Source organism: Danio rerio, chromosome 1 (assembly GCF_049306965.1).
Source record: "Danio rerio strain Tuebingen ecotype United States chromosome 1, GRCz12tu, whole genome shotgun sequence".
Classification (NCBI taxonomy): domain Eukaryota; kingdom Metazoa; phylum Chordata; class Actinopteri; order Cypriniformes; family Danionidae; genus Danio; species Danio rerio.
Genome location: NC_133176.1, coordinates 22,688,073 through 22,800,768, shown reverse-complemented (window position 1 = coordinate 22,800,768; position 112,696 = coordinate 22,688,073). Strand labels below are relative to the sequence as shown.

At 35.8% G+C, this 112,696-nt stretch overlaps 1 protein-coding gene across 16 annotated transcripts; it reads left to right on the top strand.

The window, feature by feature from the left end:
- Positions 1-33,932: 33,932 nt before the first annotated feature.
- On the top strand, positions 33,933-100,213 carry rapgef2a (Rap guanine nucleotide exchange factor 2a). Of its 16 annotated transcripts, XM_005170930.6 has the most exons (30): positions 33,933-34,607; positions 60,241-60,311; positions 60,402-60,458; positions 66,874-66,957; positions 67,049-67,124; positions 67,208-67,375; positions 69,376-69,393; positions 75,107-75,229; positions 77,120-77,297; positions 77,416-77,552; positions 77,662-77,820; positions 78,029-78,181; positions 78,702-78,866; positions 78,957-79,064; positions 79,193-79,396; positions 79,502-79,610; positions 79,690-79,933; positions 80,905-81,065; positions 82,497-82,511; positions 84,374-84,614; positions 84,697-85,080; positions 86,651-86,862; positions 86,959-87,082; positions 88,426-88,449; positions 89,870-90,087; positions 91,834-91,959; positions 92,442-92,543; positions 93,871-94,030; positions 96,475-97,004; positions 99,157-100,213. In XM_005170930.6, the coding sequence occupies exons 1-30, from the start codon at positions 34,524-34,526 to the stop codon at positions 99,180-99,182; spliced, it is 4,461 nt and encodes a 1,486-aa protein (XP_005170987.3). In that variant the 5' UTR covers positions 33,933-34,523; the 3' UTR covers positions 99,183-100,213. The 16 variants fall into 16 exon arrangements, 15 of the variants coding, with proteins under 15 accessions (XP_005170987.3, XP_068075239.2, XP_073806898.1 ...); XM_068219138.2 differs by lacking the exon at positions 69,376-69,393; XM_073950797.1 differs by lacking the exon at positions 69,376-69,393 and having other exon boundaries at positions 75,089-75,229.
- Positions 100,214-112,696: the final 12,483 nt, after the last annotated feature.

The following is a 112,696-nucleotide window of genomic DNA, read 5'->3' as shown; positions in this document are numbered from 1 at the left end:
CTTCGTCTTGCTGCATATTTGATTTGGAGAGAAGAAAGGCAAATTAAGAATGAATGCAAAGCCCAAGAGGTCACAAATTCAGAGACGGACTTAAATGTATAATGAATGTCAGATGTGACTTTTGAGAGAGGCGCTGAATTTGTGTTGCTGAACTGGATTCATTTAGTGGAGAAAATCCCAAACTAAATTGATTTTCTTCTTATTTTTCCCTTGACTAGTCAAGCCTGCTGGAAGTAACAGGCTGTTTTTGACGCATTCACACTGACAGCAATTTGTAGCAACAAAGTGACCTGACATTGTTCATTTTCAAAGAGACTTGGCAATTTCTGATGACCCGAGTGACAGCAACTGTTGGCGACGTGACAAAGTTGAGCAGAGAGGCTCGGCAACCTCCAGCGATTCAAGCGCTGTCAGTGTGAACAAGGCTGATGTGCTGTTGCTCACAGTGGTTTATTTTAAACCAGAGGTGCCCAGTCCTGCTCATGGGTGGCCAATGTCCTGCAGTGTTTAGCTCCATCATTAATTAAAGACTCCTCAACCAGGTAATCAACATCTTTACGGGTGCTAGAAACTTACAGATAGGATTGAGCACCCTTTCTTTATCTGTTTTCAATCTCCTTTGTCTTTTGTTTTATTATGCCTTTTTTACTTTGATTTAATGTGCTTTGCTCTTTGATTAGTTGTGGATTTTGTGCTCTATTTTGTGCTTTGTTTTTTATTTTTGTTTTTACTTTAAGTTTTGTTGCAATTTATATATTTGCTTTGCTTCAGTTTTTGTTTTGCTTTGGTGTGAGTTGTTTATTTGCTTTGCTTTTTGTAAGTTTGGTTTTGCTCTGGTTTTTGTTTTGCATTGTTTTAAATTTTGTTTGCTATTTGTGTAACACTTTACTTGAAGGGGGTGTTCATAACTACATGAAACCTTTAAAATCATGCCATGACTCATGCCATGAATGTGATTAAAATTTTCTCTGCACCCTTATGACAACTGTTATTAAGTGTCATTTGCTCAGTTATGTCATTTTAAATGCAAATATGACATTGTTTGTTATGACAACTTGACATATATCAGACCTGGGTTTTATCTTTGTCATGAAAACTGCGATATAGGCTCATTTTGAAAACATAGCCCGATATACATTTCTGAGGATCGCAAATTATGTAGCCAGAAGTACGTATGGCTGCATTTCATTTTTTAAATGAATGATGTTCCTTTTTCGCACTTACCAGCTGACCGCTTACCTCCATTATAAAAATCAGGCAAGGGCTTTTCTTTTAAATCAGTGCTTTTGAAAACACTATTGGTTGGGTTTAGGGAAGAAGGAGGGTGAGCAAGTGGATCACGCAGTCAGCCAGTCAGATATTCAGTCATTAAGTCGATGGTGGTCTCTGGTGGATTTAGACGAAAAGAAGAGGTGCAAATGGCACTCGCAAGAAAAATTAGAGATCTGAAAAAGCATACGCAGCGGCCTCTGGTGGATCCGCAAAAACTAAAACTACAAAAAATACTTAACTCCTGGGATGTATTAGCGCTCTCTAGAAATGTATATAGGGCTACGTTTTCAGAATGAGCCTGGGTTGGTTGTAAAAATCATGACATATTTATAATGGTTTGATGACAATCATGTTTATGACAGATTTATGACAGGTTTTGTTGTCTTTGTAAAGTCAAGTGTAATGTCTAAACTGTAATGTCATGGCAAAAACAGGTTGTGGTGTATTTGTTTATGTCAAGTTGTCCAAACAAACAAACTCATATTTGATTTTAAACTGTCATAACTATCTCTAACTGTCATGATTATAAAGGTTTTATGACAGTCTTATAAACACCCCTACAAGTAAAGTATTACTGCTATTTGTTGCTTTGTTTCCTTGTGACTTTTGCTTTGTTCTGTGTTTTGTTTTGTTGCTATACTTCTTTCTTTTGTTCTTTTTGTTGAGATTTTTTTTAATGTTTTTGTGACTGTGATACTTTTTAGCTGTCTTTGCTTTGCTTTGTTTTTTATTTTATGATTTGTTTTATGTATACTTTGAGGATTAATGCTTTGCTTTATGTTTTGTTTTGCATCTTCATGTATTGTTTTGTTTTTTTCTTTTCTTTTGTTGTGAATTTTAGATGTGGATTTTAGTTGAGGTTTGGTTTTGTTGGCATAGGCTGCTCTTGTCTAAGCCACATTGTACACAAATAAACAAATAGGAATGTGTCAGTAATTAAATCAGTGTAGATCTGCATTGATGCCTAATGATTGTAATTGAACACAATGATGCTTTGGTTTTTCTAATTTGAAAATGATCTTCATTACCTCTACTTCAATATTAAGTGTTGTGTGTCTGAGATGATATTGCTTATTGACAGAGTTTTAATATATTTTTCAAATCTATTCCTTAATACTTAGAAAAAGTAGTTTGCCAATGTAATGCCTTCATTGTTTGTTTAATGGTCAGTGAAGTCTGAAATTGTAGTAGTAAAAAAAAAACTTTTTTAATCAGAAATTGTAAAATCATAACTAGACGGCAACTCAAGTGGTTTTCAAGCTCATTTATGACTGCACAGACTGTGCCATTGTTGGGATTTTTCCAACATTGTTTTAAAGGGGACCTATTATGCCCATTTTTGCAAGATGTAAAATAAGTCTCTGACGTCCCTAGAATGTGTATGTGAAATTTCAGCTCAAAAAACCCAACAAATGAGGCTTTGAGATGTACTGTAGGACCTTACAATATCCATATTTTAAAGATTTTTTTCATTTGGATTGGGAAAATTGTATTATATATTTTATTTTACTTGAAGATAGGCAACAAAAGCTTCTCAATTCTAAGGAGATACATTTTTTTTCAGTGTCAGTATTAAAAAACAGAAGTTATTGTGATTTATTTTTCTCAAATGTGGAAGAACGGTACAACTCCAATTCATCAAATCACTTTAAACCATAACAGATCTGATTCCTTGATCTCAGTTTCAGTTCAAAACAGAAACTTTAGGTTAATATTAAGCATTTCTTTAAGTTTATTATTATTGTTATTTAAAATCGTACAATATGAAAAATGTACAATACATAGATCTTCTTACAGTGCAGGCAATAACAATCAATTAACAATAAACAATAAATAAATGAATAAATACATACATACATACATACATACATACATACATACATACATACATACATACATAAAATGCAGACATGCATCACAGCTATTGTCATTTATTTATTAGAAATATACACAGGTGCGCTGCTACTCCAAACTGTTCTTGCGCTCCACCATCTCACAATATGAATAAATATAAACAAATAAACTCTGCTTGCCGTAGTTTACACAGGAATGGCGGATATATGCATTGATACAGCTTTATTATTTATGGTATGTTGTTATTTTGATAGGTTAACTGTTTCTGTGCTCGATCCTCAGCTCGTTCAGAGAGAGAGAGAGAGAGAGAGAGAGAGAGAGAGAGAGAGAGAGAGAGAGAGAGAGAGAGAGAGAGAGATCACGTCACATATGGTTCTTCCACTCATCACTTTCGGTGGATTTTTCCCTGGTTTTTGTTCTCCTTTTTAATTCAAATACGGTTTCCCAGCATCCCTCAAAGCCATTCTTACTCTCTCCTTCCTTATTTTGCCAAGGATTTTCCTTTTTTGTCCAAAGCGGACATGACAACAAGCAGCATCTCCATTCTTCTTAGTGGGCATAGACTTTTTTCCAGGTGACACTATTTGAATATTTGAAATACAGATACTTGGTCATGTAAAAATACCCCCAAACTGTTTCTGCATACAAAGTTCATACATTCAAATAATGTCATATGGTTATCCCATTTGTTTTTCTTTTTTTGGACTAATATGGTTGTTCGTCGCATGCCATCAAATATTGTTTTATTACTTTTTAAATCTGCGCTATTTAGGCTTTTGATCCAAACTGTGCTGTTTTGGTGACTGATGCTTTCAATTTGAATGAGATTGTGCTCTTTTCAAAAGAGGGAGAAGCTACAAACACCTGTGCTTCAGCATAGTGGCAGATTCAAAACAGAACTCATGTTATCAGCGTGAAAAACTGAAAATGTGAAAAGAAGTGTCTCAGAAGAAGGCAGTCTACGGTGTTTAATTAGCTCCACATTTATAATCCTCTTAGTAACTGAAAATATCTTCGGCAGGTAAAAACTGTAAAGGCTGCTTCTCACTCAAGCCTTTTTTATGGGATCAATTTCCCGCCTTAAGTAATGCGGTTGCAGATAGAAAAATAATGAGCCTAAATCAAAAAAATTACATTGCATGTAAAACTCTTAACGCAAAAATGTGAAAGCTAAATGCAGAATAAGAAACAACGAGCTCACATACCGAAATTTGTGAATTAAATTCCCCTGCGATCCCTGACAGGTTTTTATATTATCTGAAATTCCTGGAAACAAATGCATTTGAGCACCCATGAGTTGCATTAAAGTGAAATTAACTCCCCTTCATCTGATTGGCTAGAGCAACTGTCAATGAACGATGACCCACCCGTGATTTAAATGAAACTCGAATTGCAACTTTTGTAAGTGCATGTGCAGAATGTGGGAACAAGAGCAAGGCGGGTTTTCATAATTTGAATTAACTTTTGTATACGACCTCGTTTCTTAGTCTGTGTTTAGTTTTTACTTTTGCACATTATAATTTTACATACATTTTTTGATTTACACACATTATTTTTCCATGCGCAAACACTTTAGGCGGGAATTTGATCCAAACTTTTAACGCTACTGAGGGAAAGATCTTTACTAGTGGACGGGCTTTTCCACCTCTGATGACACGTACAAAAGAAAATGTCGGTCAAAGTGTTTCTTTTTATCAAGTGTCATTATAAAAAAATGGAATTTATTCATTTGTATTTTTAGAGGTTGGCATATTCACATACTTTTACAACTGCGTTTAAACCCCATATATAAGGGATTTTTTTGCATAACAGGTCCCCTTTAAATGCCCATAACAACATAATAACCAAAAGATCAACCCAGTACGTAACAATTCCAGATTGTAAAGTATTGCAGTTAGAGCTTTGGCATGTGTTTGTGCGTGGTAGGCCGATGTGCTTTTTGTGTACAGAATGTATTATACATATGTATGATGAATCATGCTATTGTTTTTCTTTTACACTTCATGTCTATTTTTCCATGCTGTTTTTTGCAAAAGACCGTTCCATTAAGCAGATATATAGAGTGCAATATAAAACCACATTCCAAACACTGCATAATCGTACCTGCATTCTTGAATTGAGTTTCCTTCCTTCTTTTTTTTTGTCCAGACATTTTGATTTTGATCTAGTCTGTTCCAAACAAGACATCAAAAAAATCAGTTGCTGGTCCAAACAAGTGTTCAAAACTGCATCTCTTAAAAGGGGAGAAGCATTTTGTGTTTACTTTCAGCATGAGAGAAAGCTCTTTAACTTCCCACAAGAGCTTAGCGACACAGGGCCAGAAATGGAGCAACAAAAATATCACAACTCGAGCAAACGCATTTGACAGATTTATTTATTTATTTATTTATTTTGATGTGTAAGTGAGCGCCGATGTTCCCTCCACCATTATAGAGAATCAAGGGGGAATTGTGTGCTGGGAAAATAACAAGCAAAATAATTAAATATGTATTTCCAGAACCTGCTGTTTTCTTTCTCAATATTCCAACTGTCTGTTATCCGTATATTTGTAATATTGTGAAGTATTTTTGTTTGTTTGTTCGTTTTTTACTTTAATTGAATATTTTACTGCCAGTTTGGATATCCTGTGAAGTGATGTTCTCTTTTTTTATATTGCTAATTTCTATAGCTATGGCAGTTTTTTATGATTTCTGTCTTGTTGTTACGTTCAGACACATCGGGACTAATAAAGATGTTTTTGCAGAGCACTACTGATCAAAATCATCCAGGACAGCAGGCAAACAATAAAAATGTCATGTAAAAAATGTTGTGGTACTTGGCTCAACCTTCTTGTGTTTCTGTATTTGATCTGAGTTTCATAAAATACATTCCCATACCTGTCAACATTGGGATGTGAAAATAAGGGATTCAATTAACAGCAATTATAAAAAAAAAGTGTTATCACGTTATCAAATTTCATTAACCTTTTCCTCTCTGTATAATTGAAACATTCTGATTAAAGAGCAGTGAATGAATCTCTCATTTAGATTTTTCATTTGATTACATTAAATAAGAGAGTTGTCACTTTAAAAATGCACAGATCTATAATCAGGCCCGGATTAAGAATTCAGAGACCCCTGGACACATTGTCTTGAAGGGCCCCCTAATTGCCCGCACCCCTATAATATAATATTTTAAAAAATAAAATGATTCTATAATGAATTGCCCACATTTTTAAAATAAGTTATATAGTATATAATACATATATTTAAAATCTATAAACATTTAACTTTATTTTTAAAGCACACTTTGAAAAAAAAAACTAAAGAAAATGAATGTATTTTAATATACTTGTTCAAGTTCATTGAAGCAGTACTAAAACATATACATAAATATATTTAGGATATTTTAATGTAGAACTTCTACAAACTTAAACTGCATATGGTTTGGATGTAACACATAATGCCTTCCTAAATCCAGTTCTATGAATCAGAGTCTTCCATAATACACACACACTTATTAATGTTTCCTACTTGTCTTCCTTGTGATGAAGAATAGGCAAAAAGCACTTGATTATAAGGCTGAAAGTATGTAAAATTACACATACTATACATTTGGCTTATTTGGGGTTAACTATTGTGAAATCCCAATTGCAATAGAGAAATACTGGGAAATCTCTGTAGACTGATGGAATTTCATCCTGTTCAGCCTTATAATCTTAAAATGTGAGTAAAATCACCAGTTTTGTCATCACTTTAAACATTACGCTAGAGAATCATTCAAATACTTGCTCTAAAGTGAAGCTGGTGAATTAACAATGGTTTCTGCTGTTCTGACGTAGCAGTGTTAGGGTAATTAGGCAAGTTACTGTATTATAATAGTTTGTTCTGTAGACTATCAAAAATATACAGCTTGAAGGGGCTAAAACATTTGTTTTTTTATTATTAAAAACTGCAAACAAAAAACAAAACAAAAACTGTTTTTATTAAAAAACAAACATATAAGACTTTCTCCAAAAGAACAAATATTATCAGACATACTGTGAAAATTTCCTCGCTCTGTTAAACAACATTTGGAATATATATATATATATATATATATATATATATATATATATATATATATATATATATATATATATATATATATATGTGTGTGTGTGTGTGTGTGTGTGTGTGTGTGTGTGTGCATGTGTGCGTGCGTGCGTGTGCGAGTGTACGCGCGTGTGTGTGTGTGTGATGTGAAAATTTTTTTCCAACACATTTCTAAGCAATAGCTTTAATAACTTATTATATTTCTAATAACTTTTAAATTAAATAAATGTATTTTATCTTTGCCATGATGACAGTAAATAATAAATTACTTTTTTAACTGTGTATAAGTCCTAAAAAAAAAATAGTTAATAAACAAATAATCCCGATGACCTAGAGGAATAATAAACTAGCAACAATATCTCAACATAACAGTTGATAGATTTTTTTGTCATTCATCAGAGGTCAGTTACTAATTGAACAGAAATGTCAGACGGTTGGACAGAAAGTGTGAAGGGTAACGGAATGAAGGGGAATAGAAATAGGAGAGGATGTGATGAATGTGAGGATGAGTCTGACCAGAGGGAGGATGGTCACCTCTCCTTCTCTTTTGAGCCTCATGCGGTTAAACACTGCTGACAGCCGCCATGAGCTACACTAACAACAAGAAGCCGTGACGACAGTCGCTGGGAACAAATTGATACCATGACAAAAGACGGCGCACAGCAGGCTTTGTTAATGATGCAAAACTACAGTTCACCAACTCACATTTCCAATGAGCTCTAAAATACTACGTGTAACAAAGCAACACTCTGGTGAAATCTGTTGCTTAGCAACAAGAGGCAGACGTCTCAAAGTTGTGGCACTTTGACAACTTTTTCTCCCCAAGTGTACGAAACAGGTACCTTTCATCCAAAAACAAAAATGTAATGAAATTTTTGAGTGGGTTTGAGTTTGGGTGATTTCATATTTAAGCAAATATGTGCGTGTATTTGCATACAGGTATTTGCCAAACATTTTAATATTGAGGGAAAGTTCATTTATTTCAATAATTTGTCTCAAAAAAGTGAATTTCTTTGCTATCTTAGTTCACTACACACAAAGTGAAAGATTTCAAGCTTTCATTTTTTCAATTTTAAGGATTAAGGATTAAAGATCCCAAATTCAGTGTTTCACAAAATTGAATTCATGTTTATTTCTATAGTGCTTTTACAATCTAGATTGTCAAGTAGCTAAACATCGAAAATTATAGTGGATTAAAACAGTGTCAGTCCAGTTTACAGAATTGATGTTCAGTTTAGTGTGGTTTAATTTTCACTGCTGAAAGACCAAACACTGAAGAGCAAATCCATCAATGTGCAGCTTTACAAGTCCCAAAGCATGCAAGCCAGTGGCAAAAGCGTTGAGGAACAAACTTCACCGATTGACAAAAGTGAAGGAAAAAATCTCAAGAGAAACCAGGCTCAGCTGGGTATGACCATTTCTCCAATAGCCAAACGTCTTGTGCAGAGCTGCAATCTATGCGCTGGAGGCTGGAGAGCACTAAACGTCCATCATGCAGAAGCTGCAGGTGGGAGAGGTCACCGGCTGGTGTACAGGCTGGTCATTCAGGATCAATGCCAGGACTTGTCTTGTCTTATGCTCTCCACTACTCCATGACCACTACAGCAGCTGCTCAGGATACGGCCTGGTCCAGGATTATGGAAATCTCTGGAATAATAAAAAAAAGACTAACATGAGTGCAGATGCCGTTCAAATTATAATTGCTTTTAGGAAGTGTTCCCGGCTCCTGATGCCCTAAATAATGCAGACTAACAATTCTTTAGAGGATTTGGATTTCAAAAGCATTTGTGTTTTATGCTAATACAAAGAGATTTGTCTTTAATCTTGTTTTAAACTGACAGAGTGTGTCCACTGTGTCAGAGTTTAGGTGCCAGATATAAGTAAGATCTACCACCTACAATTGATTTTGATATTCTGGGAATAATTAATTGTCCAGGATTAACTGAGCATAGTGGACGCGAGGGGCTGTATTACACCTGGAGCTCCCTCAAATACCAGGGACCTAAGCTGTACAGGGCTTTGTACAACCCAGTCTCATTCTGAAAACGTAGTGCAGCAGACGTTTCTGGAGACCGCGAAATACATCCCGGGAGGTACGTATTTGTGCATTTTTTGTTTCCGCGAATCCGCGAGAGGCCGCTGTGTGTCCTTTTTTGTATCTCGAACGTCTCTGGCGAGTGCCGTTCGCGCCTGCGCTGTTCTGGCGTCAACCCAGCAGAGGCCACTGTCTGACTGACCGAATGATTGACTGCGCAACCGGCCAATCGGCTGACCCACCCTCCTCCTTCCCTAAACCCAACCAGTTTTACCAATTGACCCACCCGCCCGCTCACTTCCCTAAACCCGAGCAACAATTTTGAAAAGCCGTCTAGAAAAAGAAAAGCCCTCGTCTGGTTTTTTCACAACGTTTTTCAGATTTCACCACGTTCTCACCCTGTTATGAACTCGTACACTTTATTTTTTGGATTCTGTTTTTGTCTTACCTGATTTCTGGAACCGCTCTTCCCCGGCCTCGAACCCGCTCGCCGTGGTCAACTCCTCCTCTCTGCATCTGAAGTCCACCGACCCAACGATGAGCTGACTGGAAAAACTGATTGCAGCGGGAAAGCCCTCCACATGGAGGTAAGCGGTCAGCGAAAGGGAACAGCGTCACACCGCCCCGTAGCGTTCGCTTAAAAAAATGAAATGCTGCTATACGGACCTCCTGGGACGTATTTCGCCATCTCCAGAAACGTCCGCTGGACTACGTTTTCAGAATGAGCCTGGGTTGGCTTTGTAGGAAGTCAATAAAAAAAATTATTTATACGATATTTAATGCCAATGCAATAATGAAAGAACTGGAGTAATATCATATTTCTGTTTTCTAGAAAGCACCGTAGCAGCTGCATTTTGAAGTAGCTGAAGTATAGCCAACAGAGCAACCAGTTAGTTGCAGCTACTACAGCTACTAACGCATTGCAATAGTCTAACCGAGAGGTCATGAATGAATGTTGCATATGACCCATAAAAAAGGATCTCAAACACATGTTGGCCCTTCTGAAAAGAGTGTTAATGTACTGCATCATGTCCTCAGTACAAGAGGAAGCCCAACAAAGTTCTAATTACATCATCAAGGCTGCATCACATGGAGGCGATCAGCCTTTGAAACAGTTGAGTTGTTATGGTAGCCCAAGTTGCTTTGATATCGGCCTTCTGCATTTTGAGGTCTCTGTTCCCTCACCTTCATTTTGACAATAGCCCATGGATTTTCTATGGGGTTTAACAGGGGGTGTTTTCAGTCAGTTTCCCGGCCAACTTAGAACAGGGATACCATGGTCCATAAACCACGTACTGGTAGCTTTGGCACAGTGTGCAGAAGCCAAGTCCCGCTTGAAAATAAAGTCCTCCTCTCTAAAAACCTTGTTGGCAGCAGGAAGCATAAAGTGCTCTAAAACGTCCTGGTATGGAGCTGGGTTGACTGTGGACTTGATAAAAGACAATGGGTCTACACCAGCATATGACATGGCTCTCTAAACCATCATTGACTGTGGAAACTTCACAATGGACAATTAGCAGCTTGGCTTTTGTGCTTCTTCGCTCTTTCTCCAGACTCTGGGATCTTGATTTCCAAATACAAAATTTGCTTTCATCTCAAAAGAGGACTTGGGACCACTGGGCAACAGACCATTACTTTTTCTCTTTAGCCCAGCACAGATGCTTCTAACATCATTTTTGGTTTAGGAGGGTCTTGACACATGGAATTCTCCAGCTGTAGCCCATCATGCAGACGTCTGTATGTGGTGGTTCTTGATGCTCTGACAAGAGCCTCTGTCACTCTTGCTTGTCAATTTTATCAAGGCTACGGTTATACTTGTGCACCTTTTCCAGCCACATTTTCCCTTCCTCTTTACACTGTAATAATATACCTACTGCACTCTGTGATTATCCAGCTTCTTTTGCAATTGCCTTTTGAGATTTTTCCTCTTTATGGAGGGTTCCAATGATGGTCTTCTGCACAACCGTGAAGTCAGAAGTCATCCTATGATTCTGAAACCTACTAGGCCAGGCTGAGACAGTTTCAAGGCTTCACATTAATCAACAGACCAGATTGAGATACTGGGAGCCCACAATGTTGAACTCTGTCATGATATTTTAATTTTGTGAAATACTGGAATTGAGTTTTTTTTTTTCATCTTTAATCCATAATCCTTCAAATGAAGAATGAAACAAATGAAGGCTTGACATATTTCACTTTGTGTGTGGTGAACTAATATAACACACAAGCTTCACTTTTTAAAACAAATTATTGAAATATATTAACTTTTCCTCAATATTGTTTTTTTTTTTTGGCACATACCTCTATAAGGATATGTAAAAATGAATGCATTGTGTGAACAATCTTGTCAAAATAAAATCACATGACATATGACATGCACACTCTTTCTCTCTCTTTTCACATCAGCTGAACAGATAGTGACTTAGAGGAAGATACATACTGTAAATCAAATCAGATAAAAGCAGATCTGACAGAGATATAAAGGTTATTATCTGTCAAAGAGGCATACATGCCAAAACATAATAGTACTCTTTAAGATATAAATCAGTGGAAAAACAGAAAAGTGACAGGTTATTTTCAGCCAACATTTCCTTTAACAGTAAAACTATAACCCTATACATAAATTACAATCATAATATCCAAACCAGATGTAGAAAAACTGATTTAGAAGATCGTGTTACGTGTATGTCACTATAATACAATGCATGCTCTTAATATAATTCCTATAATAAAAAGTTTTTTGGGGGAGGGGGGCAATCTTGTAGGAGAATATAAAGATAAAAAAAGAAAGGTCCAAAGGCTGAGCCCTGGGGAACTCCACAGATATACGCCACTCCTCTCAGATTTATAGTTGTTAACATTGGAATCCCTGCTATAAAAATATAATCTAAACTAGCTGAAGACCATCTCAGAGAGTGCTGTCCTGTGGGTATGTTGCAACATGGGCTCATTCTGAAAATGTAGCCCTATATACACTTCTGGAGATTGCGAGTTATGTAACCAGAAGTATGTATGGCTGCATTTCATCTTTAAAATGAACGCTACAAGACGGTATGATGCTGTTCCCTTTCACGCTTACCGGCTGACCACTTACCTCCGTATGGGCGGCTTTTCCGCTGTTACCAGTTTGTCCAGTAGTTCGCCATGTACATTTGCAGACTTGAGACGCAGAGAGCAGTTGACCACAATGATTGTCTGGGATTCGAGTCCAACGAAGAATGGTTCCAAAAAGCGGTTAAGACAATAACAGAAGCCAAAAAAAGAAATAAACAAGTAAATAACAGGGTGAGAATGTGGTAAAATCTGAAAATGTGGTAAAAAACAGACGAGAGCTTTTCTTTTTCTGAATTGATTTTTAAATTTTTAGTTTTAGGGAAATTTGTAATTGGGTTTAGGGAAGGGGGAGGGTGGGTCAGACAATTGGTCAATCAGGCAAACAGGAAGTCGACAGCGGCCTGGTGGATATAGAAGAGAACAGCAGGCTCAAATGGCACTCGGGAAATAAATACAAGATCTCAAAAAGCATACACAGCGGCCTCTCGTGGATTCGCAAAAACAAAAACTGCAAAAAAAAAAAAAAAAAACGTAGTTTTACGGTCTCCAGAAATGTACATTGAGCTACGTTTTCAGAATGAGCCTGGGTTGGTATTGTAGTATAGAGTTTCAGAGTTTAGTGCATATAATATAGTCACTGACATTTCCCTCAATCTGTATTCAGGCAAATATCATTAAGCAGGCTGGAAACTGGTATGTTTGAGCAATTGTTCTCTTGACTGAAGAGCTTCAATTTGATATAGGCTATGATGTGAAGATTTAGATTTATGAATTGTATATGATTTTTTAAATGTCAAAATAAATGTTCTTACCCCATATTGTTCATTGACTAATATAAAAGTTCCTTTCATGCATTTCCTGAAAGTGTAAACATTGAGCCTTTGGGCACCATCAAAACATTGAGAGAATTTTACAATCTAAATTCGCTAAAAGAGCTCACAAGCTTACAAGATGAAGTATTTTGATGAAAATGCCAAATCTTATGAGTTTTTTCTCTACAGGTAAACTAAAAAGGCACCTATTTTGCCCCTTTTACAAGATATAAGACTTTGGTGTCTCCAGGATGTCTCTGGGAAGTTTCAGCTCAAAATACTTATCAAATTATTTATTATAGCCTCCAGAATCTGCCCGTTTTTGGTGTCTGAATACAGTGTAGCTTTTTTTGTAGCCTGCGGCTTTAAATGCAAATGAGCTGTTTGTCCCCGCCCACCACTCCCACTTGTGTCAGCTTTTCCTACGTTGCATCAGATAAACAGCAGTCAGTGACAGAGACAGACATGGATGAAGCTGAAATACAGCTCCTGAGTTTATTTCAATTAGTGGTGTGATTTAGTAAAGCCTTTTTGAAATGATAAGTCTCACACACAAATGCCATTTGCAGTAAACACACATACATATATTTATTAGAGTTAACTGACACCATGCAGCTGTGGTGATTATTGTAGTTATTGTGGTCATTAAAGAAACATGGCGCCTGTCAATCAATTCGGTGGGTGGGGAAAACTGCACTCCTAGATCACGTTGTGGTGGGCCTCAAAATCACTGGGATTTGGATCCTATTTAATGTCAGGAAATTTTAAAAAGAGACTTGTTGGGTTTATATCATTCCAATATGACTGTGGACACACTACCTACAAACAGTTGTGTCCAAACAGCTTGCAAAAGTTGATTTTCATCATAGGTGCCCTTTTAACTGAATTCCCCTAGACATGTTAACTCTGTATTGTCAAATCCACAATAACATACTTATTTAATGAATATTTCAAATTATCTTCAGAGTACGTGCCTTATGTATGGGTGTGGTGTGTCTAATCAGCATTTGCATTGGATGTTTGAAAATATTTAGTATTTTTCTTATGTTTCATTATTTATGACACAAGCAGCAAAATGATCGAAATTGTAGCCTACTTCACCTTATCTAGTTTGCAGTTATCTAATCTGTTTTACCACAGCTTTAATAGACTTTGGAAAACTGCCTGAAGTGACAGAGCCATTTTCAGTATAATGGGTCTCTTTCTAGACATTTAATCACATTTTTTGAAGAAGGATGTTGGCAGTGTGTCAGAACAGCAGGTGGACGATTTTCAAAATGCTACATTGTTTCTTCTGGGGCTTTGCAGTCAATTGCTCTGACATCAGTCATACTGGCTAATTTATTAAAGTGCTGTGGTGGGGGGCTGTTTAACCCCTTCACTACTTTACCAGATTCATATTTGTACATAAAAGATGGGTGATGCTATAGTGAGCTGAAAGACTTGGATTAAAATTATAGACATGCAATCTGTAATTATTATATTACAATATTATCTCTGATTTGTCAGCCCTGTGGGAGGTTGGTAACAGGTTTACTGAAATGTTTGCGATTGAATTAACCGATTGTTAAAATGACTCAAGTGAATGATTGTTTCCAAGCGTTATGGTTATTTACTTTATAGAGGCAATAAAACGTTCATATCAAGTCAAACAACCGAGAAAATAAAGAGCTAAAGTTAGTTAAGGATTAAGTACTTCAAATTATAAGATTAAGATTTGTTCATGCTATTGTTAATGATTTATTTTTCTGCAGGGCAGAGATTTTATCAATAAAAATTTATATATATATATATATATATATATATTAGGGATGTAACGGTATCAGAATTTCACGGTACGGTAATACCTCGGTATGAATGTCACGGTACGGTATTTATTGAATCATTTACAGGAAAAAAAAACTTTTGAAAATACTCCCAAAAAAGTGCCAAAAGTGTCAATGACATACAAATTAGCCATCTATCTGTAAGCTTTGAAACAGGAACTTCAATTTTAATAACAAAAAAATATTAAACCATGTAAAAAAATAAAGTTTCAATTTAGTATTGTTAAAAACTCATCACATTTAACATTTAATCACTCACTTAGATAGAGATGGGTTTAAAGGAAAATAATCATATAATTATAATCTGGTAAAAGCTGGTATCTCTGAGTATTTACAATGTCCCCTGCAACAGAAAAAAACCCTCTCATTTGGGACTGAGGATTCTGGGACAAGAGAGATATGACTTGGCCCATGTTGACAGCAGTGGGGTAACGTTGTGCATTGTCTTTCCCCCACTTGAGAGGACAAACCATGAGTGAGATAGAGATCTCTTTGCGGTACAAGTCAATGTCTGCATCAATCTGAACAGTGTGCTGTGTTTCTGCAGTCCCCATGACTGTTATTAGTCGTATTCCCCAACTTGCAGGCACGTGCACACATAGGGCTCAACCTGTGCAGTGCACATGCCCTTTTTAGTCTTGGATAGAAAATGCCCTTCCAAAACGATCAAAAGTGCCCCCGCGACGCGACACAACCTCCGTCCAGTCCAGCCCTTCAGTAGGCGCGCGATAACACCTCTCTTGAGTATGCGCGCTCAACCCCCCCTCGGCGCTTTACAATACGCGCGCCACAACACAGCTGATCAGAACGCGCGCGACAGCACCGCTATTCAGCACGCGCGCGGCGACAACACCCGCTTTAGGTTCGATCATTTCCATCTTTTTTTCATCTCCGCTACTAGCAGCACACTCCATTTCCGCATTACTGGATCTGTAGCGACAACAGACCGCAAAGGATTATGGCCACGCCGGGGCTGATGGGAAATGAAGTTCCAGCTACCTCCCGTTCGCTTCATTCGCCTGAGCAAATTTTCTCAGAAGACCTATAGTTTTACCGAGTCATGCGACTTCGGTAATATCGAAAAAATTTAATATTGCGGTATGACGGTATTTACAATACCGTTACATCCCTGATATATATATATATATATATATATATATATATATATATATATATATATATATATATATATATATGGGGTTCAGCGGCCATCGCCAACTCAAGACTGAAGAGCGGAGGGAAACACACGGGGTCCTCCATTTCAAAAATGTATAAAGAATTAAGTAAAAAATTATTTTTGTTAGAAATTTTTTTTTTACCCAAGAGCTTTTTGAATCTTTATTTTTTTTTAAAGACACAGTTCCAGTTTGTGTTGATTGTCCTGTCTCTATGGATTTAAGTGTGCGATCAATGTTCTTTGTTTTTGTTTATTCAGATGGCAAAGTTCAGCAGTACTCTCTCAGTTTTTAAAGACAAACCTTAGTCAAAATGATTTAGTTACTAAGTTTACAGTTAAATCACTACAACATTATGGACTGAAAATCCTTCACTTCCACACAGCTCACAGATCCGTTGTAAATGCTGCTTGCTTAATAACTCTATCTCCCCTACATCTGTATTTGTGTTGCCGGTGTGAAAATCAGCTGTTGTGCATGTACTGAAACTCCCCTTTTCAGGCAAACCATTCCCTTTTTTGCCACTCGACACTCCCACCTAAACAAAGCTGAACTCACCCACTTTCTTATCTTTTTCAAACTAGGAGGTGTGAAAACACCCTGCTAAGACAGAGGTGGTTTCATGGCTCTTTAGTGGCCCATTTCCACTGAGTGGTATAGTATGGTACATTTTGGTACGATTTTATGGCCGTTTCCACTGTCAACAGGCGTACCAAAGCCAGCAGTACCATACCACTTTTTTGGCACCCTTTGCAAAGGGTACCAAAACGCGGAGCTAGACGCGCAGCTGAACGCTATTGGTTTACAGAGATACGTCATTCGCTTGCGCAACAAGCCAAAATGAAAACAAAGGAACCACGATGTTTTAAATACACAGCCGAGAGATTAAATCATAATAATATAAACATAATATTGAGATATGGTCAGCCCGAGACTTGGTGAAACAAATGGTGAAACATACCTTGTCGTCATCTTGATGAACAGCCACAAAGCCAAGATGAACAAAATCTGCTGTGCCCTTTTGTTGTTTTACGAGCCAGTCTAAAAGTGCGAGAGGTATCACTTTGTCCAGAGAGCTCGCAATCTCGTCTATATTTGCAATAACAAATTTTTGAGCTCATATTAATAATGTGCTCATGATCATTGAAGCGCTGTGATATCTGATGATCCTCTCAGTAACGGACAAACACAGAGTAAAGCACGAAAAAACAAAGGAGAAGCCAAAAAAAAAAAAAAACAGCAGAAAATAAGTCAATACTTTAGGTCACTAAAATGTTTGTTACACTTTTTAATTTAGAAAAGGAAAGGTTCGGTTTAGAAAAGTTCATTGAAAGAATCTCCGGGGAACCAAAAGTGGTTCTTCTGTGCAACACTGTGAAGAGCCCCTTAGGAAACTTTTAAAATGTTATACCATAAAAAATGATTAAATTAAAACAATAACCTAATCCATTGTTAATATTGTTTTTCCTCTAAAACTAATAATGCCACTTCCCGGAGGGGGATATCATTGACCTTAATTTTGTTCATTAATCTTTTTTTTTCCCTTACAAAACAACACGAAATAAACGGGCATGAAGAGACGTGACATCCAGCACACCATGACTCTTCCTCAAAAGGAGCCACGCGCACATTTGAGTGAATGCTTCATAAAGGAAACTGAATACAGCAAGCAAAAATAGAGTGCTGGTATTGTGAAAAAGCCCTGTCTCTTAGGATACTGAGTAGCCCATTTGAATTTCCTTTCCTCCATTTGTCCCTCTCTCTATCCTCTCCATTGAGAGCTCACTTCATTAAGATGGTTTCTAATCTCTTTAGTTAATAATGACTGAAATGACTAAGCTCTCGCAGCAGCCGCAGCAGCAGTCTAGAGGACCTTTATTCATCCACTTCTACAAAACATCATTAAAACATTCTGCATGTGAGATGCGGATGAGGTAAGAATTCTCTTCAACTGTATAAAGGAAGAAAAGAGCATGCAATAATGCACACATTCTCATTATGTGTGTTACGTTTGTTGCGCTAATGATGGTTTCTTCTACCGTTTCGGTGTCTGGCTACAAAAGAGACAAGTCTGCTTCCAAAAAAGTACTCATTCAAAGAATTTTTTTTTTTTAAAGTGGAATGCATTGTTAAAGCTTTGTTGTTGTATTATTTTTTCCCAGAAAGCAAAGGATTCTAACAAAGAGCGGAGAGACAAAATAGGTTCAGACGTCAGATTATAGCACTCACTGATAAACATAGCACTCAACAAATAAAGGAAGGGAGTAATTAGATGGTTGAGATGCATTTTTAACTGACCCTCTCCCTTTCATTGGATGTCAGTGTAGATTACAGTTGGCTTATGTGGACATTGCCAAAGAGATCTTTCCAATGTACCCACAGGGAAAACTCTTTTAAAACAAATAAATGAGTTTCTGGGTAAGTGTGTATACAGTATTGCTACGTTCCAGACACAGTCAGTGCATTCCAGTTAATAGCGTGTCACATTTTTACCATGTGAGAGGTGAATATTTTATGGTGCCAATTAGGGCTAAAACTTAAATAACAGAAATTGCTGTCCTTTGAAGGACAAATACAGTTGACAAAAAAACAAAGAAAAAAAAACATTAAATATATTGTACTCTAAAGCTAATTTTACCTTTTAGAAATAGCCTTTATTTGTACGGTTCTCACTCATTTTGAGCTGTAAACATACCTCTATGTTTATGTTTTACGCAAGAAGTTAATTATAACTAGATGTCAGAAGTGATGTTGAATGATGTGTCTTGCTCAAGGTTGGTTGTCTTGGTTGTTGGTACAGTACTGGTACCTTTAGGTGTTAAAGAATCTGCTGTCAAGATAAGGCCAATCTCAATTCTCTTACTCCTAACACTGTAAAAAAATTAGTACTCTTTCATTCATTCATTCATTTTCTTTTTGGCTTAGTCTTTTTATTAATCCGAGGTCGCCAAAGCAGAATGAACCACCAACTTATCAAGCACATGTTTCATGCAGCGGATGACCTTCCAGCTGCAACCCATCTTTGGGAAACATCCATACACACTCATACACTATGGACAATTTAGCCTGTACCCAACTCACCTGTACCGCATGTCTTTGGACTGTGGGGGAAACCGGAGCACCCGGAGGAAACCCACACGAATGCAGGGAGAACATGCAAACTCCACACAGAAACGCCGACTGACCCAGCCAAGGCTCGAACCAGAGATCTTCTTGCTGTGAGGCAACAGCACTACCTACTGCGCCACTGCATCGCCAGTAGTTCCTAAAGTAAACAAATAAAGATTTAAGTAAAAGTATTACAATGAAAATAAATAAATAAATAAATATCTCCTCCCTTTGGCCATTGAATCAAATTTCAAAGTGGTAGGGATCAAAAATTTCCTAAAGAAATGGGACAGCACTACAACCACAAACGTCATCATAAGTCAAGCCTTTAGTGCTGTAGTCATTCCAGAAGGCACAGTTACAGTAATGTTTACCTCACTCCCAGAGTTGTTTTGCACTTTATTTGGACTTTTTAAAAATGTTGTTTGTTTTCAGCTTGTGGATCATGTTGCACTTGCACAAAATAGTACTGTGCATTCTGTCATGTTCTCGGGAATAATTAAAAATGTGTCAGGACTATCTCATAAGAGATAATAAGAGAAAAAAAGTATATCAACGACAAAAAATACTTCTAATTGTGGGTTTCCTTGCTCACAGAGCAGCCATGTTGTTGCTGTGGCTGGTGTATTCAGGGAAATTTCTCATACCTCTTCATTTGTAGTTAACCCCTCTCCAAAACTCCCCTAGCCCTACTTGTGAACGCTTGAAATGGAGAGGTTGGAGAAGTGGAAGGGCTAAGAGGTTATGGGGATTGGGTCTTTTAAAGATGCACAGTTGAAAAATTTGTGACAAAGTTGATTTGCAGTAGCTCATGTAACCCTGCCAGTCATACACCACTCAACCCGCTCCGAGTTGGGTTCGAACTGGCAACTTTCCACATGGGAGTTGATTGCTCTCTCAAGGAGGCTAAAGACCACGGCCTCTAGCGTCTGACGCTAAAGCACCTTTTAGAGGTCAGAGCAGTGAGGTTTACCTCCACAGCATTTCACTTGCTGGCCTCTGCTACACTCACCCCCTAAACCTTACTCTCATCCAGGTCACTGCACCATTGTCACCCCGTTGGTCCTACACTATTCAACATACTCTGAGTTAGGATCAAACAAGCGACTTTCTGCATGGGAGTTGGTTGCTGTATCAAGGAGGCTAAAGACTATGGCCTCTAGCGCCTGTAGCTAGAGCACCTTTTAGAGGTCAAAGGAGTGAGCTTAACATGCTCAGCACTTTACCAACTGGCCTCTGCTACACTCACGTTATTACACATGCATTTGAAGGAGTTTATTTATTTGAAGGAGAGCATTTAAATTAATCATGGAGCACAATTTACACAGTATGTGGCAGTCAGTTTATTTGTACCATTATTTAAAACCCTAAAAGCATGTTTTAACCCACTTTCCACACAGTTTCTGCTATGAAGAGGAACAGAGGGAACAGAATCTATTTGGAGTGCCAGAAGAAGACACTATTTAACATATCGATTAACAAGGCACATTATTTTTTTATTTCGCATTGCTCTTGCTAGAATGTGTTGCTCATTATGGAAATGGGCTGCAATGTCTGTTTTATTTTAGATCACCTGGAAAAAAAACATCTGAGAAAAACTTCGCTCCCTTCTGAGATTTAATGGTAATTTGCCCTTTATATGACCCTAAATAATTGCTAGCCTGTAGTTAACATGAAATCTTTTTTCAGCAATGCACTGATTTATGTTTTATGTTATGTTTAATTATAGACTTAATTTTTGTTTTTATAGCTTAAAAATGACAAATAGACAAAACCGGAAGGGTCCACAGACTGAGCCCTGGGGAACTGTACAGTTTACAGAGGTCCACTCAGATTTATAGCCGTTAACATAGTCATTCTAGGGTTCTGAATATTAAAACATTCTTTCTGAAAACGATTCTTGCACTACTTTAGTCTAAAACTGAAACAAATAAGTTATTGCATGAACCACAGAAATACAGTTGAAAGAGTACTGAAACATCATACTCAAGTAAAAGTATCATTATTTACCCCAAAATAAAGTGCGAGTAGAGTAAAAGTATCTGTTGTAAATATCACTCACAGTGTGACTAAAAAATAGCCCTTTTAAAAGTACTCAAGAATAATGAGTAGTGTGTTTTACACTGTAAAAGGCTTATGTATTTACATGTAATTTGTGTTTGTAAACATAACATTCTGTAGTGTATTTAGTTACAGTTTAATCATACAGTGATTATACTAATTTTGATGTGAAAACTGTGTAAATCTGTTGTGCAGCGGAGAGCTTTAAAATGTTTTGCTATAATGGCTATGGTTTGTTTGTTTGTTAAAATAAATAATTAAATTTACTTTAAGACAATCACTTAAGCAAATAGCGGAAATTAATTAATTCATTAATTTCTGAAATTGTTTATATACATATTTACAGTGATTATGCTTAGATATAGTTTATACAATGAAAATAAAATGGTTTTAAAGTTAACATACTGTAACTGTTTAACCAAAACACAACTCATTCAATTTCTTTTTGGCTTAGTCCCGTCATTAATCAGGGGTCACCACGGAGGAATGAACCGCCAACTAATCCAGCATATGTTCTACGGAGCAGATGCCCTTCCAGCTGCAACCCATCACTTAAAAACACCCATACACTCTTGCATTCACACATATACACCACGACCAATTTAGCCTATTCAATTCACCTATACCGCATGTGTTTGGACTGTGGGGGAAACCGAAGCACCCAGAAGAAATATATGCGAACACGGGGAGAACATGCAAAACACAACTATATTTAAAATATGTCATGAAATTAATAAAATAAAGAGAAAAAGATCTAAATTCTAAAGAAATCTTAAAGTTGGCATAACTTCTTACCAGTGCACAACCACGGCATTTTAGATACGTAAAGCATTGAAAAGGAAATAATTACAAAATAAACTTGTAATACAACAAATACACTCGCAAACAGAATATCTTTCAATTAGTTTGGATGAAGGGGTATAGAATGTTATTACACAATGTTTAAAATGGCATGTTCACTATTAAATTTCGTAATAAGCTTATCATTTAAAATGTGATCCAGGTATGTCTCGTGTTGGACACTGTTGTGAACAGTTTGGCTGGGTTTTAAAAGTGCTATCTAATAAATATGCACTCAATGTCTATGTTAAAGTCGTGGAAATCTTATTTATTCAGCTTTCAGGCGATGTAAGAACAAATTAGGACTTATGACTGGTTTTGTAGTCCAGAGTCACATATATTGAAGAAACACTCAACACTCACAAATATAAGTTTGTGAGAGACACATTAATTGAGTGAAAACACAAAGCAGAAGCAGACATTGTAAGATTTAATATTTATTGATTGTACAAAATCGATAAAGTCTCTTTGAGAGTAACTGAACTCTTTTGAATCATTCCTTGCAGGCTGAGAACAGGAAGTGTTTCCTAAATTAATATGTCTAGATATCAAAAATCTCTACATCTGTGTCTGTGAATTTGTGTGTGGAGGGACTGTGCATGTCAGGAGGTAAGATAAAGTGTGCTGTTCCTGGCACAATCTTCATCTAAGGGAAAATTCATCTATTTCATGCCACTGCACAAAGATGGACTTATATGGTTGAAAAACGAATGCTTAATTAATCACGTTAAGTACTGTTTAGTTAATCATGTTCTAATTACTTTACTGACGAGCTTGCCACAGTTTGTCTAAAAATGGTGAACTTAAAGGAATAGTTCACACCAAAATGAAAAATGAAAATTAATTATTTACTCACCCTCAAGCCATCCTCAGTGTATACAATGTTTTTTTTTCGGCCAGTTAGTTGATGATGGATGGTTGTTGCTAGAAGGGATACAGCTCTGGTCAAAAGTTAACAAGAATCATTTATATTAAATGTTAAATTAATCAATAAATTTAGTTTTATTAACATGTAACCCAACCCTGAACCTGTCCCTCACAGAAACATAAAAATTGTATTGTCGAACATTCATTCATTCATTTTCTTGTCGGCTTAGTCCCTTAATTAATCCAGGGTCGCCTTAGCGGAATGAACCGCCAACTTATCCAGCAAGTTTTTACGCAGCGGATGCCCTTCCAGCCGCAACCCATCTCTGGGAAACATCCACACAAACATTCACACACTACGGACAATTTAGCCTACCCAATTCACCTGTACCACAGGTCTTTGGACTGTGGAGGAAACCGGAGCACCCGGAGGAAACCCACGTGAAGGCAGGGAGAACAAGCTCCACACAGAAACGCCAACTGAGCCGAGGTTCAAACCAGCGACCCAGCGACCTTCTTGCTGTGAGGCGACAGTACTACCCACTGCACCACTGCCTCGCCCGTATTGTCGAACAGTCTCACAAAAATGATCCTATATTGATATGCGCATGGCAGCTCAGTGGTTAGCACTGTCACCTCACAGCAAAAAGGTCACTAGAAATTGCTGCTGGAAGGGTATTCGCTGCTTAAAACGAACGCCGGAATAGTTGGTGGTTCATTCCACTTTGTTAACCCCGGATAAATAAGAAACTCAGCCAAAGGAAAATTAATTGGCACAATCACCAGCGAGCTAATCCTGTCAGGTCACTAGAAAACATGCAGATCGCCAGAGAACTACAAATGTGCCATTATATGGACTACAGATTCACTCATACACCTCTCACATGCACCTCTTCTGGATTCTGCTGATTGCACACACACAAACACACAGCCAGAGGATCGTCAAGTACTGATTACATTGACTTTAAAAACAAAACACTCGCATCAGGGCTAAGTCTTGTTTATCTGTACTGTGAACATTGCGATACGTTTTCCTTGCCTTCCGTATTTGACCCTTGCTTTGTTTTGTTTGTTTTACTTTGTCTGCTGCCTGCCTTTTGATCATTCGACTGTGTATTGTCCATGACTCTGGATTGCCCGTATACATCTGTTTGTTTCTGTGTTGACCCAGGTGAAAAAGAAGTGCTCTTAAATATATTACAAATGTACTTGATATGTAGATAGTAGGTTTTGAGCACAATTAGCTCAAATAACTTAAAGTGCATTCTAAATGTGTTGGTTTGAATTTTAATGTATTTATTATCAAGTGTACTACAAGTACATTGGTAAAAAAAAATATGCATAACTGCACTTTTTTAAAAAAATGCTGGATCTCAAGTATACTATCTATGCATTTTAATGTATTTACAGAGAACACACTAATTTTATTTTTCTTAAAGTATGTTTTATGTGTACTTTGTATAAGAACATTGTGAAACAGTGCCAATTTGAGTGTGTTTAAAGTATATACATGTTATTTGTAATTGTTTTAGACATAATGATTAAACATATTTTAAATACTGCAAATGAGCATGCTTTAGCCTGTATTTCAAAATATTGTAAATCACACTGTTTTACAAAGTTAGTTGTCATTTGAAAAAGTTGAAAATTACAGTTTTCAAGCATTCAAAAACCATGCAGTTATTTGTATTTGTATTGTACAGTACTTTTATGGCATAGTTTTAATATAATTAAAATACATTCTCCTAAATAATTTAGTTAATTTTTGTTAAAATAAAGTAGGTCTTGTAGTTCTCTGCAAATGTATAGTAAGCATAGTAATAACACCTTAATGTGAAGCTTAAAATATACTTCTACTGAGCTTAAACAACACTTTAACTAGTTTTAAAATGCACTTCAGCTGTGCTTCAATGATACTTCATCTGAACTTAAAGTATACTTCAACTGGACTTATACTATACTTTAATTGGTTTTAATAATGCAATCAGCTGGGCTAAAAATACACTTTATCTGAACTTAAAATATATTTGAACTGTGTTTAAAATATACTTTAACTATATTTCAAATATACGTAAAATGCACTTTAAATAAAATACACTTTTAAAAGTAAACTTTAATTGTACTCAAAGTATGTTCATTTTAACACAAATAAGTATGTTACAACATATTTCAAATAGCTTAAAGTTAATCTAAAATATATATAAAATAACAATTAATATGCTTGAAGTTGTTCTAAATTAACACATTTAATATCCACCTACTACAGTAAAATTAAAATATGATAAGTATGTCCAAAAAAAGTACAACTTTAGTACACTTTCTTCTCACCTGGGGACAGTTGCTTACCTGACCATTGTTTGTTGAATACATACAGTATATCCACAATGGATTTGAAATATGCTGATTTTTGAAGCTTCACATAAAAGTCATCCAATGCCATTATGTACCATGGAATTCTGAATGTGCTTGCCTGACAGAAAGAAAAATCATATACACTGTGAATAGCTTGAGGGTGAGTAAATTATGGGGTAATTTTCATTTTTGGGTGAAAAACACCAATGTATTATTGGCAAGTATGCTGCATTACACTCCTAGTAGAAGTTAAATCAGTTTAACAGTATATATTAAAAATGAATGATGATATCACAACCTATACACTCTAAAAAATGAAAGGTTGGCACGCAGACCCTCGTTTGAGCATCTCTAGTGCCTCTTCTGTCCAGCTCAGACTCTAGTGCCGCTGTTGGTTCCATCCAGCTGTGATATGTGGTGATGTGCAAACATCCCCTTATTTTTAATGATTTTATTGTCTGCTGATTCTTATTGAGTCTGTATCGATACACCTAGATCCATTGAGCTCTTTGATTGAACATAATGTTATATACAGATATTGTTGTCAGAAAATGCCAAAGGTGATTATAATTTACATGGAAATGTCTGGAGCATCAACAGAAAGCAGTGTGAGCATGCTGCATGTTTAATAAGGTTCTCTGAGGAAGACACAAATGAGGAGACGGTTTTTGCATGAGCCTTTGAAGTGCTGCCCAAATCACAGACCCAGCTCATTATTTTCATATACAACCAGCTCAGCTGCTCTTGAGGATCAAACACCAAAATGATTCAAATCCTTCAAAGGGGAAGACAGGTTTGCAAAGATAAAAAATAAAAGTCCTTACATTTTATTCAACAAATTTTTTATGTACTAAACGGTGTACATTTATCTACACAGCATGACTTAAAGCCATAATTTTAAATGGACAGTTTTAGCTTTTACCGAAAATCAGGTGGAGACAAATTGTACTAAAGGAATTACACAATCATTTCATAGAACAATTAAACACAATTAAATGTGGAACAAAGTCCACATATTTATAAATAATCCTATGTTAGGGGTTTTAACGTAAAGTTATTATTGTATTGCCCCTTGTTGAAATAGTTTTACAACAGGCAGGAAATTTTTATGGGCTAATGATATCACCACATTAAAATTTCTAAACAGCTTAAAAGGACATTTAAAGGCTTAACTTAATTAGGTTAACTGGGCAGGTTAGGGTAATTAGGCAAGTTATTGCATAACGATGGTTTGTTCTGTAGACTATTGAAAAAATAGCCTAAAGAGGCTAATAATATTGTCCTTAAAATGGTGTTTAAAAAATTTTAAACTGCTTTTATTCTAGGCGAAATAAAACTAATAAGACTTTCTCCAGAAGAAAAAATATTATCAGACATACTGTGAAAATTTCCTTGCTTTGTTAAACAACATTTGGGATTTAAACATTTGGGAACAATTAAAAATATAATTATATATAATTATAATTATTATATTAAATAATTAAATATAATTATATATATATATATATATAACTTTTGAATAAACTAATATTTTCAGCTATCTAATGGATGTATTTGTATATCAGTACCATACATTCATTTGTTTACTGTATTTACATGTAACTGTCTGTATGTATGTTTTCCTTATTCATTCATTGTTATTTGATATCAAATAATCATTAACTATTAACTTATTAATAAATTATTTTACCCCATGAAAAACTTAACACTTATAAACACACGTGTAAAACATAGCCCACACATGCATAATAATGATATAATAATAATAATAATAATAATAATAATAATAATAATAATAATAATAATAATAATAATAATAATAACAATAATAATATTAATGAATGTTCATGGGTGGCACAGTGGCTCAGTAGCACTGTCACCTCACAGCAAGCTATCGGTTAATTGAATTAACTTGACCGTATAGTGTATGTGTGTGAATGTGTGTATGAGTGTTTTCCAGTATTTGGAGGGAGCTAGAAGGCCATCTACTGTGTAAAACATTTGCTGGATAAGTTGGCGGTTCATTCCACCATGGCAACCCCTGATGAATAAAGGGACTAAGCCGAAGGAAAATTAATAAACGTATGTTCATCTATTATTTGTTTAGGAGTAAAAATAAATGTATAATACTAATATAATGAATAACGATATAATGATATAATGAATAATAATAATAATTATATAATAATAATAATTATCATCATCATCATTGTTATTATTACTATTATTATTATTATTACTATAATAATAATAATAATACTAATAATGATAATAAATTTTCATCTAATATTAGTATTTATTTTTGGGGAAAATTTTATGTAAAGTAATCTGATGAAAATAAAATGAAGTATTGGTGGATTTAGGATGTCTTCATAATGTTGATTGTATAATAAAATATTTTTATTCATATTTAAGATGAATCTGAGAGTTAAAAAAGTAATATATATAAAAAATATATTAAAAAAACACCACCAGTGTTAAATGACATTTCAATTCATTAATTCATTTTCTTTTGAGCTTAGTTCCTTTATTAATCAGGGGATGCCAACGCCGACTTATTTAGCTATGTTTTACGCAGCGGATGCCCTTCCAGCTGAAACCCAACAACTGGAAAACACCCATACAGTCTTTCACACAAACACCTATATTTCTTTGGACTGTGTGGGAAACCGAAGCACCCAGAGGGAACCCATGTTAACACGTCAGAACACAAACTCCAAACAGAAATGCCAACAGACCCAGCCTGGGCTCAAACCAGCTATCTTCTTGCTGTGAGACGACAGCACTACCTACTGCGCCATTTAAATTGACAATCTAAAAATGAACATACTTCGTTTCGTTTAAGTTTGTGTAAATGTAAGTCTTGTATCCGTAAATCTGTTCATTACATTTTAAAACTTGAATAAAGTTATTTTTAAAGGTTTTGGAAAAACAGCACAAGCATTTATTTTTCAGTTTTCCACATACAATGAAAGTCAATGGGGTCCAGTATTGTTTTTGACCCTGCTGGCTTTCATTGTGCTGACGAAAACATTTCTCTTGTGTTTCACTGAAGAAAGAAACTCATGCAGGTTAGGAACAGACATATTTCCACCCCGTCCCTGTTGTGCACAATACGAGTCACATTACAATATGGCTGGTGGCATTGTGTGAACACTCCAATATGCTATTTTGGAAATTTTGCAGGTGTTTGTTTGTGTTTCCTCAAGCACTGCTGCTATGTGCTTACCTTGAGAGACCAATTCATTTGGACAGAAGAGTGACAACAGCTGTTGAACAACAGAATCATACACACACACACACACACACACACACACACATCAAGCGTTAATTAATGTAAGCACAGATGCTTTTAAGAAGCTTCACTGAAGTGAATTCCCTATCCTTCAATCACTACGTGAGTGTATATTTATACAAAACATACCTTTGTTTTCCCCTAAAGCAATCATTATTCCACCATTACTGAGAGTATCTCAGAATAACGATGAAGGTGCCAAACCACTTATGTTTGCATAATCGTGCCAGGATGGAGGGGAATGGTGCTCCTAAAGGTGAGTGTTGTGTTTGCATACAGTATGACAAAATGAGATTTCCTGCTGAGTGTCTTTTGGTTAAAGATGTAGCTACATTACAGCATGAGTAAAGATTTGAAACAGTGCATGAACAGTGAGCATACAACCGCAGCCATAAATCTAGGCGCCTATATATACACTTTCACACCGGCACACACACACCCATGTTTTCATAACGTAGGTTTAACCATCTGGCCATATAGATTAGGTAGATAAAACAGCAATATTTTCAGCACTTCTTTGTTGCTAGGGGAACCGAACACTTGCTGTTAGTCACAGACATCTAACACCCATCCTTGTAGCGGTAATTAGTGCCCTATATAGATCTTTCGACGCGCATGCAAGTGACCCTTATTTCTGTTAGGATCGTCACACGAGTGAGAGAATGTCACTCTGTCTGCCATGTTTTTTTCTTTTTTCCCCCTTCACGTCTCTCATCCCCCTTTGCTCTTTTCTTTGTTTGTAATTGTATCTGAACTCTTTTGTTGTGTGTATTTTTTCATGACCTTGTGATTGACATGACTCCACTTTTCCACCGAAGTATGTTAAAGTGTGAGTGCTTTAAAACACCCTGTTTATGTAGACTTAGATTGAAGCGTTGCATCACATCTGAGTAGGCGTGTGTGATGTCTGATTTGTTTTTTCTGGGCGCATAAGTGAATCCTGAATAAATTCTGGATGTCTTTTATTGCACAATAATAGGGAGCTGGTGTTTTGCTAAAAATGAGAATATAATCAGGCTATACTGCAACACTAATCCTTAAATATCCCCAATTTAATGCTTCCTAATAGACAATTTCATGATTCAATAAAAAAAATCTGACTTTTAAAAACCGAGAACAACTTTAAATGGCTTAATATGTTAGTTGTTTATTTCACTTCATTTGGGAGGACATTTTCAAGGTTTTGGCCACAATGACAAAATTAATCCTATATTTGAAGAGTTCAAATGCAAAAAGTGCCATCTGAAAATTTCTTCTGAATCTAGCATTTTTCTCAGCTTTATGTTTGTGTTCAGATATTTTAGTTTAAATGTCATAAAAAGAACATTAAGGTGAAATTTCTGAACATACACTCATTTTAGACAGAGTTCAGGTGGTTGTTTCATCAGAACTCATTTTATTCTGTGTTATATTGGGACTTTTAATAGGCAAATCTATTTTCGTACTATAATAAATGAGCATTTTCACTTGCATGCATTCCTCACTGCATTCTCAAATTATTTTTATAAATGTGTACACATTTTAAAAGTTAAAATCTACAAACATTTTAAGAAAGAATTCATTTTGTGGGAGTATTGTCAGTCTGTGTTTATGGTTGCGCTCCAGAAAACATGAGATGCTTGGTTATTTAATTAATTAACAAACACCATTTCAGCATAAAATAAGGACAAAATAAATCCTATATTTGAAGAGTTCAAATGCAAAAAGTGCCATCAGAAATGTTTTTCTAAAACATTTCTCAGCTTCCCATGTTTGTGTTCAGATATTTCAGTTTAAATGCCAAGAAAAGAACATATAAGCTATTTTTATTAAAATGAAATTACTGACAACACAAGAGTCTGAGAAAAATGCTCATTTTAGACAAAGAGTTCAGATGGTTATTGCATCAAAACTCTTTATTTATTCCATGTTATGTATGGCAATATATATTTTGGACCCTTTATTTTAGTGTAATGGAAAAATGGTTCTTCTAAGTAATCACTGCTATACTGGTTTATTCATTCATTCATTCATTCATTTTCTTTTCAGCTTAGTCCTTCATTAATCCGGGGTCACCACAGCGGAATGGACCGCCAACTTATCCAGCACATGTTTTACGCAGCGGATGCCCTTCCAGCTGCAACCCATCTCTGGGAAACATCCACATACACACATACACTACGGACAATGTAGCCTACCCAATTCGCCTGTACCGCATGTCTTTGGACTGTGGGCGAAACTGAAGCACCCAGTGAAAACCCACGCAAATGTGGGGAGAACATGCAAACTCCACACAGAAACGCCAACTGACTCAGCCGAGGCTCGAACCAGTGAACTTCTTGCTGTGAGGTGACAGCACTGACTACTGCGCCACTGCGTCATCTTATACTGGTTTATGTCTTTTCTATATGGCACATTCTGCCAGAAACCTACATTTATCTGTTCCTGAAATAAAAACACAAACACAGTGAATAAAAAGTATTTTTTCATCCCATTTTTTTTAAATGGCTGATGGTTGATTTCTGTGAGCTGCTCTGTAATGGAATATGTCAATCATTTGGGTCTTAGATTTTTTTTCTTTATTAAAAACTCTACAAATTTGCAAACCCTGTTATTGTCCTTGTCCTCAGCCCAATTGCACCTACATGCGTATTTTTGGCACGTTCAAATCAAGACTGAAAACACATCTGTTTTCCTTTACTAGCACTGTGCTACTGTATGTCCGACAGATCACATTATTATGTCTTTCTTTTCTTTTTCATTCTTTTATAACCTGTTTTAACATTCTAATCTGTTTTTAATCACTTTTATTATTATGTTTTTATTTTCTTATTCTGGTCTCTTTTATTTCTGTTTATGTAAAGCACTTTGAATTGCCGCTGTATATGAAATGTGCAATAAAAAAAACTTGCCCTGCCTTACAGCTTTATTAGTTTTGCTAAAAAAAAATATTATTTATAATTAATTATTATTTTAGTTATTTAGAGAAAAAAAAAACAGAAATAGCCAGTCTAAGTTGTTATCATTCACATCAATTGATTTAAAAACATGAAATTATAAAAAAAATCTACAAATAAATACTATTTTACAATTGTCCCCATGTATCTGTCAGTCCGGTCACATTTGCATTAAATTTAACATAAAATGTGTGCAAAACTGGGCTATGGCTCGGAAGTGACATCATTTGACAAAGAAGTAGCTGACAGTAATCAAGGATGTGTTCTGTCGTTAAATTCTATGATTTTATGCTTTGTTTTTGTATGAATTTTATTTATTTATTTATTTATTTATTTTTTGAGGACGGCAAGCTAAAGTCGGGCTCTGTCACATTTTTATAAGCGAAAATGCATGTTTCTGGTTGAATGTCCCATAGCTCATTTTTGGTAGTTTATTTATAGTTATTTTTGTCTATAAATCCTAATAAAATAGTATAGATTAAATGACCTCTGGACATTTTTTCAAACTTTGTCAGGTTTGTCATCTAGTGGCAATATTAGCTGAATACATTAATGAAATAACAACTGACACTGAACAGCAATAAATAGGCTAAAGTATAGTGAAAATAATCAAATAGAAAATAGACACACTGTAGTCCGAGTTCCAGTTAAAAATACAATCCTCTGTGGTGTCTTTCTGTCCATCATTATGAGTGTATTTTGGTCAAATGAAATGTCGTATTCTCTGCAGATGAGGAAGTTTTTAGATTTCACCGCATCTGAATTACACTTCCATGTTATTTACCTGTCACGTGTTAAGCTAAAATCAGAAAGAGAGAGTAAACAAGTTACATTTTTAAAAGTTGACAGAAAATTTGTATACATTTAAAAGCTAAAATGTACAAACATTTTAAGGAAGAATTAATTTTGAGGGAGTTTTGTCAGTCTGTGTTGATAGTTGAGCTCCAGAAAACCTGAGATGCTTGGTCAGTTAATGAAATAAATAACACCATTTCAGAATAAGAGGATAATTCTGTTCACAGCAGAACTGTTACTATGTGAAAGAACCATTTAAGAATCATCTCTTTTGCAAGAGTTTTTACATGATGTAAAATTATGTATTATTTATATAAAAAACATAAACCTTTTGCCTTTTATTAAACCTCTAAAATTTTGTGAGCGACTGGTGGCCTCAAACTAACTAGCGTTCACTCAATGTACTGCATTCTAGCGTACTCTGCTGGACGTTTAAGGTACTAAACGGAATTGTCAATTAAAAAATATATTCATGAATGAAAATATACAACCACAATCAGGAGATCAATATAAAAGAGTTATATTAACTGCAGAAAGAAAAAACACTAAAAAACAAAGAAAGGGGTAAGTAAATTACAAGTGTATGATAATTAATAAATTAAGAGCATTACAGGAAAGCTATCTAAATCAAATCAAAGTCAATAGACTACAGTTCTTCAATAGAACCAAAAATCTGACACATTTTTATGTCAACATATTTTGAAATTAACGTGTTAACCAGATATATTTTATGCAATATTTGAAAGTGGATTTCTTTAGTTTTATTAGGAAGAAAGTGTTTATGAGGCAACAACTAAGCTTTTCTCCAGTCTATATTATTAATTAATGCAACTCAAGAATCATTTGATGAAACATGTTTGCTCTTCATTTGTATCATTTGTTGTTTCCAGATAAATAAGCTGTATTTTCAAACCCTTACAAAAACTATCGCAACATTTTCAAAATACTTAATTCTGTATGATTTATGAACCATTTTCAAAATAAACTAATTAAAAATCCCCCACTACTTCAGAAATTGCACAGCATACTGTTGCAAAAAATAGAATATATATATATATATATATATATATATATATATATATATATATATATATATATATATATATATATATATATATATATTATATATATATAATCTTATTTTTTTTATATCTTTTTGTAATTTATATACCATTACTTTCCCTAAACACTATGAAATGAGGACAGGAGAAGAGGGTAAAATTATGTGAAATATCAGTCAAGGTGTTAACATTTTTTATTTGTATTTTCAACATGTATTATATTACAATAATCATTGTTTTGACATAAGATTATGTACGTTGGCATGAACTTAAATCTTTATTCGTTTATATATATATATATATATATATATATATATATATATATATATATATATATATATATATATATATATATATATATATATATATATATATATATCAAATGTTTTTTTTTTATTTTAACCCAACAAACTATTTTAAAATGAATCTACCTCGACGTTCCAATAGTGTCCACTGGAGGCGCTACAGGTCCGCCGTTTAATTCTTACTTCAACTCTTGTGAATCACAGCGTTGTCACCGGTCCAGTTTCACCCCGCCCGTCCGCTTGGAGTCTGTCGCACAGTCGCTATGGACGCACGTCACTTAGTTAAACTACCCGCACTTGGGATATCATCTGTTTATTGCAGGCTCTTCGACTGAGGAGGAGACCCGCCGGACGCGGAGTGATGAACAGCGACCCCGAAACTACGGAGTTTGCGTTTGTAACGTTATATCCGTGAACCTCCATCTGGACACAAGAGACTGCCAGACATTTCTGGACGTTTTAGTTGCTAATTAGTTGCTTCAGTGATGTTACTCGACACAGATGTGGTTCTGTTACACTATCATCTTTTCGCTGTCTATGGGAAAAGATTATTGAGCGCTATAAACTTTTAACTTTGTGTTTGTGCTCTGTAACTGTGACGTCGCTAAGAGGATCTACTGTTACCCGAGCTCTGTACTCAACTCCAGACCGGGGCTCGAAACCCGGCCCGCTTCGAGACATTTTTTTTTGTCATTTAGGTAACTTAAGGAGTGTTACAAATGACTACTCTTTAAAAAAATGAGTCGAAATCGCTAGAGGAAATGAACGAGCGTATATAAAGGAGATCTATTGTTACATGTGAATGCACGCGGACAGAATGGCGTCATATGTGGACAATAGTTTTCGGCACGCGATCATGAAGATCCCAGCCGACAGGACGCAACAGGTATGAGACATACTACTGTATTAATGCTGCCTAAATAGGGAACAAACGCAGTTTGCTGCTACACAATAACTAAAGTTACAGTTTAGGGAAGCAGTGTAAATGAATCGATGTAAACAATCCAAACTGACTTTAAAACGTCTCAGTGCAATAGTTTTAGTTGTGTTGCAACGCCCAATTTAGTTATAACTTTACAACTAAAAGCTTGCACAACTCAAGCTGAAATACAACTCAATAAATTGGTCCATACATTGGTGTAGCAGTCGATTCTGTTCCCGGTTTACTCAGTCTAGGCTGACTCACATAAAAAATGTCTCAAAGGTATGTTTATACGACTTACGCTGACTTGCATCTCAGAAAGTTTGTTTATACACTAATAAATGAATTGTGCAACTCAAGCTGCTTTAGAACATCTCAACATATGGATTTAGATTTATAAATTAAAATGTTTTAGTTTATAAAACTAGAAAGTTGTTTATACAACTGAAGCTAACTTACAACTTCGCAACAAGACCATTTATATAATCCAAGCTGACTTACAAAGTCTTCTGTCTCAATATTGTTTACACAACTAGAAAATAGTTTGTGCAACTAAAGCTCGCTTAAAACATCTCGATTCAATTGCTTGTTAAACTCAGCCTGACATTCAACAGTGTCTGAATAATTTGGTTTATAAAACTAGGAAACTGCTTATGCATGTAAATTTGACCTGAAACATCAATATATCTATGTATGCCAATAGAAGACAAAGTGTTACGCAATGGTTTATACAACACAAGACGAGTTTATACATCTAAAACTGACTTGAAATATCTCCAGGAAATAGTAAGACATTTTCATACACAGTTGACTTGAATTCTCTGGTGCGCTCAGACATTGGAGACATAGTTTCATTTAGACCAGCTTGTATAAAGGCGCCAAGTAATTTTGGTCATTTGTGGTGTCTCTTTAGTATGTAACCAAAACAAAGTCAAGCGTCTTACTGTTTTGTTCCACATTTCTGCTCAGTTTTGTTGTAATCAGAGCCACAAGGTTTTTTTTAAAGCATTGCTTAATATAGTCTCACTCATCAGAGCTAGACCTTGTCGCTGTGGTATTTCAGACGTATATTACTCATCTGTCGGAAAGGACTATTTCCTCACCATGCCCTGCAGTCCAGACTAGATCATCCTCATTTAAACCAGCTGCAATAAACAAACGTCACAGCACCATTTAGCTCCAGACCACAAGCTCATTAGTGTTTCAACTTTGCAAACTACTAGCATTGTTTGAATGTCTGCGCACTCTGAAACTCCTGCCTGTGGCCACGTAAAAAGGCATTTGAGTTCTGTGTGTGGGACCTCTGGTTTGTGCGTTGTGGACCAAGGAATTTAATGAATCGAAGGAATGTGAGGAATGTAGTTTATAGTGTGGAGCCTTCAGTTTTGGACCCCTGTGTACTTCCATGAAGATTTAAAGCTGTTTGTTTAGGAAATTCATGTTTTGTTTCTTATAAGCGTAATATCAGTCCAATAGGAATACTCTAGCTATAGAAAGGATTATAGATCAGACTCTGGCACCTCTGACTCCCAGGAGTCTCAGGCCCTGTTTGCACTAATATGTTTTAGTTTTAAAATGCTGAAGTTTTCCTATGGTTGCGCCTTCTGTCCAAACTACCCCAGATAATTTTGAGCCATGAAAACGGAGCGTTTTTGAAACGCTAGAGAGGCTGTTTTGGTTTCAAAATGCTGCTGCTGTGTCTCAACGTGGTTTGAGGTAAACAGAGACATTGAAAAATGAGTAGGGCTTTTTCCTCAGTATTAAGTGCACCAAGTTCAGTCTTGCACCCTTTCTTAAGTTCAGACTTTGAAAGTTAGATATAGAAAACAAACTCCCGAGGACACTTTGGGTAAAAACACACTACTTTATAACGTTATTCACACCACACTGGCTACGTTGTTTCACTATCTTAAAAAAAAAATGAAAACATGATATAAGGAACTGCCTATTTTTATTGTGATATAACTTAACTGACACTAAATATGTTGTTGCTATGTGTAGCTGCATATTTATATGACTGTCATCTTCACTGTGTACACATTTATAACAAAACGGAGCCTAAAACATAACTGCCTCCTTTGATTCTCTGTGAAAAATATGAAACACACCTTCTGTTTTGCTGAATTTCAGTTTTAATAATCAATAATGGCCATTATAAAAGTATAACTTACAATAGGTTTATACTGTATGGGTAATAAAGGCAAACAGTCAGTCATGTGCAGAGTAAGTGTACGTGGTCACATTAATTAATATATCAACTTCTCTTTGCGCTCTGCCAAAACAAGTTACCTGTGAACAAGTAATAACAAGTAATAGATGCGCTGCTCTCACCTGGTGAGGTGTGCTCAAAGCACCCGCTGACTGCCTGGAGTTCTGACGTGCGCATACGCAGCAGCGCATGCCAGAGTGTGTGTGAGTGGTTGCATAATGTGGGTTTTTAGCAGTGTAGTGTGGACAGAGGAACGCCAGTGTGGATGTGGATCATTTTCATTCTAAAACACTTTTTAAAACTAAAATGTTGAAGTGTAAACTAGAGCTGAGAGACACCCAGAAACCACTGTGTAAAGCTGACAAAGCCCAGTGTGACTTAAATGAAGAGATAAGAACTAACACTGTAAGGGCACATTTGATCTTGTAAACTACTTTTTGCATAATTAAATAATTACATTTGCATGTCTGACTGGGCTAATGACCAAAATGTTGTTCAAGTCTGGCAGGAATTGATCTATTAGGTACCATTATGTGCTTATAACAAGTACATTTTTAAAGTTTTCTGTAGGATTTTTTAGTAGTAAATGTTTTAGAAACAACTTTAAATGAGTGTTAGCGCAATGATAAATAGGGAATAATTAAGCTAGTTCACTTGCTGAGAGGTTTTAATATGTTATTCACGTGGGGCCTCGTGGTAATCAGATTAGCATGGTAAAGTATTTTGGTCAAGGACCAGCTGCATTACTGCTAAAGCTTTTTTGTTTTCTCTGTTTCACATAATATTCTTGTATTAAAGTAATTAATGAGTCAAAAGGTGATGTTGACAAATGTTCAGTAGACCATTTATATTTTATTGTGGTTAGATATAGACTATGTATATCGGTTAGTCACTAACTGTTGTGTCAAAATACACCCAATTTGCTAATAGAATTGCATCAGAAGTGATGAAAACCTCATGTATTTGTCATGATTGATGATTAATTCTCATACGTGGTTTAGTTGCCATGCTGCCCACAATGAGAGCGGAAAACCGCATTGAACCTTGCATTTTGACTGCGTCTGACATAACATTCTCATGACTCTGGTGTTAAACGTGTGTCTTTGCGTGCATGTAGAAGGAAGTGTGTTTGTGTGCCGTTTTCTCTTATCCATTTGTAAACATTTGAGGATATTGAAGCTTTGGCCTCACTAGAGACTCCTTTCTCTTCTTAGTTATGTAACCAATTGTCTGTTTTCCCGGCCAGTTATTATGTTTATAAGCCTGTTATTTCCATGAGCACACACACATACTAGAGCAAGTGTGTGTGCAACAGGGACTTGAGAGTTTTAAGGTGTTACTTCCCCATGTAATGACCCCGGCCTTGTTGTGCTTGCTTGTGAGAGCAACAGGAAAAGAGCTGAAGAATGAGATGTACTCCGATAGGAAAGGAGTAGAAGAAAGAGAGGAAAAGGGTAAAGGAGAGACCAGCAGAAAAGAGAAAACAACTTTTACACACCTAACTAAACAACAGAAGTCTTTAAACTTTAGTGTTTATTGTTAATTGGGTTGTAATTCTAAGGAATAAGTGGGGCTAATGAATCTGAATCGGACGTCCTAACACACGTCTTGCGCTTCAGACTGGTGTGTTTATGATAATGCATTTAAATGAAAATAGTATGATAAATAAAATGCTAGTTTCCAACATCAAGCAGCATAAGGAGTTGTTTTGTACGGCTAAAAAAAAAATCAGTGGAAGTGAATGAGACCGGAAGTCTGGATTACCATGGCCATGCCTGGTTACAGTGGCCATTAGGATTGACTAATATGGTTATTGCTGATGTAGCACATTAGGGCAGTAATAGTATATCACAGTAATAGTATATGCAATATCCATATCACAGAGAAGTGCAATAAATGGAACAAATTTTAAGTGCAGAGCATTTGTGTGCTTGCTACATAGGTTGTTTATCCAAATCTCACTTATCAGATGGCGCCTTTGCTACCTTCATCTGCACCTCTACAGCAAGTGCTTTTAGATGAAAATAGAGGTAAAAAATGCTAATGCTGGGAGAGGAGAACAACAATTTTGCTGCCAATTGGAGTGTTTTAAAGTGTTCATTTTATTTAGATGCAAGCAATAGATATATAGAGGTAAATCTAATCTGTTTATTTTAGTAAGATCATTAAATAAATATTTTTTTTATTGCTGATAAAATAGCATTTTAAATGGGCCTTAAAAGGCTTAGTTGTGTTTATGGGGTGTAAAACAATGTGTGCTTGTGCTTTATTTGTAAAACAGTCCTCTTATTTTTTATCTGTATCATATTTTTGAGTTACTCCAAAGGCCAACCATCTACAGGCTCTGATTTGTCAGCTAACATAATGTCTTGTGATTTGCGAAATAGTTCCACATCACCAGGAAATGTCACGCCTTTTGCTGTCGTCTGTTGTGTAAATAATGTCAAGGCAGCCATATTACTTTGAGCCTGAATCAGAGACGGTAAATGAAGAGGACACCGCTAAAGACAAGTCTTTCAAATATATTTGTGTTATACGCATGTGTAAGTAATACAAATGTACACATATCTTTTGTGAAATCAAGTTATTATTATTTCATTTTATATTTTTTATTTTTAATTTTTAAGTCTCCCTTTGCAATTAAGTTTTAGCATTTTACATTCAAACATGTTGTTTGTTCAGACAGCTATATTACACGCATAAACTAAAGTTTAAAATATGGTAGCGTATTGGACCACCCCTTTAAAGTTAGTTCTATTTGTAAGAAATATCGTTATCGCATTACTCAAGAACAATATTGCATGTTTTCCTGGTATCATGCAAAAAAAAAACTTGCTTGGTCAGCTCTATTTAGAAAGAATTCATTCATCTAGACTGATTGGCATTATTCCGGAAGATTATTCTGGATTATTATTGGGAGAACAGAAATAATATTTTACATTACAGTATTCAGGTACAGAAATTGAATAATCAAATCTAAAAAAGCACTGTTTAGTTTTCGTTGTATAAATAAATTAAATACAACTTTAGTGGCTCCAAATATTTGTGTTCTGAACTGTGGCTCTTGGTAAACTATAATCTCGACATATAAACTCAACATTGCACTTCCTGCGATGTGACAATTACAGATGTGCACATTGTGATATCGATGCTGAAAAGATGTATTGTGCAGCCCTGCATTTTTGTTTAGTTGACTTGTGTTTGATTCTTTTCATAAGCTTCAAAAGAGCATGTCTCATGTGCTTCAACGCGAAACAAATTCATCCAAAAATGAATTTCATAGTCTTCTCTTCTCTGAAAAGCTCTATGTGTGCCATAAGTATGACACAACATTTTTTTTTTCCATTGTGCCACAGAAACATCTTGACATGCCACCCACACAGATCTCATTATTTCATTTCTTGGATCTACAAAAGTGCTGTTTCCTCTGTATGATGATTAAATGTGGGACATCTGTTTGTCAGGGTTTGCTAAATCTTTCAAGTTTGCTGATGTGTTGGAAACAGGCATCAAATCTCAAAAGAAACATCTGCTCAGATTACTTTTGATTTATTATGTGTGTTGTAGTCTTTGTTAAGAGGCTTGGTGAGTATTGAGAACAAAAAAACAAGAGAGTTTTGAAGAATTTGAGCTCTTCAGTGAGCACATGTATACCTGGTTACTCATTAACTGGATTTTTAGTGCTTTCGCTACCATTAAATAGAAAATGTGACACTTTTTTTCGCAAAATGTAAACTTTTGAAAAGAAAAGCACTTATTGTTTCATGAGAGAAGCAAACATTGTATGGTCTATTTTGTGGCATTGTGTAAAAATTGAACTTTGAAACAGATTTGCATTCTTCTGAAATCCATTAGCATTGCAGTTTCATAACAATAGCTTCATTTCCTCCCTCTAGGCTGTTTTTGTGTAGTAGTGAATTAGTGAGTGAGGCTTGCTGAAATGCTTTTTGAGAAATTCAGTCACATGTTGTTTCAGTTTTAAGAATGAAACGCTTCTGAACTGTTATCCTGTTGTTGCCAAAAAATACTTATTTTTTATTCATCTACTGCTAGCTATTGCTACTGAAAGTCATTTTTAAATCATGTAACATGGGCTAACTTTTTATTTTTGCCCTTATATACATTAGCCATATTTTTAAGAATATGATCTAAACCATGCTGCATTGTGTATTTGGCTGTAAATAATGTAGAGAAGTTAACCTCAAGCAAGCAAACTATGCACAAAGTGCAGACGCATTCGGATGTGTGCCGAATGAAGAGGCATGTGAGTATTTCTAGCACATTTCCACACATGCCACTAGTTTTGCTTTGAATACTTTTGTTTTGACGTGTTCATTTACAGTAAATGACACTTAATTTCTGTGTGTTTTATTTCTTTTTTCTGTGCTAAATGCTATTTCTGTTTGTTCAGTCAAGGCTTGCTGTGGCATGTGTTGTGTAATACTTTACCTGTGTTTAATGTATAGGCAAAGGTAGGGAATCAACGAAGATAGGTTTTGGTTGTACTATTATAGTGCAAGGTATCATGGTTATCACGATTAATATGCATTCATTATTGTCAAAAGACTACTATCGTTTAGAAAATCACATGAAAACTACTTGCATTGTATCTGTTGTTTATTGCTGCTCAGTAACTAAATAATACACCACAAAATAATAATAAAAACAAACAATAGTTCATTTCTCTTTGGACTTAAAAATAAGTGAAAAAAAAGTTTTGGCTTTTAAACACAAGTAATAATTTTACACTGAAAATAAGTGACAGAACAAGGAATAAATAAATAAGAAAATGTGTTTGTCTAACGTAAATCTAAGCTATATATTAGCTAAGTATTTCCCTTTTAAAAAGAACAAATGTAGTCAAAGGCTAAAGTCTAAAAGGCACTTTTGATCAACTATATTACAAAATTGTAGTAGTTTTTTTCTCTTTGGAGAAGAAATGTGTATATTCCATACAAAGTATGAAGCTGATCGGTCAGTTCTTGTCACATAACTCGCGGTGTGTCTCTCGTGGCATTCTTTTACCTAGTGTGCCTGAAAAGCATGAGTGGGTCATGCTGTGTGTGCATCGCTGCTAATATGCTCACATGCAACACGCCTCCATGCGAAATAATGAATTTGTGCGCGCAAAAGATGGGATATGTGAATGGCCTTTATTTAATAGCCTCAGCCATAGTTAAAATTAGCCTTTAATCTAGTGTGTGCCAATTGTGTACAACTTTTAGTTGCAGCAGTTTTGTTCCGTTCAGAAATGCGGTGTTGAGAAGCCTTTGCGTTTTTTTTTTTTTTTTTTTTATTTATTATTATTTTTTGTTTTAATAATTTAATTTAATTTTAATTTAATTAACCGTGACAAATTATTCATTCATTCATTCATTTTCTTGTCGGCTTAGTCCCTTTATTAATCTGGAGTCACCACAGCGGAATGAACCACCAACTTATCCAGCAAGTTTTCACGCCGCGGATGCCCTTCCAGCCGCAACCCACAAATTATTCATTCAGTCATTTTCTTTTTAGTTTAGTCCCTTTTTTTAATCTGGGGTCGCCACAGCGGAATTAACTGCCAACTGTTTCAGCACGTTTTACACAGCGGATGTCCTTCCAGTCGCAACCTATCTCTGTGAAACACCCATACACTCTCTTTTACACACGTCGACTACAGACAATTTAGCTTACTCAATTCACCTAATGTCTTTGGACTTGAAGGGAAAACCGGAGCATCCGGAGGAAACCCCCGCAAACACGGGGAGAACATACAAACTCCACACACAAATCCCAACTGACCCAGCTGAAGCTTATACCAGCAACCTTTATTGCAAACTTTGTTGCATGTGAACAGAAAATCAGATCTTAAATTAGTTGTTAAATATCAATTGAGCAATATGTTGCATGGCTAAGATCTTTAAAAAAAAAATAAATAACTTGGATGTGTTGGAAAAGTTTTTTTCTTATCTTTTTTTTTTTTTTTTTTTTTTTTTTACAAATTGTCAGCTGTGATCCATTTACTTCTTTCCCAGTACTTTGGTGACATCATAGGTCAGAAGTGAAGCTGAATTGGAGTATTTTTAGAAAGGGATGTTTCCGTTTTTACCCGTTATGCCCATTGAGCATGTGAGTGGGAGCAAGAGTCATTTCTCTGATCCTGACACTTGTTTTTCTGTTCCTCTCTCCCGTTATTAAAGGGATTTGTCAGTGCTGATAAGTGCATTAGTACACATTGCTGGATTAATAAAAATGTCTTATCAGCTTTTCAGTTCCTCCTTGCAAGTTCTCTTCAATCCTCTGCATTAATCAGCACACATAAATTCTCCACTTGTCAGAATGTGGGTACAGACATGCACTATTACACATTTGAGTAGAAAAACATGACTGCATTATCTACTGTGGGCTTTTTTATATAAATGCATGCTTATTCAAATTAAAATGTGGGCTGGAATGTGAGGGTGTTGTTTGCCTGACTTTAGTTCAGGAATGATAGTCGCAGTTTAAGTGTGTGGGATCTCTAGAGTTTTCAGACAAATGTTTCAAATGATTCTCAAAATGTGCAGTGGTATTAATGCAGTTTTTCTACTTTTCTTTGTGATCTAGGGTTTAAACATTTACACAAACACATTTCAAATGGATCTAGTTATCGTCATTCAACAAATTTGTTATCCAGAGTTGTAGTTATTTAAAGCCATAAAGCTTGCATTCACAGATTCGGTTCAGTTCGGACAATTCGGATTCACGGCTCAGTAATAATCATAACCAGTTATTATGTACTGAAGTCATTTATCTCATATGCGCTCTGTCGCGAGGGAGGCGAGCGCGAGTATTTACAACGCTCCAACTACTTAAAACTCAAACTTTCCAAATTTTCACTGTGTGTGTTTGCTGGTTCAGTCTTTCGCTGACATTTACAGCAAAGCCCCTATTTCACTGCGATTGAGAGAATAAAAGTGCTCCATTTCTCTCTATATCTCTCTTTCTTTCTCACACACACACACACACACACACACACACACACACACACACACACACACACATACACACACAAACACGTTTGTTTTTGTGAAAAGTGGGGACATTACATAGGTTTCCATTCATTTTATACTGTCCAAACCGTATATTATATTGCCCTCACCCCACCCTTAAACCCAACCATCACAGGAGACTGTGCAGCTTTACTCTGTGATTATTAAACTCATTCTGTAGGATTTATAAGCATTTTGAGAAATGAGGGCGTCACCAATGTCCTCATATTTTACCTCCTTTTTGTAATACCTGTCTCATACCCATGTCATTATACAGATTTGTGTCCTGATATGTCACAAAAACACATACACAGTACACACACACACTGTGGCCCATTTGACCTGTTGGCATGACTTTTCTTCTCCTCTCGGCTGTTTTACAGCGTTTCTTCACGAGCGCGTGTCTGCAGAGTTTTCTCCACCGTGTCTGTCAGATCAGCTGTGATCGCCGTGGCCACCTGCCGCTTATCAGTATCACTCATCTGTAAAGAGCGCAGCGCACAAGAGCCAATCGCAACCAATTTTGTTGAGGGTGTAACCAATCAAAGGGGTGTAAGAGAACTAGACAAGGATCAGAAAGCGAGCTGGATATTTATATTTGTTTATATTATTTGCTAAATGCTCGTGTTGTTTAAAGGTACAGTTCATATATCTGACTGTATTAAATGACAAAATTGTATTACAAATAGTATAATAATATTAATATATTCATACATTTTAATACAAGAATTGCTGTTGTGAAGAAAATATAAAACTGTGTATGAAAAGCATCGTCAATGCACTGTGATGCACCGAGATATCGAATTGAACCGGATCGATGGCATGATAATCGTGACTGAACCGAACTGTGAGACTAGTGTAGGTTCACAGTTCTAGTTGCTAGGTGACCATCAACTGTTTTTTCAGAGGATGACATTGCTGCAAATAGGGTTGCACGTTTACCGGTCCTATGGTAGTATCGCTATATGACTCCAGAAGACTAGAGATGCCACTGTAGTTTGTAAACGATAGTATCCTCATTAACGGTCTATCTACAATAGATAATGTTGCATGTGGAAAAGTCACTAAAATGCTCACACGATTGTGCAAAAATAGACCATTTTATTTGAATAGTCTTGACGTTTTCAGATGTTTGCTGACATGTCAAACGCACACCTGAATCGGTTAATTTCTGTTCCCGTCAATATGATTTAGTAGCTATAAACTACAACAACGTCTTTAAAAGAACGACTCACAAAGTAAAAATTTGAATTACTTTGGATTGTTACCTGATAAGACTGATAAAAAAAAAAAATAGATGAAAAATATTTTTGACCACCTTGTATAGCCTGTTTTTTTTAAACGCTCTTATTGTAACAAATTTAGTATAATTTGAATCTTTATTGTAATGTTTTTTTGTTGGCCAGTTATCTACAAAATACACCAAAATAATGAATTTTTCAATTATTATGAACTAAATTCCAGTAGACCTATTATAACGTAAAATATATAGTATTTTTGACTATTTTCTTTATAATTAGATTACTGATTCACAATACTATTTGGTATTGTGATACTTAAGCTGATATATTGTATCGTAAGATTAATTAATGGTATTGTGACAACCCTAGCTGCAAATATGATACAAGCTTTATTTATGGAGAACATTAAAAAGCACTGCAGTGTTTTTCTGAGATAACTAGTCTACCTAAATGTGTATGTTCCATATAAAATATGAAGCTGATGGGTCAGTTCTTGTCAGGTGACTCGCGATGTGCTCGGGCATTATAAAGATGTTTTTAGCTGGGTGCATCATGGTAGGCGAAAGTGCTTTGTGCTGCTTTTGCACATCGTTCCCAACTGGCGCATGCCTAAAAAATAACAACTTACACATGGAAAAGATGCAATATGTGAATGGTTTCCATCATTTGCAATCTCCGTTGATCTTTTTCTTGCACAAATATGCTGTATTCACCTGATTTGTTGACAAATAGGTTGCGGCTCCATTCCTTGGCAGTTCATGGGGCCTTTTCCTCTTTGCATAGAAACTTTTGCTAGCTTATGGGTTACATGTTGGCGCTCAAGCGACTGAAATGTAACCAAGAGAATAAGGTAATTTTTCAAAATAAATTATTTTTCAAAATAAAAATAATTCAGACTCGGATAACAAATAAAACTAAAATAATTCATGATTTCTTTTGCGGCCCGGTACCAATTGATTGTACTAGTCCGCGACCCAGGGGTTGGGGACCACTGTTCTGAAGAGTTAAACAGTTCTCTGACAAAGTAATTGAATTAAATGTAAAATGCTTGGTCTTCATTGCATAAATAATAAAAGTTATACAAATAGTATAATATTTTTGTGTTTATCAATGCTTTTATTATCTTCATACAGTCACAGGCCTCAAAAACACATACATTTATTAAACTTTTACTCTTTTTACTTGGTCTGCATTGACCACACATCATGTCTATAGTCCGTGTCTCATGTCTACAGACTCTACATTGCACTTACTGCAATGTGACTATTGCAGATTCACACAATGCGATCTTGATGCTGAAATGATGTATTGTGCAGTCTCAACCATAATGATTAAATATGCATTTAAAAATATTAGTTTTCAACTGAAAAAAAAACGCAATTTGATGCAGTTTTAAATCAAGTTTATGAAATAACTTCTATTTAAATATGCAATAATGAACATGTAAAAATTGCAAAATGTTTCCCACAAACTTACAGGCTTGTAATTGCACAAATTATACATTGTATATGTAAAAATAAATAACACGTATCAATCAATAATCACAATAAGTAGCTAGTCAAAGTAGTGCTCTCCTGAAGCTCAAAAACATTTTCTCTAAGCAAAAAAGATGGTATTGTACTAAACAGTTATATGTATATAAACAGGCCATGTTATATCTTTTTTAATTTTAGATTTATTTTTGGCATTTATGCCTTTATTGGGATATGACCATCTGTAGAGAGGAAGCTAAGTTGGCAGACAACCTACATTGGCTTCCAAACACAGTGAATCCAACATGTTCATGCAGTGCACCATAGTTTATATAGATGTAGATTATGAGTGATGATGATATTCATGCAGTGCACCGTTATTTGTATATGTAATGTAATGTAATGTAATGTGTATTTATATAGCGCATTTATTGTGTATGGCCATACACCCAAAGCGCTTCACAATCATGAGGGGGGGTTTCTCCACACTACCACCAGTGTGCAGCATCCACTTGGATGATGCGACGGCAGCCACAGGACAACGGCGCCAGTGCGCTCACCACACACCAGCTATAGGTGGAGTGGAGAGACAGTGATCGAGCCAATTCGGTGAAAGGGGATGATTGGGAGGCCATGATCGTAAGGGCCGATAGAGGGACTTTGGCCAGGACACCGGGGTTACACCCCTGCTCTTTCACGAGAAGTGCCTTGGGATTTTTAATGACCGCAGAGAGTCAGGACCTCGGTTTAACGTCTCATCCGAAAGACGGACAGAGAATACAAGCAAGTAGAGCTGCAATTAATCGAAAAAAGATCACAATCTCGATTTGGCCCTCTAGACGATCTTAATCCAGCATTTCTACGATTCTGTCAATCATATTTTTATAGTTCATGAGAGATGCAATGTTGACCGCACAAGTCTTTACATTGTTCTACATACGTTGTTCAGCAATGTGGACACCTCCAAATGGAGTTGAAAGAGTCACATGCTGTATTTATAAGATACAATTCACCCCAAAAATGTCATTTCTGTCTTCATTTAATGTATTTGCGACCGCAAAATCACACGTAACATGAGTTGACCGTCAGCTGTTATCACAGAGAGGGCGTGCGCTTGCTCTGAATGAAGTTTACTTTAGTAAACAGAACTTGCATGGACTGTGAATAACAGGTGATAAAGTTGTAAATAACATTCAGTTTGTCGCACAGAGTGATCGTTTGGAAGCCATGCAGGAAGTGAACCGCTCTTAGCAGTGAAAATGAAACTGAAAGCGCACACAGTGTTGCCAGATGTAGCTGACCGATTCCAGCCCAAAAAGTATCCAAAATACAGAATCCGAAATGCAAAAATACTCACACACAGTCTTCTGTATTCACAAAAATCATGTCAGTGACAGATTTTAAGCAGAAAATTACAGATTGACACTAACACAATATTTCAACATCTGAATTATCATCAGCATTAATGACCAGGACAAATCTAAAGTTTGTTCAAGTTCACCATTCCAAGTCTATGCAAAATTTAGCAATTTAACCAACAGTACAGCTACACAAAGCCTATCGCTGTTTTACCACATGTTTGAGAATAACAATAATAATAATAGCCCACTCATATTAACCTTCATTTTATACCTACAGAATAGTGAGAAAATCGTGATCTTTATTTTAAGCCAAAAAAAGCAATTCTTATTTTAGCCAGAACTGTGCAGCTCTACAAGCAAGAATAAAGTGTTCATGCAGCACGCCATGATTTGAATAGACCGATATTAGAAGCCATAATACGTTATTCAGCATTATGTTCAGCTGCCGTTTCAAATATGGCTCTCAAAATAATTTCTGTTCATTGTGTTGTCATCATGGTTCTACCCAGCCCCTGACACAAGCTTTTCTTATCTCAATTGCTGCAGTGTTTTGGTGCTATTTAAGAGCTCTTGTCATGGTTCAGGGCCAGTGATTTGTGTCAAAAGAAAAAGAACTGATTTAAACTGATTCCGAACACTCCAGCACTCAAACTGACTTGGTGGGGTAAAGGTGTATATCTCAGAGCACTTGGTGTGAGGCTATCAGTGCAGACCATGACGTGCTCACAAGATCAGTCAAATCTCATGAGAGTCATCAGATCTTACTTGAAGTTGATCCATGAGATCTGGCCACACCTCTGTGGGTCTATTGTTAGTCACTTGTTTTCCACCTCTGTATTTATAGAAAGGCTTTTATTTATAATATATTTTAGGGCTCCAGATTCCTACTATCTAGGGGTAGAGGTTCAGATGCTACCAAGTTCTACAGAGGGTAGTACCACACATGTACAGTAGTCATTTTAAATGTTTTCTTGCTCTTAGAAGTGCTGATTTGACTGCTTAATTTGTCAGTAACATTAGCTTGAGTTTGAATTGGTGTATATTAATGTAAAATTACTAGTATAGAATTCACTGGTAAAAATGGTAACATAATACCATTATACCATTGTCACGGTAAAAAGTAACCTAACTGAAGGGTTTCTGTGGTATTTGTTTAGAATAAAAAATCCTTCTAGACGCTTTATTAATTCAACAGTATAAAAACTACACTGAAAAAAAATAACCAATATATATGGGCCATATATATGGGCTTAATTTAAACAAATTAAATTTAGTAATGTTCAACTTAATTAGTTTGTATAAATTTTATTTAACAAAAAATAAAGTAAAAATTCCCACAGATATTTGAGGGCTGTTGAGCATGTTCATGAGGCTGGGACACACCAAGCGAATGGTTGGGTGTTGGTGAGCATTAGGTGATTGTTCAGTATCAGTCCTGCTAGTTAGTTTTAGGCTGATTTATACTTCTGAGTGATCGGCGTGACCCACGGCGCCTGCCTTGCGCGTGGCTGTACATTTATACTTCCATATACATTAACACTTCCGAAACGCTAGCTAGAAGTAGGTATTTAACGTTCTTCTGTGTTAAGTTTCTTCGCAGGTGTTTTGTTTTTCCTGAACGCCACTTTAATGTGAAAGTAACTGAAGCGCATTCAGATACATTTTTTTTTGAGAGGTGCACAACCGCCACGGCAAGGGATATGTGACTGTGCAAAGGCTGCACCAAACCATACATGTGCACATGACGCTGAAGCATAAATCAGCCTTTAATGTGTTCCACAAGTCTCCTAGTTAGGTTAACATCAGAGAGAGTTGGTCTGATTCAGCATGTAGAATCAGCATTGGCTAAAGAGAGCACTCTTGATTAGTTATTTTGCAGCGAATCAGAGAACGAGAACAAAAACTGAAGTTACGTAACCACCAAGTAAACAGTTCCCAACAAAATCAAGAGGACACAGAAGTCAATTGTAATTTTGCTACATTTTCAAATATTTGCAATTGTTATGGATTATTCGATGATCAGATATATTTGCTAGAACAAATCCATCTGTAGTGAGTGACAAGTACTTTGATAGTGTTACTAATTGCGGCTTTGTTTATGCTTTGTGTGTGATTGTCGGAAGTTTTGTTTTCTGTTTAAGTGAGAAACCGTCAACACTTTTTTTTTTTTTTTTTTTTTTTTTTTTTTTTTTTTTCAAATCATCTCCCTTCTTTGCTCCCAACTCCCACCACCTTCTAGTTTCATTTTGGGAAATCATGTTATATACTTGTTACTAGAGCTGCACAATTAATCGTTAAAAGATCGCAATCTCGATTCGACCCCCTAGACGATCTTAATCCAGCATTTCTACGATTCTGTCAATCATATTTTCAAGTTCAGGAGAGAAGAAAAGGTGGCTCCACGAGTCTTTTCATTGTTTCACACACGTTGCTCAGTGACACCGACACCTCCAAATGATGTTAAATGGGTCACATATTGTATTTATAAGGTAAAATTTACCAAAAAAAATGTCATTTTTGTCTTAATATAATGATGTTTTCGCGATCGGGAAATCACACGTGACATGAGCTGCTGACGGTGAGCTGTTATCACAGAGGGCGCACACTTAATGATAGACGCGCGCACGCCTACTTTAGTGAACAGAACCTGCATATGTTGCGAGTAACAGGTAATACAGTTGCAAATAATATTCAGTTTGTGGCACAGAGTGATCATTTGGGAGCCGCGCGCAAAGTATGAACAACCACTTAGCAGTAAGAATAAAACCGAAAGTGCACTTCATTTAAATGATCGTATTGCATTTTAGAGTTATGATTATGACAAGCATTTGATATGTTCTTTCATAGCGAACCCACAGTTGTGCATGAAAATAAAGGTTTACAATGTCAGTATAACTACTCTAGCCTTTATAATGTTGAATATAATCTGATAATGGCAAATGTCTGATTTTACCAGTGAATAAAATGGTTTTATAATGTTGTCAACGACAGATTGCAAGCATATATCTCAAACATAATAATTCAACATCAGAATTATAGAATAGAATTATTTATAAAAACCAGTAAACCACATAATATTATTATCGATGTTGTGCCATATGTTTGTTTTTACCATACCTTTATTTTACATCCACAGAATCGTGAGAAAATCGTGATCTTTACTTTAAGCAAAAAAATCGCGATTCTCATTTTAGCCAGAATCGTACAGCTCTACTTGTTACATAATTTGTTACATTACAAGAAAATCCCGTATTTGGTATAGCCGAGTAAAAAATTTTTAGTCAGAGTTAGCCCAGTTACCAGATTTTGTAAAAATCTCATCACCTCACACAATTAAAAAATATTAAAGTTTCGAACTGTTTGTGACCCCTATTTGGCAACCTATAACCCAGTTGTGATGTTGATTTCTGCGCAGGTGGTAGACGAGAGATTTAAATGGCGATGGAAACAGTATCAGTTGTAGAAATTAAAGAGTCAAGTTGTGCACTGGCAATTTGAAACTTTTGAAAGATATATAGTTTTGAATAATCGTGATTACTATTATGACCAAAATAATCGTGATTATGATTTTTCCCATAATCGAGCAGGCATCATCGTTGGGTAAACTTAGAGCGCAATGAATAGGAGAGTACAACACATTTTTTTAACTCCTCAATGGTGTTATCAAGGCTTTTAAAAAAAAAAAAAAAAAGGAAAATAGTGTGAGATTGATGACGGCAGCCAGAAAAGAAAATAATGTTAAATTTACTCTCTGCCCCATAGACGCTGGATTAGAAACACCTCAAACAAGCTGTAATTTGTTTTTTGTAATTTGATGCAAAGATGATATAGTACATTCATAAATGCATATAAATGTTCATATGTTTAAAAAAATGTAAATATTAAAAACTTTCAAGGATTTAGGATTATAATGACTGTTAAATGTGTCATTACAGGCTTGTAAAAAAAAAAAAAAAGGGGTACATTGGAAAAATCTAACATTGCAATATTTTTTTATTTTGAGATTATGTAATGCAACATGAATACAATTTCAAAGTAAGTGGAAAAACTGTTTGTAATGAATTAATAATATTAGATCGGTTGGGATGATTCTGTACGGGAGTGCATAACATATAACAAACAAGCACAGAAAAAATCATTAAAGAAAAAGATTTAAATGAAGTAAACTGCGTCTTACTGTTTTCCGAGGAGTCAAACTGTATTCAGATATATAATAATTGAATAATTAAATGTAAAATAACACTGCATAGTCTACATTTTATAAACTATTCAATAAAATTAATCATTCATTTTTTTCTAAGTTACAAATGGAATGAATTATAATCCAGACTCAACATTGCATATACACATGATGTGACTATTGTGGTATTGATGCTGAATCTATATATTGTGCTGTCCTAATTTGTTCCTTGGGCTTTGTATACTTTTTTTTTTTTTCAGGCTGGTTGGGGTGCTGTATTAAAATGCTTGCTCTTATTGAGCATTCAACCCCAAGCTGACTAGTTGTCTTTTCAAGTAGTTAATGTGAAAATTGAAATATTAAGATTTGCAATTTTACAAATAAGCTATTGTAAAGCAAAGAACAAATATTGTCTGTCCTGAATTTGTGTGAACAATCACGACACAGATCCACACCATAAGGGATTAGTTCCACCCTGTAGTGTGCTTTTTCGTGGGCTAACTGGAATGTGAGCTATTCAAGGTCAGAGGTCAGAATCTGAATTTATGTAGTCCTCCCAAACAGACTTGGTCTTATTGAGTGTGTACATTGTGCATATGGATATTTCTTGCAATAACAATGGGCTATTCACCATTGTCTGATCTGTGACACGAATGATGTTTTCTTAATTTAGTAGCGCTCATTTCTGATTTGCGGCATTGCTGTTGGATCCTTCCCCCTCTTGTTCACCCAGCTGGCTATAATGGTTTTTCCCACCTGCTTACTCTGCCACCGATACACCGGGGTGGGGGGAATTTCAGGCTTTCCACAGAATGCATTGTGAAACTCCGAAACCACGCAAGCACAGATGCTGGGCCACCATTTTTAGTTGTCATTTGCACATTTTTAGTTAGCATTTTAACATGCAGCTTCATATGAAAATAACTTGTGAAACTAGTCTTTGGTTAGTTACCTTAATCGGAAAAGAATTCATGTTCGTGGTTCTTTTCTCATGCCCTGTCATCAAAAGTCTCGCAGGGCTGAAGAGTCATTTGTTCGTGGCTATAAAAAAAGACATCAGTTATATAATAAGTGTCCACCATGTTCAGACTTAGTTACCTCTGTGTTTCCAGTAATGCAGATGAACACCTTCTCAGTCAGAATTAGAACAGAACATTTCCTGCATAGCCAATATCATACTGCGCTTCATAGTTGACAGATCTTACTTTGAGTTCTTATTATTTGTATATTACCATTATTATAGTAATGTTTTCTTTATTATTATTCTCATTGTTTTGTCTGCTGCACTTTTTTTCTCTATTTTTTTCCTCCCTTTTCTTTTCTATTTCTTCCTTTTCTTATCATTCTTCTATTTTCTTCTTCTTCTAGATTCTTCTTCTACTACTACTACTACTACTACTACTACTTATTATTATTATTATTATTATTATTATTGCTGTTATTGTTGATATTGTTGATATTATTATTATTTGTCCTCTTCCTGATTTCTCAACCCCCCTCGCCTCCTCACTATCATCATTCATATTATTACTTCTACTTTTGTTACCATTATTAGTATTACTGTTTTGACTTGTCCTCCTTTTATCTCTTCATTATCATAAGTATTTTTGCCATTGTCATTTTTCAGGTTGCTTTCGTTGTTGTAGTAGTGGTAGTAGTGATTGTAGAAGTAGTTGTGGTTGTTAAAGTAATAGTTGTAGTAGTATCAGTAATTGTAGACATCATTGGTGTAGTAGTATAAGTCGTTCACTGCAGACCTCTTTGGTAGGTCACCCTTGTAAATGAGATGTCGATCTCAATGGGTTCTTTATCTGGTTAATAAAGAAACATAATAATCAAAAAATCGCAAGTTGCAGCCCTAGTTTATCAATGCTTAACTAAGCGTGAAAATCCCATATTAATAAAAATTTTTGAGCAGTTGGAGCCTGGTACTTTCCATAAACTGTTGTACATAAATATGGAAAAAAAAAATTGAGGAACAAAATTGTAATAATGGTGTTTTTTTTTTTTTTTTTTTTTATGCTTTTACTTGTACTTTTTTGTGGTATTTGTAAGGGATAGGAAGAATAATTAAGTGTTCATAATGTTTTATTAATAGTGAATTCATATGATTAACATTTTTAAAACGATTCATTGCTTGTTTGTGTGGTGAATGGCTGTGTTGGTTGGTTGCATATTTGTTGTTCATATGGCTCTATTAATATATAAATAAACTCACCACTGAGAGAAAGCTTCTTTTCTGCAGTTTTTGTTCGCTTGGTGTTGAGGAAATAGGAAAAAAATAAGAGGATTAAGAAGAGCTTGAGCCATAATTTAAGCCATATTGAAGAAAACAATGGCAACTAAAACACTTCTGAGTTTTTAAGGAGTCAGGGTAATATTGTGCGTTGAAATCGAAATTTCTAAACATGGAAATAGATGCAATAGAGTAGAGTAATATTAATATGTTATTTTTAGGGAGAGGAGGAGTGGTTGGGACTTTTTTAAAGGTACATTTCATGTAATCTTCTAATGAAATGTCAACAGATTTAAAAACATTGAAGAGAAAGGAAACTGTAGGCTTCTTTGAAAATAAAAAAATAAATGGTCAGGTTAAGCATGCAAGTAAGAAAAGGAAGTTGTGCAGAAAGCCTTTCAGTTAGACGTTGCAAGAACTGAAACTAGCGTTTCACAGAACAGCCATTGTGTTTTCGTCTTGTCGTCTTATAATATCAATAAAAGAGCCATAATCTGCATCGGTTTAATAAGTTCAATTGCTTTCTGATATCTACATAATAGTTTTATGGCTTCAGTAAGTTCAAACAATCTCCAGAAACGGTTTTGTATGATTGTTTGTTACTCTATAAAATAAATTCACGATAAATTAACAAAAGATACAATTAAACATATTTTATGCCTCTTCCGAGTGGAACTGAATAAATGAAAAAGCAGTGAACTTTGAATCTTGTCTCAGGGTGTACTGGCACTAGGCCATCCAAACCGGATCAGTGCATAGTTAAGTTAAGCGTAGTTTGGTTGGGCTCGGGTGCAGTGTGAGTGCAAAGCATACCTGAGCTCAGAACTGTAGTCTCAAGATCACTTTTAAGGGACTTTTATAGTAATGAAGTGGAGTGAAAATATTTTGCATGTATAGGTTTTTTTATTTTTATTTTTTACTGATCATATCATATACTGATGCGTACCAAAACCTTGACCTGAAATCGAAAACCAAAATGAACTGTGAAAAGTTTGTATTGTTGCCCCCTTAGAAACTAGTATAGTTGAGGGTACCTTTCACCCAACAATGAAAATTCTGCCACTATTTACACACCCTCCATTTGCTTCAGTTGTTCATTGTAGTTTTTTCTTTTGTTGAGACAAAACATGCATTTGTAAATTTGAAAAAAACAGTGACCTCCAGCTTTCATTATCTTTTTTTTTACCTGCTGTGGAAGTCATCAATATTATAAAAAATATATTCCTTTGTTTTCAACAAAAAAGGTAGCTAATAAATGTTTGGAAAACTATAGGTGAACTATTGTTTTAAGCAGTATCACATGAGTGCATTACCACATTATAATCCTGTATAGGTGATTGTATATGTGCAATTGATTTTATACTACCAATAAAATCAAACAAAAAATTGAGCATTTTAGACACGATATTCTATAGCAGCCAGGGCAAGCAATTTTTGTGCGTCTGAATGTAATTTCAGCCCTGTTTTTAAAGACGTTTAGTCAGAGACCTGTACTGTTAGTTTATGGTTTAAAACCACTGATGCCAGGCTGTGAGAGAATGGAAAATAAATTGTGAGTACAGTTTTTTTATGTCATTTAATTGGTAGGTATTTTACTGAAGAGGAACTGGAACCTAAAGTTTCTCATTGTTTCAAAATGTCATAATTTTAGAAGTGAAAGCAAAAAGTTCTGGTTCTACTTTTTAAAGCTGGCACGTGTGTGAGTGTTTTTCAGATTTTATTCTGTGATCTAGCAGCCAGGTCTTCTAAGACCAACTGAAACGTGACCTTGGTCTCTTGACTCACTGGACTCTGTTACCATAATCAGAACTCTGTGCGTCTGTCTCTCACAGAGGAAATGCCACAGTCCCAGAATAAACATTCCTGCCCTTCTGCTCAAATCAACCAATCGCAAAACACAGCACGCCACCCATGACTCAAACCCATTGGGCAGTTTGAATTTACTTTAATTTGACTGTAGTCAGAGCAGACGAGTGGGATGGATGGATGTATTGGAGGGGAGTTTAAGATGATGAGAAAGGTTGATGGAATGTCAGGGTGGATAGAAGGAAGTGGTGATGCTGCTAATGTACTTTTTGAGTTAAGCTGATTCTGAGTTAGGGTGGTTGGTGTGGCCTTTCAAAGTTTCTGAAACTTTTATTCATTTTCATGCGTACATTTAAATGTCAAGGTTTTAGTCGTAAGTGTTTAAAACATTTTCCCATTTCCATCTAGTATTATGGTTTTTGAACTACAAACTGAGGTCATTGTACTATAAGAGTTAATTTTAGACCTCAAAACATTCTCAGTAGTCTAAGAACTTGCATTAATATATGCTCTTTTTGAATGTCTGGGTAAAAAAACAGCCGCTTTTGAACACTAGATTTTATTTTAAGAAACATTTTAAAATATTTTGGAATGGTAAACATGTCAGGCTAAATCCTTAAAAAAATAGGTGATTCTGCTGTCTTCATTAGCTTCAGAAGCACAGATTTCTTTACAACTTGAAAAGGCATCTTTGGATATCTATCTTTTCTTTAGATATAAAGTAAGCCACTGCATTGTTCAGGTCTATAGTGTGCTTGTATGTTGGTTTAAAAGTGATTTGTTGTATGATATTTGATGTTTGCTGAGTTGTGGACTGACCAGTTGCTTTTAATGTGGAGGGTCATTTTCTGCTGGAGATACTGTTGCCCTAAAAAAAACTAAATAAAATAGTTGTTAAAAAAACACACGAAAAAGGAACGGTGTAACACAATTTTAGCGGTTTTAAAACCTTGACTTTTCCAAACCGTGATAAAACCTTGAAACCGGTTATCCTCTCATGCATAGTCTATGTATCCCCTTTCTTCTGATCCCAACGTTAGGAAAGAGTGGATGAAATTTAATTTGAAGGAAATTTCAGACTGTGTAAGTTTCACCCTTTGTTCACTTCTTTTCACCACTGATGTCTTTACAAACAAGGCACAATTCTACACTGCGTTTTCAGAAAGACCCTACGTTTTTATTATTGTTTTGTCTATTATATATTGCTTAATGTGTATACAAAGTAGCTGTGTTTTTAACTTAAATCACACCAGTGTCCATCTTTGAGGGTTATAAGACGTCTAAACACAGTGGTGTAAATTCATATGTCCATCCGCAGCATCGCCATAAACAGCATCAATTATTGTAACCGAACCAAACTGAACCAGATTAGTTACCCACCCCTATTCTCAAAACCCCCCATAATGATCACATATTCAGTCAGTAGGCAGATTCTAGGTGTTTTTGTGGCTGTTCAAGTCCATTCAAACATAAGAGCATCTACACTATGAAAATTAATCAAAATGAGTTGATTTGAGTTAGTGCAGTCCCCATTTACACGTTCATTTAGTGCCATTCAGTTAGGATTAAATTCATAAACATTCATTAAAACCAGATTTAAACTTAGAAACAAGTAGTTTTTGAATTTTCACACACTTAAAACAAGGAAACTATGTTCAGTTTAAACAGAATCGGTGAAATGTGTTAATGTTTCAGTCCAGTTCATTCTTTAGTATTTTTTTTTTGTCAGTATGCCAAGTCCAATAACCTCAATGCGCAGCTCATATGACCTCATCACACCAGTGAAGTTTTAGAATTGCATCATCGCCAAATTCACAGGAAATGCTTAATGTGTGACTCTAAACTTGTCAACTGGAACACGTGAATGTTTTAAGAAACCAGAGGTGTTGGTAAATCAAGGCAAAAATCTAGACCCAAATCACATCTTTTGCATAAAATACAAGTTTGATTACTGCACTGATCAATGATTTTAGCTTTTATTCTTCCACACTGAATATCAATAAGCTTTTATTTGGTTTGAGGTTTTTACACCTCAAGGTTTTTTAGCTTTTAAAAGTTTGAATAAAGGCCTTCTTAGTAGCATTAGTATGGCTATTTACTTGGCTCTTTCCTCTTTCAGATACTCTACATAATAGGTTCATATGATCTCATTGTTGCATTCATGGGCATCAACAAAACAGGAAAAGATTTCCTTAAACAGTTTCCTGATCAGAAATGTACTTACAAAAACATTCCTAAAGACACATGTGAGGAACTGTGTCTGTTAGAGCAGAAACAGAGAGCTATTAGAGCAGAGAATGTTAGAGCAGAGATGTACATTTAACATTGCATGACTGAGACGGTGACAAATATCATGCCATGGCATCAGACACGTGAATGCTAGGATCTTGTCATAAGAGGAACAGCACAGTGACAGAAGTAGAGAGAAAAACAGAAGCGAGGAAATGGATCTGAAAGTGAAGGAATGAATAATGGAGTATCTGCAAACATTCCATTCTTGTTAAACGCTGATTGTATAACTCAGGATGGGTGGAGTTAAGTGGTGTTTAAAGAAGGTTGTGCGCTCTGTGTTCTCTGGTCAATGGTATGTATTTGTCACTGCTGCTTATATTCAAATTCATATGGCACCTCCTACTGGACCTTTGATGTATATACAGGCAGGGTTTTTTATATTTGATTTAACATTTATACGATAGCAAAACAGTGCAGTAAATATAAAGAGAAGAAAATAGGACAGAATATTTGTCAATAAAATAATTTTATTAAAAAATAAAGGTAAAAATAAAATTATATTTAAAAAAAAAAATAAGGATCGTCTAACCTCTCTATATACGCATACACGCAGTGCTCAGCATATTTGTGTACACCCCTTTTTGAAAATGATTATTTTTATTCATTTCTCAGTGAATATAGGCAATGTATTTTAGTGCATTTAAACAAAACCTATTTATTAAACAGATATATTTATTAAAATGATATTTTAGTCACCAAGCACATTTAGAAATTGAAAGATAATACAATTAAATTCAAGCAAAATATTGCAAAAACCCTTACTAATTTTAAAAAATGTTTTGCTTCTCTTTTTTAAAATTTGTTTTTAATATTTTTCTATAGCATATTAATTTAAATGCAGTGCTGCATGTTTGGTCTGATACCTTTTATATCATATCTCAGCCAGGCAGTGATGATCACATTTTTAATTTTTTTTTTTTTTTGCAATCAGATCACGGCAATTTTGTATGGGATGACAGTTAACTGGAACCCATGGGGCTGGCTGACTGCAATTAAACGTTTGTGTGTGCATAATATACCCCATTTAAGTGATTTTATAGGTTTATCCAGGGTGTCTGCGGGGTCTTTAAAAGTAATAAAATTTGAAAAATCAAATATGAGAAAATTAAGGCCCTTAACATTCACATTTTTACGTGGTCTTAATTCTTGTTCAAGTGTTGTCCAAAGTGTTTGACTCCAAAAAAAAAGCTTAAATATATTTATTTTCCTCCTAATATAAACAACAGTGTGCTCGATCTACGTGATTGGTTCGGGCCGGGGCGTAATTTGCGACAAACCGGGAAGGTGATGTGACGCTCTTCACATATAGTGAAACTATAGAGCTAAACAGGCAGTAAAATGGGAAAATGTAAGTTTGCGTACTCCTGGTTGGAGAAAGACGAGTTTAAATGGTGGCTGAAACCTGTCACTGAAAACAACCGTGTAATTTATTCTTTCAAGCTTTGTTTCTTCCGAGCTTATCTGAGCGTAAAATGTCTTGCATAATTATTTGGGTTTGTTTTCCCCTCATTTTTCCCAACACATATTAGCAGTGAAAAAGCGAAGCTCAAAGTTATCAATCTTTTATTTATTTATTATTATTTTTAGAACTTTTTTTTACTAGAATATAAGATGTCTACTTATTTTCATCACTGAACACTGAATGAAAAATTAAAATGTGCAAAGAAAGAAAGAAAGAAAGAAAGAAAGAGAAAGAAAGAAAGAGAAAGAAATCTTAGTGAAATTAATTGGTAGCAGGGTTTCATGCAAAATCTGTGACCGCTAAATATTATGTTCATTTTTTGCAGGATCTGCAGATTGTGTACTCATACCTTCATGGCATGGAAGCTCTGTCCAACCTGAGGGAACACCAGCTCAGGTAAGAGATCACATTTGTGTGGGGATGTGAGAGCTTTTACATTCCTTTATTACAGAGCGAATGTGATTAACTTTGTTTATTCAATTGCAGGCTGATGTGTGAGACGGTTCGATATGAACAGCATGATGCTAATGAGGTTTTATACTAGTGAGTATCTGAACTCGCGCACTCAATAAACTCCCACAAAAGCTGTCAGAAATGTATCTCTATCTAGGTCAGTTTATCAGAGGTTTACATCAAAGTCACGAGGCTGATTTCATCCACACACACATACACACACACATACACATCTGCTCACTCTCTCTGTCTCAGACACAAACACACACCGACATCTGTCTGGTGCTCAGTTCATTTAAAACTGTAATGTGCATCTACAGACGGGGATTAAGCATCTAACGGCTTTCTGAATATGGACACACACACACTGCCTGTTGAAATGAAGCGTTCTGTCAGGACCACTGATTGTTTCGGGTTACTGCTAAAACAATTTAAGCAATGTTCTGGGATCAGTACACATTAAGCTCATTGATCGTATTAGCAGCATACTATCAATCAATAGAGAAAATATTTTCAAATCCTAAAAATCTCAATTATATTAAGGCACTTAAAATGATGTTGAGGGGATCGGTTTGTTTTATAGAGTGTATTGGAACAGAATTGTCCAGGATTATTTTTTTGGGGGGGACACATTTTTCAATTGCCTTATTTGTATGCATATCAAAAAGCAGAGCTGCATTTCTTGTCATGTTCAATCAGGAATGACATCAATATGCTGTTTTTTTCTGTTCAAAGGCAGAATTTGAGGAAAAAATATAGTAATTAGCAGTACTGAATATTACTGACCGTTGGTTATTATATGTAACATATAGTTGTTAGCATATTTAAAATGATTCACTTCTTCAATCTTAACACACACTTTGTTTTCCACTTCTATGTCTTGTAAACTCTAACTGCTTTATCGTGATTGTGCATCTCAGTCACTTTAAGATTGACAAATACTGTTAGAAGTAGGGTTGGGCGATGTTGACCAATTTGGCATCGTATGATGTCTAATGTGAAACATCGCGATGGACTATGGCATCATCATCATGTGAAAAGCGGAGGGGGGGTTGTCTGAAGAGCAAGGAGGGATCTGGGGGTGAGAAGGGTACGCGGCTTATTTGAGGGCCGGGAGGGAGACGTGCGATTTCCGGGGGATTATCACTCGTTTGCAGGCATTATGAGTCCCACAAATGCTTAGAAACTCCAGGAACCTCCGGGAGATTTGGGATATCACGTTTAAAAACTATTGCGAGACGCGATCCAGCGGTACATCCTTCATAAACTATCCGACGTGCACTGCTCTCTGCCTGGAGCTCAGAGGAGCGCATGACAGCGTGTCGCTGTGTCTGTGTTTGTGTGTGTGTGGGCACGTGATGTACGTTTCCAGTGGATGGAGGGCTGTTCAGAAATGCTAGGTAAAACGGTGTGGATGTGGATCATTTTAGTTTTAAAATGCCATTTTAACACCAAGACGTATTAGTGTGAACAGGGCCTGAGTGTGTATTTTTCGCGAGCGGGTTTGCGATGGGGGTGGGGCGATGGATTGCGATGCTGGCTCAGCATCGTGCTGTCTATTGGCCATCGGCGATGGTCAATGGCATCGTCTATCGGCCCCAACCCTAGTTAGAAGGCTAAGGCAGACCAGTCAAAATATGTAGCTTTTACACATTTTTATCATTCTAACAACAGATTGCTGAATTGTTGAGTGCAGCAGAGAAGTATTTTTAATGTCAAATAAATTAAAATAAACTTTTCCATGGCAGAAGGAACAGTTTACATGCGCTTTTCAACCAGACTGCCATTTTTAATGTTTCTAAAAAAACATTATTTGTTCACGCCATACACCCTAAAACACAGGAGACATGACCATTCACGCACACTAGTCATGCACATGTTTTGCTGGCATTCGAACTTGCTGCCTACCAGTTGTGTAATAGTCATATGAGAGTGGCTTGACGAAATAAAAAATGATACGCAAAGTCCACACTAGACTAGTCAAAGAAATAAAGTCTTTGATTTCATTTGAGGGTCAATATTGCTAAAATGAACTCTGCTCATCCACACTCCTAAGCTGAAGGTTGTGGTAATGCATCTCTTTATTTTGGTTGGCGTTGGCGTTAAAAGAGCGATTGTAGACAGCCTCGCCTTTGTTTTCAAGAGTCTTTGCTTTAACCTGTCTATTCTGAAACAGAACACTAGCATTTCCAAACTATTCAGTGTTTTCAAAATGCTGTTTTTCACCAGCCTTATCCCATGAAGAAATTAGTTAAGCTAGTTTATATGAATTACTATGATTTCATTCGTATGGAAACATAATTTTATTTATTTTTTTTTTTAATGAGAGGCACAACCCCAAAGCCCACCCATAAACCTCAGCCTTATTATGTGATGAGCAAATCGAACTTAAATGTGTTTGATTGAGAAAGTACAAATTAATATGAATTAACAACTAAATGTTGCGTTTGTGTTGTTTTCTCAATGCAGTGTAGATACTGCTTCTCAAAAAAATAATAAAACGCTTTAAACTACAGTGGTAAAACAGCATCTAATGATATCAATGTGGATTTGTCTGTAGTTTGACACTTCATTGCCATGTCATTCCATATTATACAACATTCTTTACAATCGATTACTTTTTTTTTAAAGCAAGTCATTTTGCAGTATTAAACATAAAAATAAAAGTGAAATGCCTGACCTCAATTTACAGATCAAAAGACATGACTTTATACAATCAAAATGTTGATCTCCAAAGAAAGTTAGTTTTGTTTTATTTGGTTCAAATGGCATTGGTTGTTTCCTTGACTTTGTCTAAAATGTATCTGGACTGTTAGGTTTTTCTAATTATACTTGAGTGAACCTAGCATTGCATTTGCCAGGTCAAAAATTTCCAAAGGAAAAAATGCAGTCATGCTAACCCAACAAAACCTGGAACATTCTCCATCCCCATTGACTTTCCCTCCACTTTTTTGTCCCCCTCACGTTTTTCTAACTGTAACCTCCCATTATCCGTCGTAAATCTCCACTGTGGTGCAATGCCTACATTAACCAGGCCGTCAAAGCTTGGGCTTTCCAAAACACACAACATCAGCCATGTGCTTCTTTTCACTTGGGATTTGTGTTGTGCAAAAATGCGTAGGCTCATACGGTTTCCCTCAGCATAGTTTGAAAGCCACCAGTCTCAACCTCGGATGCCATTGCACAAGGACCACCAACAGTCTGTTCACCAAATTATACTGCACATGAGCATAACAAAGTTTTCTCCGGCTTGCTTCAGGATAGGAAACAAAGTCATGTTTTGGGAATAGACTGTTAAATTAGGTGCTTCTGGAGTAGAACTTGTCACTAGATTGCATCCAAATTTAATAAATGTAACTGACTAGACCACTATAATGTAACTGAAAAATAATGTCACTTATTGAATTTACAAAAGATTCATTTCAACTTTCTTAATGTTTCTTGAGCCCCATATTAGAATAATAACTATGAGAGCCTGATACACTGAATTTTAGGCAGTCATTCTCTCGTCTTCAGACATTTCATCACTAATAATTAATGTTTTAAAATATATGTAAAAGTACAATATTGTTGATAAAGAGGTAGCATTTTAATGTGATTCAGTTTGTTGAGAGTTAGTGGCAAAATATCAAAACAACAACCAAATAATACAAAGATAAAATGTACAAGTTAAAGTATCTCGCAAAAAAAAATATATTTATATATTAATGTATGCTGTTAAGGAAAAGAGGATTTCAAGCGGCGGTAAATAAAAGAAAACAATATAACAAAAACCCCTAACTGGTTGAAAATTACCCTCTAAACTGCTTAATAGAAAATAAACAAACAAAACATCTTCATTGTGTTTATCTAAAATACATTTGAAACTTACAGCGAGTGGTGCTCACTTCTTCTTGTTTGTTTAGACAAAAGTTTTCTGCCAGTTGCGAGATGCATGTCTCAAGACGTCTAAACTTCTTGATTCTCAGGGGAATTCAGAAGTACATACAAAACAAAATCAGCATACCACAACTGAAATAAGATCAAAATTAAACTTTAAAGACAAATCAACATGACACAAACCAAAAACACACAAACAGAGCAGAAAGTCAAGCAACGTAAAAGCAAGAGAACGAGCTTCCATGGTTGTGGCCCTTTAAACTTAGAGCTTCCTTTCTGATTGGTAGGGTAGGTAATGATGCCACAGAGAGTAACTGCGTTCACAGCGAAGGCGGTGAGTGTCAAGGGTCGCTGTGGCTGCCCTGGCGACAACGCTGTCTGCCTTCAGTTCTGGCAGCGAGAGCTTCAAAATTCGCTACATTGATCTCGAATTTAAAGGGGCCGTTGCAGCATATGTCGTAATTCGACTTCTTATCAATTAGAAATTATCAGACTGGAGGTTTTGAATATCAGAAAATAGACTTTATTCTTCATAATAAAGCCGAGAAAGAGCAGAGCAGACCCCAGAGCATTCTGAAGTCTCTCCTGGACACCTTCTAAAGTCTCTCCTGCTCCTTCTCCTTTATTTATGTTTTTGATTCACCCCTATGTGTCTCTTTTTAACTTTTGACCATTTTTGAATAGGTTTTCTAGTCTAAGGGGTCCTGCTATTCTTGGCTCTCAGCCCACTAGCTCATGTCAACAGAGATGTTACAGGTCTGTGTCAGCAAATGTTTTGACACCACAGTTCTCTCTCCATAGATGCAACTTATGCAAAAGGATTAAGTGTTTACATACATTGTCATGAAAGCATAATCACTTGATAATATGTTACTCATTCTAACTTCTGACACATATAGCTTCATAGAAGTATTTAACATATATAATCAGTGCTTTACATATTCAGTTATTCTACACAATCAGTCATTCAGCCTTCTCCTAGTGTTGCTCCTGTGCAGGCATACTCATCTTACACAGACATATTACTGTATTTTTAACACATGCTGGCAATTTTGCTGCAAACACTACATACATTTTGTGTAGAGAAAATTAACTGCTTTACACTTAGAAAATACTTCATACAGAGAGAATAAAATCTTCTTCACATATCATATCAATTACATTCCCACATAAAACATGCTTTCTAGCGTGAAAATGTTGTGTATTTTTTTATTAAATTCATTTAATAATGGAATATCAAGTTACATGTGGTGTGGCTCTGCTTCATTTATTTATCCAATGTGTCCATATGTCTGAAATATCCTGAAGCAGCTATAATGTTTTGTATTGTGCCATGGGATTTCCACTTTAATGAAGGAAAAAAAAAAAAAAAAAAAAAAAAATATATATATATATATATATATATATATATATATATATATATATATATATATATATATATATATATATATATATATATATATATAATGCACATTAATAACTCTCCAGTAATGTTTTTTATGTGTGTTCCTGTAAGAAAACATTGCAAATAATTGGAAATCCGGTGACTGCAATAATCAAACCCTTGGGAACATCTGGGGTCGGAACCACAGTTCACAATGACTGTGTTCTCTGGACTCCTCCCAAGCGGTGGACTTCTACATTCTTATTGCTTGCCGCCGAACCGCATCATAGCTCAATAACATAAAGTTACCATAAAGTTGCGCCACGCTGCTCCTCGCTGCTTATCGCCACTGGCTCCCATTGAAAATGAATGACTTCCAGCTACTTTGATGCTCTCACCGCTTTCGGTGTGAACGTACAGTAATGATGATTGAATGACAAACTGGAATGGGTGATCCTACGAGAATATACAGAGAGATCGAGAGAGAAAGAGAGAGCACGCACAAGCAAAACAACACAGGCACATACATAGGGCAGTAACAGTCTTGTTTACAGAAGTAATAATGTAAAATTAAGGGAGTTTTTCCTTTAAACAAGCTCAATAATCTGCCACTGACATAAGTCAAATAATCTAGTTTTCACTTTAAAATAAAATTAGTTTACTTACCCCCACTGGAAGATTATTTAGCTTAACAACTCTCCTAATTTTCACATTATTTCTGAAAACTAGATGATATTTTGCTTGTCTAGAAAATGCTTTTTATATTTTGATATTTTAAAATATTTCGATATTTTAAATCAAAATATTTTAGACATTAGAAACAAGACAAAAGTAAGAACATTTTTTTGCAGCATGATGGAGACTTTTACTCATGAAATCATAAACTTACTACTTAATACATAAACGGCTCAGTTTTTGTGGTAAAACACTCCATATTGCTTTGTACATAAAAGCAGTCATTTTGAATGCTTGTCAGACAGACAGACAGACTTTTCATGTCTGACTTTGCGAGATCAGCAAACCACGGATGCCCTCTTGCTCTGGGAAATAGTGAATTGACCAAGACTCATTCACCCACATTTATGATTCATCACATGTGTTTCCTTTGCTCATTATGACGTTAATTGTTAGGTCACTGCTCCACCCAGAATATAGTAAGAGTGGACTAAAATAGAAATGGTGTGCTTTTCAGGGTGTGTAGTGTAATATTTATATCTGTGTGTGTGTGTGTGTTTGTTCTAGTCCTGATGACATCGGGACCTGCTGGTATATCCTTCTGTCTGGCTCGGTCTTCATAAAGGAGTCTATGTTTCTGCCCCGCAGCAGGTACCAGTGTTTTGTGTTTGATTTGCCTCATTCTTTCTTTCTATGTCTTGTCCTGTTCTTTGTTTGTGTCATGAATGCTGTTTCATTTCAGTTTTGGTAAGCGTTCTGCTGGTAGTTTGCGTCGTGGTTGTGAGTGTATCGTCCTTGAGGCTTCAGAAATGATTGTGGTGAGTTACAAAGGCTGATGTATGTGCAGTAACCCATGCGTCCATTAGATCAGGATACACTTTTCCTCTCTTGTCTCTCTTAGGTGGACTACATGGATGACAATGACGAGTATTTCCAAAGACAAGCATCTCATCGACAATCCAGGAGAAGGTTTCGAAAGATAAACCAGCGTGGAGAGCGCCAGACCATTATTGATACCGTTGATAATTATCCAGTCAGCAAGCCGCCTCTGCCACCTGGATACCACTCTGTACGTTCTCTATCTCTCATACGCACACAAACTCTAAAATGATACACATTAGTACCTTTTCTGGGAATGTTCCGTACACACACAAACACACGTCACATTCATAATAAAGTTTCTGTTGGTCAATATGGTGGTTTCATGTGACCAGCTTGAATCCATTGCAAAATCTTGATGGGGATTTTTTTTAACCCTCTTGTGAAAATCACATGGATTTCTGTTGAAATTACTAATGTGACTTCACCTTAATAATAATTTAATATTCTTAATATCATTATTAAGGTAATCATTAATAATATTAATAACTAAATTACTTTTTATTCCACTTGATTTCACTTTTATGATTGTGTTTACATTTTAACCCAGTGTTTTTCAATCAGGGGAGGCCCTATATTCTAATTCAAATGAAATGATTTGTGTTTTAATATAATTTCATTGTTTTTCTGATATTAATTGAAATGTACTTTATTTATTTCGTACTTATATTAAAAAATAGTTCAATTTTATTAAACTAAAATCACATTTATTTTAATAAATGTAGTTTTCATTGAAGATCATACAGCTTTGGCATTTAGATAATTTTGTAATTAGGGATGCACCAATCCTATACTTGGATCGGATATCGACTGGATACCACATATTTTTGCTGGATCGGGTATCGGCCTGCTAGGACCAATCCAAATCCTCTCCTGTGCATGCTCTATATTCTGTGGAATTTCATTCATTTATTTTCTTGTCAGCTTAGTCCCTTTATTAATCTGGGGTCGCCACAGCGGAATGAACCGCCAACTTATTTAGCACGTTTTTACCCAGCGGATGCCCTTCCAGCTGCAACCCATCTTTGGGAAACACACACACACTCTACGGACAATTTAGCCTACCCAATTCACCTGTACCTCATGTCTTTGGACTGTGGGGAAAACCGGAGCACCCGGAGGAAGACCACGCAAATGCAGGGAGAACATGCAAACTCCACACAGAAACACCAACTGAACCGAGGTTCTTGCTGTGAGGCAACAGCACTACCTACTGCGCCACTGCATCGCCTCTGTGGAATTTATAAACCATAAAGAGAAGGTAGCCTTTTATAAGGCACTAGAAAGTCGTCATGTAGGCCAACTATATCCCAAATGTTCTGAAGCCATTTGAGGTACAGATGAATATTCAAGTGCTTGTGTTATAGTGCATCTGATTTTTCCTCAGTGCTGACGTGCTTTCATTTTCTGTGTCTTACTCAAGACGAGTTCAGGCAAGGCTGTGTTTTAAAAGTACAACTGGCCTCTTTAGTCTGCGTCAAACTTGCAGGAAAATATCAGGCTTTAGTGATTTCAATAGTGATGACCTATTATAGATTTTAAAGAAAATTAATTATATTAAAAAGTAACCAACATAAACTGGACTACTACAGATGCTGTCGTAACGAATACTCAAATAATCTAGCCTAGTTTACAGCAAACATCAGCAGACCTGAATGTCTGTTATTTTGTACTAAAGAAGATATTTTACTTTAGTTTATGATTAGCAGAACTATAGAAACTGTATTTTGTTAAAAAAATAAAATAAATAATTAAAAATAACTGCACAGTATTGGGTCGGATCTGTATCGATAGATACTCAGAATCTTGGTATCGGGATTGGATAAGTTCCTAAAAATGGTATCGGTGCATCCCTATTTGTAATCACACAAATCAATTGTTGTTAATTAATTTAACTAAGTTGATACATTTTTAATATCCATAAAACAGTTTTAAAACTAGCAATTAGACATACATTTAATATTAATTAAAACTGAAATATCTAGTTTATATATGGTTTTTGAATGTTATGTTGGAAAATAGAGAGAGCATTCAAGAAAGAAGCTTTAAGAACCACAGTTAGAGAACTCAAAACAGAGCTTATTAGACAATTGTTGTTCTTCTTTAACATTTACTGTCACTGTATTAATATTTTTTTGTATTAAGATGTGGATTGTGTATTAATGTGTTTCTCATTTTGTCTTGCTGCAGGAATGCCCCAAATCCCAGGTAACTACCCTACTCATTCTATTAATTAATAACCCTTAAATTACTAAACTGTGGTCCAGTTTTACTCTTTCAACATTATTTCATCTTAGACTCTGGCATAAATTCTCACACCCTAGAACAACATAATTATCTTTATGGTAGTATGACAAACTACACACTGCAGCTTTTCACATTCAAAGATGTTTTGACAGAAATTCTTGCTTTCCTCTGATATCTATGTACACTGTATGCATGCTGGCTGTTTATAACGTAGCACAGACAACTGTGAGTGTGTGGTTTGAGCATTCAAAACAAAGGATTGCTAGGTTTTGGGCACTCACAAAAAGTGTCCGTTTGTGTTGATAGTCAATGAAGCTTACTTCAAAAGGCTTGCTCAACTGTCCAATAAAGAGAAAGCACCATAGAAAATGAAGCATTCCCAGACTTTAAATGTTTTAAGGAAAAGTAACACACTTTCAACGTTTTTTTACACCGTGTAAGTGTATGCATTGCTCTTAGCTTAGCTGAATTCAAGCAGATCTCAGTTGTAATCTATAAATAGTCTTCAGGACCTCACATAAAAAACACCATTTATTGTTGTGTTTGACCTGCAAAAACTGATTATAGATGGACTTTAACATTTTTGAAAACAAGAGCACAGCTATTCACAATGCTCTCTGACTGGTCTTCTGAACTGTTGTGCACCGTACTCTGATTTCTAAGACCTCTTTTATATGAACATTACATTAGTGGTAGACTGCAAATATAGATTTCGGCAAAATATGTGCATGCCTAATGAGCATGAATGGTCAAATAGCATGTGCTTTAGGGTGTATAGCATAGACTGAGATTGTTTTTTTGAAATGCATTAAAAACACTGATCTGGCTGGTTCTAAAATTCAGTTTTAAATTAAAAATGCATACTAGTGTAAACGGTATCTTAGGGTGCTTTCACACCTACACTTTTGTTTCGGAACGTATCTCGTTTGCCCAGTTAGCGCGGTTCGATTGGCATATGTGAACAGGGCAATCGCGCTCTGTTCCGCACCAAGGTAATCGCTCCGAGATCGCTTGAATGAGGTGGTCTCGGCTCGATTAAAACGAACCCTTGAGCGGTTCGATTGCAGTGAGAAAGCGATCCGATCCGAGCGCGGTTATATCACAGTGTTTTATGGATATGTAATAGGCTTACGGCTATATGAAGAGAGAATTATGAGTAGGGCCGGAAGTTTCGCGAGTCTCCGGATGCCCGCAAACGAGTGATGATCTCCCGGTAATCTTGCATCTCCCTCCCGGTCCTCAAATAGGCATCGTCGCGCACCCTTCTCACCCCTCCCCACCGCGTCTCTCCTCAGACACGTCGCGCGCGCGCACCCTGTCAATCACCACCAAACCACCACCTCTCCTGACAGCTTAGCGGGACGCTGCAAAATAAACCCTGACACTCTGACCAATGTAAGGAGAGTTTACTCGCACGTGACTTGTTTTAGCTCTTTTGGTCCGATTAGAAACTTTGCAGTGTGAAAGCAAACCGCTCCAAGAGCAAAGAGCAACAATGTAACATTTGTAATCTCTGTTTCGGAACAACTGAATCGATTCACTGGTGTGAAAGCACCCTAAGAACACAGCAAGGCAGATCAATTCAGTTACATTTTTATTTGTTTAGCACAATTAAAAATAACTGTCATTTAAGACAAAATTGCATCTAACCCGTGTAAAAACTTAAAAGCATTTAACGAAATCTTAAAATATAAGACATTATCATTGGACCAGTGGATCAAGGCTAAACAGCAAAAAAAAAATTTGCTTAAGCGAGTTTTTCCTTTTAAAAAAAAAGAAACTAATCTGCCAAATGGGGTAAGCAAAATCATCTCATCTCAAAGTGAAAGCAAGTTTATTTTGCTTGCCCCATTGGCACATTATTTGGCTTGTTTTAAGAAAAAACTCAATTTTGACTCATTATTTCTGAGGACAAGATATTTTTTGCCTGTCTAGAAAATGCTTCTTGATTTAAGATTTATAAGACCAAAACTCTAAGCAAAGCATTTTTTGCAGTGTTGGACTGAGCTAATATGCTTACACAGTCCCCATTTAGTAGCTGAGGTGCATTTTGGGACTAATTTTAAGCTCTGAAATGATGATCGTTCTAATCCAACATGTAAATAGTGACAGCAGTCTAATCTTGACATACTAAAAGAATGAATTGAACTTACAAAGCCTCAACTTACCAAAAAATAAACTTGCTTTCACTACAGCACTAATCTGTTTATGAAATGTCAAATTATTATGGAGAAAATCACACCAAGGTTCTCGATAAATGGACGACCTTTATAAAACCAAGTTACCAAGAGCATCAACACATCCACTAAAATCTCCAGAATGAACAAAAACAACAATATTTGTTTTATTCTTGTTAAAACATTAACATTTCTGCTTCAATTATTCCTTTGAGATCTCTCAAACAATTGAGCAAAATCTGGACTGAGTCTGTCATTAGTATTGATATGTGGAAGATTTTTTTCAACATTATCCACATACAGTAGCAATAAAAAGAGATTTTGTGTTATCCAGTCCCCATTTAGTAGTTGAGCTGCATTTTAGACTAAATTTAAGTGCTGAAGTGATGATTGATCTATTCAAACATATAAATAATTACAGTTGTCTAATCTTGACTTAATAAAAGAATGAATTGAACTCCTTACGTAAAAACTTGCTTTCACTACAGCACTAATCTGTTTATCAAATGTAAAATTGTTTTAGATAAAATCACATCAATATGCTCGATAAATAGACAACCATATAAAACCAAGTTACCCAAAGCATCAACACATCCACCAAAATACCCAAATGACCAAAAATAGCAATTTGTGTTTTATTTTCATTAAAACATTAAAATTTCTGCTCCAATTATTCCTTAAGATCTTTCAAACAATTGAGCAAATTCTAGACAGAGTCTCTGTTATTAGTTTTGATGCGTTAAAGATTAGAATATCATCCACATAACAATGAAAAGAGAAAAAAATAGATCACTAAGTTATGGAACTAAGCCAAAGTCTTAGTAACATTCTTAATAATGTAATCTGGTAAAAGCTTCCCTATCTTCTTTTCCATCACTCTCTGTTTTCCCCTTGTGGCACTTTTCTCCTGCTGCATTAGTTTTTTATTATCCTCTCACTTGGGATGGGCCTGATTATGATTGACAGCAGAGGGGCGGGCTCCTTTTAGATATATGTGACAACCTGATTGTTCATTGAGCTGTCAGTCACCACTAGGCTAACCCTGGTGACTGGTTTAGTAGGGCAGTGGGTGTCAACCATCCCCCCACCCTCCTTCGCTTAAACAATACCAGCCTCTTGATAATCCCATGATCTGGCGTTGGTGTGCGTGTGTGTATGTGTGCGTGAATGGGATGCAGGGGCAGGGTCAGATGAAAAGTGTGTCTACAGAAGCATCCCGCTCTGCCAGAGAGCTGTCTGTTACTGTGGTGATGGGCAGATTTCAGTCGAGAGTGATGCTTTCTCTCTTAGAGTGTATTGTGGAGAGAGATATTTGAATTTCAGGTTGATGTAGTTGAGATAGTTACTTTTACAAAAAGAGGATGATTCTGTTTTAGAGGTTAGTTTAAATGCACACAGGATGGTTGGGCATTCAGTATTGCAGGCTATGAGACAGCTAGTTCTGTCTCATGGCTATGGAGTCAGGGGACAGGAGAGCAGGACTGTGAGTATTACACACACACACAGACACAAAACAGTGTGCACATAAGTTACATTCATGCATGCATGTTTTTGGTGAAATATTAGGAATCAGCTGAATTTGATGAACACATTTTTGTAGAAATCGTTATTTTGAATGAGCAAGTTCCTAAATATACTCTGAACGGAATATTTTTTTAGTTTTAAACTGAGTTTCAGGAGTTGGTCTGTTGTAGTGTTGGACTTGTTGGTCATTTTAAATCAATTCCACTGTTTTATTTGTGTTATAAATTCTTTCTAAACAGTTAATCTGTGTAATTTGATTGCTGATTTTATTATGTTGTGCAGTTTATATGTTATGTAGTCGATTTAGTTTTATTTTTTATTATTTTTATTTGTTCTATTAATCTGCATTTTTTGGTTTCTTATTTCATTTTTTAAAATTCATTACATTTTACTTTAAATATATTTCCTGCCGTTTTAGAGTTGGTTACTATTGATGTTTTTTTTTTTGTGTGTGTGATTATATAGATCGTCTTTGCAATGATTTCACCATCCCGCTATTGAGTTTTTGAGTCGCGTGCAAGTATTCTGCATGTGATTTTGTTGTAGGGTTACTGTATGTAGGCCATCTGATCTAGGGCATAAGTACATGAACCCATCAATTTGTAATGTAGTAAGCCTCAGGGTATGTTATACAGTAGGATGTTGGGGTGGGTGTGGGTGTGCTAGCAGGTATAATCGTTATTTTGGTTCATTAACTGATTAAAGCCATGCATTAGTGATTAAAGGCATCACATCACAGATGCTCTAGATTTACATTTCGTTGGAATTTTGTGTGTGTGTGTGCTGTGTGGGCTTGGATGTTACACACAGCACCAAAATATACAGTTGAAGTCAGAATTATTAGCTCCCCTGTGTATTTTCCCCCCAATTTCTGTTTAACAGAGATTTTTTCCAGCTCATTTCTAAACATAGATATTAACTAATTCCTAATAACGGATTTATTTTATCTTAACCCTGATGACAGTATATAATATTTGACATAATATTTACTAGTATTCAGCCTAAAAGGCACTGGTTTGCTATGGTTTGTTCTGTAGACATAAAAAAAAATATATATATATATATATATATATATATATATATATATATTGCTTAGGTGGGCTAATCATATTGACCTTAAAATGTTTTTTAAAAATTCAAACTTCTTTTATTCTAGCCAAAATAAAACAAATAAGACTTTCTCCAGAAGAAAAATTATTATAGGAATTACTGTGAAAATTTCCTTCTGTTAAACATAATTTAGGAAATATTTGAAAAAGAAAAAAAAAATCACAGGAGGGCTAATAATTTTGGCAACCAATAAAAGTTTAACACCATTAAAAGACATGTTAATTATTAGAAGTGATACAAGTATTTTTTCTCTAAAATATTTCAAATTAAAATTGGATGGCAGTGCAGTTATCAAACTGCTGATGTAAACATGGAGAGAATGTGCCAGAGTTCTAGGAATAATACTGTTTGTTTTTGTTTATTTTTATCAACAAATCCTAGTAGATGGATTATTAGAATCTTCTATTATTAAATTGCACCATTAAGCTGAACTCGTGTGCGTGTGGGAGCACATCATTCATTTCACTAAAGTGTAATTGTGCTGACACTCACACGGAGGTTTAAAATTAATCCTTAGATTCCTGATCAACTTGCATGTGGGGAAAATGACTATTTGCACTTTTCCATCACTCTCTGTTTTCCCCTTGTGGCACTTTTCTCCTGCTGCATGCTCACAAGGTTATTTAGGGAACATTTAATGTGTTTTATGGTAGTTTAAATGATGCTTCTCTCATACATGCAGTTTTAAACCTTAGTGTCATGCTGCAGGAACTTAAGCTGAAAGGTTTTTAAAATGCTGATGGTTTCTAAAGATTTTTTTCCCATAAAATGTATAAATTAATTTGAAATATTATTGAAATGATTCTTGTCTATATGCATTTTTCTGCTTGTTTTTTTTCTAATAGTATTCATTATTCCTACAGCTCCCAACCGACTTCTCAAAGCTTCACCCCTCCGACAGTTGCCACTCTCATATGACTTCCAGCCAATCACGTTCCAGCATCGCCAGTGATTCAGGAAGCAGCAGCCTATCGGATATTTACCAGGTGACAAGAGACTCTATCCCGCTAGAAAGCAATCTTCTTACTCGGCAACAGAAGCACATCCTCACAGAGATTTATTGTGAACATCTGGGACAAACGCACACACACAAACACACACTCGCGCACATTAAAATCCTGTCCAGTAGAGGACTCCCCCGACCTCCCCCCGCCCTCCTCTGTGGTCCATCTGTCACCTCTCCATAACCTATTCATGTGGTCCTCAAGCACATACACCTTTTGATCCGCAGATCAGCCATACACATGAGCACACATGCTGCATATCCACAGCGTGCACAAACACAATCCGCTCAAAATGCCATCACACACCACAAACACACACACTTTTGCCAGTACGCATGTGCACAAGCAAATCACATCCATATAAACAACAAAATCGTAAGTCCAAGGCACATTAGCAGGGCTGTTATTACCTTTAATACTATCAATATTATCTTATGAATCCTTTATCTAAAGAACCCTGACACATGAACTACCACTGAAGCACTTTTTGTTTGATACACACTGGATACACACATTCATGTAAAATTTGATAATGCACCCCACAATGGGCAGAAAGGGATTAAACTAATCAAATGTCAAGCGTTGAATGTATAGTATGTGATCATTAGCTACGTTTACATCCACCTTTTCTGGGTATTTTGAATATGCGCATAAAAACCGGTTGATAGAAACATCGAGATGTGTGACAATTTTGAAAATGCGCATAAAATTTGTAGGATAAACTTTTTATTCAATAACATAAGATGCACATAAACTACGATGGAAACTAGGGATGCTCTGATCAATCTGCTGGAGATCGGTATCGGCCGATAATCACATTTTATGACTCAAACGGTACTCGCTAATCTGGCTGATCACATGAACCGATCGCAAGTGTTTGTTTACGGGTTTACAAACAGTGGAAGGTCCTTTTTAACTTCTTTTGCATCAAATATGCGCTCCAAACTTTTTCTTGATTGAGACATGATGAATCCTTTTTGTTCGTCATTTGCAGTGTCTCCAAATTGTTTTGTTAGTCATGTTTCTTAATTTTTTTATGTAGTAACAATTTTTTTTGTAAAGCTGCTTTAGACCATGACATGTCCACACTAAATGGTTATAAGAGACGTGTTTGAGGGATTATATGCAACATCCTTCTTTTGTTGTCTTAGGAAAGGAGAGATCTTCACTTAAGTATCAAACTAGGAGGGAAAATGTCCTGTATGCTATGCAATATTAAAGTTATATATAAAGCTTGAAGCATCAGAATCATTACTTGGTATCGGCCATAACCATGATGAGGGATCACACTCGGTATCTGCTCCAAAAATCCTGGTCAGAGCATTCCTAATGTAAATACTTTTATCAAACAAATTCCAGTATGAGCATGAAAAAGTCCTGTGATTTTTGTCATAAGAGATCATGTGATGATAACAATGTGTGTGAATGGACAAACCAGCAGGCTGACCGAGTTGTAAAACATCTGAAATGTTGTTTTGGTTATTCTGAAACGCCTTAACCATTTCAGTATTAGTGGTATTATTAATTTCTTACAAAACTGTCAAGAGTGTTTGTGCTCTGAGTCTCACATCTTCAAACGCCACAGCACGTTAATTGCAAGTTGGCATTGTGTTCTTAGGCACAAGTAATTTATTAAATGAGGAAAAGATTCACGCAGCTTCTCCTACCGCATTAAATTCTGTTTTTACTTTTGATATTTGGTGCCAGTAAATCAGGAATTGACTCATTGGTTGGAAACGCTGCTTTATTCACATATTTTTATGCAATATTTCAGTTTTGCACATACATTTTATTAGCATCTTTATATGGAAACATAGCTATTGTCAGCTCAAAATTAGCAAACATTTAGAGCTTACATGGTGTCTTTGACAGGCCACTGAGAGCGAGTGTGGAGACATGGATCTAAGTGGGCTTCCTGAAACAGCAGTGGACTCAGACGAGGATGATGATGATGAAGACGTAGGAAGGGGAACGGACCATCTTATGAGTCGGGATATTGTGAGAGACTGCCTTGAAAAAGACCCTATGGACCGTACAGATGATGACATTGGTACTTTTAGCTTGAGTCCTTCAATGATTTGAAATTCAATATGATGATGCACTTTCATTTTCACTTTCTGGGTGTTATCTGTTTCTCTTTCAATTTCTTACTCCATTTCTGTTTACAGAGCAATTGCTGGAGTTTGTTCAGCAGCTTCCAGCATTTGCCAGTCTGAGTGTTTCGGTGCGAAGGGAACTCTGTGCTGTTATGGTGTTTGCGGTTGTGGAACGTGCTGGAACTATAGTCCTAAACCATGGTGAAGAGGTAAGGCTGGACTCATTGTTGAATTTCTGCTACTAATTTGTGTTTTGAGGATAACAGGCATTATAATTGTGTGTGTGTGTGTGTGTGTGTGTGTGTGTGTGTGTTTCAGCTGGACTCATGGTCAGTCATTCTGAATGGAGCAGTAGAGGTGATATACCTGGACGGCCGCAGTGAGAGTGTGTGTATGGGTGGAAGTTTTGGTGTCTGCCCATCAATGGAGAAACAACTGATGACTGGAGTAATGAGAACCAAAGTTGATGACTGTCAGGTGAGTCTACTGAGGATTTAAATAGTCTCTTCTATTTTAATAAATTACATTTCTTAGGGGATGCTTAGCATTTGTATTTTTGAAATGCAGTTTTATTCAAATTGATCATGCCCTGTTAAATATGAACTTAAAGGCCCATTTAAGTTATTTTTTTTAAATGATGAAAAAAAAAAATCAGCAACTAATATTATTTTTTGTGTGTGTGTAGTTTGTGTGCATTGCCCAGCAGGACTATTGCTGCATTCTGAATCAGGTTGAGCAGAACACACAGCGAGTAGAGGAGGAAGGGGAAATCGTCATGGTCAAAGAACATCGAGAACTCGACAGGACGGGCACACGCAAGGGACACATTGTTGTCAAGGTACTACTGTCTACTTGAATGAGTGCTACACTGATTTATTAATTGTTTAATATTATAGTTAATGTTGTGTAAATGTAATAATTTAGGATATGATATTTAAAGTCTGACTCTGTTTTATGCGAATGGAATTCTGGAATTTGGATTATGCCAAAATGCATCACAACTTTCTTTTTTTTTTTTTTTGATCAAAGTATTAAATGAGCTTTAAATCACCATATTAGACTAATTTCTGAAGAATTGTGTTAAGTTTATTGCACACTGAATCCGAAATTTTCGTCCATAATTTTCACACGTTAAAAAATTAATTCAACCTCAGGTTGTGTGAATCATATTGACACACTGCCTCTGAAACTTTAATCCGTCTTTAAAACATGTTAAAATAGAAGGCAGTTATTAAAGTTCTATTAAAAGTAATAAACTTGCAGGCTTAACATGTTATGTTTGGATACTGTTATACCAGAAAATAAGTCTGTCAATTCAGACAAAATTCTGATATACAATTTTACATGAATCTTTTTAGGGTACTGCTGAGAGGCTGATGCAGCACTTAGTGGAGGACCATTCAATCGTCGACCCCACATATATTGAGGACTTTCTCTTAACCTATCGTACCTTCCTGCCCAGTCCTCTGATTCTGGGACAGAGACTTCTAGACTGGTTTAATGACCCCTGTTTACGGGACAAGGTAGGGTGACCAAATCACTCTCTTTACTGAAGAAATGCACTTTAATCTTCAGTTCGACTGGACTCACAGCTCTTCATTCTCTTTACACAGGTAACCCGGGTTGTGCTCTTATGGGTTAACAATCATTTTAGTGATTTTGAAGGAGACCCTGACATGACCAGTTTTTTGGAGGAGTTTCAAAGCAACCTGGAAAGAGAGGTGTGAAGCGCGTGCAAGCATTTATTCCTAATTTTATAATTTCTCATTCATAAATACAGTTAAAATTTATATTACATTACCACGTAACAGACAAGCATCCTCATCAATGTCCTCTTTTATCTGAGCAGAAAATGACCGGTCAGTTGAGGTTGCTCAACATCGCTTGTGCAGCAAAAGCCAAACCCAGAGTGATAACTGTAACCAGGACAGCTCGAGAGATCCCCCTCCCCTTTACCCTTATTGGAGGAGCTGAACGGGGGACACGCCTCTTCATCAGCAGTGTGGAGGTTGGCAGCAAAGCAGAGGAGGCAGGGCTTAAGCGTGGAGACCAGGTAACACCTTTTAGTCGTCAGTGTAATGCAGCAATAAAACACTGAGGCACATCCTTTAACACTTTTTTTACTCTCATTATCTCACCCTTCGATCCCCATGAACAGATATTGGAGGTGAACGGACAGACGTTTGAGAATGTGCAGTTGTCGAAAGCGACTGAAATTCTCAGGAACAACATACAGCTCTCTATGAGTGTCAAAACCAACCTACTTGGTGAGATTTCCACCTTCTGGCACAAAAACTGCTGATTTCTATAGATTTCTTATTGCGTACTCTCTTTCTCTCTTCACAGTCTTCAAGGAGTTGGTGGCAAGGGTGGCCGAGGAAAGGAAAAACGGCGTTCCTCATCTTCCAAAGATTGGTGACGGAAAGAAAAACTGTCGATATTCTATACCTGAACTTGGGGCTGGTTCTGATGTTATAGGTCAAGAAAAAATCAGCAAGAAGGCAAAAGCACATACAGTGGGTGGCCGAAACAAACTGATGAAGATTCTAGACAAGACACGCATGAGCATCCTACCTCAGAAACCTTACAGGTAAAGAGATGCACAAACTCATCTTCTCATATTGTTGCTGACTGTACAGTAGAAAAATGGCTATAAACTAAGCAACTTTCACACCAGATACAATAAGCGCTGCGCTATGAAATCCATATATTTAAATAGCTAATGCCATGCAAGGTGGATTTGTTGCTGTGCTGATAAAAGTTCAAGAGCAGCTGTGCAATGCATGAGCTAGCTTGGCAACACTTTTGTCTAAGTTCATAATAGCTCAATTTTATACGCTTTGTGGATATTCTGCATGTACTTGCGCTAATCTATAGATGAATTGCACATACTCACTGGGAAAGCAAAGTACACTTAAATAACATGCCAACAGGACATTTCTATGTCTTGTACTTGTTCCTGGCAACACTGGTTTGACACCTCTCCTTCATTGTTATCGAAATTCTACTGTCAATAAAATGTCATTATTTTATTGAATTGTTTTTTTAATCAATATAATTTGAGGTAGAGTTCAATTTAAAAAGTCTTACATAATAACTTCATTATTTATTAAAAGTAATAATTGTTACTAAACAAACAGTGCTGTTTTTTGGCCAATTCCATCTAGAATTTTCTGTTTTGGACCAGAATTTTCATTTTCAACAAGAAGAGACCAACATATGAATCTTGTCATGATGGAATGGGGATTTAAGCATTGAACACCATATTAAATTAAAAATACTCTGTCACAACAATGGCACCTGATTTAAAGAGAAACTCCTATATAGCATAATCACATGAATGTTTAATATATTTTTGTTTTCAGCTGAACAATTGGTTTGTTGTTAAACAACAGTAAAAATCATTGAGCACATTGTAATTCTATCCATCGTGACTACATTTTCATAAGATGAAATGTGACACTACCCTGACTAAGGTCTATGGTTTACGTGGTGAATTCTGATAGATTAATGTTTATTTTCCATTGAGTCATGCTGAGTCATTGTGCATTTGTTGTGTAGTGACCTCGGGTTGGGGCAGACTCAGGATGACAGCATTGTGGGATTACGGCAGAACAAACAGACTCCACCCACTATGCCAGTGAGCGGAACTCTCTCATCCAGTAACCCTGACCTGGCACAAGGCCAGCAACGCATCATCGACTACAGTACACAGCCACCAGGTAAAAGCATATAACATTTGTTTAATGGATACTTGGAAAATTTAGATATTTTTGTAATTAAACTTCATTTATATGGTGTTGAAAATGATGCAGGCCAGCAGTGCATTTTTAGATGTAGCTTGCTATAATTCAAGATATTAAGTCATGAACACTGTTGGACTTTTTTATTTTTATATCATGTAATTCAAGCATATGTACTGTGTCAAACATAGCTTACAAAGCTTCAAACTTGTAAGCAAATATTTGTGTTTGCTGTATTGTAACATGCAGTATAATTCAGTGCTTCCCACACATAGACTTTACTTGGGCAGGCCGCCTAGGTATATTAACGGCCGCCCAAGTATATTTAGTGACGCTTTTCTTGTTTACTAACATCCTTTTACACTTTTTTGTATCCACCTAATATAACCAAACATCCACTATCAATTAAGTAGTTGAAAGTCTTCTCTCATTTACCAGTTGCGTTCTGTGAGATCTGTCACCACTCCCACAGACTGCAGAGACACACAGACACAAATTTTTTTGTATGTGTTTCTAAATCTCCTAAAATGTCAAGGATACAACTTTTGCTTTCACTTTCTAAAGCTTGTATGCATTTTTGTATCACCTTTTTATTCAAGCCTACTTTCACTTGACTTCGCAGTCGCAAGAGAAACGTTAAATGATGCATTTTTTAAATCAAAACGACTCAGAAAGACTTCACTATATACTCGATGACGAAGAAATGACTGGTCTAAACTGGCTGCAAAATATATGCACATCATTTGTAGTTAATCAACACATTAGCCTTATTTAAATAATTTACAAAGATTAATCTTGTAGTTATGACAATTTTTAGAGATGTTGTGTTTTTATTCCTTTTTCTGTCATTTCTTATTTTCTGATTATTTTATTAATTTGATGTTAATATATTACATAGGCTATTTTATATACACATCTAAAATGATTTGGCATTCAAGTTTGCTTTAAACTTGAAAGAAAGAGAGAAGCAGATTTTACCTGTCAGTGGGTGCACATGGCTCCTTAATAGTATACAAATAAGAGAAATAGATGTGTTTTTTTGTTTTTCTTTTTGTTTTTTCAAATCTTTTTTTTTTTTACTCTTTGAAAAAAAAAACACTTTATAGCTGTCAGAAATACAATTAATGTTAAAAATGAAGTGATATTGTGTTTGTCGCATATAGTAACTATTTACGTGATTTGGGTAAATGGTGTGTTTCAATCCGGCTTAACACCGCAAGTATTTTTCAAACCTGTGGGAAGCACTGTAAATGCTACTCATAATTTACTACTACCTCTGTTTACTGTATTTACTGTGGATTCATCTACACATAGACATTCTGCTCCACTGCTGCTTTACATATTCCTGCTTTCCTTCTTTTATATCTGTGCAATATACTAATGATCCCGCCACCCTCTCCTTGCTCACAGCACCTGGATTCACTCGTGAGTATTTGTGCACTGCGGATCTGGTCTCCTTTTTAGACACCTGTCATATAGTTCCTCTTTTTCCTATAGATAGCTGTTCGTCTTCATAGAAACCTGTCTAATGTAGCGGCCTGTCTGTCTTTCTCAATCACAATCTGTTGTAGTTTTCTTTGGCTGACTGTCTTTCCTACTCTTCGGTCTGCTGATCTTTTCAGCCCTGTGTAGTAATCAGTGGTTTACTGATCTGATTTGTTTTTGGAACTTGAGTCAGTGGCAATGTTTTCACACTAATGGCATCACCATGGATGATTTGTTATTTGTGGATAAAAACAGACTTATGGGAAGTTCTCATTTTCTTGAAAGTAAAAAAAAGGGGTGTAGCTGCACTGTTGCCGTGTGTTTTTGTCAATATACTATGTTATGCCAGTTGTCTGGCAAGTCTGAGTCACGCTCTGGAAATAAAAATAACTAAAAATGCCCTAAAGGCTGTGAAATTATTTCCGCACTTTATTACATTGTCTCTGTTTTATTTCAGTGGCCTGTCGGCGTAGACTCCATACACATTGTGCCATGTGAAAACGTTGCCACTAGGCTTATAGGGCCAGTAGTTAAATGATTGTTCTTCAAACTATAGCTGAGAGACCACTGTAACCATTTTGTATGTGTTTCTGTAGATCCTGTTGAAGCTTCTCATTGGTTAACATCGTTGCTTAACAGCATTTTAAATAATGTAAAGCTTATTTTAGTTTATCAGTAATAATAAAATTCAATGCTGTAGTATTCACATGTACGCATAATTAAAATTTTGCCAAAGCTAATAGTTCACCCAACAAATATACACTTAAAGTTTGTTTGCACACAATTATATGTAAGAAGAATGTTGTTCTTCAACAAGTAGTGGACGGTCCCTATTGACTTCCATAGCAAGACAAAAATACACTTGCGACCGCCAAAGCTTTGATTACCCAACATTCTAAAGCAGACGAATGATTGAAAGCATTTCCATTTTTGCATCACATCATTAAAACTTCCATGTCAAGTTTGCAAATTGCTTCTATGATATCTACAGGCTTGCCTTCATGGTTTAAACTTTATTGGTGTCAATTAATTTTGGATCAATAAAGTATCTAGCTGACTAGCTAGCTAAAAAACGTTAAAAACTAAAACATTATAGACTTTCTTTTTTGACAACCGATTCATTATTATTTACTCAATGACATCCGTTAAGATTTAGTTTTATACCATTTCATATAATTATAAAAGCATTAAAATAACAATGTGACCAACAGCAATAATAATAAAAAAGTTTTAAGTAAACCAACCCCATCCACCCCCATTTTTAGGTGTAAGTAGTGTACCAACAATTTCACAGATTGATTATTGGGTGATCTGACTATGAAGAGAATTTCATAATATTTGTATACATAAAAAATCAATTAAAGTACATTTTGTGGTCAGTGCTAAGGGGGACTACCAAAAGCAGATTTTACTTTGATTCAAGTATTGAGTTGTTACTGAAGAAGCTGTCCTTTTAATAGCTTTACTTTCCAATAAATCTCTGCCTGTTTTGTCTCGTTTAAAAAACAAATCTTTCTACTTTTCTCTTCAAGGCGTTGCACTTTTCAACATGTTTTCTCTAGACACTTCTGCCTGTTCTGGATCTCCAGTTGAATCCTTTTGGCTTTGTTATCAGGGTCTCCGTCATCTCATCATTTGCATCTATCTCTTCGACATCTCCTTCGTTTACTCATCCTATATAGTTCTAGAAGTTGCATGCTATCTTTGCTATGCAGGAATGTTTTGATCCTAGTGCTGGTTGAGGTTTTGAAGTTTCTTGTTTACCTTTGTTTATGGTTTGCTTACACTTTCTTTATTTACAGAGTTGCAAGACCAGGTGCTGCGCATTTTCAAGGCAGATCAGCAAAGCCGTTACTTACTGGCCAATAGAGACACCACAGCCAGAGAAGCTGCCAATCTAGCCATAAAAGAGTTTGGCTTGTCTGCGAGTCCCGAAGCTTTTTCGCTCTGTGAAGTTTCAGTCACACAGGAAGGAGTTATCAAGCAGAGACGACTGCCTGATCAACTGTCCAAACTGGCTGACAGGATCCAACTGAGTGCCAGGTTTGGTCTTAAGCTGAATTTAAGAAGTCAAATAGACAATTTAGACAATTTCTTTTAATTTTGTCTGCTACTTTTTCTTAAGGTACTATCTAAAGAGCAATATGGAAACCGAGACGCTGTGTTCGGATGTGGAAGCACTGGAGATGCAGAGAGAATCTGTGGTGCCCCTGTTGTCTTTGAGCTCAATGGAGATAGCCAATCAGCTTTCAGCACGCAACTATCTGCTCTTCTCCTGCATCGAACCGACAGATTACATCAATGACCTCTTTAAGCTTCACCCACAAGAGCCTCCCACAAACCTGCGCAACTTTGAGGGTCTGGTGAACCAGGAGACTTTCTGGGTCGCCACAGAGATTGTTCAGGAAACCAACCTGGCCAAAAGAGTGAAGATCATCAAGCACTTTATTAAGATTGCTCTTCACTGCCGCGACTGCAAGAACTTCAACTCTATGTTCGCCATTATCAGGTAGACTTTGTCTGTACATATACACTGTATACTAGAGATGTCCCGATCAGGTTTTTTTTTTTGCCTCCGAGTCATTTGATTTTGAGTATCTGCCAATACCGTAACCTGATCTTATACTTCTATATTACATAAAAAAAGAATAAAGAAGAGTGAAGAAACAGATCTGTCATGTTCCTCATGTTTTATTTAATTCACCTTATTTTAATATTCAACAACTCTGCTAACAAACAGAGCACTTGTGTGAGGTAGCTAGAATAATTAAGTAATAAATAACATAAATTCTTCACTTTTTGACCTTAGTGCAACAGTAAATATAAAGAAATCTAATATAAAAACAAATAGCACCTCAACTTAAAATATCCGGGAGGCAATCCCAACTTTGCATATCTCACAGTTTGTTATTGCAATGTTGTCGTCATCAACTTTAGACCACAGACATATTGGCACTTTCCGCTTAAAGCTGCTTCCATGTTCTACTTTGCCAGCATTTAACCAATAGCTTGCTGTCATGCCACATGCTTTGCTGAGCATAACTATAGATAAGTTATAAAAATGAGAACACATATATTTTTGAGTCCTGATCGGGAGGTAACGTCCAATTTCAATTAAACCTGAAACCGTGTGATCGGGCCTGATTTCCGATCTCATGATTAGATCTAGACATCCCTACTGTAAACACTAATTTATGCATCTACAAGTGTTGTCAAGATAACTCTGTGTTTTATATCCAGGGCTGTAATTTTCAGAACTTTAATTCAAATAATGATAAATGAAAATTTTTTTACTTTTATTAATAATAATTTTATTATTTTACAGTATTATGTTGTATAATGATAAATATTATGTTCTTTACAGAATTATTGTTTATTACTTTTTTTTACATGCACTATTATTTATTTATTATTTACTTTCGGATAGGATGATAAACTGAGGTCACTGTGGTCATTAAAAATGACACTAGTGGTAGTGTGGAGAGACCCCCCTCATGATTGTGAAGCGCTTGGATGTATGGCCATACATGATAAATGCGCTATGTAAATACACATTACAATACATTTAATATTATAATTTTATTATTTTTTTGTAAGTTTTAGTAGTTTTATTAAGAAAAATAAATTGATCACTATATTTTAATTTACATACATTTTCTTTAACGTTTTAACAGAAATCAGAAGGGAAATAAGCATAGCTAAAACCTAAATCAGTTATGTCTGCAATATTTTTTTTTCACATTTATAAATTTAGCATTTACTTTTATAAAAAGAGAGTAGCAATGTATAGATCAAGTATAAGATTAGCTGTTTTTATAATAATTAAAATAATAATAATATTAATTATATTATAATAAAAAAATTAATTACATATATATTTATATTAATATATATTTAAATATAATATAAAATGTATTATTTGTTTGTAAAAGTATAATATAGGACAAAATTTCTGTACAAATTGCACTTATGTACAAACACATCAAATGTGTTCTTTGCAAGAATTGGTCGACGTGCTAGTTCTAGAACTAGCCTGTTTCCTATCCATGTACTGAAGTGTATCTTTACATGTTTTGCAGTGGGTTCAATCTGGCTCCTGTCTCTCGGTTGCGATCTACATGGGAACGGTTGCCTGGAAAATACGAGAAGCTTTTGGCTGAATTACAGGATGTTTTTGACCCTTCTCGCAACATGGCCAAATATCGCAACCTTTTGAACAAACACAACCTTCAGCCGCCGGTGATCCCTCTGTTCCCCGTCATCAAGAAAGACCTCACCTTCCTTCATGAGGGTAACCTTCAACTTTCTCTTTTCATTTAGGAACTAAAATCCCAAAATTTTTATATGGTTTGGATAGAAAATGACTGTCAAACACATCTTCTTAAAGGCAACAACTCAGAGGTGGACGGTCTGGTGAATTTTGAGAAGTTGAGGATGATCGCACGAGAGATCAGACACGTGGTTCGAATGGCTTCCATCACCATGGACCCTGCATTGCTTTTTAAGACTAGGTAAAGAGACTAATCTACTAAAAAGAAGTATTTCATACATACTGCATAAAACCCAGACATTTTGAGTCAAATCAAACACATCTTTCTGCAACCCACTGAGACTTATTTATTCATATATATTTTTAATGAATCCTCTATATGTGGCAGGTTGGTAACTTTCTCAGATGAAAGTCCAACTAAATGTCAATGTTGAATAGAGCATCAATGGTTTAATTCAACTCAAAATATACATTACATTACACCTAGCCCAGAGTGTTTCAGGCTGACACTTTTTAAGGAAACGGGGAAAACCAAAATTCAGGCAGGTGTCAACAGTGGGTAGACCGTCAGTAGGAATCAGGGAGCTGGCAGGGTGGGTTCAGCTAGACCAGCACAGGACAGAGTTTTCAGTCATTTTGAAGTTCAACATTTGTGTAATGTGAACTAGCTCACTGTAACTAAATGGTGACAACAGACCTAAAACCACGACTCATTCATCACACTCGACCAAACAAAACGCTTATCACCCACACAGAAAAAGGGACTCGGGTGCAGCGATTTGTAGTATTTGTAGCTTCCAGAATAAAAAGGCCTTAATCATAATGCCCCTGTTGCTTCTATGAGTTAGATTTTGCAGGAGTCCCACAGATGGTGTTAAGCACCACTAATCCAAGCTCTGTACAAACAGGAGTATCTTAGCTCCTGCTCCAGCATTCACCAATCAAATCTGATCTTGACTGCACCTGGTTCTGAGAGTGCAGGTCTCAGTTTAGATGAGCAGTCATAACCAGCACTGGAACCCATTTACATCCATGATTTCATCTAAAACTGATTTAAATTAGCGGGTTGTTAAACTAGGTGTGAAAATTAAATGATGAAGCAAAGTTACATATTTATTTGCTGTTATTTAATTTTACATTAAGACTAGACATGTATTAACAATGATACTTCTAGTAATAATAACTGGCAACCCTTCTGTCATACGGTCACAGCCCACAGGTTGACAGCCACTACTATTGACATAAGAAATGCAGCTCCTTTACTCAGATTTTTGTTTGCGACAACATCATTTTTGCTGGTGTTTTTTTAACTTTTTTGCTCATTTTATTAGCTAAGATACCTCACTATGATGTTTTAAAATGCTGTTGATGTTGTTAAATTGCTGTATTTGCAATGTACTAGGTATCATCAAATATCCATTGCTGATAGTTTCTGTGCCATTTGTGTGCTTGGTGTCTTACTGGACTTCTTGTTTTTGGGCCTTTTACTCTATATGGGCTTCACTGTCTAAGTGTCTTTTTGTCTGCTCTTTCCTAATCTCTTCATTTTCTTTGTTTTCGACTCTTTGCGAATCTGTCTTTTAGGAAGAAAAAGTGGAGGAGTCTTGGGTAAGTGGGACTGGTACTGCCTCTCTCGTTCTGTCCTTTCACTGTTAACTGTCATGTTTTGCTGTGTTGCGCACTAAAATACTAACAATCCCATTCGTAGCATGGCATGTTTTGGTTGCACTGTGTTTATAAAATGTTTCATTTCTCTATTAAAAACATCATTTTTTTTCTTATGTGCTTATATTCAATGAAGTAATTCTACTAATTATGTAAAAAAAAGGCATACAGTGTTCTTACACACACACACACACACACACACACACACACACACACACACATATATATATAAATATATATATTTACATACAAGTGGTGTAATGGATCACAAATCTCACGGTTTGGATCAAATTCTGTTTTTTATTTGATGGATCGGACCATTTTTTGGATCAGCCAAAAGTGAGGAGACAAATGTAATTTGCTGTCCATTTCTTACAAAAACAGTAGTACTGCAAGCAACTTTTGATTTTAACAAACAGAACTCAGAACCTGTAATTTTATTCAAAATAAAATGAAAAAAATTAGCTGAATAAAATAAAATATTCAGTACTGTGAAAATTCACTGTTACATTTACGTTGCTGATAACGCAACGTAAATGTATAAATCTAACATTATAATTTGCACAACCCTTAGTTATTTTTTGTCTTATTTTCAATAAATGACAAACTTGACGTTTTATTGCTAGATGGATCATTTTTGAAGAATTATTCAGTGATGGTTTGTCCCCACCTATTGGTTAAATAATGTAATTGCTGCCTATATATAATGTTTTTTTATCATTTATTCGTTGTTTAATTAGGCAATAAATATTTTTTGCTTGTTCAAAGCATGGGTTAATGTTTTGTTCTATTATTATAGTGTTTACTATAAAATCAGAATATCATTTGATTTATTCTTTGACTACTTTTATTACAGCTGTAACGTTAAATGTCATATTAGGTGAAGTTTTATTTTACAAGTTTAATTGACATTTAAATTATTGTTCAAACTTTTTTTTTTACAATTTTCAGCTGTGTCAACAGTTTTATTTTTAAGTTTTTTTGTTTGTTTGTACGTTTTTGGATTTCTACAAAACAAAATTGCTTGTAGTTTAATTAGTATTTATTTACTATTTAATTTGTAACTGCTTAATTTGATTTGAAATTTTTGCTAATTCGCTGGTTTGGAAAATATGCAACTGACTAGTCAATTACTCATGTCTGTCTCTTCTCCCTAGTCATAATGAACACATAATTTAACTGTAGTTTTGTGAAAATTAGTGACCCATCTCAATTCTCCTCTTGTGCATGTTAAGAATGCCATGATAATTCTCCAGCAGCATTCATGGCTTGTTTATCTAGCTGTATTGCTAACTTCATATTTTGTTTTAGTGCGTTGACATGTTGCACTAACGATTACTGTGTGTTGTATTCTGTTGTATAGATCTCTAAGTCAGGTGAGCAGCTCTTCTCTGTCTGACATTGGAACGATGGGTGGAAAGAGAAAGGGCAGGCGGAGCTCTTTCCTCAGTGCTAAGAAACTGTATGAGGTGGAGATGATGAGCAGACGTGTGCGCCAGTATCTGGACACGCACTCAAACGAGTGCAACGAGGACACACTTCATGAGCTCTCCATGACCTGTGAGCCTGCCAACAGCTCCAGTGAGTCACACACGCCTTAAAACAGGGGTCACTAATCTCGTTCCTGGTGGTCCGGTGCCCTGCAGGGTTTAGCTCCAACTTGCCTCAACACACCTGCCTGGGTGTTTCAAGTATACCCAGCAAGACCTTGATTAGCTTGTTCAGGTGTGTTTGATTAGAGTTGGAGATCAAATCTTCAGGGCGCCAAACCTCCAGGAACAAGTTTGGTGACCCCTGCCTTAAAACAATACCCTGATTTTAAAATTGAATGTGATTGATTTAAAATTTAATAAAAGGTTTTATATTATAGACCATTGGTCCATGAACATTTCCTGCTTGTCATCAGACTATTTCATAACTGTAACGAGGAAATTTAGTCATAACTTAACCTTAAAACAGCTGTCATAACAATATTTATAAATATGTGGACTCTTTGGGATTCTTGTAAGCTATGATAATTTAAAATGTAAAACAGGAACTGTGCTATTACCATTGGTATTGTTTACATCCCTTAAAGTACTCTTATAGTGTCACCATGTATTTATTTCTCTTATGTTTTAGTAAGAGATTAAGTTTTTAACTAGGACAGGACAACAGTAAAGTTCCTGGAACAGCTAACCTATTATTTGTTTAGAATTATTGTTTATATTGCAGTGTAGAGCTGTGGGATATAAAAGTTTTACAATGCATTGGACATCTGATGTAAATGATTTTAAATGAACGCATAAATCAAAAGAATTGATTTGTTAAGGGATTAAATAGGTGTAATGAACACATACTGTTTTTATAATAAAAAGGTGGCTTTATTATTTATTAATTCATTTTAACAAATCTATATTAACCTCTACATAACCCAAGTAGTTTTGGTTTTAATATTAAAGGCATTTTGGGCAATAAATACATAAGTATGTCATTTAGTTTAATGTAATATAAAAATTAAACAATTGTTAGGAATAATTTAAGCAAAAATGAAATTGACCTTATAATTCACTCCCTCAAGACAGCCTCTGTGTATATGACTATTTTCTGTCAGACAAACACAGTCAGAGTAGTTTTAAGTGATGTATAAATTATTTTATATTTTTATTAAATGTATCCTGCCTCTTCCATGCTAAAAGTGCATAAATTCATGATCAAACTAACCCATACACCGCCAGGGTGTTATCGCATGTCTTATGAAGGTATACGATGTGTTTTTGTAACACAAATATTCCTCATTTTTTAATGATAAACGTCAGTCGTAGACTTCTGATAATGACTGAATGCACGCTATGCGTGACTGATGTATCTGACTCAAGACATGTTGATGGCAGAAGCTCTGGGATAAGACACGTCTCACAGGAACCATTTACCACATAGTTTACCACAGAAGACCACAACAAACAAGAAGTTGACCTAGTTGGCTTGGAGTTACTGTTACGTTATTTAGTATATTTCTCGTATAATGTCATGTTTATGTGTAAGCCCATCTTGCGAAAATGATTGTGTACGTCTGTCTTTCTCAACATGCATTCAGCAGCCACCAGAAGTCAGTAATTGTAGTTTATAACATTACATTTCTTTTTTTTTTTTATTAAAAATGTATTTATCTTCAAAACACATGCGTTAAACCCTTGGCTGTGTATGAGTTAGTTTATGACTGAATTATGTGCTTTTGGAAGCTTCAAAATAAAAGCCACTATTAATACGATTATACTGCATGGAAGTGTCAGAATTTATTATTATTATTTTTTTATTAGTACAACTGATTCATGTTTGTTATTTCAGCACTGAAGCACGCTGGTGAGAGGAGACGGATTGATGCATCTCCTGCTGGTCAGAGAAGTGCCAGTCCTCAACAAACGAATGGAAATCATGGTCGCAAGAAGTCAATTAGCAAAGAGTTACCATTCGGTAAGATGTTTCTCTGTTATTCATACAAAAATCTTCACACAATCAGAGTTTTCACAGCTTCGCAGCGCCCTCTGCTGGTGATTACATGTAAATAGCATATTTGTCTGTTGGCGATCAGTAGTTTTAGTCTATTTTTGAGTCTATTTATTTGCTTGTGTAACTTTATATTAATACAAAAATTAAATTATTTTCAATAATATTATTGACTAATGTGAAAATGTTTATATGATTTATTTACAATACATTCCTTGTTTTGGTAGATATATTATATGAAAGACTTGCTTTGTTTACTAAATAAGTGGATCTGATTGGATTTGCGTCCAATTATTATATTTTTATATATTACGTTTTAAGTTTTAGTCCCAAAATCATTCTGCATAAATCCACAGATTTGTTTACGAAATTCTCTGCAGAATAGGCAAAACATGTCTGCAGATTCTTTCTGGCCCTAGCAAGAAACTTTTTTGTGTGTGTGTCATTAGAGGGCCGAGACAGACAACGAAAGCTCCCAGAGGACAGCCAATCAAGCACTTCATCTCTCCTCTCCTCTCCACGTAATTCACCTCAGAGCACACCTAGAAAAGGTATGAACTGATGATGTGTAGCAGTTAGTCAATTTTATAGCTCTGTTAATAGTCCTGTTCGGTGTTGAATTTTTCATGTTGGTTGCTAGGTGTGCACAAATACACACAGATAACACAATGCAATTAATCAGTACTTACGATTTCTGTGAATTTGAGATGGTTTAGTTCAATCATGAACTTGCTTAAACTGCATTATAAGTGCATTATATGTAGCCCTGTGATCAAAAGGAAGTTTCACAAACTAATTTCGAGAGGAGCACGTGATATGATTGACTGCAGCTGGCCACTTATCTACACTCATTGGCTAGCTAATCGGATTGATCCAAACTCACTATAAGTAACCTAGCTAAGAACTACTCCTTTATCTTCGTTTTCCAAAGAAACCCAGCATCCACCCCTTCTCCTCCTTTCCTCTTTTGCCGAGGGGAGCTATCGAGAACACCTGACCTCGTACTCCCCTCACATGCTTTATGGACCTGGCGGGAGCCCTGGGCTCAACTATCTCCGAGCTCAGGGTTCTCTCCCGGGACAGCATGCCAAACCTGCTAACTTGCTAACAAGTTGTCAAACAGTATCTAAGTGTGAACTCTTGAAGTGCTTTTAGTGGCGTTGAACAGCTTTGGTTAATAAATGTTTCCTACACAAAAGTCATCAAAATGGGTTTCAGGGTAAAAAAAAGGGGTTTAAAAGCAAAGAAAAGGCAGTACTATAGAGTACAGTGTATATGTATGTATATATATGTATGTATGTATATAAGAATATATATACAAGATAAGAATAAGAATAATAATAACTGTTGTTATTTTTATTACTATTGTAGAGGTTTTATGGTTATGAAGTACTTTTGTTCAGTAATATTTTTAGTAAAGCTTAGTATGTGATATTTGATAAATTTTGTACAGTTGTTTCATTGAGAAGAGTTTGATTCAGTAGTGATACTATTAATAGCACTGTGTTAGATGTGTTTTTTTATTATTAAATATTAATAAAGAAATGGTGGCCAGATGTTTTCGGTCCCAGTTTGATGCATAGTTAAATTTTTTATTTTACTCTGTAAAACGTATTAAAACTTAAGAAAAATGTTAAGAAGTACCAATGCAATGTTCACTAAAATTAGAACCGCTGCTGATTATTTGTTCATGTGACCATGTGTTGTTAATAATACATATTTTGGAAAGATTTTTTCAGTTAAAGGAATGCATATTTTGACATTAGAGTGATGCATCTTCTGTTTCTTATATATGAAAACTTTAAGATTGACATATCTGGAGGGTAAGGAGAAGTAAATCTACTTGCTTAATCATTTGTGCATGTGTTTTTCTCCTAGGCCCACAGTTAGTGGTAAGCGAGGTATCAGATCAGATGAGTCTGTTAAGCTCCTCTTCCTCCGAACTCCTCATGGTTGATGACCACACACACACTCAGCCCCATTCACTTGCACATCCACTCAGTGCACGCAGGGCTGAGCCAGATCAATTAAGCCTGGGGTAAGAGTTTTACACACTTCAGGTGTAATGTATAAGTTTTCAAATCGATTATTAAAGAAATGGTACAGTTAGTTTAAAATGTCTAGTGTGTTATACTGTTATACATTCTCCTTTTTTCCAGAAATGTAATCAGATTTTCAAAATCTTCACAATTTGAATAATGAAAAAGTAGAACAGTGCTTGTAGATCAGGCTTTTACTGAATAATCAAGGCATTTTATCAAAATCTTTAACTTTTTGTAAAGCAGAGTGGTCAAAATTAGACCAATGATTGTAGCACAAAAAAGATTACAGCTAACATTTCTGAAGATTACAGCAGTTAAAAATTTGTAAGGATGTAGAGACCATTGCTTTGAATGACTTCAGCACATCAGAACACTGGACATTGTTAGTCTCTAACTGGGCCTAACTAATCTCTCCCAGACCTCTGCTGTGCACTTGATCAACTGTTCTTCAGATTCAGACTTTTGTTTCTTAGCCATAAGTTTATCACCAATGATTTTCCAGAGATTTATAGCCAGGTTTAAGTCAGGATTGTCTGAGGGCTTCAGTCACTTTAGATGTTGTTTTCATATTGTATCTTTTGTTCACAAAGGCTTATTTTTTCAAATGAAGTTGTGCAGCATACACACGCAAATACATAATGACGCAGTTGCCTTTTCAAGACCTACAACACAGCGAGTTGATAACCTGTCAACTTCTCAGAAGTGTTAACCAACCAATCAACTTAACTTTCAGTTTTCAGTCATAACAATTATTTAATCCCAACACTGCAGTGCTTTCTAAAATTTAAAAATGTGACTTGTATCAGAGCTGCAGCGAGGGTTTGTCAATGGTGGGTCTTCGGAGAGTGTAGCTAGTGCTTGCTTAGCAACAATCAATGCCATGAGAGCACATGCGCAAAAATGCATTGAGATTGATGAAGAAAAGCTTTTCCCTTTGAGTTTTACATGCGATATGTGAATGGCCTCTTAGATTATCTCACCATCGTATAAAGTCAGTGAAAACTGGCAAGTTTGGCTGCTAATTAAATGGGGTTTATCAAATAAAGGAAATTTAACCCAAGTTGCCAGGTTTACCCCCCCCCCCCCCCCCCCCCCCCCATAACTGGAAGGTTCTTCTTTAGGTCATTTTACTAACTCGGACCTTTGAGTCTTGTTCATCAAGAGGAACGGATCTTTTATCGAGTCATTTCGTTCAATTTGTTATTGAACAATAGTTCAATAACTGGAAGGTTCTTCTTTAGGTCATTTTACTAACTCGGACCTTTGAGTCTTGTTCATCAAGAGGAACGTATCTTTTATCGAGTCATTTCGTTCAATTTGCCAAAGTATGAGTTGATTTTAAACACATCTGCAACTAGCCCAAACATTGATCACACTTCAAACAAGTCTTAACTATAATGCTGTAAGGAAGAAAAAATAATTGACTCAAACCCAGCACTTGAGAGTAGGCATAAGCCGGTATAAGATTCTTGGAAATAAATATCACTGTTTCACAGTATTATGATTTCTGCTCTAAAATATATTCTTTTTAAATGTCTGGGTAAAAAACAAAAACTTTTTTTTTTTTTTTTTTATACCTATTTGGACACAATATATTTTATTTTAAAAAACATTTATAGTATTTTGGAGCAGTAAACATGTCAGGCTGAAAAATTCAAATTAATTGTTGACTTCTGCTGTCTTTGTTTCAAAAACACAGATTTCTTTAAAAGATTTAAAACATCTTCTTTGGACATTTTTTCTGCTAGAGATACTGTTGTCCTAAAAAACAAAGCAAAAAAAACTAAATAAAAAAATCTAATACATACCGTAGGAATGGTATAGCATAAAATTTTGGCGGTTTCAAAACCTTAACTTTTCCAAACCGTGGTAAACCTTGAAAATGGTTATCGTGCCATGCCTACTTGAGAGATGAGTGTGTCTTTTTCTGTTTCTGACTTCATATGATTGGCTTCTGTCTTTCACATGATGATGAATGAACAACTGTGCAACACACACAATGTGCAAAAATGTGCAAATGCATGAATGAACGAAAAGGAATTGTTGAAGAATGACCCATCACTAGTTAACTAGTGTGTTAATTAAGGTAGACATACAAATATGCAAGGCAGTGGGTCATCTGTGGAGTCCCACTGGACTAAATTTAGGGGTCACACTTTATTTTGATGGTCAGTTTGTTGAATTTAAGTTACATTGAATCTACATGTTAACTAATTTTCATTGCATTTATAAGTTTACTGTTAGGTTAGGGTTAATGTAAGTTGACATGTACTTGCAAAGTTTCTTATAGTCAGTTAAATGTCTGTTAAAGGAGCAGTATAAACAGATATTAATCAGACATTCTGCTAATACTCAAATGGACCATCAAAGTAAAGTGTTACCAATTTAGGAAATTATTGGTTGTTCGTTGAATTTAATATCTACTGTGTATTTCTCTCAGGTCCTACTCCTTGACTCAGGATCAGTGTGACCGCGCATCACTGGACGCAGCAGACAGCGGTCGTGGCAGCTGGACATCCTGCTCGAGTGGATCCCATGACAATATCCAAAGTATTCCTCAGCGTGTGGGATATTATGACAGCCGCAGCTGGGAGATGCTGTCAGACGGGATGGGGCGAAGTCACATGACCACTCCCACCGGCTACTGGGCTGATGAACTGGAAGGAGACACAGGAACGATAAAACGCAGAGGTGGAAAAGACGAAACTCCGAACACAAACAAGAACACCGTGAGTAGGAGGGAGGGGCATTTCAGAGAGCCGCCGCCCACACCACCGGGTTACACTGCTGTCTCATTGGCTGAGGCAGACACCAACAGTCATGCTCATGGGCGACGCCCACCAGACTACAGCGCGGCTCTGCAGAGATCTCGATTCCTTAAAAGGACATGCGATCCTCCTCCATTGCACTCGTCCAGCAGATTACCACCGTACAGCCACTGCCAGACTCCACGACGATCACAAGCAGATGGTGAGTGTGTGAACAAGATTATCTGTTAAATTTTTAAAAACTGCTAGACATAGACTAATAATAACTTTGACATGATTTTTATTGCCTATTTAATTTATTGGAACAAACCAAACAAGCAAATAAATAAATGGAAAATAATATAAATGTATTAAATCATGTTAATGTTGAAGATTCACAAGCAAAAAAATCTCATTTTGCATACACTTTCACAAAAAAATAGTAGAAGGTACAAAGCCTCGTCACTGGGGTAGGACCTTTTTATAGAATAGCATTGTACATTAAGACAAAGAAACAAATTTATAATATTGCAGTTTGTTCTCTTAAGGACATGATTTGTACCAAATGTAACCAAAACGTACCTTTGGTTTTTAAAATCTGCAGATCCAATATTGTATTTAAAACATGGCGGTTCCTTTGTTTTCATTCTGGCTAAAAAAAAGTGGTACAGTACAGTACAGTTCGGTTCGGTTTTCATTTGACTGGGAACGGCCATAAAAGCGTACCAAACCCTACCGAACCACTCAGTGGAAACAGGCCATATCTGTGTCATGTGTTCCTTCAAGAACTATTTAAAGGCATTTTGCTTTATCCAAAATGTGTCAATTTATTTTCAGTAAATATAAAAACGTTAAATAAATTTTTAAACAATATTTTTTAAAAGATTCTTTTTGTTTAAATGCACCTTTTTCATTAACAATAGAGAATAAAAAAACACCTGAACATAAATCAAAAGATCTATTTTTGCTGAAGATTTCACAACACTTCACAAATGTTACAGAAATACATTCTCCCATCTACAATATAAAACATTTTTCTCCAATTTTCACAAATACCTTTGTAATCACTTAAAAGTAAATTTAATTTACTTAATTTTAAAATAGAAATGAGATTATTTTAAAGTATTGTAATGAGATATGCACAACGTCTGATTAGTTTTACAATACTGAAATGTCTGCATGAACACTTTGCACATGCAGTACTTTTGCCAGCTCGTGTGTGTAGTGGAAAGCAAACGCTAAAAGGTGCAGATATTAATAATGAAAATGTATTTATCAGAAAATGCTCACCAAATGTTTATTAAAAATGCCTTTAATGATTTGTTTACAATGCCTATAGTTTTGTTTTACCAGTTGTTTTGTATTATAGATGAATGTTTCTGAGTTTCTTTAAACACATGCTTTTAAATGATGATTCCTGTTTTAATATGGAAATTATTCATTAAATCGCTTTGCTTTTCCAGTATTATAGATGTTGTAATAAAGGAGTTGTCCAACACTTGTGTACCTTTTTATGAGAACAATTGTGTATCTTCATTTCAATTGTACTATAAAAAGTAGAGAACAGTATCATTAGAGGTCTTTTCTGTAGCATATATGGTACAACTTTTACAAAGGTACAAATCTGTTTATTAAGGAACATTTTTTGTAGAACTGTGTACCTTTTTTCTGCGAGTGTAGAAAACAAACTAGCAAGCAAATAGTAAATAAATAAATGTATTTACTCCATATTATGGTAAATGACTAAATGTAAATGTAATGGAAATATTGTGTATTGGTCATGAAAAAATGGTTTTGTTAGTCTCTGTTAAAATTTTTGTATTTGTATTTTTTTGTTTCATGTTTTAACTTAAATAAAAAAAACTCTTTCAGCTATTAAACAATAACTAAAAGTCTTTTAGCAGTAATAAAGATTCATATGGTGGTTTTAATGCTGTAGTTTTATTATAAACTGTCAAATAAAGTGCAACTTTACATATTGGTAACTGTACCGTTAAATATGAAAATAATATTGGTTATAAAACAAAATACATGTCCATCTTTGTCAGTCCAGCTGTTTGTTTGCGTTCATATATTTATTATGTATATTTAACTATTTTATATTCTGTATTTACATTGTTTAAAAGTGACTTATTTAGCTTATTTAACACAAATAAAATGCATAGTTTTGTGTAGTTAGGATGAAAAAATACTTCAATTAATACCACAGAAATGCACAAACGATTTCTGCTTATTGAAAAGTTAATTTAGTAAAAAAAAGAAATAAAAATCAAATTTATTCTACATTGTGTCATATTTGCGTCTATATATTTCTACTTATTTATTTACATTTTTAAATGATCATTTTCTAAACTCTTTGTTTTTTCTCTTTACAGAAAGCGAACAAATATCTGCAGTTTAACAAGGGACACTTCATAAATCTGCACCCCATAGTTTCACCACATGCAAACATGACAGTGGACTGAACCACAGCAAAGCATTCTGGACTTTCACAGAGATCACCGTGAAAGAGGAGCAGAGAAAATCTTAGCACTTTGTTCTGCAAAACAAGGCAACAAAAGAACAATTTCATTATTGCATTTACAAAATGAAGCACGTAGTCTCATTTTAAAGTGTGTGTATAGTGAGGAGAGCTGTTGCTCATAATGCTTTATCAGTGTTACCAAAACTACAGAAACAGTATTATTTCATTTGAAGTTTTAATCTGCCAGCTTACTATGTCACATGTTTAAGAAACTGTGTGTGTGTGTGTGCGTGCGCACATGTGAGAGGGAGTTTTCAATCAATCAATCAATGACAGAGGAGTTTGTAATCCTTTTCGGACACTTGAAGGCAAGTGAGCAGCACCCAGACCTCAATAGACTCAGACGTCTCTCTCTTTGCCGATATCAGTGTTTAATGTTTCTCCTGAGTATATATGATCTTTTTAAACATGAATTGTCTCATCCGACATGTTCCTGAAAACTTTCCAAACGTGCCCGCATTTCTGTCGGAAAAAGATTTTATGTTTTTGTATTTTTATTTAATTTTATCTGTCAGTAATCAAGATCATGAATTATTGCACATGTTCACAAGCAGGAGATTGTAGTCCACAACATATAAATGATAGTTGTTACATAGATGATAGGCGCTCATGATACGGTCAGTATATAGTAATGACAGTACATATTAACTTTGTGATAGTTATCATTACTTCTAGTGTTACACATTGTTAGCTCCCTGTGTTTCTATCCAACCCAATCGAAAAGAATCACGTGTATTTCTATGTCTTTTACAAAGACAACCGGCAGAGTCTGTAACTACTTTTGTATTTTTAATACAGCTATTGTAAATATTGGTTATATTTTGTAAAAGATTTCAGAGAACTATTCTGTTTATTGGAAGCAATTCAGCTACAAATAACTGAGGGAAAATAAACACTGTAGCGATGAAGTCTTGTGTGTTTGCTTTACATTTCGTCAACAAACCATAATGTTCAATGGGGTCATTTGTGCAGGATAACTACATAGTCCATATTGCTTTGCAGACAATTCCACCAATCAGAGAGCGCATCAAGCAAAATCAATAGATTTTTTTTTTTCATTCGCAATGAATTCATGGGATAGTAGTTTACCCCCTATTTAAAGGGCCATGAACCCCATGCTGTCTCAGCAGGGTGTTTTCACACCTCTAGTTTGAAAAAGGTAATTAGAAATTGAGTCCAGCTTTGTTTATGTGGGAGTGGTAAAAGAGGGAAGGGTTTGCATGAAAAGGGGAGTTTCCGTACGTGCACTACAGCTCATTTTCACACTAGTAACACAAACACAGACGCAGGGGAGACAGACAGTGATTCGAAGAGCAGCATTTACAGCCAGTGTTGCCAACTTGGCCACTTTGTCGCTAGATTTAGCGACTTTTCAGAACCCCCTAGTGACAAATTTTCAAAAAAGCGACTTGCGACAAATCCAGCGACTTCTTTTGTGTGTTACTGGAGATTTTTATAGACTGTCATTTGTCCATACTGTACCGTCTCTACTCTTCTCAACGAGCTGTGGGTGATGCCGCCGGCCCCTCTAAAATGATATACTGTACTATTCAAACAGCAATACATTTAGTTAAATTGACATGCTTGCGACAAAGTGTAATGCAAATATAAATACCATAGGCCAGGGGTCACCAATCTCGGTCCTGGAGGGCCAGTGTCCCTGCAGGGTTTAGCTCCAACTTGCCTCAACAAACCTGCCTTGGTGTTTCAAGTACACCTAGTAAGACCTTGATTAGCTTGTTCAGGTGTGTTTGATTAGGGTTGGAGCTAAAAATCTGCAGGACACCGGCCCTCCAGGAACAAGTTTAGTGACCCCTGCCATAGGCTGTTAAACAAACAGAAATGGTAAAACGTGATGACGTCAGTAATGTGCAAATTAACGTATGACGTAATCTAGCGAGTTTTCGGCCAAAGCTAAGCGCCTTTTCGTTGAAATTAGTTGGCAACAGTGTTTGCAGCGGATCTAAGAGCTGTGTGGAAGTGGAGGATTTTTTTAGTCCATAATATTGTAGTGATATTAATATACTGTAAACTTAGTAACTAAATCATTTTGACTAAGGAATGTCTTTAAAAACTGAAAGAGAACTGCTGACAAGACTAACTTTGCCATCTGAATAAACATAAACAAAAGAACATAGATCACATACCAAATCTGTACACTCTCAGAAATAACGGTATGTGAGCTGTCACTGGGGTGATACCTTTTGGAAAGGTACAGATTTGTAACTAAAAGGTCCATATTAATACCCCAAGGGTACATATTAGTACCTAAAAAGTACAAAAGTGTTCCCCTAAAATTTGTAGGTACCAATTACGTATATACTTTTGAGGTACAAATATGGACCCTTCAAGTGCAAATTTTGAAAAGGTACTACCCCAGTGACAGATCACATACCTTTATTTCTGAGAGTGTAGAGACTGGACAATCAACACGAACTGGAACTGCCTCTTTTTTAAAAAAAAAAAAAAAAGATGAGGGGCAAATCCGGATTTCACCATTTCCAGATTCAAAATGTTTTATTCGGGTAAAACACCAGATTTATAAACGCAAAACTGACGACGGCATATCTCCGAACAAAAGAGTCTTCAAAGCTTTATGGTGCATATTAATGAAGTTGCATCTCGTTCACAATATAGCGTGCTGATTGATTGGTTTGAACCAAGTCTTTCTCATGAATTAATGAACAGCTGTGCTGAAAACTCAATGATGTCACTTTGTACTGGCCAGTACAGACGGCCAATCTCCACGCTGGAATTTACACGATGATCTCGTCGCCGTGATGTTGCTTCAAAATTTCTATATTTCTTTTTACTTTACTCTGTGTCTGCATTCAACAGTTCCCATTGACTTTGAATGGAGTGGCATCGAGCACTGGCAGTTTTTTTGTCCTTCCCTCCACACTGAGTCAGTATTTTTAGTATTTTAAACATATCTTTGTGTAGATGCAGTCTAAAATGGATAGTTGAAAACGCTGTTTGCTAGAGTTCACATTTAGAAATTGCTGTCATGCTGTCCCAGGAGAGAACCCTGAACTCTGAGATATTTGAACCCAGGACTGCCTGGTCAATTAACATGTAAGGGGGTCTGAGTTAGGGGTGAAAAGGGAGATTCTCCCAAAACGAAGATGAGCCAGGAGGGTGAAATCGCTCAATTTATTGTAAGCTTGGATATATCTGATTGGATTATTGCTAATTACGGATGAGAGAGCAGCTGTGATCAATCATCATGTGCTTCTGTCGAAACTAGTTTATAAAACTTTACCGAGTGTTGCATTCTAGAGGCTTTCGAAAACAATGCAGCATTTTAATTCTGTGACCGCAGTCACACTAGAGTTTGAGCATGTGAAATTCTGTTGTACGGTGCTGTGAAAAGGTGGCGGGATTAAACAAGATGATTAGACATTAAGGCAAGCAATTAGTCCATATTTTGAATTTCTGTACGGAGAGGTCATGTTTTGACCTTCTATTGGTCTCATGCAATCACATGATGCATTTTCACAGGTCAGAGTTCACCAAGCTTAAACTTTGCAACATGACAATCTTGTAGCACTAGCTTGCTTTTCAGTCTGCAATACAACAGTTGTGACAATTTGCCATGGCGTTTCAAAGAGACGGAAAGTAAATAAACTCATGATGCAGGTAAAAGCTTCTTACGTCTGTGCGTATGCACAGTACATGTTGTTTTAGTGTGGATGATGAAAGATTTGAAAAAGACACTGGAAGAAACGCCATTATCAAATTCTGTCTAGTATTAATGCAGACACCCCATGTGAACAGGGAATGAGTGTCACAACATTTACATATATTGTATATATATGTATATAATATATTTACATATATTGTAGCGATGTCCGTACAATGTTTCATTTTTTCAAAGGCAACCCTAAAGATGTTTGTTTGTTTGTTTGTTTCCTGTAGTTCAATGATGCATCTAACCTGTCTTCAGTACTGTTCAATTTATTTTGACACTAATTTTGTGATGTTTGTGTTTTCTCTTTGTGTTTGCTTGTTTTTGATCTTGTGATTCAAGTCTTAAATTTAATATGTAATGGTCTTAAAAAGTCCTAAATTTGACATTACGATATCTGCAGAAAGCTTGTACAGCTGTCACCGCCCCTCTATTTTCTATAAATGTTATTTTCCTTGTTTTATCAGAAGATGGTAATATTCAATTAGTAATGCATCATTTAGGTGAAATTTTATTGATAACTGCAAAATGTCTTAAAACAAAACCAAAGTAAATCTTTATAATTGTTTTAAAATCAACATAAGGAAGAAGACTGTTTAGTTTATTGAAACAAATTAAATGGATAGAAGAGCCTGTAGAGTCATTCCTTGTCTGTGTTTGTCTATTCTATGTTTTTATTTATTTTTATATTATTGGTTTGATTAGTATTTGTGCTCTGTTCTGTAAATGTAGATGAAAATGGTCGAACTGTGCCTCGTTGTATTTTTTTTTTATACTGCAATAAATTAAAACACGTGACCAGAGTTCTGACGTGGAAACGTATGACGCGATGTTCAAGTTCAAAGATGAAAATAATAAAGAAAAACGGGGACATTATTTATTTATCTGGGTATATGGGCCCTCTATTATTATACCTAATATTTATTAAGAGCTGTTCTGTGTTTAATAACATTTGACAAAAAACTGTTGTGTACATACAGCTCCTGCTGCTCTAATTGACTTAAGGGTGAAATTGTGTACATTTAAATGACCCTCGTCATTCTGTCACCACGGCAACACGAGTTGGTTTACAAATCCACGCTACTGTCTATAGAGTGATCGATTCTGATCATCCCGCTGCACAACTCTGAGCAAATCTCCCCTTGGCTGAGTTACATCAGTTTGGAAAGTTGTTTTGGAGTTGTTGATGATGACGCTGCGACGCTCACAGAGGACCAGGACTCTCCCCGGACACCTCAGGGACTTCTTGCTGGAGCGACACCTGAAGAACGCGGCTGTCCTTCCTGCCCTTCGTCCCGCAGCCCCAGTCCCCCCAGTGGGTGAGTGTCTGCAGGAAGAGCCGCTGTCCATCCACGGCCGGAGTGTGCAGGAATACCAGGGCATCTACCGCAGTGTGATGGACTCCACAGTGAAGAAGCCTGCTGGCCGATACACCCTTCAGAAAGGATTGGAGGTAAAGCAGCGGCTGTGGGAGAAGCTGGGCCGGCCTGCGCTGCTGGAGACCGAGCAGCCTGATGGACGTGTGCTCATCACGGAGATCAGGTCCGAGTCCAGCGTCCCCCCTCAGATCAAGGTGGACATCAGCAAGGAGCCGCTGCCCAAGGAGCCCCGGAGGAAGAGGCCCAGGCACTGAGCCATCCTAGTGCCAGATGAAGGATCATGGGCACGTATGTACATACTGTATATATTGTATATAGTTATAGAATAAGTTTTCAATTAATCAAATTGAACTTTTCATTCAAGTTTATCACATTGCTGGATGTTTTGGTGATTGTCCGTGCTGCTCATATTCGGCTCTTGGGTTCTTTTGGATGTTGACATGCGGTTAGTGAGGTTTTCTAGGCGGTTTCTTGCGTGTTGCTGGTCTTCTCTGAGTGGTTTTTGGCACATTAGTGGTTGTTGTTAGGGTTGTTAGTGTTGGCTGTTGGGTTAGGGTAGGTTAGGGTCCCTCACATGGTTTGCAGCTTGACGTGCTGTGAGGGCTTGTGTGCATCAGTGATGCTGAGAGCTACGCCACTGGTACTTCACAGATACCGGTAGGGTCACCCATAGTGGACAGGTCTCAGCTGAGATGCCTGACCAAGACAAACCACCTGATTATGGACAGCAGAAGATTGACCTGATGCTCCAGACAGAAGATGTCCCCTGTCACCACACCACGCACACACACACAACACACACACAACCACCACACCACACACACACACACACACACACACACCACACACACACACACACACACACCACACATACACTCACACACACACACACACACACACACATAAAAAACTAAAACTAAAAAATAGAATAAATCTTGCAGACGGTTAAAATTAAATGTTTATTGGCAAAATATTTATTAATTACCTTAATTTAGGAATATTTTTAATCATTTTGTTAAAGAAACTCTTATCCGTGTCTTGAAATAGGCGAGTTTCACTAAAACACATGAATGAAATGAATAGATTGTGTCATCAAACATGTAATACTTACGGCGCTGAAGACAAGTGAACAAGTGACCACTTAAAAAGTCATTATTGGTGTTCCTGAGTTAAATTCATGCAAATTATTGCAAAAATTCTATTTCAATGTTTAAAGTTGACTCAGAAATTACAACCGATAGAAGATTTCAGTTCATTATTGTGTTAAATGTGAAAAGAAGTAAGTAAACATTTACCAAAACTAGTCTACAATACAGAGAAATTGATACAGATTTAAATGGCACAAAAGTGTGTAAATGATGACGACATTATTTTGTGTGTGAACTCTCCCTTTATTTCAAACAATAGAGTTTATTGCACTTTAAAATTTGCATTTTAATATGAAAAAGTGTGATTTTGATTAAAAATGAAAATAATCCTCAAAATAAGAATCTAAATCTTCCAGCAGGTGTAGTAATGTCTAACCAGTGAGAGGATTCGCTCAAACAACTGAATCATTCAACAAAGAAGTAAAGCCAGCGCTGTCTGGGCTGTTTAAAACAGGGATTCGTTCAGAAAGTAGACACACTAAAGTTCTTTTGAGGCTATTAAGGTAGGGTTTAATGATGTATTCTCAAACCTCTGAGTAGCCATGAGCATAAGATCTGAGTTCAGAGTTTTCATTAATGAATTGGTATTGACCCAGAGATTACTCATAGCCTACTGTATTACTACTACTATTAATGAGGAGCGAGGCCAGACATTTTGAAATGGGGTTGGGCTTTAGTGCCTACTCTTATACTCTTAAAAGTGAAAAATAACTAGTCTCTTATATTTATAATCTCTGATAGTTTAGTTATTGATTTAATGAGTGACATTTTTGAGCATCCAGTCCTCATTTTTAAATAAATAAACTGCAAAAATGTGCAGAGAATCTGAAATCATTCACTTTGCCTTGAGGCCAACAGAAAACTGACATTGTTATTCAGCAATAAATATAAGCAATTTCATTCGATTCTGAAATCAAATTTGTTTTTTCTTTATTAAGCTAGAAACAATAGCAAAAAAAAAAAATTATTATTGGCAACCACTGCAGTAACAGTGATCCACACAGTGGCCATTAGCTAGCTTGAGTCGTTGTTTATTTAAAGTCGATTTATTATTTCAAAGTAGGAATTAAATGCATAATTAGAAACAAATCTTGGCTTGGCATTATAAACACTTTGCAGAATAAAAATGCTAAATCATTCTCTCCCAGTAGCTGGCGCACACAGATCAGTAATGATGACCAGTGAAGTGTCTAAACTTTTGATTAATAAAGGGGAGTAAAAGTAGACTGAATTAAGCCCATAAATAAAAAAAAATAAGTTTAGATGATTAATAACTGCAAATAAGCAGAGGCCTTTATAAGCCCATACTCTAAATAAAAAAGTAAATAACACAAACGTTCACATTTATTTCCTTAAATAGTAACTAAGTAACACGTTGAGCTACCTTTTTAAGTGACTTTAGATTGTAACGGATTACTTTTCCCCCAACAGGAAGGAGTTCCTCAGACAGGAAGTGGAGACCAGTACTTTAGGAAGCCCTGCTGCTGCTGTTGCTGAGTGTCTAGAGCACCTGCAGTCCAGATACTGGATCTCTGCTCACCTGCACTCGACTCAACTCTGATGCAGCACCAGGTGGGTCCTCATTCACCGTCACTCTGTGCTTTTGATAAATAAAAGGCTTTTGGTTCCCTTTAGATTAGGCCTGTTTCACACACTACATGGCATTCATTGCAGTATGTAGTCAAAGTTGTTAGCCCTCTTGTAAATTTGTTTTCTTTTTCATATTTTTCCCAAACAGAAAAAAGGAATTTTTCACAGTATTTTCTATAATATATTTTATTCTGGGTAAAGTCTTATTCATTAAAAGTATGTAGTAAAATTTTATGTGCTGTCATCAGGGCAACGATCATAGAAATCAGTTATTAGAAAAGAGTTATTACAACTTTTATCTTTTGAAATGTGCTGAAAATACATATATAATATATAAAGTTGTGCACATATTAATTGTAACATAAACTCACTGGCCACTTTATTAGGTACACCCTACTAGTACCGGGTTGGACCCACTTTTGCCTTCAGAACTGCCTTAAGCCTTGGTTGCATCTATTCTACAAGGTACTGGAAATATTCTTCAGAGATTTTGGTCCAAATTGACATGATAGCATCACGCAGTTGCTGCAGATTTGTCGATTGTTGATATGATGCTCAATTGGTACTAACGGGTCCAAAGTATGCCAAGAAATGATCCCCCACACTATTAAACCAACACCACCACCAGCCAGAACCGTTGATACAAGGCAGGACAGATCCATGCTTTCATGTTCTTGACGCCAAATTCTGACCCTACCATTCGAATGTCGCAGCAGAAATTGAGACTCAGACCAGGCAACATTTTTTTAATCTCCTTTTGTCCAATGTTGGTGAGCCTGTGCGAATTGTAGCCTCAATTTCCTGTTCTTAGCTGACAGGAGTGGCACCTGGTGTGGTCTTCTGCTGCTGTAGTCCATCCGCCTTAAGGTTGGACTTGTTGTGCGTTTAGAGATGCTCTTCTGCACACCTCGGTTGTAACTAGTGGTTATTTGAGTTACTGTTGCCTTTCTATCAACTGGAGCCAGTCTGGCCATTCTCCTCTGACCTCTGGCATCAACAAGGCATTTGCACCCACAGAACTGCCACTCACTGGATATTTTGTCTTTTTCAGACCATTCTCTCTAAACTCTAGAGATGGTTGTGCGTGAAAACCTCAGTAGATCAGCAGCTTCTGGAATACTCAGACCAGCTCGTCTGGCACAACAATCATGCCACGTATAGAGTCACTTAAATTACCTTTCCTTCCCCTTCTGATGCTCGGTTTGAACTGCAGTAGATCGTCTTGACCATGTCTACATGCATTGAAATGTTGCCATGTGATTGGCTGATTAGAAACAAGCAGTTGGACAGGTGTACCTAATAAAGTGGCTGGTGAGTGCACACTATATCTGCTACAGCGTATGCCCACAGAACATTTTTTTCATCCATATTTGAAATTTAGTGTCATGAGAAAGTAATTTTAAACAAAAAGTGGACAATTTACTTGCGAACGGCTTGCATGCTGTCATTATTATACATCGACGTCAGTGTAAACACGAGTTTGTATCTATATCTCTTGCAGTTACAGGTTTCAGACATGAACTGTGTGAAAAGGCTCAGAATAAAATGCAGATATCAGTTCAAAATGAATAACAACATGTTTGTCCCTTCAGGTTAAGAAAAATGAATAACTCTGCCCCGAAGATCAGCAAGTTTCTCTAAGTTGACTAATGTCTTCATTCTGAAGGTAATGATCCCGCGTCTTCCAGCATGGTAATGAGATCCAGAAGTAGATTCAGTTGTTTTGTCATTGCAGATTGTGGAGGAATCTTCTAGGAGAAGCTTGAGTTTGATCCAAAATGGCTGGCCATCCTGAATTGGACAGACAAACCTTCAGAAACCAACCCACAGTTGCTGGAACCCCTTCGCTGGACAACAGACAACACAGCAGATACAAAACACATGACAATGATCACAGTTGCTCATTTTCTGAAAGCTTTCTGATACCACATATTCGTTTCTATTTCTAAATGTTTTAGCATCCTGTTCCTCTGCTTCTTTCAGGTGGGATTTCAGCCCTTCAGACAGACATCTACGTCCTGGTGAAGGGCAAAGTGAACAGACTTACAGGGAGGAGTTTTTTCAACTTCCTTGATGACTTGAAGTTTCGGAAGAACTGCATTTACGGGCATTAAAAATGTAAGACATAATAAATGATTTTATCCCCACTTTTGTTCAATGTAAAGTATCCTTCTTAAATAAACTGTTCATTTTAAAGTGTTCTTTGACAAAAAAGAAGAAAAGGGGAAAATATACTCATTCCAAGCTGTTCAATATTGTAATATAATGTTAAAAAAGCTTTGTTATTTCTTCATTAAGTTAGCTTAATAGATGGGGTTTCCTTCAAAAATAATCAACTGATCCTGTTAAAATCAGAGATTTGACTCATTTTAGATTTTGTACATTTCTCTGGTAATTAGTAATTAGTTTTTTTGTTTTTTTGTCAATTACTGGTGACATTTCCTAAATATAGAAATGACGTTTAAACATTTCTCCCTCTTTTTTGACTAAAATAACTAGATAGTATCAAGTTTTCAGACATGCTCATTTTACTCGACACAGTACTAATGTTTTAGCTTTAGAGGAGTTTTCAGTCACAGCGAGTTTTTATGGCAGCTGCCATTTTCTGAAGAAATGCTCTAAACCACAATATTTTTACTTGAAATGTTGAAGAGATGTTATCAGACCATGATAGAATAAAATGCATATGAACATTTTACTTAAACCCATACATTTCAGATTCCTGTCTCCTATTTCTTCTGCCACAACTGTGTTTGAATGGGATCGTTATTATAAATGACGTCCATTCATTATCAGCATCATTAAATGTAACATCAAACCAAAATATGAAATCAAACAAATGTAAAATTAAGAAGAAATTTAAAAATAAAACACCGGAAACTAATGTTTTGGGTTAAAGGAGTACAAAGAGTTGAGATTCCTTTATCAAATGACAAAAGTGTGCATGGATCACAGAAATTAAATGAAAAAGACAGAATCAATGAACTATGAATAGTTTTACTGCTCGTCTTCAAGTATGAGCGGGCGCCGCCATTGGAATCTGTTTGGCTGGAGACTTCCGATCTGGTTCACATCAATTTCTAGAGGTTAAAAACAGCTCGTTATGCTACTTGATGCTCTTATATTTTCTTGTTGTATTATTCTACTTTTCATGTAAAGTCATGAACACACTTTTTTGTAGAGCAGGTAGTAAAACTGCTCTAAGCTCAGCTCAGGTGAAAACACTGAACTGAAGAGGAACCAGAATGAAGGAGAGGACCAGAGAGAGACCCAGCGCTCCTGACAGAACCCAATCCCTCTGGTTCTAGCTGAACACACAACAGTCAACAAGATCACACACACACACACACACACACACACACAATCACTCCTCTAAACTCATTCAACTGACTGAAATCTTAGAGCGATCTCAGGTAGACAAAAGCCCAACCCAGTCCATCCCTGATTGTGGCTATTTTAAGGCAGTGCCGTGCCAATGTTTTTTAGGAATTATATATTAATTTAGTTCCTTAAAAAAGTAAATAATCATATAAACATAACCTTTGGGTCTCATCACCATACAGCAGGGCAGGGCCGGCCCAAGCCTTCAGGGGGCCCTAAGCAGGATTTTATTTGGGGCCCCCTTGGTGCAAACAATATGACAAATTATCGTCAATCCTTGATAATTCGCACACTGTAAATTTAAAACACACATTATCGATTTTATTCGCTGTAGCTGTGTTGCTTACATCATAAAATATATGTTTTAAGACAATTCTAAATATTATTCTGCAGAAACAACTTCCTATTGATCCAACTTTTTATGACTACTTGCCCAAATCTAAATAAATAGATACAAAACATTAATATGGGCTGGCAGAAACAAAAGCAGCTGGAAGTAGCCAATAACATACTGATTTTTATTATTATTCAAGACGCTGCCAAACAGTCAAACATAGTGACAATAAAGATACATTTTTTTAAATTGGATATAAATGATAACACTGAAAAAAAAATCATATTGTATTTTGTAGTTCAAATAACTTAAAACATCTATTTAAATTAAAATCAAATTAAATCAGGAAGCATTATTTTAGACATACTCGCATATCAATCAAATTAATAAATATGTACCAAAATTGTTCAGTTTTCAGAAATAATTCTAAATTAAATGAATTTTTTTGTAAAACAAATTATTCTGCCAATGAGATAAGTAAAATAATCTTATTTTAAACCTAAAACAATATTTTTATTTACCCTAATTGGCAGACTGAGCTTTTTTTGATGAAAAATTCACATTATTTTGACTAAATATCCTTCTAAAAAATGCTTATTGGTTTAAGAATTTTTAGATATTTGGACTAAAAATCACACAAAAACTATAAGAAAGAAAATCATTTTTGCAGTGTATTTACCAACTGTCAATTGTATAAATCAGAAGGTTTTTTTTTTTAATCGCCACCGTTCATTAAAAATGCATTTTGCTGCTGTTCCGGGCACTGCTGCTTCAATCACGATATCAATGATTCTGCGATATATTGATAGATCACAAGAAAACCAGCCACAATATATCACAATTTTGGTAAATGAAGGGGGAAAATGCATCAAAAATTATGATGAATTTCTTTTACAAACACGCATTTATAGAATTGCAGCAATGTAAAACAAGTGCACATCTGTCAAACAAGCTTAAAAATGCTGATGTGCAGAGAGGAGTTTATGACTGAAGAGAGCACATCTCTATCACAGCAGCAGAATCTCAATTTAGTGGAATATGCATTTAAGAAGAAAACTGCCAAAATAGTATTTTATTGCTTTCTAATTTTCTGTAAATTTAAAACACTTATTACAACTTGAGCAACTATTTTATGTAAACATGGAACATTTCATGCTTAGCCCTGGTTTATTTTTAATAAAAAAAAAAATGTATTCCCACTATTTTTTCAACTGATCAGAATGCTCTGAGAGGTGAGCACAGACTCCTCTGAGCACCTATGTTTTCACCAGTGGAGAACATTAGTTAGTTATTTACTCATCTATTTAAGTTTTTTAATTCCCCTAATATTTTTTTTTTGCCAAAATACCTTCTACAAGACTTTGACAAGGTATGTAAGAGTCAAATAAACGCAAGGCCCTTCTAATTAAATGTTCATGCCATATTGATACCTTTATATATTTTGGCGGAGTTAAAAAGTTTGAGCACAAGTTGCACTGGTGGCCACGGGGCCCTAAGCAGCCGCTTAGTTCGCTTATGCCTTGGGCCGGCTCTGCAGCAGGGTTTCTGCGGGGTCCTAAAAAGTCTAAAAATGTAAAAATCGAAATTTTAGGCCTTAAAAAGTCTTAAATTTGCTGTTCTAGGTTAAATATTTTTGCACAGGTCTTATTTTTCCAATGTCCACGTAACGTGACAGCAACAGCAGTGGGAAAGGAGGAATGTTTTTATAAAAGTTTAGAAAAACTTGAGGGATAAGTTTGTTAAAACCGAAAAAAAAGGCCAAGGCAAAATTTTGGCAAAAAATTGTAGAGCAACCCATTTTCTGTAGTTATTAATACTTAACTTTAATTGGTAAAACTGTCAGAGATATGAACAAAAGTGAATGATACATT

Excerpts from the sequence above, each read along its gene's own strand:
- rapgef2a (XM_073950797.1), top strand. The coding sequence starts at position 34,524 with ATGCACGCGGACAGAATGGCGTCATATGTGGACAATAGTTTTCGGCAC. Across the intron at positions 85,081-86,650 it reads TCTATGTTCGCCATTATCAG|TGGGTTCAATCTGGCTCCTG; the intron begins GTAGACTTTGTC and ends CATGTTTTGCAG. Across the intron at positions 91,960-92,441 it reads TAGCAAAGAGTTACCATTCG|AGGGCCGAGACAGACAACGA; the intron begins GTAAGATGTTTC and ends GTGTGTCATTAG.